Source organism: Strongylocentrotus purpuratus, unplaced genomic scaffold, assembly GCF_000002235.5.
Source record: "Strongylocentrotus purpuratus isolate Spur 01 unplaced genomic scaffold, Spur_5.0 spur5_scaffold_5, whole genome shotgun sequence".
NCBI classification, from domain to species: domain Eukaryota; kingdom Metazoa; phylum Echinodermata; class Echinoidea; order Camarodonta; family Strongylocentrotidae; genus Strongylocentrotus; species Strongylocentrotus purpuratus.
The window spans coordinates 10,351,876-10,482,855 of NW_022145611.1; the positions used below are offsets into that span (position 1 = coordinate 10,351,876).

The 130,980-nt window shown below is 36.0% G+C and overlaps 4 protein-coding genes across 11 annotated transcripts in view; 2 read left to right on the top strand and 2 right to left on the bottom strand.

The window, feature by feature from the left end:
* LOC584497 overlaps positions 1 to 2,744 on the bottom strand; it is an 11,300-nt gene extending 8,556 nt beyond the window's left edge. Inside the window, exon 1 of the mRNA XM_795197.5 lies at positions 2,395 to 2,744. The gene's annotated coding sequence lies outside the window, so the exon portion shown is untranslated. The remainder of the gene's footprint in view (positions 1 to 2,394) is intronic.
* Positions 2,745 to 8,251: 5,507 nt separating this feature from the next.
* On the top strand, positions 8,252 to 8,755 carry LOC753286 (transmembrane protein 229B). Its single transcript, XM_030998562.1, has one exon. The coding sequence runs from the start codon at positions 8,252 to 8,254 to the stop codon at positions 8,753 to 8,755; it is 504 nt and encodes a 167-aa protein (XP_030854422.1).
* Positions 8,756 to 13,114: 4,359 nt separating this feature from the next.
* On the bottom strand, positions 13,115 to 107,786 carry LOC105436725. Of its 8 annotated transcripts, XM_030999340.1 has the most exons (32): positions 107,581 to 107,785; positions 105,970 to 106,042; positions 104,540 to 104,653; positions 86,796 to 86,915; positions 82,219 to 82,310; positions 81,245 to 81,354; positions 74,364 to 74,506; positions 70,141 to 70,208; positions 67,426 to 67,523; positions 65,768 to 65,833; positions 60,833 to 61,006; positions 58,592 to 58,689; positions 57,386 to 57,463; positions 55,501 to 55,629; positions 54,894 to 55,013; positions 54,096 to 54,147; positions 53,339 to 53,476; positions 52,451 to 52,533; positions 49,038 to 49,067; positions 47,077 to 47,112; positions 42,541 to 42,698; positions 41,392 to 41,445; positions 40,622 to 40,842; positions 39,237 to 39,978; positions 32,487 to 39,128; positions 24,641 to 32,450; positions 23,654 to 24,296; positions 21,383 to 21,444; positions 19,360 to 19,427; positions 18,467 to 18,632; positions 17,684 to 17,806; positions 13,115 to 17,036 (listed from the first exon to the last, which is right to left on the bottom strand). In XM_030999340.1, exons 1-32 carry the CDS (start codon positions 107,625 to 107,627, stop codon positions 16,770 to 16,772), a joined length of 18,825 nt encoding a protein of 6,274 aa, XP_030855200.1. In that variant the 5' UTR covers positions 107,628 to 107,785; the 3' UTR covers positions 13,115 to 16,769. The 8 variants fall into 8 exon arrangements, with proteins under 8 accessions (XP_030855200.1, XP_030855201.1, XP_030855198.1 ...); XM_030999341.1 differs by lacking the exon at positions 65,768 to 65,833 and adding an exon at positions 64,850 to 64,870 and having other exon boundaries at positions 24,641 to 39,128; XM_030999338.1 differs by having other exon boundaries at positions 24,641 to 39,128.
* A 2,906-nt stretch (positions 107,787 to 110,692) lies between these two features.
* LOC589392 (conserved oligomeric Golgi complex subunit 2) lies at positions 110,693 to 127,156 on the top strand. The gene is made up of 18 exons (XM_030998534.1): positions 110,693 to 110,928; positions 112,520 to 112,681; positions 112,977 to 113,042; positions 113,829 to 113,909; positions 114,514 to 114,614; positions 115,094 to 115,199; positions 116,607 to 116,786; positions 117,422 to 117,543; positions 118,070 to 118,199; positions 118,807 to 118,946; positions 119,163 to 119,224; positions 119,669 to 119,835; positions 120,385 to 120,573; positions 121,118 to 121,193; positions 121,804 to 121,949; positions 122,662 to 122,798; positions 123,502 to 123,682; positions 124,965 to 127,156. The coding sequence occupies exons 1-18, from the start codon at positions 110,851 to 110,853 to the stop codon at positions 125,058 to 125,060; spliced, it is 2,220 nt and encodes a 739-aa protein (XP_030854394.1). The 5' UTR covers positions 110,693 to 110,850; the 3' UTR covers positions 125,061 to 127,156.
* Positions 127,157 to 130,980: the final 3,824 nt, after the last annotated feature.

Here is a 130,980-nt window from a genome sequence, read left to right on the forward strand (position 1 = left end):
TGATCATTTAAGTGTAATTCCTAAATACTATCTGCATTAAGGTATACATGATTATATGCGACTTCTGAAATGACGATCATTATAATGATTGAGCCATTGAGGAGTATACTTTCTCCTGATAAATATCATGAGTCGATTTTGATGGTACAGTCAGGCCACTTGCAGTAATTCTGAGTATCATCGATTAGTAATAAAGATACGCGGTCTTATCATGATCATTTTCAGATATTTTAACCTCAATTCCTAAACCTGTTTGCATGATATTCTAAATATTTGGCAATGACTATAACAAAAAGATAACAGAGCGCACCCTTACCAGATGGTCGGTATCATATTTTCCTTCTCGTTTCTCATAAGCAAACTAAATGTACTTTTGGGTTGTATTGCAAGGATGTGTGCAAAGGGACCCCCCCCCCCCCTCCCCACCTCACGGTCGCAATTCTTTCTTTCTTCTTGTATTAATTGGCCAAGCACAATTACAACTTTATCTGCAAGTCTGCATATTCAAAATTCTGTCAAGAACCTTTTTTTTGGGGGGGGGGGGGGGGGCACATTAGTTCTCAAACATGATAAGCTCTCTACCTCAATGTTTAAAAAAAACACGATCCAATTTTACTCCATTCAACACAAATAGCATTTCCTATCTTTTGGGCTATGTGCAGATGTATCAAGTAAATCCTAGCCTTTAACAAATCTTTTAGATAAATCGGCCAATTGGGTGTACACTTCCAAATACTTCAAGCAAGGGTGATAGCAGGAAGTCTTTCAGAAATCGAAATGCCAAAAAAATGTCATCGCACAATTGGTAAATTTATTCTTCTTTTAAAAACTTCAATTTGGCTTTGTTTATTTTACAGGCGTTCCAACTTCATGACAATCGTTTTGTTAGGGACGATACGAATCCACTGAACCGTACAAAGTAAATACTAACATTGTCTGCTAAAAGGGAGATTCTGCTAAAAGATTGACCTTTGACTCGTCAATCTGAGTTTTATAAAATCATGAAGATAACAATTAAATATCAATTCATCACTAATCATTTCCTGGTACTAGTAGGAATCCCATGGGGATGGTTACTATATATCAAGGCGGTAAAACGACTAAGGTTTGATAAAAAATATGAGATATACTTCATAATGATTGAGCATGCTGTTTGAATATAGAATCGTGAACTGGTACTAAACAAAATGGTGTGCTGGCAAATTAAAATATAACTGAATAAATAGATACGTATTTGATAAACTAAATTTTATGCAATGCCCCCGCATCGTAAACACAATGCTAAATGTCTAAATTAATTATTGGTTCTATCTGGCCTGATGTTCTCCATCAACAAATAGAGTAATTTGACGATATGGATGTGAAAGTTGTTCATTGCATTTCTACTGGGATCCTAAAATCGAATGCTGTTTATCTCTGAAGTATAATAACAGATTTGGAAAGGCGACAGTATTGAAACACAATGCAAGGACAGTGTTCGCTGTCTTCAAAAGATCATCTCGGATGATCTTTAGTTAGTTCAAAAGGTGTACCCTATAGGTGAGAGATTATACTGATAGAAGTAAAATAAAAATAATCAATACAATCAATGATAGCATCCATTGATATCTACAGGTGTGTACAATCGGTGTATTGAGAAGTGAATAAGTTTGGTTGATTTGAAGGCCACAAAACAACTGGTTGCAAAATACAGCAGCACAAGTAGTAATAGTGATAACAATTCAGCTATAAAAGATGGTGTAGTGGTAGAACTAGAATTAGAAACACTTTCCATTAATACAATATAAATAACTATCGAATAGATTCAATACATAATGGTGATACCATCAATTAGTACAGATCACAATAAAACAATGTGATTAGAACTAAACATGGTAGAAGTAGAGCTATGTATAAGTATTAGTACTAGACGTAGATGAAGTAGATGTAAAAGTAGTGGTAAAGGTATAGAAGTAGCAGAAGAAGAAGCAGAAGCAAAAATAGAAGTAGAAGAATTATAAGTGCATTGGTGACAGAATTTGTAGCAGAAATAAAAGTAATAGTTTTATCATACATTATCGTATATTATATAGGCCTATCATATTTTATACGTTATACATTATATATTACATAGTATATAATATGCATTGTATACATCATATTATTCATTACTTATTAATTTCTTGTAATTACTATTATCATTCATATTATTATCATTACTTACTACTACTACTCCTACTAGTACTACTACACGTACTACTATTACTATACCAATAAATAGTACACTACACAATAATACGTCATTCGAAATTCCATGTATTCTTATAATGTTATACAAGTACTTAACAAAATAGTTGAAGTTTAATCGAATATGAATTTCTATAATACAATTTCGCAATAAGAGTTTGTACTTACGGGTTAACGTATTACTGAAGCCCAAGTTTCGCAGTCCTTTCGGTGCTCAGCTTAGGCAACACTGAAATGTGCTGCCCAGAGTGTCGCCTTGGTGGCAAAAACAGGGACGCAATACGTCACCAGTTCCTCAAAAGTCAACGCCAGTTCAATGTTACTCGGGCCCTCCCTCTTCAACTTCTCTCTGCGATTAATATTTTTCTGTTATCAAAATAAAGTTTAAGAAAACAATGTCTGTGTATGAACACACGTCTACTCTAGTCTGACGTACGGCGGGATGATATAAGTCTACATGTAAATTGTGACGTACAATCCATGTGTCGCATGTGTGTTGATTAATATTGTGGGCGACTGGGAAGGTTCGCCAGGTATGAATAGGATTTCTTGGGCGTACCCCGTTTTAGGAGTTACCGGAGCATAACGCATCTCTTTTCAGGATGGGTACACGGTGGGCTTTGGGGGAAAAGAGAGAACTATGCTCTATTGTCATGCAGATTGAATAGGCAAACAAAATGGGGTTAGGATGACCTCACCACACACCTAGCCCCAATATCCTGACTTAAATTTAGCTAGAGTTGACTTTAAAGATGAGCTTTCGGAGTTGGGTTGCTGGGTTTGAGGAGGGCAGAGTCCAACTTGAGGGTATAATAATATAATGATACTCATTTACAACTGGGATTAGTATGATAGAAGAACGGGTTGCATTATTTAACAAATAGAAATTTGAGTGAAATGGAATGTAACTCAGTCGAATATTACGTCCATGCAGCGAAGGATGGCCGCTCCTGGCGCCCCCTTTAGGGAGAAGAAAAAGATAAGAGAAAAGTAATGGAACAGGATGAAGAAAAGTAGAGGGAAAAGAGAGGTAGGAAAGAAAAAGAAGGGGAAAAAAGTAGAAGAAAAAGAAGGGAGATGGGAAGGGAGGGAGAAAGAAAGAGAGAGGGGGGAAGAAGGGAAACGGGGAAAGAGAGAGAGAGAGAGAGAGAGAGAGAATGGGGGAGGAAGGGGGAGGGGGAGAAGGAGAAAGAGGGAAATATAGGGGAGAGAAGGAAAGAAACACGTGGGGTAAGGTATCGATATTTGTCAGTTCTCCTTAGGGGGATCCCTATCCCTTTCTTTATGGAGGCATCGGTGACCATTATTAATGATAATGATAATAATAATAATGATAACTATTTAGAAAGTGCTTATGTATAGCGCATACTAATTCGCAGAATTCTCTATGCTCTTTACATTAAAGAAAAAACAAAATCAACATACATTGTATCAGAATATAGAATATGCCATGGATAATTATAAGGGCAGAGATAAATTTATGATACTCACTATCAAGGGGTGTCCGGAGCCTACAAAAAGGAGCAGATATGTATTTTCGGAGTCAGTCAGTCAGTTTTCAAAGAATAAGAATATTAATTTTGCATCATAACAAATCCTAGCTCCATATTTTCACCCCATGACCCTTCCGCCTACAATAATTAATTGCCAGTGTGTGATCGCCTCAACCCAGATCATTTGGACTTATTTTGAAAAACCGCTACCCCCCCCCCCCCCTCCCTCCAATTGAAAATTTCTGGATCCGCCCGTGATATACAAAAGTGGAAATGTGGACGAAAACTTCACGGAAATGATTTTCAAGGTAACAACACTAGTATCCAAGTCCCAAACAATCCAACTGTGCATAATGGGTTACATGGCTATTAAAAGGGTTGAGAATACGGCAGAGCGTATCGCAAATTACATTATGAGCTGAAAAAAGGATGCTATGCTGACACAGTCCGATCATAATTCCTAAATATTATTTCACACGAGGTCAGACGAGGGTATTTTTATAGGTCCCTATGCAAATATGAGAGAGAGAAAGAGAGAGAGAGAGAGAGAGAGAGAAAATGGGGGGGGGGGGGTCGAGACTTAAGAGATGTTGTTGGAAATGGGAAAAGGGAGCCCTAAAAATTTGATGGCAACATTTTAATAAAATTGTATCAAATATGAAAGAGAATGTCATCTAAAACACATTTCTGATTTTCAAACAAACGTGTTTGAAGTCGATTATTAATATTTACGGATCAATGAATCATATTAATTGTACCGTATAGATGGCGCTACAGATCTAGATGAAATGGGTCCATTGGCCGTAAGACGGCGTACAACAGAAAACCCAAACAAAGTATTCCTTTATTAAAGGTATTACAAAGTTTTGGGAAATTTTGAAAAATGGGTGGATAGTGAATCTTTACAATTTTGATATATTTGGAAGCCCCTGTGGATGTATTAAAAGCACTAGTAATTTTAGCCCCTAAAACACTTCTACTTTTGAGAAAAATTGAATATAAAGATTTACCGATCAGTGAATATTGTAGGATCGCATATGCTTCCAATATGTTCATTTGAACCTAATTCACTACCCCAAACCAAAACTTTGTATTACCTATTGTCTAGCTTCAAACACAATTTTTTTTTTTTTTTTTTTTGGGGGGGGGGGGGATCTTTGCAGAAGTGTGACTTGATTGAAATCCTCTTTCACATTAGAAAAAAATTTAGGTGAAATTTTGCCAGTCAATTTTTTGGCGAATGTGGGAATACTAGCACTTCAGAGGGGCTTAAGAGCCAAACTGCTTCATGTGTTGGGAGGGTTAGAGAGAGAAAGAGAGAGAAAGAGAGAGAGATATATAATAGTGAAAGAGAGAGAGAGAGAGAGAGAGAGAGAGAGAGATAGTGAGAGAGAGAGAGAGTGAGAGAGAGAGAGAAAATAGAGAAAGAGAGAGAGAGAGAGAGGGGGGGGGGGACGACAAAATAGAGAGAAAGAATATTTGTCTTTTAATGCTTCTGGCATAAAATTAGTGAAGGGAAGAAAAATGACAAATTTTGCGTTACACATTATTTTGTTTCACATCATGATGTGTTTCATCCAAAAGGGGCACACTTTTTCCGATTGGCCAATGTGCAGGAATCTGGAAGTGACTTTTGCACGGGGTCGATGAATGGCATTTCACTCCCAAATAAGCAGAAGGCCAGCTCCTCCTTCATCACAAGCACACTAGAATTCCCTACACCGCCCCTCCCTTAACGAATATTGCATGTAATGCTGCAGCGTATCCCCCCCCCCCCCCCATTAATTAGCTGTAAATTCGAGACAGCTAGTGCATTAAATGTACTTCATGTATAATTTGCTTCTCCTTTGGATATTTTACTTCTCTTTGAGTTTTGTAAATTGATTACATGTACATGCACTTTGATGAATTTTCAATCATTCATTTGTATTTGCATCTCCTTTTCCGGTCTCAATCCACTTTAATTCCTATTGATTATTTATAGAGTTGATGATTTTCAATACAATTTTGTATCTTCTTTTGATACTTTTTGTATAAAAAACAGTTGAAACCAGTTGGATTTTCTACAGGAATCAACTGGTACCAGTTGAATCTAGTTGACGGAACTGGAATATATTATGTGCCAGTTTATTCTACTGGTTGCAACTGGATTAAACTGGTACCAGTTGAAACCAGTTGGCACCACTGGTAATCTTCACATGCACAAGTATATTGGAGTTGAAACCCATTGACCTAACTGCCACATGCTGAAAAAAAACCCACTGGATTCCAGTTAAAACCAATTAACCATACTGGTTAATTGTTACACCAGTTGATACCAGTTAAAAACAATAGGCCTTACTGGTACATTTGCCAGTTGATTCAAGTTTAAAACCCATAAAACAAAGTGGACCATTTGAGACCAATTGTTTCCTGTTGGAACATATTGAAACCCAATTGGTGTAGTTTACAAGTTGATTCCATAGGCGTATACTGGTATATTATCAGACCAGTTGATACCGGTTAAAACCAGTGGGCTTAACTGGTAATTCATAACTTCATTTCAGTTGCTGCAAAGTGGCCAAACTGGACCATTTGATACCAGCTGATTCCAGTTAGAAACCAGCAGATGATTACCACTTACCAGTTGAAAACTAGCAGATTATTACCGATTGCTCTACCATTTGAAAACCACTAGATGATGATTACCAGATGATTTGACCAGTTGAACACCAGTATACGATTGCCAGTTGATTTACCAGTAGAAACCAGTAGAATACCAGTTGAAAAACCAGTTCAATGTATCTAATGCATATTGATGATTAATTTGCATTTTTTCACCCGAAAACGTTATTATCATGATCTCAAGCAAATGTGACAATGCACAATTAATTTTGTGATTTATATTTTATTAGTCAATCATTGACAAATATATTATGTCTGATCATGTTTTACATCTAATTTAAGACGTAAAAATAGATATATTGATATATGTAATTAATAACCAGTAAAATCATGTATGATATCGCGCAAGTACTCAATTAACCATACACTCAAATGTAATACACCTCAAATGATTTTGTGATGGGGTAATTGCAAGAGTCTAAATTAATGTGGTTTAGTTGGTTGCCAGATATGCTAAGCAATATTGATTATCGATTATCAGTTGATTGATTGCTGGTCGCTACTGGTAATCAACTGGTTTTTCAACTGTTCCCAGTTAGCGTTGTTTCCAATATTGAATATAATCCAAAACTGTGGATTCTATTTCTATATATTAATTTAAGATCAAATTGAATTGAATTAACTTGCTTTGTGATTATCTAGCCAGTGCCATTTATATGGGACTGGGGCTATTTTTCTCTTCATCTATATAGTCTTGATCCATTCATAATCACAATAGGTACCGGTATATTTTAAATTGAAATGCAATATGAACATAGTCATGTATATAGACCTGTATATTATGGCCAGCCAAGGGAAACACACACAATTTTAGATAGATGTTTCAACACACATTTCCTTCAAGAAGGAGGCAATGCGGGTGACAGATGGCCTTTATAGATCGGTGGTCATCACTAATTAGCCGTCTTATGGCTTTTTTTTTTTTAATGGCTTATTTTCCCATTTCATCTAGATCTGTAGCGCCATCTAGTATACGGTAAAATTGTATAATATGATTCATTGATCCGTGATCCGTGTGAGAGAAAAGGTAAACAACAGATTTCGTGAGTGAATTTTTATTGTTCTCAGGTAATTTTGCCGAGTAAGTGACGAGTATACTAACTTCTCCACTTAACTTGTATTTGTACGTATAGCCGACATTCTTGACATTAATTAATTCATCCGTGAACCCTGTAATATGTAAGTAATGTATTTCAGCTGTGTAGCTGCAGCTGCATGCACTGTGTCTGGGACACCGGTAAGATATCGAGTATGACTATGATTTCCGCAGTACCTGCCGGCTGCCGGGGCCGCGCAAGCCGGCCGGTGTTCACATTCGGAGCTGTCGCCGCGCTGGTTGGTGTTGCATGCATTGTCCTTTGTTATTGTTTGATAGACTAGGCATGTGGGTGTTAAGCGTGATTGTAACTCGATTAAAATGAGATGATAGAGTAAAAGTTATATAGATTATAGACTATAGAGTTTACTGATTATTTTTTACTTTTTAGTCTAAGACCAAAACCCTTATTAAATTAGATTGTCAGAGTGAGAGTCAGAAATAGAGACAAAGTGATATCAATTCAATGGAATTGAATGACCTCGGCCAAGATTAGCCAATAATAGATTAATCTCAGCTAACAATTACTGACACCAAATAGACATAACATGAAATCAAAGCAGTATGTTGGACGAATATATCTAGATCTAGTAGCTTGGATAAACTGAATGCAAGATTGTTTTATTTTTTCTTTCTTACCAGAACCAAGCCTGAGGCAAGAACCTTTCCTTCATTGTTTTATAAGCTGAAGAAGCAATTCCTTCCTGACATCAACATCAGCCATTCAGGTGCATCTCTGTTAAAGACAATCTTCTAGACAGACTCTTAAACCATGTTCGACCAAGGACCACTGTCGATATGGGTGCGATTCTACATCTATGCAATCCACGGCTACTTCAGCGAGGTGATGTTCACGGCAGCCTGGGAGTTTGTCGTCAACCAGAACTGGAAGTTTCCCGGGAACACAAGCGTTTGGTCCCTCTTCATCTACGGCGGCTCCAGCTTAGTTATGGAGCAGATGTACCTTCGCTTGAACGGCAAAGTGCCACTTCTTGTCCGCCTTCTGATGTACTCAATGTGGATCTATCTGTGGGAGTTCTCGACGGGGCTTCTTCTTACACAGTTCAATGCTTGCCCGTGGGACTACACCCCCTTTGAGTGGGACTTCCTAGGGTTGATAACACTGGAGTATTTCCCATTTTGGATGTTAGGTACTCTAATCAACGAGAAGTTCCTTATGAAGCATACGTTCCGGCTACACTTTGTGGACACCCCAGATCCTGCACATAATATAGAACATGCATCTTCTAATGGGTGTGAAAGGAAGACAAAATGATAAATCCTTGTAATTTTAGTGTGTTTGTATATGTGTGCTAGTTGTAATAGTATATACAAAGGTGCTTGCTACATTAGTCAGAACTCACTCAGAAGTTAATTTTGTTACAGTCTTTGGTATTTCCACAGTGGATAGTTACATGTACCTCTGCATACCTTGCCACAAGTACATTTCTGCATTTCCTATTTCCATCTGATTTTGAGATATTCACAGGTTCTATCCACATAATATTGTGTCTTAAAAGAATATCACATATAATAGTATGTTTTTAAGGAAATAAGTTAGTCCTTCCAAATTCATTCATTCCTATGCACAACGTTGTTTATTGGCTTTTAGTACCTTTAAACCAGTTTTTTAGTATTGCTGTTTCTAGTTTTAGAATAGTCGGTAGTTTAAGAAATGCCTTTGTTATTTTCATCTCCCCGTCCCAATAATTTTAATTGCAATGAATATTGCAAGTTGATTGTCTAAAATGCGCTTCTTGAGAAAGAAAAAAAAAGAGGCACCACGGCAGGCTTAATAGGGGTCGGTACCATGGTTTACAGACCTTCCACCTACTTGAGTACCTCAGAGATTTGTATGGTTAGGACAATCATGATAACTATCTTCCAGTCTACTACTCCCTCAGGACATTTACCTCTTAAACAACTATATCTCCCTAAGGAATCTACCCCAAAAGTTTCTTGTATAAATTATACAACTCTTTGATATTTGGTACCTCCTACTCCTAGTTAGTTGTCCATGATGTTTTAGGGGGGCAGTTGTAAGAAGGGAGGGGGTGGTAGTCCAGCGCGAGGGGGTGATTGTCCAATCCCTGGGTTTGATCCATTGTGACACACAGTCAAAATAAGGACCACAGTGCATTGTGTGCCATAGACAGAGCCAATATCATGTAAAATACTAAAACATGCAATTATTTGTCATTGAGGCTATTAAACAGGGTGAAATCTGTTGATACACGTCTACTTGATATAACAGTGTATCAGTATGTTACTGTCCAGTGAGTTGCTGTACTTGTACTCAACTATGGCTTTCATTATCTCAACGTTTGGAACAACGCTTAATCAAAAGATATTCCTTTTAAAAGTATATGAATTTGAAGTTTAGACAAGAGCTTACATATTTGATGACTGCTAATGATATTTTACGGTGTAGATCATCATGACTGATTGTGTTATAATCTAACCATGCTTTGACCTAGACTGTATGCCATTTTGTCTTTTATATTTATCTGATAATGGAAATGAAGATGTGTTCCACTTAGCCATCAAGCAAGTGGACTACTTAAATGATACTAAATGTAAAATGCTGCACCACTGTCAACCTGAAATACAAAATGAAGAAATTTCTTTTGAGGTGAAGGAAAAAAAAGTTCTTAATGATACTCAGTTTTTATATATATTTTTTTTACTCACATTGGTACATGTATCTTGCTCATATCTTCTGTGCAGTAGTACTCTTGAAATGCTACAATATTGTCAGCAAGGTTATTATAATATTCAAGAAATCTATTCAACGAGATACCTGATATTAAACCACACCTGTGTTTAGAGAGACAGCTGTATATGAAATACCTTTTTTTAAGAAAGAAAGCAGTCACTAGGCAGGGTTTAAATCTCTATCTCTTCCTCTTGATTTTAATTTACATTCAACCCTGTACTATCTATGGTTTCACCCCCTCCCATATGATCATAAAAACGTTTATAGTCTTATTAACGTTTTACCAGTAAATGTATTTTTCTAATGTCGATTCTTTTTTAGAACTCATATTTAAATATACAGGATCAAAAACAGAAGAGTGAGATGCAATTCAAAAGGGCTTTGTGATAAAATGCTTAAAGAAAAATATAGTGATTATATGCTAGTTCATGAATTTTTTCTTCTTTGTAAATTTGTCTCATCCATTTGTAGAGGATTTACTAATCTTACTGAAGTTGTTGTGTTAGAATGTTAATTGTGATAGGCAAGTTTTTTATGATACATGTTTCATATTGTGTACTGGTGTGCTTCGACACTACATTAATTTGCTTCTACAAACATTTTAACATTTCTCTCATAGTTTGTGTCATTTTTCATATGTCTAGTAACATTAGCATTGTTGAAAAATATTTATTTTAGTTGTTCATCATTGAAACATGTATATTTTATTTATTCCTAGTATATGTTGCATCTTACATTATTTTGTGCTTATTCATCTACATATCTTTCATCAAAGTCAAAGGAAAAAGAGGATTAAGTTGAACTCTAATTTGAAAAAATAAATGTACATGTATATCATATATTTAGTTCCCTCTGCAGTACATGTACATGTATGTGCGTGTACAAATACTGTACTACGCCTCCCTACACTATATATTGTTCGTTGAGGGCCAGAATGATGTCCACTCTGTTGAAAGTTTGCCGTGATGCACTTCTTTCTGGCTCTTAGCAGACAATGTTTGGTTTAAGTCAGATTCACAATTTATTATATCTTTTTAAAGCCTTTCTATAGAACCTGAATGACCATATTTCAGTAGATCTTGAATGTGATATTGTTACTTTTAGCAACAATGTGTGGAGATGATATTCTTTTATATCCATCTGGATATTCCGTCCAAGATAAATTTTAAAGTCTTCTATTTTAATGACCCAAAATGCTATCATTGGCTGCTGTTTAATACATGGACGATAGCTATTTTTATTTAGTTGTAAACATGGACTTCTACTATGTATTGAAAATATATATTTTTTTCTTCACCAAAGGATTTGCTTTTGAAAGATTTTTTGCCCATTTAGATTTTTGGATTTTTAGTATACCACATATATCCCATGTAATGAATAATGTTTTTGTAAGGTTTAAATTCTGTAGAGATGACCGACTTTTTTACTTGTCATTTTTACTTTCATGTTGAAGTTACCTCTCACACAATTGTAGTTATTTTTTTCTTCTGGTATTAGATTTTTATGTTTTAATTTGATGCACTTTGCTTATTCTCTGTTCATGAAGTTTCATGCACAAATTTTTCAGGGTACATTTCTTAGATGTTTTTGTCTGCCTATTTATCCATGCGTGCTTTTAGTTTTAGTATTTGGTACACAAAATGTCAAAAACCTCCTAGCACAAATTTGTTGAGATGGCTGATGTATACTATAGTGTCACCTCTTATAATTGACAATGTTAAATTGTGATGTAGATTCTAAAAAAAATATTCCTTTCAATCTATTTTAATTTATTCATGAATATGTATAGAAACAGTTGCACATGTTTTACCTACATGAAAATAGATTTGTTTAGTGCTATTGGTACTTTGTAGTCTGACCCTTTGGGGCAAGGAAAATGAACACGAATCTTTATACAAGTGATTTGTCAATTCATGAGTTTGTGATATGTCTTTGAAGAATTTTGCTGCAGTGTTTTAGATAAGACACTCTTTTTCTTTTGAATTTAAAGAGATTTTGCAAGACAAAAATGGAGAGGTATGGGAATTTGAAAGAAAATGTATGTTACACATGTACACACTTAAAAGAAACGCAGAATGTATGTAATAACTAAAGTGTTATTGATTGATGCAATACTAGTTGTGATGGACTGAGCAATACTCTTCCAGTCAATATTAATAGTTGTAAATGGTTATATTTAATACTTAATAAAAACAAACTTTATTAAAATTTAGTATTATGTTGTATCCAGTTGTGAGTAGATTTGATTTTTGATCTTCAGTATTCTAAAGCATTCACTGTTTCAAAATGATATAATAGCAAAATATGAATTAGGAGTAGGTTGGTGAATTGTTAGGTTGGTGAATTGTTAGGTAGTTGAGTCAATCAAAAATGGGATTAGTAAATCATAAAGTAAAATAAAACACTGAATGTTAATTAAACTTATTTTAGTATTAAAACAAAGGGAAATTGCTAAGAAATTAAGAGAAATGAGAAAGGAAAGGTGGGAAAAGGGAAAATATGAGAGATGGAGAGAGAGAGAGAGAGGGGGGGGGGGGGACATCTGTTATTAAAAGCCCAAACTTTAATTTGAGTATCACAAAAGAGATGTCCCTTCAAGACCAACACAGCTGTATTGAGAGTGTTCGTGCACCTATGTTCTTTAAGTCCAAGAATAAAAGTGGGCGTTATTAAAATTAAAAAAATGCCTTGAAGACATTGTGTCGTAATTTTGTCTTGTGTATTTGCAATAATTATCAAAATATCTTATCATCATCGACACAACAAAATTAACCCCATGATCATCACCGTCATCATCATCAACTCCACTGCCATATCAAATATCAGACAAATACTGTATTCACTGTTATCTCTCACACCAAGCAAATTTTAATTATCTCTCAATTTCACACAAAAACATGCAACTAAAGACGGTTATAATTTCACTTGAAACAATTGATCTGTATTTTTCATCATAATAATAAGCACACTCGTGACACACAACTGATTGAAAATGAAAATCATAAAATGAGATTACAATTTAACGACAACAAAATCTAAATCGTACTATCAATGGGCAAAACAACAAACAGAAATATTACATTCATAATAGCACCTTGCCCTGATGATAAATAAATATGAAATACTGTAAATACAAACAAACTAAATGGCAAACAAATAACATATACACTCTCTCAAAGTAATTTCTAATCACCAACATAATCTAATTGAGATTCAGGAATACATCCTATTGGCCGGTGAGTTTAGAACTCTTTTCATATTAAATAAATACATCTCAAATTAAATACAAATGTCTGGAAGCATGTATTTTTGTGAAATCCAGAATACAAATAGTCGTTTCTCTACACTATATACAAGTACATGTACATATCTTCTGTCTGTATACTCATTGAAAATAGGTTCTGTACAAATGGAATGTTTTAATAAATAAGAGCTTAATCATCGTTCAGGACTCCACATGTAATTTATCATCTCACGTTGTGATGAATTGGCAGTTACGGTTTGTGCATTACAAAAGAAGAGTTAGAAATTGAATACCAATTTAGCTGAAGTAGATTAAGTGAAAGGACCGGTACATTTACAATAACAAAATAAACGTCCATTCACTGCTGATTGCCATGACCTATTTTGAATACTTTATGGTTGATAAGTGTATACACAAACAGCGTACTTTATATTTCCATTATTCATGATTCAATTGACCCGCATTCCTTTTACTTTATAGAGAAACGGATGGTTAAGAGCAAGAAGGGCATTACCTCGGTGTAAAGGGTTTAGGATAAACATCCTTCTCGCTCTGGAAAGATGAGGTTTCTGAAAAGCTTGTTGTACATTTATGAAAATATATCATTGTCTGTATTAAGTAGAATTATTTGCATTGAATACATCTTTGCAGACGGTTTATCAAGAAATTAATATCATGATAGATGATAATATATCATTGTCTGTATTAAGTAGAACTAGTCGCATTGAATACATATTTGCAGAGTATTTAATCAAGAAATTAATGTTATGATAGAGGACCTTGGTCATGATTTATCAATTAAATAAAAGTACTTTGACTCATTCAATAACACAGTAAACTAAATTCTACATCCTTCAAAACATGCATTATAATGAGTAGAAAAGTTGCTTTTCATGTTTGATTTTATTTGTAGAAAATCAAAAGTATCAACAACAGTAGAAAAAAAGGATAACATTAGCTAGTTTCTTACATATTGAAAAGAATTTATTGATTCTATGATTCCTACAATTCATTTTACATCTCAGCTGCCAATATCAAGGTGATTGTAAGAGGTTGTTCTGAAATTCATTGACGTAAATATTGTCAATAATACAAATAACTTTCAGAACATGGACGACAAAAGTCATATAATTGTACCATATAAATGTGTTATAATCACTTCATCATGATGCATATTAATAAATCTTTCTGTCATCTGTTTAAACTGCATTAATTTATTCTCACCCAACTTTGAAAACCCCAAAACTTATTTGAATATAGCATCATAAAACATTAACCTATCTTTTTCGTAGCAAATAGACTCCTGCTGAAATATGTAGTATACAACTTTTAGAAAAGATGTCAATGTAAAAAACTTGCTCTCAAATAATGGAAGCTTAAATTTTGTTCTATTTTGTTCTAATATTGCATTTTTAGTTCAGCTGATTTCAAACAATACAATATTCTGTCAGTTACATATAGATGAAGGTAAATACTTAACGAAAAAATTGATCAGAAGCAGAGTGTGCCTAGTCAATATGAACTAAATAAATACCCTGTCAAAGTATTTTCTCAATCTAAAAAGATTTATTTCCCCATTGCTAATTACAAATCTATATATCACTGTCTGTATTTGTTTCCCTTCCTTTTAATGTTTCAAGATGAATAGAATATGATATGGTCCATAGTAAGTACTATATCCTTGATTAACCTTCACTATCTAACTGCAAGGTAACGTAATTCTAATTGTAATCCCATTTCAATATTCCCATATGTCAGCTCTGATTGAATACATAAGTTTTGATTCATATTACATTTGTAGCTTTAAATAACCTAAGGTAGCTACCTAAATATGTGTTTCCATTCTGCATTTTGAAGTTAAAATCTATAAAAAAAAATGCTAGTTTCCTACCACTAAAATTCATGGCAAGTTAAATAATCAAGGTGTTTCCATTATGTTGCTTGAAAGATTGCTTAAAATAGAGCATAATTGAGTAAAGAAAGATGAGCTGGCAATCATAAATATTCATTAGTTCACAAATATTCATTAACCATAGTTCATGAATATTCATTAGCCAATTATCAGATTCAGTCAGGGATGGTGCTTCTATTCAACCAGTCAAGAATGGAGATAAATCAAAGGCTGAATAAATCCTCTACTTCAAATTGGCAACTTTCATATTGTTTTAATTCACGAAAGCAAAAATGACTGTTCATTTATACAGAAAGATGGAGAAAGATATCATGATGAAACACCTCCCTTCATCTATATCATGTATTCATAGGTAGATGATGAAGTTGACAGAATTTAAGGTAAATTCCCCAAAGGGGATGCATTGAACTTTTTGTGGCAGAACACACCCATTTCTCAGCAAGGCGCACTAACTTTCTGATACCATCACAGGTTTTCACACCTTTCAAGTTAATGCGAGGCTAAAGGTCATACTTCATGTTCAATAAAGATTGTAATATTCATGACAAAGATGTGAGGTGGCATTATTTGAAAACCAGTGATGCTCTCGAGAACAGGTGTGCACAAACTTAGCTATAGGTACAGGGTGTTTTTTCCGCTGGTTCACTGCATATTACAGAAGTGGTGGTACAGGTTTCTGGCAGCTCAGGAGCAAAATGGTTGAACACTGCTACTTGCGTAGTTACAAACTTGCATTTAACGGTTAATCTTTTCAGTACGAAGGCACAACTGGTGATTGATGTACACAAAGTGTTGATGTTCTTAGGTTGAAGATCACAGCAATTAGGTGGAAGTGAACCATATGTCTCTCAGGATAGCAATGCACATGGGCAGTAGCTAGGCTGCTCTGTGCACTGACAATACTGCTTCAGTCACAGGTCACCAAACATGGATTATTTATAGCAGTGAGAAAGAGAGTAGGTGTTTACTTGTAATATCTAGACAAGATTTCTTATGTCATGTGCATATTATGGTCAGTTGGTGGATGAAAGCCCTGATAGGTGTACATGCATGTACGTGGGAGTCCGGCATCGCCGATCCAGAAAATGCTCCTTAAATCTTCTTTCTGAATGGCCAGCTGGTTGTATGAGGACATGTGTCCATGAGTTTGGGATGAAGGTCACCATGCATCTGGATTGTTGAAAGTAACATCAAGTCAACAATCTCCAATCTGGATGATGTGCTTGAGATCTCCTATATGCACATGCATGGGCAGCCAGCTACTCAGAGTATTGATAATGAGCTTCAGTTGAAGATCACCCAAATGATTTATCTGTGATAGGTGGGAAAATAGAAGTGCTCCATATCTCCAGTCTGTAAATGTTGAAAGCAGGATCCAGCCATGATGACTAGCTCCGCTCTAACGAGTCTCGGGTCAATCAAGCATCTCCGATCTGGATGATGTTCCTTAGATCGGCTACGCATAAAGGCAGCCTGCTGCTCAGGGCGTTGATAAGCTTCGGCTGCAGATCACCCTGGAGATTGACCTGTGAGAGGTGGGTCACACGGCAGTGCTCCATGCCTGATTCGGTCTGCAGAGGTTGGATGCTGTATCCTGCCAGGAGCACCTCTGCACGGAGGGTCTTCTTCTTGGGAGGGATCCTCGGGTGCTTGATGGATACTGCAACCACCAGGAAACGATCATCCTGTCATAGCAAACAAAACACTTTTTGTTTAACAATGTGATCGACTTACATTTCCCCAGGAAAAAAAGCACAAAAGAAAAGCATTGATGCATCATGGAAAGGATGGACACAATTGTGGAAATCTCACGTAAGTTTACATTTCATACATAATTAGTAGTGTAGATCCATGTTAATAAAATGACTAGCAATGGGGGCCAGCAACTGATTGACTTGTTTTGCAGTTATCTAATCCTCCAATTCAAAGACATAAGATCATTTCTATCTCGATGTCTCACATAAATGACCAGGAAGAGATGGACAAATATCATTTAAAGTTCTTCATTCACCATGGAACGAAATCCTGGGCCTTGTTTCATTAAACATATTATCAATATTGACTGCCAAAGATCTATGACAAAATCCGTTCATAGCCAATCAAATGCGAGGACTTCAGTAGCTTATAATAATCATCGCATCTTGTTTATTGATAACAAGGTTTATGAAACAGGGCCCTGTACTGCTGCATAGTTTGGAGTGTGACAAAAGTTGACTGAGGCAATCCCGTTTGTATCATTGGTTGACCAAAGCAAGCAAAGAGTTACAGCGATGGGTTCAAATTCAGTTAGAAGTGCATGTAAAAATTGCTACATTTCTAACAGTTATTTTACCATTTCTAATGTCTTGATGACACACAGGCAATCTCTGGGATGTTGGAGAAGGCATTGGTCAGTCTTGAAGACCATGTACACCACCTGAAGATCACCTCCAAAATCCTTCTTCACTTTCACTTCCTGAAGAAGAAAACAAATAAAAGAAACATATTACAGTCAACCAGTACATTTAATAGAGGGGTTACTTCATAATCAGATATATATCCTTAAATTCATTGGGGTCCACAATGTTCATCTTTATTGTCCATGCAGAGTAGCTGACATTCATGTTATTGACATGGTACATTTACGTACAAGAAAACAAAAATTAAAACAGAAATCAACTAAAACAGCTTTTTTTGCTTGAAAAAACTTGAAACAGAGACAGGTCATATAATGGTAATACATGTAGTATGTAACCTTAGAGTGCATAGAAGATGACTTTTCAGGTATCATTAATACAGCACAATGCTTCGTCATTACATTTACCACTACATGACTGACCATAACTATTTTCATGCACAATGTAAAAGTATTATTTGGACTCTATATGTTCTTGTACCTCGTATGAAGTCACGATCAGGTTTCTTTTTAATATATCATTTTATTTTTAAATGTGGGGACTGATTGTTGGCCGAGGAAGGTGATGATCTAGGGATACCGACTCCTGTATTCTCTAACCTCACATAGCTTTTATTTGCTCAAAGCCAGAAGTGAGCTACTTGTAACTCTGCTTTAAAGTAAGTATCTTTAGGCTCTTCTGGCTCCAAACAGCATCATCTACCCTTGCCCTAAACTTACCTTGAGCATAGGGTCATAGATCTGTCTGCACACCGGATTCTTGACGTAATTGAAGACTGTTCTAGCAGGAGCCTTGATGATACCGATACCTATATAGCTGTTGATGGGACTAGTGGGTGAGTGGGTCTTGCAAAGTAGCAGTATGTCTCGTTCTCTGCCTTCAAACCTTAAGTCAAAGGTAAATTAAATAATATCTTTAGAAATTAAGGCATGCTGCAGTAAATGTATTTAAAGAAAAAGTAATGAGCTGTATTAAAAGAAACAATGAAAGCTGGGAAGTCTATACTCAAGATTTATGAAGTATGATAACTTTGAATTTTCTCATATATGTAAGAGGTTTCTTTTAAAGGTACTCCTGATATGAAGAACTTTTGAGAGTATTGTACTTCAAATGTGCATAAATGTAATATACCACAGTTGTTCAAAATTGAAAATGTAATATACCAATGAAATATACTAAATTTAATATATCAAGTGAAGAAATTGAAAATAGTAATATACCACAGCTGCTAAAAAAAAAAAAAAAAAAAAAAAAAGGGGGGAAACATCGGTAGACCTGGGTCCTCATGTGCCAAATCGTATATTGCGGTTTTGAAATCAAAATATGTTAAATGTTGAATAAGCGGCTTTCCTTTCTATATAACGCTTCTGCTTTTGATGTACATGTACATGTAAGAAAGCACTGCCACCATTCTCAAATTTCCCAGATTATAACAGAGTCAATGCCCTTCTCATTCTCAACAAATTATCATGATATGAATGACTGCACCTTTGAATTCTTAATCTTTTTTTTTATCTAGAAACATACAAACAGGGGATAAGAATCATTTGACTGATTAAAATAGGGCATACTATTCCTTTAAAGTTTAAGAAAAAAAATCTTGTATATTTACCTCCATCCTCCCTCTTCATCTGGCTGTTGGGACTTGCTGGGGTCAAAACTAGTTTCGCAGGGAGCCATCTAGGTTAAAATGATACAAGATAGTACAGTTTGTCAGACAAAGAAATCAATCGTTGAAATATGAATATGGGCAAGGGCCTGTATTTTACACCCAAATGATTTTTCCCACTAACGTTTACATCCATGAAAGGTGTACAAAATTGATAATAAACATGATCACAAAAAAAGATGATTACAATTATTATCATCTTCATCTTGCTCATCACCACCAGCTTTTAAATCTTTTATCACAATGTTGATGACATTGTAGACATATTAGAATTATTATATAATAAAAGCTACATTAATTAAATACAATCACATATAGAAATGCACTAGTTGAAATATTGAATTAGAATTACTACATTATACTCATTTCAAAATACCAACAGGCCAGCTGGTAACTGCAAGATTTGACAATATGTGCTATTGTACAAAATAGATATTCCTACTGAAATATTTTCAATAGGATGCATAATAATGTTTCTAATGTTACTACTGACATAAACATGTATTGGACTTTGCTATTAAAATATCAATGTGATGACATCAGGTATTCATGTGATCTAATGTGCTATTTCAAAAGTGTATAAATCAGAAAAATTATAGATAAGTGATACACCAATAATTGACTGCAACTTAACATGGACCAATGTGAAACTTGAAACTAATAAAAAGACAAATCATAAATTGCCAGTGCCATGAACAAACAGCAGAGAAAAATATGGTTGCATATTTTCCTACCTAGTGATACAAATGAACATATATGTACCTTTTAACACTTATTCCGATTTAATTAAGCAATAATACTAATATTATGTTAACATGAAGGAATGCAAATTGCCAAGGAGTGAAGTATATAATGGGAGGGAAATGATTCTTTGAAATGCAAAGAAAAAAAGGAAAGATGACAATATAACAAAATAAACAAATTAAAGAATGTTCATAGTAAGGAACGTATACTGCCATCAAACAGATTTCTGTAAATAAAATATCTGTCAAATTGTTAAAAAAGAAGAAAAAAGTACACATTTTGGAAATAATATATAAATCCCGTGAAGAAAAGAGTAGAGAAGAGACTACGAGGGGGTGGGGGTAGGAAGACTGAGAAAAAGAGAGAGACAGAAGGAAAGAGAGAGAGAGACTGAGAAACAGAGAGAGAGAGACAGAGGCAGAGAGAAAGATAGTCTGAGAGATAGAGAGAGAAAGAAAGAGTGAAAAAACAAGAGAGAAGGGGAGAAACCTTAAAAAAGAAAGAAGAGAAAGGAACAGAGGGCGGGGGAAGGGAGAGGGGAAGAGAGTTTTAAAGAGAGAGAGAGAAGAAGTGTTTAGAGGGATCAGGTTTGGATCCTCAAAATATATTTCCCAACATTTGCACAAAGACACCAAAGCTAGAATATAAAAGCCATTAACATGTAACATAACATAGCTTGATTACAAAACTAAAATCATAGAAGAAGAAAATGAAGGATAGCATTATATGAAGACATTTTCACCCACTAACAATGTGTGGATGAAAAGAGCATATATGAGTATTTAGAAGCAAGGCAGTACTTGCGGAAGTCAACTATATATTCCACTTGGGAGATCTAGAGTTTGAGAGACAATAAATGAAAAAGAATTGAACATCAAGCAGCAAGAAAGGATATATACAAGAACAGAATATAGGTACATATACACCTGATAATAAATATTCTATATCTGACAGATGAGAAATCATAACAAGATCCAGTAGTAATGCGAGAGGGAAGGGCTACAATGGTGAAGGTATTATGATGAAAGCATTAAGCGATGAGAAAAAGATATTTTTGATTTTGATTTTTGTAATACCGAGGAAAAGCAGGGTGCAGTTTGTTATGAATTAAAGTGCAAAAGCTCAAAGTATTAGAGAACGTCAGCTTTTGATATATTTTGTTTTCTTCAAAAGCTTGAGCTCTTGTTGGCTTCTTGCACTCTCCACTTTTTTTTCTTTTTACCTCAGACACAAGAGTTTGTAACGCTGTCTCCGCCACAAGGTGACATTCAGGACGAGACCAGACTAAAGGAGAGTGGACAAGGACAGGGACAAGGTCGTGGACAAGGACGTGCACAAAGAAAATGAGAAAATAGAACAAAACATCATGTGACAAATCGGTTATCTCAGAGTGAAAACGTTGGCAAATAAATGCTTGCAGCAGTTTATCTGTGTCCAGACATTTGATAAAGTGTGGGGAAATGCAGAGTATATATGAGTGATCAAAACATGAAATAGAATACATACATTGATGCATAAAGATTGCAGTATGGAAAATATCGTAAGGGGTAAACTTTAATTGCATAGTGATAAAATATTCACATGTCTATCGATATAAAATCGTATAAACAGATATAGAGAGCACTCAATATTATCACATGATGTAGTAGTATATGTATCAATGTACAGTGAAACCTGTCTATAAAGACCACCCAAGGGAGACAAGAAAAGTGGTCTTTGTAGACAGGTTTTCTTAGTACATGGTTCAATGAAAAACCATTTTCAAGGGAAACAAAAAATGTTGTCTTTGTAGACAGGTAGTCACTAAACCATGTTTGACAGTAAAAAGCTAAATAGCTTTCCTTTATTTTGAACATATTAGATGATTAATGATCAGTGAAGGGGGAAGGACTTCAAACATGCAGGATGAATGAATTTGAGCATGAACATGAACGGCCCTATGTTAAGTATTATCGGTACCAGTAATTTTAACAATACCATGTGGTGTATATTTTTGGAGGGGGGGGGGCAGGGTTCCATCCCATGCCTATCGTGTTAACTTTTAGTGGCTCATGTGGGAAAAACAATGGCACTATTTTCAAAACTGTAATTTAGTGATGAATCCAGCAATTTCGTTCACAAAAATGTTTTGTTGAATATGTGTATGAGATATGTAGCTTCCTATGTAGCTTCCTATGTGCAATGACAATTTTGTGAGTTAGAGAGAATTGTTAATTTTGTAACATACATATTCACTAGCAAAAGTAACAGAGGATCCACAAATATTGTTTGTTCTTGACTTTGCGTCAGTGCCCAAACTGAAAAGGTACCATCTTTGACACAATCCTTTTGTTCCATTGTTCCTTGATGTTTTCTCACAAAACCATGACCATGCATTTGTGACAGCCACAGGCTTATTGTACATGAACCAATCAATGTGGATCAATACTTCAGATTGATTTCTTCTTTACCCTTCCTGTAACACTGTAAATGTTTCTTTTAATCTGTAATGCTCCGAAGGAGCTGTACTATATTGATTATTTCATAATGGGACCAGCTGAAAGCAGATAGCTACTGTTTGGTTGTAGCGTGTGATGTATGTGTGTGTGGCCAGCTGCTTAATTGTAAAGAATGAAAGACACACAGTCACTGTATTCAAAATAATCCATAAAACAGATGGAGTATAACAACATTGCATGAGCATGTACGTATGTTTGATAGTGAAGGTTTGGTGATGCATGAGTGGATATGGGAATTACTTTTGTGTACATGTTACTTCTGTTGCCACTCTTGCAAAAAGGCCCTTAATAGACACCCAAATGGTAGAGTCCCGAAGCTGTTTAAATTGAAAAGAGGACTTCATCAAGACAAGGTCAGAGGTCAGAGATCACATCAAACAAGAACTGATCATACAAACAAACAATCAAGCACTCACATAAAGATTTACCATTGTCTCTACTTCTGCTTTCTGCAGATTATATCCATTTGAAAGTTTTCAAGGGAGAAGTAATAAAATATTCATGAGAATATAATCGTTATACATTACTTCCTTTTCACTTCTCATTACATAGAGTGCATATATTTTGTCACTGGTTTCTTCTTAAAACTGATCCACTGGCTCAAAATCACAAATATGTTGCTTGGTTCCACTTTTGTATTTTATACATTTCTTAAAACCAGATAATCTCATCTCATCACTAAATTACATCATTCAATTTAAAATAAAAGTGTCAGTTCACTTTCAAATAATGTAAATATTAATGTTGTCTTAGAAACGTTAATCATTAAAAACAAAAAATTGTGGATGCCATAGGATGACAATCAAATTTCCATTTTAACCAAAAGGAATATTGATTATTCCATCTTTAATCACACTTTCTTGTTTTTTGCTGGATTGCCAGTACTGCAACTTACTGTTAGTTTTGAGCCAGGATTTCTCAATCTCAAATGGGTAAAGCACTTATACAACATCAAATGTCAGAAATAAATAAGAAAATAGTGTTTTGCTTTTTACCTAGTTTGGATTCCCTGACTGTTGGAAGCTCTTGAAAGGGTTTTCCTCCATGAGGTCGTCTCTTCCTCAGGCTGGATTTAACGGGAGATATCTTCACCTGGCTGCCCGGGGAACCCCTATAACTTCCAATGGAACCACCCTCATGAGGTCTGGCTACACCTCTGTGTTGTGGTGTGGACAGGTAGACTCCACTTGGCTGGGGGGTAGGTCTCCTGTTGGGAGGGGCGGACAGACTCCTGGATGATCCTGTGCTCTTGAGTGGTGTGTACTTTTGTAGTTGGACACTTCCACTCTGGTGTAGGGGTGTAACTTCTCTCTTTGAGTCATCACCTTGGAGGGGTGCTGTAGTTGGTGGGTAGGTCTTGGTCAAGGCATCGTGTGATCTTGGTGGGTCTTTATAGAGGCTGTAACCAAACAGCGACCTTGGACGGCTCTGACTATCATTCCCGCTGGGAGGTTCAGCTCTTGAAGGAAGATCATACATCTCGTAATAATATGGCTTGCTTGGTGATTCCTCCGATGGTTCTTCATCGGACTGGTTCCCTTCCCTGCATGGACTGATCCCTGCTGAGGGTGTTGCAGAGGTGGGAAGGATAACGGCTGCAGCAGCACGCATGGATGCGATCTCCTGATCAATCAGGTCCTATTGTAAAATAAGCAGTCGATCAACACAATTATGGATATACAATATACTGTACAGGTAATTACTATTGAAGACAGGAATAGGTGAAATAGAAATATGGTACTGGTACCATCACACACCACATTTGCACTATGTCACAAGAATAGTTACCAACTTTCAATAAATAGCAGTATGGATATCAAAGGTGTTGTTAAAGATGTTTAATGACTTTATATTTTACGAATAATATATTAATAAATATGAATAATTCATATATTTCATGAAATAGAGGTGCTTATAATTCTTCTGTCAAAAAACAAAATTATTTCATAAGTGAGTCTATTAAGTTGAAAAACCTGACTTACCTCATCTGATCGTTGAGGCCTCTGTTTCACAGAGCAATCTCCATCTTTCTGTGCTGCAGATGCAGGATGATGTTTTCTGGCATCCCCACCACATGCATGATTGCCTGACATAGCATCAGCAAACACACTGTCATCTCCATTTGAGTACCTTCTTCTTGATGGATGGAGTTCTTCCTCTGCCTTGGAAATCTCTGACTGGGACATCCTCCTCGCCTCCCGAAGCTCATTCAGGAAAAGCTCCATGTCATTCTTCTCTGGGCTGAATGTAGATGAGCTCCTGTGGTTTTCCAATGGTGTTTCTGATGGATACACAGAGTACAGCTGAGGTCTTGGTGACGGTGTGGATGGGGTAGGGCTCGTTGGGTTGGATGTTGCCTTGACCACATTCTCCCTGACACGCTTCAAGAATTTTAGATGTTCACTTGGTTTGAAATGACCTTTGGGAGATGGGGACTGTTCCCTTGGAGATGTTCTTAAAAGTGGTGTCACAACCCTTTGAAGTGGTGGTGGAGTCACTGGAGAGGGTGAACTTCTCGACGATTGTGGACCTGAAGGTGATTTCCTCAGAGAAGATCTTGGACTTCTTCTTAATGGATAACCTGGAGATTTATAACTAGTGTTATTTGGATTGTGAGTTATTTCTTTCTTATCTGCTGATGGTTGTCCATGTTCTGCTTCTCCATGTTTTGGTTTTGTTTGGCTCTTGCGATTTGTCCAGTGTTCCAAGGGGAGATCATCATCAAGGAACCTCAGAAGTGCATCAGTCTCTCCTATACCATGCATCACCTGTGCTTCTAAAAGCTCTATGGATATGTCCCTTCTGTCCATGCTTTGGCTGTAGTGTCCACACACAAAGCTGTCAATTTCAGAACCACTTGCAGAATCCCCACTACTGTACCCGTTCATGATACCATTACTACGAGGTTGTGCATTCTTGTTATCATTACCTGAGCCTTTGAGGCTGTTTGATTGTTGAACATTCATTGGACGGGAAACATCTACAGGATCTAATCTACTTGAATTTCTTCGTTGAAGGAGTCTCTCATACTCTGACTGTAACTGCTGCATGTCCCTCTCTTCATCAGTAGATGCAGCATTGATCAGAGAATCCATGGAGCCTGAGGGAGTCTTTACTTGATGAAGGTGGGGTAGCTCACTTGCAAGGCTATAAATACCACTGCTTTCACCTAGACTTGATCCTGTCCTCTCAAGGTTTCCATGCCTGTTGCCTGCAAGAGGAAGCGCCATTCCCGGATCCTGTCCACTGCTTCCTGGTATTTGATTAATATATCCAGGAGCATGTCTAGATCTTGCTGATGGGCCTGTAAGAGAGCTAGATGGAACTGTCCCTTTCTGTTCATTGTCCATGGCAAATTTAACAGGATATGCTTCCACTTCTGCAACTTGTGGATGTACCTTTCCTTCAGGTTTTTGCATCAATACATCACTTGGTTGTTTTGCAATCACAATGGGACTCTCTGTGCTTTGGTGTTTGAATCCAGGCAGTGGGATCTTGTCTTTCTCGGGGTGCTTGCTGAGAGGCAAATAGTTGATCTCTGGTTCGATTTCAGATTCTGCTAAAATCCAATCTAACTTTGCTGGTGATATTTGTGGCACATGTATCCTGAAAGACTCTGCTTCGTTCAGCTGGTTTTCCATCTCTTTTGGATCGTCCTTTCCCTCTCCTTGATCTTCTCCTACAAAACCAGTACTGTGATTGAAGTCAACTGGCAAAGAGCCAGAGTTAGCATTGCTGTCATCAGTGTCTCCCTGGAGAGCTAACAATTCAGGTTCAGCACTATCTGCAAAGAGGACTGAATCCAAGCTATGTGTACTTGCATGAACACTTTGATTTTTTACATCTTTTTTGTCCAACCTAGACCCATCTTCCTGGTCATTAGCACCTACAGGAAAGTCCAATTCAGAATCGAAGCTGACATCAGAAAACTTTGAAAGGGTGGCTCTTGGTGATTGCCTTGACCTAATACTATCAGGGTCATCATTTAGATTGTCTGCTGCTACTTCTTCACTACCAATGTCATCTTCACTATAGTCAGTGCTGCTGTTGTTGTTGTTTCTATTCAGAGGCTCATCCCATGTAGATTGCAGTGGCATGGAGTGCCAATCATTACGGGAGCTGGTATCCATAACATGACTGAGAGGTACCTTAGAATATGTTGCTGGGCTTTCAGTGATTGGGATTGGTCCTTCTGACTGAGTCTTGGTTGGGGGAGCTGGCTTCCTGTCAAATGGCAATCCACTTCTCGGAGAAGGAATCTGTTCGAGAGCTGGTACCATTGGCGGTGACATACTTCCCTTCTGCCCAGGCAGGGTCAAGAATTCATCATCTACTGGAGACAGTGTCTGCAAATCTTTAGCTGTATCAAGTTCCTCCTCATGATTTCTCAATGGTTGATTATATTTTGCAGGAAAATCTATTTCATTAACTCCAAAATCAAATTCTCTTGTTCCTGTTTCAGAGAGTGCTAGTGGTGATAATGTCAATGCATATTTGTTTTCGTCTGGATATTTCTCAGTGTCTTCAAGTTCTGGTATCCTTGGACTGCTGAGTTCACTACCTATTACATTAGGACTGTTACCATATGGTGATGAAAATTCTTCTGCTGCATTGGTAGCACTGGGTGGATTTGAAGATAGTCTCTCTATGGATCCTACATCAGGATTCAGAAGTACTAGTTCATCTGACTGATTCCTCTTCCGAAGTTTTGCAGCTAGTCCCTTGACCCTGTCCACAGTTTGTTCAGATAATCGTCTCTTGTGCATGAGGACAGCAAAGAGTTCCAGTTCCTCAGTGTCCATGTTCTCTGACAGCTCGTCCAAGACCTCGCTAGCTCTTCTCCACGGGCCAGAATCACTATCTTCAGTGGATGATGGACTTGATAGACCACTTGGTGACAGGTCAGTCTGGCATTCTTGGTTGTTTGACTGAGAAGATAAATTGGCTTGGCTCTCCTGCTCATTGAAACTGGTAATGCTTGGTGTGCTTGTCTTTATGTTCAGAGATGAAAAATGCTCTGCTTGAGGGAGATCTAGTTGAACGATCGGGCTTGTTCCTACACTTCTGTTTTCTGACAAACATTCCTCATGTGTTGGCTGTTGTACAATGTTGCCATCTCCATGAGCAACAAAATCTGCAACACCAGAGTCAACTGCAGAACCTGGCACATCAGGTTGTGTCAAGACTACTGTTTCTGTAGCTGAGCTTTGGTATGACCTTTCACTATCTTTAAAGCTATCCAGCTCTTTACATGGAGACGTTTGCACACTAGCGTTGGTAGCTGGTCCTTCACATGGGAATGTTTGTTCATATGCTCTGTCGATATCTTTTTCAGGGTTGTTTGAGATGAGTTTTAAGCTATCATCAGTGGCAGTTGATGCATCCAATACTGATCTCTGCTCTGTTAGAATTTCAAATGGGGATGTTTGTGCACAGACAGTGGTAGGGATCTCTTCAACATCTTGTACAGGTTCATTTGAGATATCATTGATAATATCATCAGTGGTGGTAGATGTATTCACTATTGATCTTTGTGCTGCTGGAATTTCTGGAGATGTATTGGTAAACATGTGCTTCACTGGGGCTCTTTCCCTAGCTCCAGCAAATATCTGAGCAAGCTCATCGTCCGTGCTCCTCGAGCTGAGCACAGGAGAATACGCTGGACTTACTCCATCAACAGCATGAAGGGGAGGAACCTGAAGGGATGAGGTTGTCAACGGGGGATCACTCTGTGCTTCCTTGTGAAGATTAGCTTTTGGTACTGTCCCTTCTGTTTCTATTGGCAACAAAGTTGACTGGTTAATCTTTGAAGAAGGATGTTCATGTTTCTTTCCATTCCAATCACTGTCTACAGTGTCCTTCGTCATAGAATCTCTGTTCAGATCCTCAATCTGGGTACTTGTACGTTCCATTTGTCCAGCTGCAATGACAAGTCTTGGTGAAGGTGTGATTGGTTTAAAAGAATGCATGCTATCAGGAAACTCTTCGGGAGAAGTAGATCTGTCTTCTGTTCCACGAGGAACCAACAAGTCCAAATTATCATCTGAGTGGCCTTTAGCCATGTCCATAGGTTGACACTGAGTTGACTTGTCAAGTGCGGGAGTCACCATCACAACACTATCCTTGGATGACTGTAGAAGTGTTGAATCGTTGCTGGAGTCTGTTGTAAATAGGTGCCATTTGACCGGTTCATCATTGGATGGATAAGCTACTTTGACTAGGATAGGTTCTTCATGGACATTAATTTTAAAGTGCATTTGCTGTTCAGCATGAGGTTCTTGTGTTCTGATATCACTACCAGGCTGTCTAAGATCGTCAATCGTGTCACTTGATGCACTGGAGACCTTCTTGGTTGTTACATGGTGTGCAGATTCATTGTTATCCAAAATACTTTGATCATCTGTATTCATTCCTTGATCTTTCTTAAGGTTGACCTTCATTGGTTGGACTTTCTGAGCAACTGGATCATGAGCATGTCTGTTGCTTTGAGTGTTATCAACAACAGCTGCATTAGGTTTAGGACGATTGGGATGTACCAATTGGATTCTCTGCTGTGCTGCTTCCACTGATATAGAGGGCTGTGGATCTACACATTTCTTATCTTTTTGCTCTGGCCTTAATACGTCCTTCCTCATACTTTCAATTTCAGAACTTTGTTGCGATAGGAGTCCTTCAGATTCCATTATTCTGGAAAGCATTGCTGGCACGGACTGTTCAGGAAGGTGGATGGGATGCTTGGTACAGGTCTCACTTACATGGACTATGGGCAAATCTTTGGTAGTAATTGCTTTATTTCTGACACATCTGGGCTCCTCTAATCTATTCTGGTCATGATCAGCATTTCCATTATATTGAGTGCTGATATCAAGAACTGGTTCCTTAGGGTCTGGTTGATTATGATTTTCGCCTAGGGTCCCTTGCGGTAGTTGCTCCTTATTAGGAGATGGCGCTGGATCTGTATCCATTCTGTAATTTTGCTCATGCCTACATGTGTTCTCTCTCTTGGTCTCATGAGAAAGGGGTCCTTCTGATTCTCCTAACTTGGAAAGCATTGCTGGCAGGGAGTTTTCAGGCAGGTGAACAGGATTTCTGATACAGTTCTCACTAACTTGATATTTTGGTATGTCTTGTTCAGCCATTGCTTTGTCTTCATCACATATGGGCTGCTCTACTTTATGTTGATTGTGGGTTGGGGATTGACCATGTGGCTGTTCAACTTGAGACTCATATTTCCCCTTCAGAGTGTTTTCAAGATTGCTATCATTTTCCTCCACCTTCTCAAAAAGTAAGGGCAAGCTCACTTGGGAAGGTAAATGCACTATGTCAACTGTGATCTTTTCTGATACATGCCTCTTCAAAGGTTTGCAATTGTCACTGTCATTTGTATAGGTGATAGGACTGTCATAAACTCCTGCATATTTCAATGGAAGTTCCTTCTCTCTCTCTTTAGCTTCATCATGACCTTCAGTTGATGGAATAGACTCCTCATGAATATCACTATCTCTTTCAATTGGGCTCTCATCACCTTCGACAAACAATTCTTTTAATCTCTGGGTTGAAGAAACCATATTCTCTTCCAGCTGAACCTTTGAAGAATGAATAACCTCTGTTACCCTTGGTGTTAGATGTGGAATGCTGGATGGTCTAGTAACTTCCAAACTTAAATCTTGGCCTTCGTCTTCAGCTGGAGATGGGTCGTGTTTATCTACCGATCTGGATTGTCCGGCATCATCAACGCCCACTGTTCCAACGGGAGACATGTCAGAGTGTTTCACTTCAGGAACTTTGAAAGGGGACATTGCTGATTCTTGAATTTGAACAGGAACCTTGTTATTAGCCATTGATGATGACAATGGTAATCTATATTCATCAATGCCATATGGGGATGCTAATGCACCAACATCTTCCTTCAGCTCTTGAAGAGAATCAATATTGTGATTTTGATCCATGTCTGCACAGCTTTTCATAGGCTTAGTCTCACCATCGACGTCAACTTTAAGAACTTCATGAACATCATTTACTGTGTGGTTCTTGCCCATTTCTGAAGATGAGAAGCCTGTTGGTTCATTGATGGTAGAATCCTCTTTCAGGGTTAATGTGCTTGCCTTGGGTGCATCAATATTTAGCTTACTCAATGTGAGAGCAATGTCTTCCCTTGGATATGCAAGTTGCATTGATCTGGTGATACAGGGTTCAGGCTGCATTCTAGGCAAGTGTGTTGGATGTGTCAATGAGGTTTCTAGATCCTGGTCCACTTCTATATCAGGCAGGGACATTGCTGAAGTACTGTCTGTCACTGTGTCATCTCCCACACTCACCAATTCAATATCAGAGGCAGTGGTTGATCGGCTTCTCAGATCTCGAACTGAAGAGTCACCATCAACTGCTACATCCGATCCTGTCCAGGTCTCGTTTTCACACTCTTCATCTTCTAGTATAGTTTCACCTCCTTTGTGACCAACACTGCCTGGACTTCCAGATAATGTATTTGTCAAAGAATCATCACATTGGTAAGTATCAGGGTCATATCCAACGCCATCGCCGACAATCCTGTCAACAAGCCCTTTGTCTTTGTGCATTCTAAGAGAGTCTGAGCCCTCAGAACTGTCTGTGCTTTCAACAGAGAGGCCAAACATTTTCATGAACATGGTCAGTTTGGCACTTGCAATGGCATAGTCCTTCCCGAGGAAAGGCTTCAGGTTTTCCACAGCCTGAGATCCATGCGCATCTGTATACTTATCACGGGACAGAGTATGGGTGTCATTGTTTGTGCTCCCGTCGTCTCCATGGAAATCCACTTCATTTGTGGCTCCTACATCTGCTGTTATATCATCCAAATGATCCTTTGAACTACTGTCAACATGCATTTCAGGTTCACTCTTAAGAATGGCTTTGGGAATATAGTCCTCATTAGAACTGACTGCTGGATCATTATCACGAACCTCAATCATGCCCGACATGTCATCCATTTGATGTCCTGCCTCACTGGTCTTCTCACAATTATCTGTCAGAGAATTCGACATCGGAGGTAATTCACCACCTATATTCTTTTCATTTAGGTTCTTATCACTAATGCCATCATCAGTTTCAGTTTCAGACATTTCTGATTTCCTCGCCTTGAGATCTTTCTTTATAATCTTTGGTGAAACATTCCCAAGAAATCTCTCGTTTGGGATGACCGATGCTGCGCTCTTCCTTTTGAAGTCGAATTTTGGAGCATTCTTTGGATACAGCCTAGAGAAGACATCCTTCCTTTTGCTAGTAGCATTCTCTTTTGGTAACTCTTCTGAGGTTTCTTCCTTATTAGAATCTGAATCGTCCATTTTATCAATACTTTTAACGTCATCAGCAGTTGATTCTTGCATGGTCATTGTGTTTTTTGGAGTGTGATTCTTAACTGTTCTCTCAGATGTGGGAGGGATGGTTGTAGAAATGACCTCATTATCATTATGTGCCATCTTGTGCATAGGACTTGTTTCGGGTTGATGGGCAGAAGTTTCTGATTCCGTTGCTGCTAAAACTATATCATCCTGCTGACCAGCATCGTCAACATATGTAGGAACATTTTCTTGCTTGATGCTCGTAGAGTCTTCTGAAAGAAGCTGATGTTCTTCCTTCAGATGTGGTTTACTTGCTGTAGAAATGAGGTGGTCATTGTAAAGACTATTCTCTGCAGAATTGAGGCCTTCTTGGGACATAACTGTAGAAGTTTTCATATCATTTCTACCCAGAATGCCATTATCAGGTTCAGTTTGCTTTTCCATAGTTTGAGAGTTAAGATCTCCTTCAGATACTGCTTGTTGTTCTGCATTTTTCAACACTTCGGATGGCTGAGTTAGGCTGATTTCCTCATCCAGTGGTACCTTAGTGATAAATGTCATCTTTTCATGATTCAAAGATGTAGGCAACACTTCCTGAGGAATATCATGATGAAAATCCTCTGGTGATGAAGCCAACATATGCTCAATATTTGGTGACGTCTCTCTGCTATCTTGAGGTGATTTAGAATGGAGAGTGCTGCAAGTGTCTTCAGATTCCGAGTCTTCTGACATACTATCTTCCTCCTGGATTGTTTCTAGAGTGTGCAGAATATAACTTTGTTCAGGGAGATCACGTGGCGAATAATACAGTCCTCTCATCTCTTCTCCATTCCCATCATCTTCCTTGTGGCCCGTAACGTCTGGATAAAAATTAGTGGGGGCCGGCTTTGTATCAGTGCTTATGTCTCCAATACAAACTGACCTGTCTGCAGGAGGGGCATCTTCGTTCTTTGTAGATGCATCTCTAGTATCTACATAGCCATGTAGATCTCTTGTGATGTCAGTAGAGACAGGCATTTTTCTTGCCATTATGGAACTCGGAGAAGCACCCAATTGTGGTGGAACCCTGCATTTATGTTCAGTTGGAGAGCCTCCATGTTGGTCTACTACAGGTGAGCCATAGTCCTTTTTGTCCAGATTTTCTGAGCTCTTTGTCACAGGTGTTCCTTTGGGTGTTCCTGTAGGAGTGCTGCACAAGACTATCTGATCTTTATCCCAAGTCTTCTTCAAAGGAATGATTTCATTCTTGTTGCTGAATGCTGAAGGAGACTCTACTGCAGTCTGGTACAGTGAGGTGTCTATTGCACTCTGGTAGAGGGCTGATTCATCTGGCAATGTGCTGTCTGCAACTGAATTGGTCAGAATGTTTTGTTTCCGTGGGGAATCAGCATTGAAGATAGATTTGTACACATTTGGTGGCAGAGATGCTTGAACGGATGGAACAGTTCCCTTCCTTATTGCTTCAGGGATGCCAGAGCCAGTTTCTGATTCACCAAATGAGTCGTCTGTACCATTGTCTTGGCTGCCTTCTATTATTTCCCCATTCACCTCTGAATTCCGAAGTGCAGACATGTCATCACTCATGGCTGCTTCTTCATCATCCACCTCATCTACATCCTCAAGGAAGTCAGAGAGGGTTTGTTCTTCGTCAAAGAGATATTCTGCTGCACTTGTGGATGAGCAGGAGGATGGACTTTCCATGCTTTCCATTTCTTCATCAGAAAAAGGAACAGGAGATGCACGGGTAATCCTGAAATTATGATTGTTTGAGATTCCCTTACTCTCACCATTTCCATGAAGCACTGGTAATCGATGAAGATGTTGATTAGTAGGAGATTTATCAATATTAGGGAGGTTATTGGTGTCTGAAGGCCCATTTACAATTTTCTGACCCTCACTGTCTGTCATAGATTGGATAGTAGGATGATCAATATCTTGAGGTAGAGATTGTTTTATCGCCTTTTTATTAGTACCGTCCATTGTTGTGTCATCAGCCAATGGCATTACTAGGACACCATTATCAGAATGCAGGGGCTTGTTGGCTTCCAAAAAGATGTTCTGATTAAAAGATTGGTCAGGAAGACTTTTCATCTTTGGAATGTCTGTTGTTGCTGATGAGAGGTCCTCTTTGCCATGTTCTTTCAGCTTATCATGAGGGCCTGCATCAGAGGGAATTCGATCCTGTTCTGGAATCATTTCTTTTGTGTCTTTTATGTTTCCTACTGGCCTCTGCTGGTCTTTGTTCTCTGGAAAGTCAGTGCCATTGCTAGCATTAGAGGAAGGAACATCTTCATGTGAAAGACATTCTTCATCAAGAGGTGATTCTTGTGAAATCTCTATTTCCTCTTCACTGTACTCTGATTGATCATCAGATAACTGATCTGACGAAACCTCATCACTGTCACTTGAATCCTGTTCAATTTTGGTCAAGTTCACAACCATTGGGCGCTGCAGCTGGCTCAGCTGGTTGGCCATAACAGTGCAAGAAACAGTAGAAACTTCATCTGCATCATTTTGTACTACTATCAAAGGTACAGGTAGCTGTTCATCACCATTTACTTCATCCTGATCTTGCTTTCTCAAAAGGGTTGTGCCATTGTTAACTTCAGGATTCTGTGACGCTGTTGAATTGTCGGGCACAACACTTTTAGGGAGTATGGGATCTCCATCTTGTACCAGCTCGTCTATATCCTCTTCTGGAGAAGCATCATCAATGCAAACGGTACGGATAGATAGAGAATCTACTATTGTGGTTGCTTCTGGATGATCATCCATATCACTTTGTTGACTGTCCTCAGCATCTTGAAGTAAAGGATCCCTTGCATCACTGGTGCCCATTTGAAAGTCATCCTTTGTCACTTTTAGCCTTTCAGGATCATCAATTCCATCATTATCAGAAGCTTCCATTTCCCCTGTTTGTCCATCTGCTTCATTTTCACAGGTAACATCAGAATGTAGTGGATCAGATGAAATTGTGGTTGCTTCTGGATGTTCACCAGTATCACTTTGTTGACTGTCCTCAGCATCATTTTCAGACATACAAGTGTTTACATCTAATTCATCCGAGTCATTTGGTACTTGCCCAGCAATATCAGGAATAAGCTCATTATCATTTTCAAACGGGCATGGTGTCGTTGGCATTGTAACTGCACTTTGTGCTGTCTCCTTTTCTGTGGATACTGTATCATCTCTCAGATTTTCCTCAATGCACACTCCTTTAACTTGGGGTTGATCATTAATGTCACCATAAACATTTCCATTTGCTTCAGTATCTATTTCATTCTCGGGAGATTCTACAGGACGGATGGGAATTAGGCGTTCATCAGAATGTTCCTCACCTTTAACATTGAGAGATGTGCAAAGTCCGTCATCACATACAGACGAAGGTTCCAAATCACTTGAAGCAAACTGCTCTGGAGTAGATACTCCCGGATGAGATTCAGGAAGAGCACCAAGATTTGATAGTCCTGGATGTTCATCTAAGTAATTATCAGACTTGGGTAACTCTTCATCAGTCTTGCTGTCCGGGATATTGTCAGATTTGCCAATGAAACCAATGCTGTGAGCATTAGAGGATTTTTCATCTGTTTGCTTGTCACATGTAAAATCCATCATTCCAGGACTGAATGACTCAGGAGGCACATATTCATCAGGCAAGTCTGACATCGAACAAATTCCATTCATGTGTGGCTCTTCTTGAAGCAACTGATCGCTTATATCCTTGATGTCAATGAGATGGTCATTCTCTGTGGTTTGAAGGCCATTTCTTCCTGGGACACCGTCACCCCCATCTTTCTGCAACACTTTGATATCTGATTCTGATGGTCCATCTAGTTCCCTGTCACATGTGACATCAGGATGGGAAGAGGCAGGAGAGGGAGTATCACCACTGAGATTGTCTGTCTCTGATTGAATCTTGTAAGAGTGGGGCTCTTGGGGAATATCATCTCTTTCACAGATGTCTACTTGAGGCACGCACTCCATATCTCTCTGCTCCTTTCCTTCAGGAACCATACCAGACTCATCTGTCCTGCCCATCTCAAATTTGACTGTCGGTCTTTGTACTTTCTTTTCACATGAGACTTCAGGATGAGATGAATCAGAAGAACTAGCAGGTTCAAGAGACAGGTATGTGGCTGATGGAGATTCTAGGAGTGCTTCTTGAAGTAAAGGATCGCTTCCATCACTGTTGCCTATTTGAAAGTCATCCACTGTCACTTTTAGCCTTTCTGGATCATCAATTCCATCATTATCAGAAGCTTCTATTTCCCCTGTTTGTCCATGTGTTTCATTTTCACAGGTTCCATCAGAATGTAGTGGATCAGATGATATTGGTTCTTTATCAAGCAAATCTGTGCTTGACTGAATTTCATTGATGTGTGGCTCCTGATTTAAATCATCAGTTAAGTCATTCATTTGAATGTCTTCCTCTCTAGTTTTCAGCAAATTTTCTTCTAGATTCTCAAGGTTATCATCATTATCTTCTTCCTCAGCAGTTTCTGTGGCCCTGCTTGGTCCGTCTAAATCATCGTCAGATGTTGCACCAGAATGGGAAGATTCAGAAGATAAGTCTTTATCACGAAGGTCTCCACTTACATGTTGCTCTGTATCATCCATGTCAATGTCAGGGTATTGCTCTGCATTCTCTAGCTTTATTTCAGCCATTTTATTATCCCCGTGTTCCTCACAAGCTTCAATTTCTGCGTCTGCTGGTCTAACTAAGTGACTGTCAGATGTTACATCAGGATCTGCTGAATCAGAAACTATATATTCATCAGGTAATTCTGCCACTGAGAGAACTCCAACACTATGCAAGTCCCTTGGAGATTCTTGATCATTCATATTTGCGATTTCATGTGGGGGGTCCTCCTCTGTAAATTTCTGCTCATATCCTTCAGGAACGACACAAGAATCATCTTCATGTAAAAGTTTACTTATTTCTGTGTCACATTCATGAGGCAAGTCTGGCATTGAGTGAATTTCATTAATTTGTGGCCCTTGAGGTAAAGTGGCATTTCTATCATTGATGTCCCCATGGAGAGTTTCTTTTTCAGTTTCAACATGCTCTCCTTCAGAAACCTGTTCATCCTTGTCTTTCTCACGAGCTTCTGCCTCTTGGTCTGTTGGTCCAACTGTTTCCTGCTCAAATTTTACATTAAGGTGTGATGGTTCTAGAGACACCATATCTTTATCAGGCAAGTGTGTCTCTGTTGGTCTATCTTGATTCTCATCAAGCTCTGATTTATCAAGGATACTTGCTTGTTCATTCATGTCATCCTGTGTTTGCATGCCAAGAGGTACTTGCTCATCTTCTGCATGCTCCATATCACATGAGATGTTATCTCCACATGGCTTTGCTTCTTCATGGTCACAGACAACTGGGGCATCAGGAAACTGTGCGCTGCCGATGCTATCATCTGACACGAGTCTCTCTTTATTACTAGGAAGTCTACTACAACTGTCAACTTCAGGATCAGCATTTCCTTCTTCTTCATTTCCAAATGCCTCTGTGTTTTCTACTTCCACCATAGTAGTATGGCAAGGATCATCGGCTTCAAGTTCGTCGTTGCTGTTCAAACTTTCAAGAGTATCTGAGCTTTGTTTCCTGTCATGGACATCCAGGTTCAATGCAATGTCATCTTCATCATCATCTTCACCTGCATCACTAGAAGCTGTAAGAATATCCTCTGAAGAGACAGGTATGGCCCAGAATTCATCTTCATCTGCAGACGTCATATCAACAACTCTTGGTCCATCATCATATTCTAGTTCTACTTCTTGATCATGTTTAAGATCTTCCTCCAGAGAATCTACAAGACTTTCTGAGGAGCTGTAGTGATCTTCCTCATTTTCTAAATTGTTTACTCCATCCATTTCCAAACCAAATATCTCTCCTCCTATGCTGGCCTGAATTGGATCTGTTTGTGTTTGCTGGGGCTGCTTTCCAATAGACCTCTTACGACTGGGACTCCAGTGCTGTTCACATCCTGAAGCCCCCAAATCTGCACCTTCCAGATGTGGTCCACTGTCCTGCTCACTGGCGTGCTTCTGAAGTGCAAGCCTCAACTGTTCGCTAGTGAGAGGTACATAGAAAGCTTCAGATTTGGGAGTACTCTTTGGTAAGTTCTCTATGGACGGCCAGTTCTTTGGTTTGACAACGGGAGTTCTTGCAAATTTCCTCCTAGGACTAGGAGAATTTGTGTTTTCACCATCCTTATCGTTGCGACTCCTAGAAAGGGGCCTCTTTACAGTCTTCCGGTGAGATGGAGTTTGTTCTGATTTCTTCCTTGGAGATGGACTTCTATCAACTGCTTTCCCAATGATTGGTCTTGACCGAGGAGAGGCAGATGAGCCTTTAGGGGTCTTTGCATTTGAAGTGTTTTCTGGTTTATTTAATTTCCTTTTAGTTGGACTGGAGTGGGTTGATTCACTTGGAGATGTGCGTTGGGCTTGCTTGGTTTTGGTTTGGCACTTATTATTTTGTTTTTCATTACCAGGATCAGTTTGAGTTCTATCAAGTGGAGCACTTGCTGTGTCTTTTGATTTCACTTTAGTTCTCCTAACCGCCTTTTCAGTTTCTTGTGAGGACTGTGATACTGGAGATTTCTTTGGCCTTGTTGCTGGTTTTACAGGATTATTTACACATGGACTAGCACTCCTACTTCTAGAATGAAGATTTTGCTTTGTTCTGTCTGGAAGATTGCTTGAAGGCACACTGCTGGTTCTCACATGCTTATGGTCCTGAACATGTTCACGTTTTTTGTCCTTTAACTTGATAGGGTCATGCTCTACAGGAGACAGTTCTCTCCTGATCAAGTGTGGAGAGTCTCTGTCTCTCTCTCTGTGAGGATCATATTCACCATATCTTGGAGGACTCTTCTTCCTGAGAAAATTAAATTTTGTTTCTTGCTGGGGATACAGGCGAGAAAAAACATTTCCTGAAGTTTGCCTGGACTGCCTCGAGGAGGTACTTGCAGGAGAAGATGATCTTGATGACTTGGTCGGTGATTCAGACCTTACAGATTTGGTTGGAGATGCAGACCTTGAAGATTTTGTTGGTGAATCTGATCTTAATGACTTGGTGGGTGAGTTGGACCTTGAGGATTTTGTTGGTGAATCTGATCTTAGTGACTTGGTGGGTGAGTTGGACCTTGAGGATTTTGTTGGTGAATCTGATCTTAGTGACTTGGTGGGTGAGTTGGACCTTGAGGATTTTGTTGGTGAATCTGATCTTAGTGACTTGGTGGGTGAGCTGGACCTCGAGGATTTACTTGGCGAGCTTGACCTTGAACTTTTGGGAGGAGATGGAGACCTTGAAGGTGATGCAGATAGACCATCACTTTCCCTCTTTATTTGTTCTTCCCTGGGTTTAGTTTTTGAAGGACCTAATTCAACCTTTCTAGTAGGTCTAGCATCAGTTTTTCTGGAATTTTTCTTTGAACTGTTTGTTTGGTCCTTCTTTTGATCCATAGTCTTAACTTTGTTTTCCTGCTTTTGGATGCGCTTAGTCTCTTTCTTCGGAGAAGGAACATTGTTGTGATGCATTGTTTCAGGGTCACTGTTTCCTACAGGACTGACTCGACCTGATGCTGGCAATTCTGTGCTCACATTTTCTGTAGAACTATCCACTGTGTTCTCAATGTCACGATCTCCAAGCTCTTTTTCAGGTGACTGCTCTGAACCGAACTCTCCCTCAAGCAAACGTGGATCAGTTTCAAAATCCTGAAGTTTTTGCTCCTCATGTTTCAGAATCAATTGAGCAGTTCTTTCTTGCACCTCAAGGGTTGCCTGTCGCCTTTCCAGGGCAGCTAGTGCCTTACGCTGTGACTGCTTCTGCAGGAGTTCCATCAGGGCCACACGCTTTTTAGCAATGTCCAACCCTGAGAGGTCTCTTGTGTCACTGCAGACATCAGCAACAACACTGGGAATCGTGCACAGATCTGAATGGTAACTTGGAACCTCTTTCAGCTGGGTAAGTTCTCCTTCCAGTTTGTGTTTACCTGGGGAAAGAAAAGAAGATAAACAGGATTAAGAGAGATAGATAGCAACTATCAATGAACTGTACAAGCAAGAACCACATAATCATATTCTCATTATCAAAGCAGTTATGTAATCTACGGCACACAGACCAAGGACACATACAATTGATAATAGTTGTGAAGTGCCTCCTCTGGATTATTCCTTTAAAAGAATGTTGTGTTGATTCACACATAGTTAATATTGGATTGGCAGGTATATATCAACTGTTTTCAGAAACAAAGGCTTATACCTAGTTTTATTATCCTTTAATTCTAAGCTTACTATCCAGAGTGCCACTCTGAAATTCACTATATTTGTTGAAGGCAATTTGAGAATACATTTAATACATTACTGTCCACATTACTTTTTGGGGTCATATTATTGGTACCTTACATGTATTATACATGCTACTGGGTTAGGGGATCAGCGTCTCTGTAAGACTTTTATCTCATGAAATACAATTAGTATTAATATTGATTTACTCACTGACAACAAATGTACAAATATGTCTTTACAATATTATTCAACATGTAAAGAAATGTTACAGAATTACAAGACCTGAAATAGTATGTGTGATGGTCAAGCCTGGACCCTGTGTGATTGCAATACTAAGGATATCCTTACCCATCTCTTTCTGGCTGTTGATCTTCCCCTTCATCATGGTCAGCTCCTCCTGAGCTAAAGCCATGGCTCCCTGATGCTCCATCTTCAGCCTCTCGATGAGCTCCTTCTGCTCCCTGATGCGGTCCTGGTGTTCACAGAGACTCCGCTTCATCATCGACTCCTGCTCCTTGCTTGCTGCCTCCGCCTCTGCCCTCCTGGCCTCCAACTCGGCCAGCTGTTTCCTGCAAATTTAAATTATACATGTATTTGAAATTGCCTTAATCATACTTATGGAGATGAGAGGGCTGGGGGGTTTGCAATTAGTTCACTGACATTCCCAGTGGCTGTTGAAGTATGAAGATGGAAGCTTTAGAAACTCCTTGACTCCTTTGTTACAATATTAACACGTATTAAAACAAATAAATTCATTTTCTGTTGCTAATCCTGATATCTATCACCTGCTATTAAATTTGAAACAATATCTCTGAACATTTTAAGAACACAAGTAAATCATCTTCCCCCTTCCCCCAAGAATATGACAAGCTCACATTTGTACATGTCAAACATTTTCAGATTTGTTTATCTTTAAATTGTCTGTTTGGAGCCAGAAGGGTGGTAACTCACAATCATTTTACACAGAGTTTACGCCTATCCGGCAATGACAGATGAAATATTCTTTGATGTCTTAGAAATTGAAAGAAATTTATTAAAGACTGTGTTCAATTAAAGACACGCTGCATATCAGCAAAACAGTTTACAATCTTGAGACTATGGTAATGGATGATAAATACCTAGTATCTTCTAGTTTCTCAGCCTCCAACCTGTGCACCCTCTCTAGTTCCAATCTGCAAGAAGAAAAGTATATAAATATCCTTTACTGAATCCAACCCTGTACACACTAAAATGCATATCCATCCAATCTTCCCTCTGAAATTTGTTGATATTAACTTAATTCGGCATGGTGAATTCTGTTGAGCAATGGTGACAAGAATGCAATGCTAATAATACCCTTTTCTAACTGCACTGATTTTCATCGGATGCATCCGGACGCATCCGATGAAACTGGCAGTTAGAAAGCAACAGAGGAGAAAAAGGCGATTAAATAGCCGATGAAAAATGAGAAATAGGCGATTAAATTCTCCTGCTCAAAAGCAGGAGAAATTCTCATTCTATCTGTGTGACACCGATGAAATGTGCAGTTAGAAAATGTTCGGGAGAAAAAGGCGATTAAAACAGCGATTAAAATGGTCAAAGGTCGCAGTATACGCACGCTTTATCGTAACCAGCTGTGTTTGTTGACTTATGGTTGAACATGCTGCATGCTATAGCTAGATGGAGCGCGGGCTTAATAATTACATAATAATTCTTCACTTCCGGCAAGGGCTCGCCACAGCGAGTGAATTTCACCGGCAGTTAGAAACCGACAGGGGGAAAACTGCGGTTTCACCTTTGTTTACATAAGGAAAATTCAATCGGTATTTTCATCGGTGTAACTCCGATAGAGTGCAGTTAGAAATGGGTATAAGATACAGTATAGAGCAATGCATTAACATTTTTTACAACCTCAATACTAGTAGAACATGTAGTTACATCATGAGGTAAGTCATATAATACCTTCAGCAAATATTACCTCAGGGGTTTATGTTGGAGATAAATCCCAACAAACTAGCTAAACTATACACAGGCTCAAGGACGTACTAGGACTCAAAATTGTGTTAGGGGCAAGGGGGAGGGGTGGGGAATTGCAATGTAATTGGCCTACTTGACCTCTAAGATACATATCAACCGGCCCTAACACCAAAATTAATCAACCAACTCTCAAACCAAAACATTGAACAGTCAGTGGGGGGAACTCCCCAAACTCCCCATGGCCGATCCACCCCTGCATAGGCTCTCAAAAAGAGATTCCAAAGAAGCCTGAAGGACCATGAGTAACTTACCCCGGATTAAACATCATGATAGGTGAGATATCTGAGGAGAGATCGCTGAAGGATGATCGCATGGGGGTCTTCTTGAGGTTGCTCTCAGGTTCGGCACTCCAGGATCCATCTAAACTCATCGACAGGCTGATCCGTTTCCCAAACTCGGCAGAGAGTGCCTGCATGAGCAAGAAATAATAGTCAATATTAAACATGGTGATCGCTCATAGTCAAACGAATAAAAGAACATGGTCACTCTGATTTTCAAGAAATTACCAGAGGGGTAATTTCAATATCATATTGTATTTAAAAAAACATTATGTTTGAATAATTTTGTATGTCACTGTAACATTTCTGCATTTCAAAATGTTATACAATTCACGACTAAAAATTGATTGATTTTTTGAAAAACTTTACAATCAAGTTGGAAGCAGAGATATATCAAGTCATCTATTCAGAGCCAGATGGGTGTTGACTAGTATCATTTAACATAAAACTAAACCCTTCTGGTCCTGAACACTTGACAGAGAATATCCTTCAAATGTTCTCTATGTGCACAGATAAAAATAGATCAATAAATTTGAAGGAAAAATATAAGACACAGGGAAACTTGAAGAAAATGTTGAAGCATCAAACACCAACAAATATTAGTATACCAACACAAGATCCCTGAAAATTTCTCAAATAAATTGTGAAGAGAGAAAATAGTCAGCTAAAAATGAAAGTCAGAAATATGAACGGGAGAAAATAGAGAACCTGCAACAACAACAACAAAAAACACAAAAACAACATAAATGGATATAAAGATATCCATATGAAAACCCCAACCCCTATACCAGAGACATACATGTATAAGGCATTTTAAAAGAAATACTGTATTATATAGTACATGTACACCTCCCAAGAGAGATGAAATAAATTAGAGCACAGACAAAAAAAGCCATTCAATCAGAGAAATAAATGGTTGTTGACAGAATGAATTGCTTGATGAAATTGGCAGATGGCACAAAGAATATGGTTATGCGGTACCAGAGCAGATGAAAAACACTTATCACATTTGATTTATTTCTCTCATATTGCTGGTGGCAATTGAGGATCCGGGTTGCTGATAGATGAAAGCAATGGCGCACAAACAATGCCTCGACAAAGAATTGGAGTTCCAAAAATAGCAGGAGTCAAAATAAAGATATTCCCAGGTTTCCAAGCACTAGGTTCTAGAATAAAATTTTCTTTTATTATCATACATATATTTCTATTTCTTTGTCTTTCTTCATTCATTTCATAAAATATACTATTCAACATACAAAATAAAGATGTAATTTTCATTTTCTTAAAAAAAATAACAGTTCCACAAAATTGAATTTCTAATTCTTTTTATCATTTATTCATAATTTGATGGTACATGTATATCAAATGGTGCATCAAATCTCTACTATTTTAAAGCATTGCACTATACTGTTCTTCCAATTGATTCTCTAAGAAATATTATAGTTTCATTTTATAATAATTTATGTATCATAATAAGATACTGTATCATCAACAGAGGCTTTAAAAATATTATAGTGTATGTCATATTATATTATAACTAGTATAACTTTTACAGTGCATTATAATTAGCTTAGATCAGATGGGCTTATGGGTATGAGTTCTTATATGCAAATTTGTTATTTTTTTAGAAGAATCTGCTTGTGGTATATTAATGTAAGTTAACCAATAGACAAAAAATATCTCAACATTCTGAAAATGAAAAGGAGAATTGTATCTTGTGACACAATAAAACAAATGAACAAAGCTGATTACTAATAATTTCAGTATCATGAATAAGGCATGATAAGAAAATATGAACAAATATAGATGCCGAGTGCTAGCTACAATACATTTGTGAAAATACAGTACAGTGTTATACATAAATAAAAGTCGATCAGCAGATACAATACCAAAAAATATATAAGTGTAGCAAATATTCATGAATTTATCTGAGATTAATACTTGAGTTCATGATTATCATCTAATATGGTTTAACAAAGCGAAGATGAAAATATAAATGATGGATTAGAAATAAAATCATAATACACAAGATGAAGAGCGAAATAGCATGAAGAATTAACGACCTGAAAATTTACAATTAAACAGATATAGAGGCTAAATCGATCACGAGATATCCACACAAGGACACAGTTCGATGCCTATACACACTTAGCCTTTAATGCTGTCAAACCATCAATGTTTAAGTAAATCATGACATATTTAAGTCTACATTCATTACTGTACATGTATATCAGGCTTACTAGTGCAGGCTTTGCATCCAAAACCAAAAGAATACCATAAATTTCTGCCCTTACCTCTTTAAAAAGCCTTTCATCTATACAAGAATGGTATTTTGAAGGTTGCTCATGCACAGCTAGTACACCAACAAAAAACTCCAGCGCTACCATGGAAACTATTATTTGCCTTTAGAAGTGAACCAACCTGTACGATCTCACGCTAACGGCTGCAAATCTAGTACCCCAAAGAAGTGTGTGAGAATGAACCGTGCAGAATCTCAAACCGTCTATTATTGTCGATACTACATTCCAATCAATGTTATTATGTTGCATGACCTTTTCGCACAATTTCATTGGTTGTAGATATGCCTCCTGCTGGCATTCATCTATTGTTAGCGATTCAATATCTGGAAAAATTGAATGAACCTGATCTACACACACAATTAATCTAGGCTTGCTTCTTTTTTTGCTCTATATCCTTGTTTCAGGCTATATACACTGTGGTGTCAGCTAGGTGAAGCATTCAGGATTATGTCAACCTCAGTTGCAAACAAAGCACTTATCCATCCATTACAGTTTGATTTAATGTAAGACTAAGAAATTAATGACATGAATGAAATAATGAAACAAAGGTGTATTATATATCTAAACAGTGTGTTTTGAGTGTCAATTTAACACCTGAACACATTTAAACACATTTTCAGGACAACTATTATGTTAAAAATCAATTTGAAATTAGAGATAAGTCATTGTTTAAACTTTGTTTAGTATAAATGGGAAAAACATAATACTTGATGGCTTTGACAGAGAGAAAAGATTTTGTAACAAAAAGGTTATTGTGAAAATTAGAGATCAGTGCGATAGAGATGCTAATGAATTATGAACAGAGAGAAAAATATCGGGGAGCTTTTATATATTATACTAATGAGTTTCTTTTTCACAAAAGATGACAATGTAAACATATCATTTCTTTACATTAGGAAATAATGTAAAGAGTATCACAAGAAATCAATGAGAAAAATTACAATGAATTTGGCATCATTTTTCTGCTCTGAAATAATTTCCTAGTCTGTGTGATCGCTGCTAAGATCTACAAGGCTATTAACACGTTGACTACTGAATTCTCCAATTCCCATAGGCTTTATACATGGAACGTCTGGTTCCCATAGGCAGTTAATGGGTTCACACTGTGATGAGAAATTACACGAGTCAACTGAAATCCTCTTTATCTCTTGAGAAGGTGTTTTATAAATGCAGTACTGTTATTTACATCCTTCAGGCACTTAAAAAAGACAATGTATACCTCATGTAGAGGTGTTGTGGTCGAGTGGATACGTCGCCGGACTGTCGATCACAAGGTCCGCGGTTCGAGTCCCGCCGCCGCACTAATGTCCTTTGGCAAGATATTGATCTACATTTGCCACACTCCACCCAGGTGAAGTAAATGGGTACCCGGTAGGAATTTATTCCTTGAAATGCTAGAGCGCTATAATGGCAGCACAGCTAAAGCCGGGGTAATAATAATATCCAATATGTCATGCGCAGTTGAGTATATACATATAGAAACTGCGCATTATAAATTTACAATTATTATTATTATTATCCACACACAAACACATATTGAAAAGAAACAAGATTATTCATTCAAATTACATATTGAACAATCCCATAGGGAGATCAATGAATTATCTTGAAATGTATCACGGAGATGATGTTATTTCTCCATATCGAGAGACAACACAGAGATCGAGAGCAGGAGAGCTTTTAAAGAATGGTTGGCAAATATAGATGAATGATATTATAATAGAGTAAATTTATCGAAGACGCTCACTGAGATCAAACAAAATGCACACATACATTTTCAATTGTATCGACAAGAAATAAGGTTCAACATTAAAATTACATCATGAAAATACAGTACCATGAAACGAATTCTCTTGAAAGAATTTTGTTAATGACAAACACGACACTCGTTCTCCATATCAGAGACAACATAGAAATTGAGAGCAGAAGAGCTTTTAAAGGAATGTTAGTTTATCAAAGATGCTCTCTGAGATCAAACAAAATACACACATATTGCAAGTACATCAAGTAGAGAAAGGGTTTATCAATAAAATTATACAATGAAAAAATTCTCTTGAAAAAAAAATTATGACCAACACGACACTGCATGTTCTCCGTATGGGAGACAACACAGAGATTGAGAGCAGAAGAGCTTTTAAAGAAATGTTAATGGTTGGCAAACACACAAATGGATGATCATAATATAATGATGAGTTCATTTTTTACTTACATCCCCTGTGTTAGGTACATGAAGTGTGATGCTTTTCTGGGTGTGTAAAAGTGCAAATGGAAGCACAAAATATGATGAGCAAACAGGCAAATGCTACACTGGTACATGTACCGGTAATAAGTATGCGTTAGCTGCCTCTCCATTTCTTTCTCTTTGCTATCCCAGTTTAAGTAACCTTTACCTAGCCTTCCCTCCAGCCTGAATGACGTGCCGCATGAACAAAAAGCTGAAACAATCGAGCACTTTTAGGAAATTTTCCTCAGCTTAAAATCCCCATAAGGCATACTTCATTTAAAATGGCACCATGGACAATTTTGTGTTATAAATGAATTGATAACTGTAATGAGTTTTCATATAATTTTGCAAAATATTAGGTGTTAGAATAAACCTTTTGGGCTAAAATGAGGCTAGTTTACGATACAGACTTGGGTTGTTGCAGTGGCTAAGGTGATATGATGGCATTGGTATGGCGCAAAGCCAATGTTACCGAGTAAATATGCTGAGCAAATAATCAATTAAACAAACACAAGGTACCTATCCTTCTTCTCTCCCCCCCCCCCCCTCTCATTCTTTTTCAAACATAAATTTCTGTTCTGTGTGCATATTAGCAAGATGATACTTTGAATATAATAATTCGGTATCCTACACATATACTTGCTTACGGTAGTTATGATTACAGAGATGATCAATAATACAAAATCAAAGAATAGCAGTGAATACAGACATTCTAAAGTATTTTTTTGCCTTGCAGGCATCAGTGTAAATTGCAAGAATGAACAGAAAGCTGAAATTAGAAAATATAAAACAGAAGCAGGCAAAAAGCTACAGTATGTCTGAATTCACTGCTATTCTTAGTTATAATTGCATGAAATATACAAATTAAACAAATACATGTACACATTCATATTATGAATGTTATAAATGTTGGGGATTGCTAAAAAAAAAAAAGGTTCACACTTCTTCAATGCTTTGATTTGTGTTTGATATGACAGTAAATGAAATAATTGTGACCCTGGAGATATACACCAATAACTAAAATGCGGAAAAATGCACACAAGTGAAAAATTGTATTTTTGTACTCATGGTATAAAAACGTGAAAATGTATTAAATTATGTGTAAGTTACACTTTAATTTATAATCAGTCAATAATTACATAACTTATAATACATTAAAAATTGCATCTTTTAGAGTAAACAATCGCATTAACCTAACAAAATATTATCATCATAATAAAACAGAACACTATAAAATTTGGAATTGTATGATAAATGAGATGGATGTTTGGTAAATGAAATGTCATATATAATATGGAAAGTACAGAAAATGCACACAGCACATGATATTGTACTGGGGGGGGGGGGGGAGGGGTGGGGAAGGAAAATCAGACAGCAAAAGAGAGATGGAGGGAGGGAGGGGTGGAGAGATGGAGGGAGAGGAGAAAGGCATATGCGGAGGAATTGAAGAAGAGATTTAGAATGAGAGAAAGAGAGACAGTGGAAGAGGGAGGAGAAAGAGAAAGAAAGAGGGGGAGGAACTTAGGAAGAGAATATGAGAGAAGCAAGCGAGAAAGAGATTTAAAAAAAAGGGTAGACAATGATAGAAAGAGAGTAGAGGGGAGTCGAAGAACGGAGAATGGGGAGAGAGCATATTAGAGGGAAGAGGAGTGAAAGAGGCAAGACAGGGGAGATGAGCGAAGAGGTAGGGAGGAGATAAAAAGAAGAACAATGTGAGAGAGACAGGGTAAAAGAACAGAACAAGAAGACAGTGGACACAAGGGGGGGAATAGATATATTTTATATTGACACACATGAGGATTAAAGAATGAAGCATATGAAGTAGTGCTGAACAACATCACAAATAACATACAATGTGGCAATTTGATGTGCAATTAAAAAAGAATAACAAGTAAAGGTAGACCATATACAAAACGAAAGGTAAATTAAGGAACTCATGCACTTACTCTCCGCAATCCACGACCAGGTATATTGGACTAATGTTCAGGTTGGAAGGGAGGGAAAAGGAATGAGAAGGCACACAAGCAAATGCCGGTTAGTTGCAGGTTAAACAAAATACATGCAGGTCTCCAGTTCACTCACAGGCTACATAAGCACCTGAAGTGAAATCACAATAAGCTCATTTCCATGATATCTCACAGCCGTAAAAGATGTGCACGTTTTTTGTTCTAACTTCATTTGGCTGATATGTCGTATTAGCCTCAATCTATCTATCCCCTGGAAAGCAAACCTTCCACTGGAATACGTTGGAGATGCAATTAAATCACGTATCAAACATCTCTTTCAGTGTCAAAACCACACTATTCTTCTACAGAATTAATTTAAGTGATGCCACTTATTAAACCCATTTTACGGCCCCTGGAAAGCAATTATACATGGATGGTGATGTGACGACCGAACCTCTCAATTTGATGAGGAGTCCATTCTTCTGTCTTCAACTAATTGCATCTCAAAGGAATTAAATTAGAACAATCTACTTAAGAGTGTGCTTCTACATGCACCTGTAATGTAGTTACCATGGAAACAGCAAAGGGCTTCTCAAAGTGGATACCACTAAAAGGTCCTTTCATAAAATAAGTTCATTATTATTGATTTTGTTCTCTTTGACGAACAGTGATGGACATTATTAGGGCGAGAAGACAAATTGATGATTTCTACAACCCATTTTTATTATACCAGTACTTCCATTAAAGGCAGGGTATTTTACCGACATCACAACCACTGCTGTACAGTATTTTCACTTGCGACATCTTATGATGAAAGTGGACATAGAGCGATTTCCAGTTCCTGTACCTAAGCATCATGATGAGCGCATCAGCAGTTGATGCATTGTGGGAAATGGCTGTTGACACATTGGGGCATTGTGAGCAGCAGATGGCAGTATGTATGTAAATCTAAAATAGTGTCAATAGACTACCCTGCCTTTAAGAAATACAGCATAACCCCTGTATTCATTTTGATCAAAAGCCTACTTGAAATTACACATTAGATAAACATCAGTGTCAAGCCATGGGCTTTTTAAATCCACAATCTATGGATCCCTCATCCCACTTTATAGTACCACACATCATATTCATCATCTGCTTGTACTTGGAAAAATCTACACAATATTCCCTGCAATTATGCTCGGACACCTGAGGTAATACTGCTAAATAAATACATATCAATTTTGTGGTAAAATGAATTATCAGTGAGTAAATGTTTTTGGGAAGCAATTTGCAGTACCGGTACACCATTTTTGGATAAGAATCCCCAAAGTTTGTTTAACACGTGAAATCCAAAACGTAATTTATGCCATGAATTATACTGGTCTGTTTGTCCCTCTGACTGTGAGTGTAAATATCACAGCCCCCCTGAAACCATAATTCAGTAATCAGTCAGCCCGTATGTACAAACACCCACAACCTCAGTCAACTTCAACTCCATGCAAATATTAACTTAGGGGTTGCCATGCCAACCATCATGTGGAGGTAAACAATGCACCCTAATATTTTCTACCCTTCTCTCTCCCTCTCTCTTTCTATTCTACAGCTACCTGGGTTGAGGGAATTAAGGGTAACAACCAATTCTTCATACTGTCAGGCATTCATGCATGCATGCACAAACTTAATAAAAGTGATTATTTCTGGACCAAAAGGCATTATCCTCACTAGATGCCCTGCATCGAGCAGTGAACTTTACATCAGAGGAAATGATATCATTTAATCACTCATGGGTGTCGATCCGTGCAATGGATATTAAATTGTTTAATCTGTCGCGTGGCGCTCAGTAGGTGGGGCAAGCTTATTTTTTTTAGACCACACGCATATATATTTTTAATTGTTAATTTTTTTGTCCTTGCAGAGTGATCGACCCCCAGATTGAACAAATCCACTTCTCTGCATTAAAAAATGATTGCAAGCATTACTTACATTTCAATTACACTACATAATGTATATCTTATTTAGGATGCATTATCATCATATTCTCATGGCGATTCCAGTGCTTAATACATCATGAAAAACACCAAACAGATTATCATCATAAAAACATCTTGGATAGGAAAATATCACTCCCTCTGTGAATACAATTGAAGTTTAATTTATACCATATAAAAATGCAGACAGCCATAAGTATGTAACAGCAATGGTAGCTTTTTCTTCATCATACATTTGGCTAGCATCATCATAAAGTTAGGAGTCACATATTAAAAGCATCATCCACAATTAGCATTACAAGTAATGTTGAAGGTATAACAGTGTTGGCAAATGTCTGAAGTGGAGCCTGAAGAGACATATTTTTTCCCCTCATATTGTATGAACATCATGAGTATCCTTCATTCTTTTAAAGGGTCATTTCTCTTATTCAAACATTTTAATAATATCTCTGACCTTCAAAGTTGATATTAAATGAAATGTAATGATTTGGGTCCAAATAAATGTGGTTGCTCTCTGTACAAAATTATTGAATGGGAAGACAGGCCTAAACACTTTTTCAAAAGTCTATAATGTAGTATGCAGATGACTCTTATCCAAACATTGCAAATACCTTTTAAAAGCTAAACCCCACTTTCAAATAATCTTCTTAAAAGCATTATAACTTTATAATCTGACTGTCAGTATTATGCGTAAAGCAAAGCCCCATTTTATGTAGTAAAGCTGACTCCACCCAATATTGCATACAGATGACTCTTGTAAACACACACAAAGCATTTATTTAAAAGCTACAGGTACATATCTGCTAAACTGCTTACTTTAATACATTCTAAATGTTATGACTTTAGGATATATATGATGTGGTGAGGCAAATACAATAATATCCCTTTTATAATACAAGCATTATACCTTTAGAATCTGATTAATATCAAAGTCCAAACCTTTAAATATTATGAAGTTGACTCTACAACAAAATATCACCTACAGATGACTCTTTCACACACTATGGCATATTATTTGACAGCTACATGCCAATAGAGGGCTCACTTCATACCATTCTCAACTCAATATGATATTGCTCATGGTTGACTCTTCCACACATTCAAAGCATTATTCAAAGCCTTTGTACATATTTACAACACTATATATTTCTCATGAGCACAATGATTTTTTAACATGCAGTTAACAACTTAATTACTCATACCCTTATTGATTTTTGTAATTTTGAAGTATGTGACAAACTTATTTGTCTCTTTGTTTCTTGAGAATGTGTCATATCAAAGCTTATATCTAAAAGTATCAAACAAAGGGCATAATTCAATCAGTCCACCTGTCATTCAAAACACAAATACTTAAAATTTACAAGGGGTATGAGTAATTCTGTTGTTAACTGTACATGTATGGATTATGTCCTGGAAGCAAAACTATGCAAATATGCAACTTACCGCTCTTCTTTCCCTGAGTTTGACAGCTTCGGCAGGATGGTTGAAACGGAACATGTTAGTACTCCCAAGTAAGATTACAGCACCTAGAAAAAATAAAATTCAGTATTAGGTAATTGCTGGGAAATATTATGTTATCAAAGTTTGTTTGGAGCCTGAAGGGCACTAAGTTGTATATGTTATTAAAACAGAGTCAATACCCAACTGGCTCCAAACAGGTAATATATAATCTGCAGAATAGTTGAAGCAGAATATGTCAAAACTCCCAAGTAAGATTACAGCACCTTGTATACTGAAATCATGTAATTTCTTCAGTTAATGCTGGGGAATCTTACTTCAATAAAGTATGTATTATTCATGCTGTTTTGGGCCTGAATTGAACTCATAAACATGTACTTTAAAACAGGGTTAATACGCTTCTGGCTCCGAACAGGTAATATATAATCTGCAACATGGTTGAAATGGAAGATGGTAGTACTCCCAAGTAAGATTACAGCACCTTGTAAACAGAAATTATATCATTACTTCAGTTATTGCTGGGAAATCTTAATTTAATAATGTTTATTTTATCTGTTTGGAGCCAGAAAAGCATTAATTTATATACTTTCAAACAGAGTTAATGCCTTTCTGGTTTAGTTTAAATTGCAATGAATCTAATTATACCTCCAAAGATTATCATTTTATTTCTTTTCATCTCAAAGTACTAGGAATTTTGTCTTCTACTTTACAATTGAGGTGCAAACATGAAACATAAACTTCTACAAGTTTTGTTCTATAAAGTCACAAGAGTGCATTACAATATCAAACTGAATACAATTTTCAGAAATATCAAATCATCTTTCAAAACCTGCTTTACTCTAATATTGTCACCAATTCTAAATTGTTTTGTACCTTGTGTGATCTCTATCGGCCGATGGACGTTGATCCCGTTGACAGCACACTTGGAGTTCCTGAGGGGTGTGAGTATAACATGGCCGTCTGCATTGATAATGACCGCATGCTCGTCCTCTACATCAGGGCCATACAGTACTGTGCAGCAAAGAGAAAAGGATGAGAGTGATTTAGAAATAGGCGCACATTCGAGGAAGCACTCCCTGTGTGTACATGTATGTGCACTATTTCCTACCCAGTAGCCAAATGTTTGTATACCAGTAATTATTTTGACCAAATAATTTATGGCTTTCATATTGGCACTATAGTTTGATCAAAGCACCAGATTTCAAGTTTAAAAGATTATTATTACAAGTACATACATGTAAATGAAGCAAATATAAACAAAGGGTAATACTCTATTCAATTACTACAAATAAATAAAACCAGTTGTAGTATCTCTTTGATGAAACATAAAACATGCATTCAATCAAATGTCCCCCAACTTCTAGTGGAGGAAGACCAGTATTTATCTGAAATAAACAGTCACAATGGTGCATAACCTCACACAAATACAATTTCATCCAAACATAATAACAACAAACATGTACACCTGTAGACCAAGATAATTAAAAAGATTGAGAGAAAAAATGAAAAGAAAATAACTGCCGTATAAAAGCAGTGATATATGATTTCAAAATGTCTAGGTCTGATAATAAACATTGATCATGCCACATGTTATATATAAAATGAATTTTATATGGACTGTTACACCTACCAATATCCTGATGAATGTCTGAATTCGCTCTGCCTATTTTGGTCCTTCCCTCCTGTAATTATATAATCAAGACAAGATAGGTATGAATAAGGGGGAAAAAAACATGAAAAATCCATCATAATATCATGATTGACCATGTACAGAGAGACTAATATAATTAAACTAGTTTCTGTACCACTCAACATTGATAATTCCTTTAAATTTCAACTCCTCTAATTTTGAGATGACCATAGATAATGCTAAAGATGATTGTAATCTATGTTTAAAGACTGAGAAAGCTCACATTGTTCCAAAGCTAATAATCCCATCTTGCTATTAACATAGAAAACCCCTACCGGTAATCATTCTTACACTTCATATTTCTTTAAGAGGATAGAGAATTTCATCGGTAGAAGCTTATCACCCACACCATTGATATTCCTACTCCATCCTGTTATCCTTTCAACTGACCTTGTCTTAAAGATGATAGAAATTATACTTGTGCTTAAAGATGGGATGAGAAAGCTCCATTCCACAACCACTCCTACATCCCCTTCACCTTACAAACCCTCTAATAGATGTAATACCAACATCATTTACTTTGAGATGATACAGGGTGAAATTGGTATCAAAGAAGATCTCAATCTATACTGCCGTTCCGACACCCCCTTCACCTCACAAACCCCTTAATAATTTGATGTTCATCCTCAATTGCCTCCAGATGAAAATTATGTACCAAAATGACCTCAATCCATTCCCTTCACATATAAGTTCTTGCAAACTCCTAACAAAATCCTTTATAATATCAACCCTACATACCTTGAGATGATAAAGGATGATGCCGGTACTAAGAAGATCATCGTCCATACCGATAAGATGAGGTAGCTCAGATTCTACTATCACTCCAACGCTCTCCTTACGAATTCCAACGTTACACTCCTAGTTAGACAACAAGAGACAAAATATGTAGAGTACTTGGCAGACAAACAAATCAGTCAGATTTCTCTCATTTTAATGAATAAATTACAAGAAAACCAAAATTCTGAAGAGATTTGAAATCAGTTTCTTCTAAAGTATAGCAGTAGGTACATGCAGGCCTACATAAGACATGAAAAATTCATTATTCAGAACACACAATTGCTGCAATATGAAGTCTCCTCATTTCTTTTGTAATTCATGTCAAATCTTTACCTTTCACAGTGGATGTAAAACAAACAAGCTTTCAAAGGGGTGTTGAAATTTATGTATATCGAAGAGATGACATAAATCACAGTGTATTTCCTCATCTGTCATGATACTTGCAATCACTACTTGCACTCACTACACATTCTTTCACTGAAATCAAGGCTGTGAGAGATAAGGCCTGCTCTGTATTACTAATAATGTTGTGAATGATAATATTGACTGATATGTGACTCTGCTGTACCTGCATGATGCGGGCTGCATTGCTCCACTTCTCCACCCAGGCCTCCGTCAGCTGATCAACTCTTTGCTCGTTCTCCTGCAGCATGCGACAGATGTTTTGGTCTTGAATCAGTGAAGCTTGTGAGCTTGCCTACATGATAGAATGATGATATTGCACTGTTAAGAAAATTAACTATTGGCCATTGAACACGAAAGTGCAAGGACTTTAACTTAAAGGGGATCAAAGACTAAAAAGAATGTTAATCTTTAGTCTATACAGTTCTGTGCTAGTATATATTCAATAATAAGATTTAAATTGTTTCTTTCCTAAAGATATACTTCAAATGTACAACACTTTAAATAAAGGTAAAAGGGCCGTAGGTGGTCAATGTACCCATATACACACACACATAAAATAGTGCTTGAGTTAACATCTGTACTCCCTTCGAAATCAACTGGCCCCAAAATGTTACCAGATTTTAGTACACAAAGTTTTTATTTTTTTCCGGCATAACTATAATTTACCGATTTGTTATTGCAAATAGGCCGAGAGGGAATTAAATATTTAATTCTAAAGAAATTAATCTGTTTGTATTTTGCTACAATTCATAATTTTCCTTAGAGGGAAAAAAACATCTCCTAAAATACAAAAGTCAAATACACATCAACCTATTACATAATAAACATGTAGGCCAAATAATGTCAACCATATCTTTATCTAAATTAAACAGGATAAATATGATGAGACTAGAAGTATTGCATAATATAATGTTGTGAAAGACAAATAATTTAAATGTAAATGTGTGACACATTATGACACGAACATGTGCACATACATGTAAATGGCAAAATAGATGACACCATAATCATAACATCTCACTTTTCTTATTATCTAGCTCTATTTTCTTCTCCTTATTCCCCCCCCCCCCCCTCTCGCTCTCTCTCTCTCTTTCTCTCCCTCTCCTGTCAACATGTTTCTTGAAATGTAGTGACACTCTTTTGACCCTAATCACTTTGAATGGTATCATGCTTATCAATGATTGGTTGGTTATCAATTACAGTCATCACATACTTGAGGGATTAAAGATTAAAAACAAACACAATCATATCAGCTGTCTAGTAGCCTACTATATAGCTGCCTATTGATAGTAAGAGGCTATATAACTAATTTGAATATAACTGGTTTGATTAGAGCATGTAATATCTTTTTAAAGATCTCAAACAATATGAATTAAACTCTGAATAAAGCTAGAAAGGGGTATTTTTTATATGTTCTTTAACAATTTTCTGTGATAAATTATCCTCTATGAAATATGCAATGGTGAATGATTAGAATGAATGCTTTCACACATAATAATCTGGAATTCGTTGTACAGATTATCCTCTATGCAAAATACAATGCTGAATAATTAGAATGAATGCTTTCACACAAGTCAAGAATTTGTTGTACAGTTATCTAGTCTAATTCTTACATGCAAAAGACCTCTGAACAACATGCAAATGATACAGAGAAAACAAGATTCAGAATCATACTGGACGTAATGTGAAATAATTTCAACGCCTTTTCTTTCGATTGTGCATGGTGACAAATATATTCAATTCAAATCCAACTCAATGTTTGATCAACCATCTTGTCACAAATAAAGCTTTTTTAAGTACTGTAACATTATTGAGAGCCAGGATTAATGCCCTCCTAGCACTCAGCCAAATAATGCAATAATTTTGTTGTAAAGATAAGATTACTCAACCCTGGAACGGATAACATTACGTGTTCAGATAAGGTACAGAGTACAAGCAGCATCACACAATCACACGTTAATTATCACGCAAAATCACATAAACGAGACAAGTAGTCAAAGTACGCCACGCTACTCAACATGCACGACATCTATTAAACGAGAACTCACCAGGCTGGCGCTGTTCAGGAGCATGCGTAACCTGTCGATCTCGTCCCTCAGCTCGCGGATCAGCCTTACGTTGCGATCCTGCAGGGGAGGAGAAAGTTGATGAAGGAAAATTAGGCCATGGGCTCTCCTCTTCATCTTAATCAATTTAACTTTCGTATGATTTCCACAAGACAGTGTTTCTCGATCTACTTCATCATGAATGCTATGTGAATGACTGAATGTACATCGCACAGACACACAGAGAGAGAGAGAGAATCGCTACGTGCCGATGATGAGAGGATCCAACCTGCTATCGGGCTGAGCAGCACGAATGCTAATAAACATCATCCAGGCCTCAGGAAATGGCACAACAGTTCATAAAAGATGCACGCACTTGAAAACCTCAGTAACCTCAGTCGTTCTGCAGCAACAGCAACAGAGGCAAGTCTTAATGGAAGGCGTCAATACAGGGGTAGCGTTACCCCGGTCTGTATGCATGACCAGGTTGTTAGGATTGTTTTACAAGACAATATTTGATATAGATACGCTATCAGGAGGTTACCGAAGGGTTTCAAAAACAATGAAGAGGTTGAATAGTAGGGACAGTCACACCTAAAGTATGCATAGAGAGGTACAGTTATATTTATCTCAACAAAACAAACTCTGTTTACGATGTAAAGGTACATGAAGGTACCCTATAGTACATAAGATGTTTTAATGATATATTATATGGCAGTTCTAATCAGTCGATCTTTACAATGCCAGATTTGTCACTCTGCCAATGCAGGGTGTGAAAGTACTCTAGAAAAAAATTAATTGGAAACAATCGAATCACTGAAGAAATTTAATGAAAATGGATATTACCTCTGGAAAGCTTTAAAAAGTCTCTCCAAACAAAAAAGCTTTGAAAAACAATCATGTGTACAGAATTGCTAAGAGGTCACTTATATTATTCTCAAAATTCATCAAATCTCAGCCTGATGATTGAGTTTAAGTATACACACACAAACAACAAAAAATAGTCTTAGCAAAGAATATAAAATATACCTTACTGATGTGTAGTGTAACTACCAAAAGGAAAATAAATAAATTAAAATGAAAGTTGAAGGAGAAAATCACAATAATAGAGAACAAATAATACACATACACGTCTCGAAAAAGGTTACATTGTCATGATAATATTATTATCAAATGTGAATAAAGATAAATCCAATAATTTTAACTTACCTCATTCACAATGGGTTGATTGATTATGTGCTTTGCTCGTCTTGCATATCTCAATGTGCTCATTGTTTCGTTATAATGAATGGAAGCTGGCGAGATTGCTGGAACGGGAAAGAATGAAAGAATGTATAAACACATTCTAAAGGAAATTTATGGTACATGTACATTGCATCATTAAAAAAAACTCCACGGGTGGTTTAAATGGATCTAAGTATAATGTTACAATTTTGACAATGACCTTTACTTGTTTAAAAAAATTAAAAATAACTGATAACATTTGACATTCTATTAACAACATAAAACATCAGCCAACAACAATAAGTGCAATCGTAAATATCTAATACCCAAGGGAAATTTTGCAAACAGCAACTTCAAATATTGTATTTTAGACCTGAACTTTTCTGATTTAATGGGACCCTCAAGATGTTAAAATGTACATTTTCTCTCCAGTACAATACACAAGATTTCAAAGTTTAAATTTGATGTCATATATGCTCCATGAAAGCATGAAAAATGGGTTTATCACAAAGAAAAAGACATTATGAGGTAAAGAATATCCCTTGTGTTTGACTACTAAACAATGTTGTGTTCTAAAAGCAGACATGTTGTTATTGGATATCAACTGGATACATTATTCAAAACATTTGTACAAAATTGTTATAAATTATTTTATCAAAATCTAGAGGTTTAGAGTCAATGACTGCAAATCTCTGAATCAAAACACATCCAAAATTTGCAAGAATACATCCAGACGCAACCATAGCTGTGACATCTTACACTATTGTTCATTTGAAATTGAACACATTCCCAAATTGGTATGCCACTCGCATTACACAAAAACATGAGTCTACTCTACCGAACCAATCACATAATTTACCCCCACTGAGTCGTCACGAACACGCCGTTGCCATCACAAACTGTAAGATCACTGTATTTATCACCAAATTAGACTCAATCTTCCACCATCACAACAATGAGAGTGCACATTCATAGGTACAAATGAACACTCCTTTCTAACACACAGGCAACACATGTCCTAAGATGCTAATGGCTCTTTGAACACGCACAACAAATAAGCGGCGTTATACAGGTGTCATGTTCCTAGCATTGTCCCATAACCCAAAAGAGACCCTGCAAATTGAAAAGCCTTTGTCCGCCGCTTTAAAAGGGCAATTAGCGGAGGATTTGTCCTCTCCTAAGTCATGCTTTCTTCTCTTATGAATGAGATGGTGGTTGAAATTGTGTTTGATTGAATGACTTGAGCAAATAGAGGGGATACTGAGTTATTGGGGTATAAGGCCATTACTAACACTCAAGACATAAATATATATTTTTCAGGTGATCTCTTCGTAATTCATGTGAAAACAAATATGAATACGATTGTATGTTTTAAGTCAACATACTTTCAGAACATTCAAAATACATGTGACATGTCTAAGCTTTTAATCAATATCTAGATGTTTTCAACAAACAAAAAATTGTTGAAGAGTGCTATTTGTTTCCTCAAATGAGTAAGAAATGAGAAGAACAAAAATAAGAAAACAAATGTCAATACACATTTGAATCCCATTAAAACCCTGTAATATTTGGAAGAAATTTCATCCCCAAGCTTTGAAAGGTGTAAAAAAGATGCAATATTAAGCTAGTTAGAAATAGAAAGTCATTTAAACTGACACAAAAGTAAAACAAAGGATAAACTGCAATTCCAAAAACAAATACACACATACATAGATCATTGATGTTCTGGTCTTAGTTTCTACAAGTAGGATACATGACACAACATATTTGGGGTTCACACAAAAAGATTGCCACAGTATGACTGTGGCTGTACTGATATTCAAGAAAAATAATGAATTACATTGACAGAAATGGAGATGAAAAGACGGACATCCTTACAAACATAAAGACAAGCAAACTCACTTGCAATCATGATAGTCTTAGAATTTCCCCAAGACATACTGATAGAAAAACAGAAACACCAACAAAGAAGCTAGAACTGATTGCCTCTGGGTGATTGAGGCTTTACTGCACTGTCAGTTTTTTTAAAGAAATTACTTACAAATAGACAGAACGAAGAAGGGGCAAATGAACAAACAAACAAATTATGAGACAGACAGAAAGAAAGACAGAGAGCCCAACAAACGTAAAGACAAGCAAACTCACTTCCAATCATGATAGTTTTGGAATTTCCCAAAAAAAACATACTGATAGAAGACAGAAAGACCAACAAACATACAAACTCACTTGCAATCATGATGGTCTTCGAGTTTCCTCCCAGACTGTCCTTGAGGAGCCAAGTAAGGATGGAGTTGCGGTAAGGCACGTAGTTAGTCCTGCGTCGTGGACCTGAGAGGGCGTCCCAGTCTTCGCTCATGGACAGGCTCTCCATACTGGCAGCCGTGAGGGAGCTGGCAGCAGCTGCATTGGTACAAACAAGATTTAGAGTTACTTAATGGACTTGAAATATTCATATTGATTCCACGCTGCACTTCTTTTAAGCTTTATTTATATAATAATAATAATCTTTTAAAGTCCACTCCAAATTTTATTAAACCGAAACGGAAATTCTTTTTGCCCAATTGATCGTGAGCCCGGCAGCCACTGAGCAGCGCCAGATCGACGTTGCTCTATCCCTTATTGTTGAACGCCAAACAAGTTAGCAACAACTCCCATCTTTTAACGTCTTTTGGTAAGACGCACACAATAAAGAAAATCTCTGATGACTCTATGAAAAAAAAATTGAATACGGACCATTGATCTATAATCCTAGTTTATTTCACTTATATTGATTAAAAAAATGAATACCTCATTCATATTTTTCCTTCATTCGACACAGAAAGAGCCTGAATTAATCTTCAAGAATGACAAAAAGCTTACAATAACCAGCAGTACTGAGTGCCTCAAAAAGTTGTTACTTTAAAATCGTTATGTAGAAAAGTGAACATACACATTGTATAATATCAATATTACAGTTACCGGTATGTGCATTGTGTATATCTGCATAAGAAAACAATTGCACATCTTTATTTGTTCTTGAATGTTGATCTGAAGCAAAAACAAACAAGAACCCATCACCTGAAACACCCAAAATTTGACAGCAAAAGCAACACTCATGAATCCAAGTGGAGGTAAAAAAAAATCATTAATACAAACAAACCACATGATTAATGATAATGTAAGAAGAAAAATTAAAACGCACAGAATCTTGTGAGCGACAACACATTTTTCACTGCTAAATCTCCTATCACAATTTAAAAAAATGATATTGAAGTCTAATACAAAGTTTTCGGTGTCAACATTTAAAAAATCTCCAGTTAAACACAGATTTAAAATAACTCATTATATATTAAATTATTAACACAGAATAATTTTCTAGAGCTCATACAACCTTATTGAATTTCATAAAAATATGAATTAGTTGTTATATGGGATTGTCTTGTATATAAAGGTGGTATACTCTGAATATTGTCAAGATTAAATATTGACATTCAATCACACATCAGGAGGGATAACTGAGTGGTTAGTCAATCAAATATCATAAGGCATATATTGTATTCTCTCTATATATCATTATAATTCAATATTGATTAGGGGTCAACATTTATTGTTATTTATCAAATGTTAATTGTATAAAAAAATATTAAGAGGGCATGAACAATTAAGATATACATGTTTGTTATCCAGTAAAGTATCAAACTTATAAATAAAGTTATCTATCGAGAGCCCGCCAAGAGGGCATTTTCCTTGTACATAATGCCCCTACATATATACCTATCTCTCAGCATTATAAAAACACGGTTGCAATCATTTAAAAAAAAAAAAATTTAGGATACTTTTTAAAGTAATTCCAAATCCTCAATGAATCGCCCCCAGAAAATGTGATCAGATTATGAAATCTTTGTTTAGATGTTCATCAAAATGATTCCAACCATGTTTAACAACCATATTAAAAAGTAGTCAGTTGATGATGAGAACTCTGAAGACTGAAATTCAATCTTTTGTTGAAGCTGCACATCAATTTACATCAAAAGAAACAAGAAGCATCATGGTAATCAAACTCAGAAAGAATGAAATAAAATATTATAAAAAAAATACAAATATTAAAGATGATAGAAAGTAGCATTGATTTGAAATTCAAAATACAACAAGGAAAAAACAAAACACCTAATAGCCAGGAATACTTTGACGATTATAAGCATCTCTCTTTTAGTAAAAAAAAAAAATAGAAGAGAGTTTTTCAAATTAATTTCTGAAATCAAATAAAGTTTGGTTCTGGCAAAAACTATCAAACCCCATTTTTTCCCCTTCAAATATGAAAGCCTCAGAGTGGCATGCATGGGCATTATTTTTTTCAATTCTGAAAATGATATAAACCCCTTAAATCAAATCTTTGAAAACAAATATGAAGGCCATCTAAGTCTCTGCTTTGTAATATCTACTATTCAAAGGAAGATTGTGTACTCTTGTTAAAAACTTGCTCCTCTAGTAGTACACAAAAATACAGAACGATTCCTATTTAATACATTACAAATTCTGGAAAACTTTGCTATAAGTAGTAGTTCCTGAATATACATGTATATGTATCTTTGAAATATTTCATACAAGTCAAGTGTGAAGTTTGAAGGCAATCAGAAAAGAATTCAAATCAATGCCACTGCATCTCTGAGCATGATGAATAGATTGTGAGATTTTAAAACACAAGATAACAATTAGATCAAACAATATCAATGGACAGAAAGATAGGAGAGTTTAAAGAGCAAATCAAGAACGTAAGTTCTGTGGCAGCTTGAGGAAGGTGTGTTCTGCATGATTACTGACAAAAATAATCCACATTGTTGATAAAAAAACACAAATTTTGGTAGGGTAATGTAAACTAAAAACCCTTGCAAATTCAAGAATGGTTAAAATTCAGGAATGTTTCATGACACTCAAGGATTGAATCACTATGAGTTTTTGTATTACATGACAGTTTCTTGTCTAGAAAACAACTGTCATTACAAATTTGTGAAAATTTCATTTTGCAAGAGTTTCTGGTTTTGCAGTAAATGCATCTTTATCATAATCACCAATAAAAAAATATTAAATGGGAAAAATAGATCCATTTTTTTTCTCTTTTGGATCACATGAATTGATTGGGTAAAAAAAAAACTCAGTAAGATTCAGTCTTTGTACACAATGAACACACCTATCACAAGGATGCTTTTTGATCATCACCACGCCAACAAGTAGTTGTGAGCTTTATCTTGGTGCAGTACACAGCACGAAATACATATCTATACTTTTCATTCAGTGTGCAGCCATTGGAGTACACTACACTGTAATGTGCTTGGAAATTGTTTGTATATTTCATTCCAATATGCTTCGAAAAATACATATAAATTTTCTCTATTTCATTCTTATTTGATTTGGAATATATAGGGAACATAAGGATTTGTATATTTCATTCCAATATATTTGGAATATACATATTTGTATATTTCATTCCAAAGTGTTTTGAATAAAAGTATTTGTACATTTGATTCCAGTATGTTTGGAATATTTATATTATATTCATATTTGTACATTAAATTCCAATATATTTTGAATATACATATTTGTACATTTGATTCCAATATGTTTGGAATATACATATTTGTTTATTTCACTCAAAGTGCTTGGAATATATTCGTATATGTGATCAGATTATATATGCAAATATCATTTCATGTGCTTCGGTAGTTTGGAGCTGTGTACAAACCAGAAAGTTGTCATGCAACAAAATGTTGTGCAGTGTGAATACACTTTTTTTAATATGAAGTCAAAAGGCAGAAAAGTCATGATTTCTTGTTAAGCTGTTAGACCAAATCACACACAGATGCAAATGACTGGGACTTTGCCATCAACTTGATTTCTGCAAAGTTTAAGAGAATAGAACAAATCAGTGCACAATTATTTTGCAAAGAGGATTTAAAGAAAGAGTATAAATCAAATTGAAAATGCATTGTGCAACTCAACAAAGAAGTTGAGTTGGACATATACAAAATTTTGTCTAATTTAATTAAAGCTCTGATTTTGTTTGTTTTTCATACGCAAGACGAAGAGCTACTGTACAATAACATGTACAGTACCAGAATGAGTTTGAGCACTAAAACATAAATGTAAATTATCTAACAAGTTGCTTGCTTTCCACTTGCATCTGTGTGATCTATAGTCTTTGTAGTAGAAGCTTGAATGGTGAAATCATAATGGAACAAAAGAAGACAATTGCTGGAGAAATCTTACCAGAATCTAGTATTTCTTCTCCTGTTGTATACATAAACAGTGTACATAGACAAAAATATGATATCATGAAAAGCTGGAACATGAAGAGTTTGTTTATCAATTTACTGCAAGAAAGCTGTCAATGCATCTATCAGACTTGCATAATAAAAAAACACTGCATACAAGTAATTGAAATGATCTATATCCATTCAAAAGTCATCCAAAGGATCCAAGAAAAGAATGAAATCTATATGGTATAGCCTTCTTACAAAAAGTTATAGGATTCCCAAACCAGACATAAAGATCTTTCCTGAATAAATGAAATAAGGGCAATTCCAAATTAGTTTCTTCCATATGTTTCCAAAATAATTGATTTTTTGTGTAACCGAAGATTCTGTCAAGTTCATAGCTCTATTACAGTTTGAATCAGACCACGGAAAATGACACTCTTTATGATCAAGATTGCTTATTTTTCTTCATTTGTGGTACATGTAGTATGAAACAGTAATAGATCAAATACCTAGCCAGGACCTACCCTCAAACTTCCACCAATGTTTATATGACCTAAAGATTTGAAAATGCAAAAAATTAATTTCATTCAAATATGCATACAGTGCACTAAAAGTACACATACATTGGCAGATCTAGGATTGTTTGGAGGGCACAACAACATTTTGGAAGTTGTCTTCCCAATCATCCACAACACACAACCTGCAATAACTGTACTCATTATCTCTATAGGTCTGGTTTAAGAAAGAAACAAAATAGTACATTTAGCTATAACTATAGAGTTGAAATATAGTTGGATGTGATGAGACTGGCTGAGTTGACCACAAAGATGAAATTTCGGTTACAAAGAGAGGAGGGGGAGAGGGAGGTATATAAAAATGATGATGATGAGAGTAATATGTTTGCCTGTATGCAAGAATACAGATGTACCTCTCTTTTTTTGCCTAGCAGTCAACCAAGTCTCTGGGAGAGACTTAGAAAGATCCGTTTGGGGTCCTGCAGGGAAAATTATTTATAAGTCTGGTTTAGATTTACGAAAATATAGTCCACTAAGAGCCAGAAAGGCGTTATTGAACTCTAAGTTAAAGTATACAAGTTTAATAACGCCCTATCCGCTCCAAACATACCATTTAGAAAAGCTAGAAGCCAAAATATATGTCACATAATAATAGTGGGTTCTTGTATAGCGCTCATATCTGTCAGACTTGACACTCCTGGCACTCCACAGTATAACCCCGACTTTAGCTTGGCTGCCATTATGGCGCTCTTGCATTTTAAGGAATTCATTTCTGCCAGGTACCTATTTACATCACTTATGTCGAGTGTGGCAAATGTAGATAAATGTCTTGCCAAAGGACATTAGTGCCGCGGCGGCACTTGAACCGCGGATCTGGTAATCCACAGTCCAGTGACATATCCACTTAACCAAGACACCACTTAACCAAGACACCTCTATTATTATTAATACTAAAATTAAATTTGCTAGGCTTCCTGAGATGTTCACTGGGGTAGTAGCTTTACCAAACATTGAAATACAGGGTTTTTTTTCTTTTAAAAAGCTTCCATTTGTTCATTTCATTTTATTTCAATAAATTAGATACCGGTACTATTTGAAGTAGTTTGCCCTATTTTGCTACTTGTTTGAAGAACACTGAAATAAAACTACCCACAACCACACACTGTAACACTGGCTTAGGATCTGTCAGATAATAATAGCCGATGTAACCAATTCTACCTACATATTTAGAGGCAAACAATTGAATACCTGTAATGCATGAGTACTTTGAGAAAATACCTAATGAATAAGTGAATTTCCCGCCAATTTTCAATGTGATTGTCTTTTGCTCAGCAGAGTGTAATGTTTGTTGTAGAAATTCATTTGAAACTACAATTGAAACTATGTTTGTTTTTACAGTTCCAGTGATATCATCTTAACAAAGGACTATCTGCTTATCTTTTGTTTCTTTGGAGCAATTAATTATTGATGTTAAACCACTCGAAAGTTCATTATGTTATGCCTCAGTGGCTGCATAAGGTGAGAAAAACTGTAGTTTACTACTTTGTTAAAAAACACAAAATCAAGCTCCCACTATAACTTTCTTTTTTAAAGCCAGATAAATAAAATAAAAAATCATCTAGTATTTAAATACAAGAGATCAAATTAAACGTGGTTACTGATAGACGGTGTAAAAATAATTACTCCAGGATTTTTTTTACAGTATAAGTTTGTGGAAGTTGTGGGTAATTAACTGATTGCTTTAACAAAATAAAAAGGACGATAAGGACAGTATGTGCATAACTGCCTATATATTTTCCCCTTCCATTTTCAAAATGAATTTAAAAAAAATACTAAGTATGTTGCCAATAAGTGAAACCTACGATACCATTCAATAAACAATTTATTCATCCAACTTTTAAGCTATACAATGAAATTAATATCTACAGAAACCATCCATCTCTCTTTATCTTGATCTCAAAAAAAAAGGGTAAAAGAGATAAAAAGGCATTTTGACCACTTGGTTTAATAATCTACAGTTCCACAACAAATATTGACCTTTTTGCCAATAATAGCCACGTTTTATACCTACCTAGCGCTTGTATACAGTTGCCCAGGGTTACCAGCGATTTGTTGATATTAGCGCCCTCTTGCAATCTGTCTTTGCTAGAGTTGATCGATGCCCGTTCGCTGAAAGAGTTGGAAGAAATGGAAGAGAGATTGAGTAAACACATAATGGGGCATAGTCATCATTTCAAAAGATTATTAGATATTGCTGTTTTCTGAGTAGAGGCAAGAAGATATGGTACTAAAAAGGGAATTAAAAAACAGAGAGGAAATAATGAGTAACTTTACAAATGCACACTCAAGAAGCAGATTTTTATTAAGTATAAAACGAGTAATTTATAGATGGTATCCATGGTAACTTGGAAGCATTTTAATCATTAAGTGTTTTATGACAATTACGTACTACTTTCGGTGCCTATAATGTGAAGAGCAATGTCCACAAACAAAACCTTGGTGGGAATTGGATTAAAATGATCATGTTTCATTTGCCATGCAGTCTGTATAAATCTTTCATCTTTAAACATGTACCAAATTGAGACACTTTAACAAAACAAAAATCATGGTATCATCTTTAATCAGTCATTAAATGATGATCGATGGAACTCATTAGAGGATTAAAACAGGGCTCATTTCTGGATTATGTCAACATTGAAATTGGTGTATGCATGATACTATAATATAATAAAAAGCACATGAATCTGGATATGTGAGGAGAAGGGAAAGAAGACAGAGGGAGAGGAGGAGAGAGAGAGAGAAGAGAGAGAAAAGTTATAAAATTAAGTGGACAGAGAGAAAACAGAGACATGAATATATAAAAGAAGGAGGAAAGATGGATATAGAAACACAGGAAAAGAGTTTAGAGAAAGACAGAAAATGGTGAGAGAATAGAACTAGAGACAGAAACCAATAAACTAACAGCAATTCAGAAACAAAAGCAATATAGACCCAAAAGAGAAGAAAGAGTTGCAAAAAAAGAAAAGCAAATGTAAATAGAAAGAGAGAAATGAAGAAAAAAAAGATAGAAGGCTGAAAGAAGGAGGCATGGGGGGATGAGGAGCATAGGAGAGAGACAGGGAACTGAGGAGAGATGGAGAAAATGAGACAGATTCTATGATATATAAAGAGAGAGTGAAAGGGAGAGACGAAAGACATACAGAGAGAGAGAGACAGAGACAGAGCGAGAGACAGACAGATACAGACAGACAAATTAAAAAAAGGGGGAGAGAGAGAGAAGAACCCAAAGAGGTACAAAAGGAATGAAAAAGAAACAGCAAAAGATAAAGCAAGAAAGAGGAAGAATAAGAAATGAGAGGGACACCCACATACCTAATCAATCAAATATGACGTCCCCCAAGCCATTTCGCCAATGTAACATGAAATAATTTAAACAATAATTCCAATCATGTGATGGCCTAATTACATACCCTCATTTCTAAATCCCAAATCAATTTCAACCTTTTATCAAGTTAACATTAGAGTATTGGGCATGCTTCAAGCTTAATACACATGTACTATAATTCCCATTCTGAAGCAATCACAACTATATCAGAGACTCTACACATGTTACATCCTTATTTGTTCAATATACAAACTGCAGAAAACACACATGTATTCATCTTACACAAACAGAAAGAAAATGCATACAAGGTTATATGAACAGAAAAAAAAAAAAAAAAAAGAACAACCTCAATTTCTTAATGCATTCAGTTTCTACAATAATATTGCATGGCATTGAAAAGAATACTTTTTTGACCGACTTCATTTGTCAGTATTTATTCAGGCAGCATTGTATGACAATGAACAGAGGTATTCATCAAAGGAAATGCTTTTAAAATAGATGAGCAGGCAGAGATATGGCCAGCTAGTTTCTTGAGGCTATATTTTCACATGTCTGTTACCTAATGAACTGAGTAAAGTAAGATCTCTGAAGTCACAAACTGAATGCCTCGGTCTTGGTTTTTGTCTGAACAAAACAAAATTATACAGTTGCCTCCGAACATCTAGTTTTATTTTTTTTTAAAGTGATTTACAGGTGTACTCTATTTTCCATACAAGTTTTTTCCCCACAATTTTGAAAATCTTCCCCTGAAGTAGAATACGGGCTAATGATCCAAAATAATGGATAAATGATTATATAAGTATCATCAATTTTCATTTAAACTTGAACTATTTGACTCAATGTCTGCTGATTTGGACAAATTGCTACCCAGAGGGATTTGCTGATTTTGCATGATTATATTCAAAATGAAAAAAAGCACCTTTAACATGAACTATACATGTACATCCCTATAAATATGATAGGGCCATCTACCATGATCATTATGTGGTTACCTCATTTAATCACCCTTCTTCATTCACTTCATGCTAGACTACCTCTCCATTCACGGGAGTATGATCATGCTCTTCCATGCATGAGTTTCATTCATACTTAATAGCTTGAGGTACATCCTTTTAGGTGTCAAGTCCGCAAGTCCCTACCACAATGCATTATGCATTATGCATTAACACCTTTCATATTTTATGGTTCAATGTTCAACATGTCTAACAGCAGACCAAACCAAAGTGTCATAACCCCAAATGGTCAGAATGGTCAAATGTCAGTTTGGGGTCAGTTTAGCAGCGTCCCCAATATTGATATTAGATGTTGAAAGCCAAAAGGGTGTTAATTCATATACTTTTACATAAAGTTAAGACCCTTCTAGCTTCGAACATTGATACATGTTTGATGTGACATTCTTACCTGCCAGCCAAGTCCACCAGGTTGATCTTACTCACGATCTCACTTGGCATCCCATGGGACATCTTGGCCTAAAACAAACAAAATCATACAAAGAAAAACAAATTATATGGTAGGATTCAGGCCAAAACATACAGACTAAGAGTATTTAATATTAAAATTACACAATTCCTACCAGATAATAACTGAAAGATAGACCAAAGAAACCTTATGTATCATGTACCATTGACACGCTTTGCAACGCACAGAAATGTAAGCAAGGCCACACAAAATCAATTCCCAAATTGATATTTTAGAAAACTTCTGTTGCTGGATGTTGGTTATGAGGCTCAACCAAAATAAAATGTGGAAGGATTTATGTCACTGTAATATTTTGATTTATTACACATTTTTGTATGACGTCAATAGATTGGTTAGGTGACTTTAATGTTAAATGCTCAACTACGGATGTACACCCAAGATATTGGACACCAATGAAGGAGAACCTTAGGCAAGCTAGGGTCCACATGTTACTGTCGATCATGATCATTCATGTGAAGGCTCACAGTCATGGTTCATTATTCATCTGTTGGAGTCAGAAAGGCATTCACTTGTATGCTTTAACACAGAGTCAACGTCCTTCTGGCTCTAAATAGGCAATGTATGAAGAAGGAGATGGACTCAACAAGAAATCTTGTGTAACATTAAATCTTGTTATAAGATGCTTTACTAAAAGGCCACACAAGTTAAAGGTTTTGTAGTGTCTTATCTTGTTTTAATGGCATTATTTTACAATCCATTTACCGGTATACCAGAGTGATTTGCATGATTCGCAGGAACTTTGTGATAAATAAGATTTGCAATTTCAACCCCTTTCATTCATATATGTGAGTGGTATAAAGCTGCATTACATGGAAGTTAATCCATATGTTGGGGGATTACAAAATTAAAGTAAAGGCACTTGTTAAAGAAGAAATTTCTCATAAAGACTTTTAAGACTTTTTAAATGCGAAGAGATACAAATTGGATAACATGTCTGATGTCATTTGCCATCACTGATACAAATTGGAAAGGCCTATTTCATATCTCGGAGGATCTTTTTAAACAAGCACCAACAATTTTTCTCAGGATTAATTAACCTGACTCACTCACGCACGACGTCATATCCTAAAAATAAGAAACAACGTCATGGAAAATGGACGGTGAAATTTGTCTCATTATTCATGCCCATATTGCCCTTCATTTATCCTCTCGGATACTGCTTCCATTAATAAACCAATATCAAAAGACCCGCTGTCTTATACCCTCGATCGGACAAGTAATTTGAGGCCACTGAGGGAGACAATCAGCTTCGTAATGTCATTCTTGCTTGCACTATTCTCATTAATAATTTCAAGTAGTATATCCACATACTCATGAACAGTATAAAGCATAGAAGTTAGAATTAATGTCACTGATGATTAAAATTATTTAGTTTTCACAAAAATGGTTAAAAGGCAATATAAATGAAATATTTTCTACTTGCATTCCAATAAAATGTAATCTTCAACTACTGCTTAATATAGAAACACATTTTTTTAAATATATTTTTTTTTGGAAATAAAAAAAATCTTTTGCAAGCAACACTTGAATTTTAGGCATGATTTTGCCTGTGATCATGGTGAAAGTGACCTTCCATGTGTATTGCACCAATTATACTAATATAGTGATTAAACAAGTACAAATTCAATTAGGATCATGGAGTTGCATTTTGACATATCTCATATATAAATATGTTTCAAGGAAAAAGCAATAGCAAACAAGAGTTTATAGAAGCAATGCCCTTTCCATCCTTGATAACAACCTCAAGAAAAGTTCAGCACTAATTCTTCATTAATTCATGATTCATGAGTTCTTAAGGATTTAACAGACATTCTCCGTAAACAATTTGTCATGACTCAGTCTTGTACTTCTGTTCTTTTCCATAATGCATTGTTTAAATGATTCATTATTCTTCCTTTACTAACATAAAAACAACATTTAAAGGTTAATTAATGCTTTTCGTTCAAGTATACCCTTACCGAAAACGCAGGCCTGCTTATAGCCTGCATCAAGCCTGCATAGCTGCTAAAAAGCAGGCTAATTCCTTAGCAAGCACTGACCTGCAAAAACGCCGAAATATGCAAATTAGGCAGGCTTAATTTAGCCTGTACATTTTAAAAGCAGGCTTATTTTAGCCTGCAAAATCATTTTAACCTGCTCAATTAGCCTGCAAAATTGCCCTGCTTTTTTAGTATGCAAAATTAACCTGCTTTGTTAGCCTGCAAAAACGCTGAAATATGTAAGTTATGCAGGTTAATTTTAGCATGCTAATCTAAAATGCAGGCTAACAAAATTAAAGATATTTGATTGCCATCATTATCAGTACAAGACTTCTATTGGTATATCGACTCGGATAGAGGAACGGGGGATAAATTGATATATCATAATCAATATTTGCAAGTGTCCACCAATAGGAATATTCTAATCTCAATTGCATTAGACTAACTCCATCACAAAGATCATTTGAAGTTAATTCAAGATTGACTTTAAAAAAGTACAGGCTCATACACGTATATATAGAAAATATACATGCTATTTAAATTGGTTAGTAATCGTATAATCAATATATCTATTGCTAAAACATGAATGTAAGTGTGATCAGACAAATAATCTATTGGTCAATAATTGCCAAAGAAAAATACAATCACAAAATTGATATGTGCATTAATTGTCATAAGTTGCTTAACAATTAATCATGATAAATGTATTTTTCTGTGAGACGTGTAAAGTAATAATGAATATTCATGAGATACGTATTGCAGGTTAATTTTAGCATGCTAATCGAAAAGGCAGGCTAACATAAATGAAGGTTTCTATTGGTTTCTATTGGTCCCATTGGGTTCAATTAGTCTTATTGGTTTATATTGGTCCTATTGTTCCTATTGGTAGATCTATTGGTCTTATTGGTTTCAATTGGACCAATTAATTGGCCCCATTTGACTCTAATCGAGATTTCAATTGGTTTCATTTGGACCAATTGGCCCCATTAGATATTTCAAATGGTTTCAATTGGACCAATTGGCCCCAATAAGACTTAAATGGGACTTCAATTGGACCAATCAGCCCCATAGACTGTAAGGTTTTCAATTGGTTTCAAATATATCTTTTCTTCATATAAGTTGCAATTTAATCCAATTATGATACATGTATCTAATAAACACAAGACTATATCAATGTTATAACTACGACCTAAAAGCATTGCTCTCTCTTTAGGCTCCATCATATTTCTTCCTTTATTTAACTTAGTCTTATGTATTATTCTGTTTGTTTGTATAAATGCATCCCCCCAAAAAAAATAATTACAAAAAATGTAACATGCCAAATGTAATAAAATAAACATGTGAAATATGAAAATAAACTGAAATTGAAACTGAATTGGACCAACTGAAGTCCAAAATAGGGCCAATTGGTCCAATTGAAACTAATTGAGTTCCCATTAAAGTCTAATGGGGCCTAGGCCAATTGGTCCAATAGGGCCAAACTTGACCAATTGAAACCAACTGAAGTCCTATTAAATACCAATTGAAAAAATGAAAATTAAATTGGTGTTCAATTGGTTTCAATTGGATTTTTGTCTTGGGATGCCTCCCCAAGCGCTCGAAACCTCGCTTGCTCGGCTTTCTATGAACCTATTTTTGTTTAAACTCTCAAATCACACCTGATATATAACATTAAACGTGCATGTGAAAAATAACCTGCAGGCTACATGTAAAAAGCAATAACAGGTTAAATTTGTGTTATAAACCTGCTCAGAGGACATTTCTTCAGATTGCAGGTTTAACAAATTATGATAGAAATTTACATGCTAAAGATTAAACTGCATCTCATCTGGCATGCTAAAGATTTAACCTGCTAAAACTGTATTTTTCAAAACGCATGCTAATTTTAAACTGCAGGCTGAGATTTAGCCTGCTTAAACTGTAAGACTGTGTTTTGCAAAATGCATGCTAATAACAGGCTAAAATTTAACCTGCTAAAACATGTAAGACTGATTTTGCAAAATGCAGGCTAAAATTTAACCTGCTAAAACATGTAAGACTGATTTTGCAAAATACAGGCTAAAATTTAACATGCAAAAGAATAATTAGCATGTATTTAAGAATGCAGGCCAGACGCAGGTTCAAAGCAGGCTAAATAAGCCTGCATTTTCGGTAAGGGTAACGAACCTGGATGAATGTGATGGTGAAGATAGCGTGAGACCGACTGCTCAGCTCATGCATGTGGGTAGCCGCTGTGGTCCGCTGAAGATTCCCATCATGCATCAGTGACAGCACCTGCTCATAGTCCGACACCAGATGATGGGACAGATCTGTGGAAGGAGGAGGAAATTTGATGCAGTTTGATGAAAAAACAAGAAGAATGATGGTTTTTATTGCTTATTAGGGCATGTCCATGTATTTTGTCCCATATGTTACAATTATAAACAACATCAACATTTTAATATATCTGATTGAATTTAGAGAATTCATGTGATATCCCTACTACAGCTTGGATCAAACCAAATGTAGAAGAAAAAACATACTCTTGATATTAATTATGTTCATTACTACATGATACTTGATAACATATGGAACATGTAAGATATTCTCATTATTCAATCTTGCTCATCAAGAGTTAAAAAACAGAATTTCCTGCAGAATTGAAGAACATAAAGTAGAATAAGGGAGAAGGCTATTCTGCAAGAAATTCATGGTGTTTTAAAGTTTTTACAGATTTTACATCATACTAGAGACTAATTGATCCACCTGGGTTGAGAGAGTAAACTTCAGATACAATGCCTTGTACTTCATGAGTGGCAAGAACACAGGGTTATGGTACTCAAACTAAACACATCTGCCTAGAGCCAGACAGGCGCGTAGCCAGGGGGGGCGGTGGGGGCAGTCGCCCCCCCCCCCCCCAAAACGCCGGCCAAAAAAAAAAAGAGAGAGAAAGAGAAGAAAAAAAAAGAAAGAGGACGTAGGAAGAAAAAGGGAAAAGGAGTCGAGAACGGTACAATGAAACGTCAAAGCTTCGCGCGAGAGGGGGGGGGAACAGAATTCAGACAAGGATTAAGAGTCGAGAAAGGTACAACGAATCGTCTTCTTTCTCTAATAATTTAATGAAACATCAAAGCTCCGCGTGAGAGAGGGGAGGGACTGAATACAGATAAGGATTAAGAGTCGAGAGAGGTACAACGAATCGTCTTCTTTCTCTAATAATTTAATGAAACGTCAAAGCTTCGCGCGAGAGAGGGGAGGGACTGAATTCAGACAAGGATTATGAGTCGAGAAAGGTACAACGAATCGTCTTCTTTCAAAGCTTCCGCGCTTTGCGCGGGAGGGGGGAAACTCCCCCCTCCCTGCACCCACCCCCCTAGGGAGCGCGCTTTGCGCGCTCTTTAAGTGATTCGCACGCTTTGCGTGCTCACTACCGCCCCCCCTAAAATGAAATCCTGGCTACGCGCTTGGAGCGAGAAGGGTGTTGAAATCTTCTGGCTCCTAACAGCAGAAGATAACTTCTTCATATCAACATCCCCATGCTAAGAAGATAAGAGGAAGCTCCTTTGGAGATATACATGTACATTGTACCTTATCAATACACATATCATCATCTCTTTGTACATTTTCAACAGTTTACAAAAGCGACATTATCATTTCCTGCTAAGTGCAAGTAAGCCTCAAACACTTTTCGATAAACTCTTGCAATCACCTGTCACTTTCAATTTTCAATCCATCTGATTTTTTCCCAAATCAATATTAATCATTACGTTAATATGAAACAATTTATAAATCTTTTAAATATTTCAATAACATCCAGGTACAAACAGCACGACTCAAATACAGATACCCTAGCAACCAACTTCAAAAACTCTGAACAGCGCAAAGAGGAAGAAGTTCATGGAAATCTGCGTTTGGAATCCCTCCATTAGTAGAGACATATTTCTCCATAGTCCCAGATGTGCTAAAATAAATAGAGCCCTAAGACAGGGCTTAGCTGCGAAGTGACAGGAATGGACAAAGAATAGACCCTCTGGAATAGCACTTACATACAAAGGTTACATACAAGGTTATAGTCTAGTCTAAACACACCTCAGTCGTCTTCCAACCATTGAGCTGTCGTGTTTTGAAAAGTGGAAGATTCACGGTTTCATTCTTTTTAGAAATAATTTCAAAAGGATTATAAAAATAGTTTTTTTTTCTGGTGGGTTCATTGAGGGATCAAATAATGAATTTGACACATTCGTGTTCATAATGGAAGTCTGACTGTGAACAGTTATTCTATTTCGCCCCAGTACTGATTCCTCTTGATACATTCCTCTTGATACATTACATTGTATGTTTCAACTTTCAAGGCTAACAATCTTACCAACTAAGCTGCACAATACATGTATGTCTACTGACTGCATATTTCTTTAATAATGTATTGTCAAAAGGAGCAGTGTTCAAAATAGCCTAAATTTCACAAATAAAAATTGAACAAAGTATACAAATTCAAATAAATATCCAGGTAAATCTATTCAAATTGTCCAGTTAATCAAACTCTGACAGAGTTGAAACATTCAAAGCCTGGTGTAATTTACCAACATGTCACCAAAACAAAACACTTATGGCTGGTAATGACAAGATCATTCAACAGACTCACATAAAATGTTTGGCATTCCTTCATTAACATCATCCTTGACTTGTCAACAAACTTCCATCTCAATGGGAGGCAAGTACCATCATGTATATTTCAAGTATATTTCAAGCTGTCTGTGTCTATTTTAAGATAAAGACATGCACATCTGTTTAAGCTGAATGTCATCCCACAATATAATGAACAATGTATATTATGGGTGGGCAAACGTTGTGTTAGATGCAGGATATCACATTAATGATTGAAATTGATCAATATTGCAAGCCAATCCCTACATGATATATTGAAGTATATACAATACAGTACACATGTCATATTCAATTATATATATGTCTACCGGTAGTTGTATAGGTCTGTTGTAGCCAAATGTCATCCCATGATAGAGATCTATGTTGTTATGGCTGGGTAAACATTGTAATAGAACAAGGATGCCACATTAATCATTAAAAGTAATCAATATTGTAAAGCCAAATCCTAAATAATGAATTTGAAGTACATGCAACACACATGTAGTATTCAATTATGTATATATGCCTGGGGTTGTTATTGACCTACAGCTAAGTACCTAATTTCAGGTCATTACAGTTCGCTTATGTTGGCCAAAACAGAGTTTATATGCACACACTTTGTCATACTTGTACATTTTTTCCCTTCAATCTGCTTTCTCTCTCTCTAATTTCATATATTCTTTTTCCTTTTTTCTTTCAAGGGTTTTACATCATATGCAAGATACATTTCAAGCATTCATATCCTTGCTTCCCATCTTTCTTCTCTTCAGTCCTTTCTTTACCTCTCCATAATTATGTCCATTAATTTCCCATTCAAATCCTATAAACTAAATCAAGTATTTGTTATGAAATTGGTATCATTTTGTTTTACTGTATACTTAACATGTACAGATATAAACACAGATTTGAAATTCATCATTTCTATATTTTTTTAAAACCTACCAAGGTTAAATTGTACACATCATGTCATGAATATGCTTCACAGAGTGAAACTTTGTACAATCGTCTACTCATAAAAACAATAGGGTCTGTAGGTGTTAGCCTATTGTAATAATGACCTCCACACTCCGTCTATGTGGAAAAATGAAATGCTCAACTGATACCAAAGTTCATATGAGGTCACTGCCAATCAGAAATTCACCTTAGAGATATAGGAGGCCTGAAAATGGGCAATTGGCACTTTCATTTCCAAAACTGTAATAAATCACAACTTGTTACATTTACTAAATATCTCCAGGCACATGTCAAATATTAAACATATATTTCTTTGCTTTGGATAATGTAAACAGGCACCATACATCACTAATTGGGAAAAAAGGGGAGAAGAGTTTTGAGCTACGGTAGTCAGCTAGAGTATGAGTAAAATCATTGCACTATACTGTTAATCATACAATGCTTTTTAATAAGCTAGGTTTGATGAGCACATCTGTATCTAAGTTTGTATTTAAAACTAATTACATTACCTGTCATTTTTCTACATATTTTTTTCCCTCACAGTTTTTTTATTTTGCAGATTAAACACAAAAAGTCAAAATTGTAGGCCTAAATGGAATTATACAAGTTTCCTTCAGAAATAAAAAATTGTCCCCCAAAAGCTTTGCTTGTTACTTTTGTATAGTTTAAATGTTTACAGAAGATTGAGACCCTAAATGTTCTGCTAGTAGCCAGAAGGGCATTAAATCTATGTAAGAGACACTGAGTTAATTCCCTTCTGGTTCTCGATCAGCAGATGGAAAAAAAATATAAGAATGGTCTTTCCCCTCTACAACTAATCAATTCAGAACAGAAGAAAGGATCATGTTGAGCTTTACTTTATCAAGCACGACACATGAAACTTATTGCTTCGTCTCAGTTTTCCATTCACTAAGCTGTACTCCATCCTCACTGAGAAGGGCATGCTTGTTTTGGTCATAAACATTTCTCCAGCTAGAGCAGAAACCCGATCATCTACGGTGGAAAGACGAGCCTCACTCATTTCAGATAGGCAGACGCTGAGAAATGTTACTAGAGGACATTTGCATTGACCTCCAATATCCAAGTACTTGCAGGTATTCCCTAACTATTGTATTCACTGAATACAGAACCATTGATTAAAAGGACTTTCTAAGAATGCATGAACAATAACAATTCATTTGTGCCCTAACATCTAGCCTGTAGGGACAACCCCCCCCCCCCCCACACTCCATGGTCCTCTTTTTACATAGTGAATGAAATGAACGTGCGATAAATGAAATGGGGTAATTTCAAGGTCAATGTTTTTAACACCTGGTTTCCAAATTATAATCTAAACCTAATCTAATCCCCTACACTCAATTTAACTTTCATCACTCCATTTAACAGCCATCAGTGCTCAATGTACCGTCCAAACTTTTTTAAAGTCAATCAAGTCAATGCATAGAAATGTACACAGATATGGGTCTTTAAAATGCAAGACAAACATATCGGAGAGTTCAAAGCAAAATTATTATCCATTATCTGGTTTAAAAAAGGTGTCTTACTTTTATTAGATGGATATGGCATGAAACTATCAGCAAATTCATTTCTTGGAGAGCATTTACCTAACACCATCATTTTATTTGTTATCATTGACTTCTTTTATCCAATTTGCATGATTGATATGATACTTTGGGTCTTTAATAAAAACTTGACAGTCTTAGGGTGCGTTTAATCGACACTTTTTCACCCTAGAATCACGGTTTCTAAAGACGTTTAGTTTAAAACGCAATGCGTTCAAGCGATTTTTTCGTCGGTCGTAAAAATAAACGTGTTTGAAAACACAAACATGAAACGCTGAAAAAGATGCGTTTTGTATCATGATTCTGCAGAATCACGGTCGCTAAAATTCGATTGAACGGACGGAGTTCTCAATCATGATTGTATGACGGAGCCTGTTCCGGTTTGGGCAAAAACCGCGCGCCTGCTTTTCTTGCAATTTGCGTTTACTATACCATGCTCTTTATCATGGCATGTTCCGTTATGTTATACCTTGTTTTCCTCTTTTTCTCTTTCTGTCTTTCCTTATGTTATTTTTTGTTTCTTCCTTCTATTCTTATGTTATTCTTTGTTTTTTCCTTCTATCACCTTCTCTTATGTTATTCTTTATTTTTATAATTCTATCACTTTCTCTTTCTGTCTTTCCTTATGTTATTCTTTGTTTCTTCCTTCTATTCTTATGTTAATCTTTATTCTTTTCCTTCTATCACAGTTTCTTATGTTATTCTTTGTTTTAATCATTCTATCACTTTCTCTTTCTGTCTTTCCTTATGTTATTCTTTGTTTCTTCCTTCTATCACATTCCCTTATGTTATTCTTTGTTCTTTACCTTCACTCACAGTCTCTTATGTTATTCTTTGTTTTAATCATTCTATCACTTTCTCTTTCTGTCTTTCCTTATTCTTTGTTTCTTCTTTCTATCACCTTCTCTTATGTTATTCTTTGTTTTTATAATTCTATCACTTTCTCTTTTGTTATTCTTTGTTCCTTCCTTCTATTATGTTAATCTTTGTTTTTTTTCCTTCTATCAGCTTTTTTTAATGTAATTCTTTGTTTTAAGCATTCTATCACTTTCTCTTTCTGTCTTTCCTTATGTTATTCTTTGTTTCTTCCTTCTATTCTTATGTTATTCTTTGTTTTTTTCCTTCTATCACCTTCTCTTATGTTATTCTTTATTTTTATAATTCTATTACTTTCTCTTTCTGTCTTTTGTTATGTTATTCTTTGTTTCTTCCTTCTATTCTTATGTTAATCTTTATTCTTTTCCTTCTATCACAGTTTCTTATGTTATTCTTTGTTTTTATCATTCTATCACTTTCTCTTTCTGTCTTTCCTTATGTTATTCTTTGTTTCTTCCTTCTATCACCTTCTCTTATGTTATTCTTTGTTTTTTACCTAATTCACTCACAGTCTCTTATGTTATTCTTTGTTTCAATCATTCTATCACTTTCTCTTTCTGTCTTTCCTTATGTTATTTTTTGTTTCTTCCTTCCATCACCTTCTCATTCTTTGTTTTATTATTGCGATCTATGCTCAAAACAGCAGTCGACAGTCGGCTTTAAACAATTCCAAAAAGCGCGCGCCGAAGTTGACCTATACTTCCTGGGTCAAACTGCGAGTGTGATCCGCAGTGGCTGGGCTCGAAATGAGCTAGAATCAGCGTTGATGAAAAATCGCTTGAACGCTAACCGCAGTGACCTTGTTTTTTGTAACGGCGTTTTGATTTGTGATTCATGTTTGTGATTCTAGCTTCGAAAATTCGATTGAACGCACCCTTAAAGCCGTCAGTCCCTTGGTTGTTTCCTTTCAGGCATACACATGCTTTCTTAGCAGTCAGATAAAAACAACCATCAACCATGACATCGTTTTGCGTTCCGAATGTGTCTTTTCGTGCCACTGCATTTTTACCTAAATGGATTTTATTATCTCACCTTGTACATATGGTCCATCTTTGGGGTGCTCTCGGACTTTGAGAGAGTACTTGGCCTTGTTGGGGGGAGCCAGCAGATCTCTTACCCTCTCGTTGTAGATCTCTAGGAAACTGAGGGAGAAATAAATCACAATATGATTATCATCGGAAACCTGAACATTTTGCATGTGATTACACTCACCTACAGATGTACTTTGACAGCAACAATGAAATATGTGCATTTTTCCACTTCAATAAAAATACTAACTCATACGCACACATCCTACTACCTGGGAAACCATAACACTATTTTATGCAGTGATGATACCGTACTTGAAAAGATATTTATTAGTTTCGTACGAGCAAGACATTTTGGGTACATCTCATGCAGATGTTGAAGCATTAGCAGTGTATGACTGTATGCCCATGTCTTTTGTATACATAGACTTGTTTTGCTTCTATCTTGAGCATACCGGGTAGTATATATTTCAAACACTTAAAAAAAATATTTAAAAAAAATTAAAGCTAAATTACAAAAACAACAAGTATATGTATATCATCTTGCAATGTCCAGTTAAATACATGATTGTCTACAACATAGATAATTTAAAAAAAACTATAATCAACTTTTATGTATGCACATTCATGCACCTCCTTCAAACAGAAAGGATCTGGGCTGTGTCATAAAAATTTGTTATCAATAACATAGTGACAATAATTGTTATTTCTACTGAGATAATTACATTTGATAGGCTATTGGCAGATCTGTCATAGAAATGTGATAGTCGTCATTGATGATAACTTTTATGAAACAGGGCTCAGTTTCAAACTTTTCTCTTCTCAATTAAACCATTGCCTTCATGAACCTGTTGGTTAAATGTAACTGAAAATATTCATTGAACAATGGGTTAAATAATTAAGTACAACAACAACTGCTCAGAATTAATTTAGTAAAACAGAACTGCATAACATAATTTTAAATCAAATAAATCTTACCTGACTTCCACTTTGAATGTGACATCCTCTTCATAGCTGCTCACCCTTTCAAGAAGACTCTCACATAATCTAGGGATCACTCCTTGTTCAGCCTAGAAAAGTTGGAAAATCAAATATATACACGAATGAAACATGATAAAACTGATCGGTCCATAGAGAATTTCATGAATATGAGATGTTTGTGCCTTTAAGACTTTTGATGGAACATTATATCGTCCCTATTTTCACGAAGTGATGGTAGTGAGGAAAATCGTAACGCAAAGTGAATGCAATTTTTTTTCACTACCGTCACTTCGTGAAAACAGCGACGATATGTTTACTATCCTTGGAGAGAACTTGGGTATTGCTGTTTGAAAAAAATTAATGTTTAATAATCTTTAATAGCAAAATGAATTTAAGACAAAGGATGGGAATATAAGTGGAAAAATGAAAAACAAAGTTGAAATGGAGAGTAAATATACATGGAGTTCAATAAAGTTGATATTAATTTCTTATTAACAAATGTTAAAGGGTTTACATGTACTTTAAAAGTTACATGTTGTAAAGAACTATGATAAGTTATGATATACATGTACATGTATTACTGTAAGGATCAGTGAATAATCAAATTTGCTAAATTTTGCTCCTCACATCAGAAACACTTGTAAATTTGATTATAGAATAGTCTATCACCATCAAATTAAACTTTACAAATAAATGAAGTAAATTCCGTAAATCTAAAACAATAAACACACAATAAGTAGGCCGAAGGTGGTGGTGATTTTGGCTCTGAAGAGCTCTCGCAGACTCGCAGACTCAAGAAGAGCCCTATTAACAAAAAGTTACTTTTGTTACACTGATATCATATTAAAATGCACTGTTATCAATTCAATGTACAAGAAAAAGTACAATTAAATAGCCATATTAACATGATGTGGTAAACTACCTTAACAAAACAAAAACAAAAACAAAAATTACTGGCAGCAAAATAAAAATGTCATAAAAAGGTGTATAGTGCATTATATATCTTGTATCTTTAATACTGTACACACAGATGATTTTTAGCCATTTACATGTACATACTGGTACACTAAAAATAGTTTTATTTTTGTCATAGCGCTTTTAAAGGTATTTGTGAATGAGGTTAGATTGCCCTGCCCCGACATTAGATTGATATCTAAGTTGGAAGAGCAAAGATCTCTTCTGTTTACTTGACAAATAAAAAACCAGGTATGCTGGGTAAATATTTAGTTATCTCACAGATTAAAAATAAACGTAATCTGAAACGTGCAGAACATTCATCTATAGATTCACCCATTCATTATGTAAACAAAAAAATACTACCACTATGGCTATCATATATTGTACATGAATATATGCATGGATCATTGTGTGATAAAACAGAAGCTCACAATCTTTCAAACTTGAATGAAAGATAATCACCAATGGTGATACATGTACACATGCTACATGACAAATCTATCATTAACAAGCAATTTTGTATGTTTACATGGACCCATCAAACACATACTTGCAACAACAAAAATGAATACATTTTTATAAAATATTGGTCTAATTTCACACTGTATATGGAGAAATCAACTACTTAAAATTTTAAATGTCTTCTGATATTCTTTTTCCAGGGTGATAATAATTATCAAATAATATTCAAGGCTCCAAATGCCATGAAAGCATTTTAAAAAGACCAGTCAACCATAATAAAAAATTGGTTTCTCCATCACTGGTACAATTATTCCTTTTCTTCAATTCTGCCACTAAAAGGCACTTTCAGGATTGTATCAGACCTAGTTCAATCACTAAATTCACCATCTTTGCTACAAAGAGCCTACGCTTGAAAAACCCTATTATTCGAAGGCAATCCATACCGCTAATCAAATTAAGAGAAATTCCAAGGATGGAAAATCAATATCCTTGCATTATCGTGACCGTGAACATCATATCTCAATTACTGTGTACACAAAGCAATGTGTCTTCTAGGAGGAAGGGGGAAAGTTGCACTAATAGGCATACGAGCGATAGGAAATGCAGCCATCAATAATATCGCCCTCGAGAAACAAGACGCCGACAGATGTCGATTTTCACAACTGTTCATTTTCAACATGGGTGTTGAGGGGTGTTTTAAGTGTGAATTAAAGCACTAGCGTTGAAGGGATGGGGTGAACCTATACCATGAAATCAATGATTTACTATGTTTGAATGCGATAATTGGTCAATAAATATGACTTGCACTGTAGCAAAACATAATATTGATTGTCTGCAACATCATGAAATGATTTATATCTGACTTCCAGGTCATACAAGAAGCACTCGTTGTCCCATATATCTTAAAGAGCTATTCAACTTTGGTATTAGAATTGGAGCAGAAAAATAAGAGAAACGAGATGAAGAAAGTTAGAAAGAAATAGAAAAAATATTAAGAATGTTATTATGACATCACCAAATATATATGCTAATCTCAAATTGGTCATTTGGTCGTTTGATTGTGACATTTGCATACACATAATCAACTCTCCTCTCCCATCTGTTTGCTAAACACTAAAATATCAATTTACAGTTTCCAATGGGGCAATATATAATATTGTTGGAAGTCCTAAAAAACAATAAAAAAAATTTAAAAATGAGAATTATACAGCTTGAAAACTTCACATACAATGTATTTGTTGTTTTGTGTTTGGAACAAATGCACAAATGCAGAGTACAGCCCCAACTGATTTTAAATTCATGTGACTGCTGTGATTATTTAAAACTTTCTAATAGTCATAACTTCTTCATCATTTGTCTGATTTTTCGTTAAAAAAACTCTCACCGATCCGCTTTTCTGGAGCTAAAGCTAGGGTAATAATTTCCAAAGCTTTTTGGAAGCCCAAAGGGACGTTATATAATGTGATATGCACTATACAAGAACCGATTATTATTATTATAATTTTCTGCTAAATACTTTCTTTTAGAGCAACTTGATATTAACATTGGCTTTCCTTCAAACAGTACATGTAAGTATAAGTTACTGCTACAGTATGTTTACAGCAAGTATATATCATCATGTCTGGAGGTGAATAACATGTATGCGCTTCTAAACGTTCATGATTACTTTTTACAGGAAAGTAAGTTGCAAATATTTGATTACAGAGTGTGACACTCCTCTAAAATTAAAACATGATGTACAGTACTACTGCTTCAGATGATCAATGATTACTTCTCGTTACTGTTGGTGTACATATTAATAATGAATATCATACATGTATGTTAAGATTTTTGTTAATAAATATCATGCATGTATGTGAAGATCAGATCCATTGCTGATTTGAAGAGCTTATTCCCAATCACTTTTCACATTCCTCATCTCAAAATCTCTAGTAGATCACAATCGCCTGGCGATTTTTCTGTCTACCAGTAATCTCCTCGCATCCTTCATCACCTTCGTTATGGCCTGGCGCGCAACATTCAGAAAATGAACTTACGGGATGATTAGAGATGCCTCTTATCAGCACAGATGATGAGATATTGCGATCCATGGATGGGTAAAAGTTCCGGTTGCTAGGCAACACAGGTTCTCTGGCCCTTCATCCCATATGAGATTGTAATTAGGATGTCTTAACGACCTATCGAGACTAATGAGATGGCTCTGAGTTACAGATACTACTGGACAACTATGGATGTATATCATGCTTTCATATATTGGTATGGTCTAATGAACTCTTTGATGAGTTCAATGGTTTTGTTTACGTCTGGATGTCCACAATGAATTCATCATTATCTTGAAATCAGATTATCATTTGACATCTTATTTTGGGTCAGTTCTGTGCATTGTGTCCAGAACAAAATGTCTCTAATCCATTTGTTTCACTGGAAAATGAATATACAATGTACACCACTGACCAATGATTCTTCCTTGTATTATTTGTTTAAAAAAACATTCGTCAGTAGTAATCAAGAGATTTCTATCTTTTTTTACGAAAGATATCTGGATAAAAATCAAATCTTGGACAGGACACAATGCAAGAAATCATAAGTTTGGAGGTGATCGATTGTCATTTCACTAGTTTTTTATTCGCTTGCACCATAGCAACCAACAAAAAATATTAGAATTCTTTTTTTTTAATTCTGCACTAGACCGTATATAGGTCCATGACTATATAGACACTGTCAATGCTTCTAGAAATTTTCAGGGATTTTTTTTCTTACACTCCCTGGCAAAATAAAGGTTCAATGAACTTTATCTTGATTACCCCTGGTAGTGCTAATGCTTCTTTGCAGAAATTTTGTTTATGCTTTGTCCAAATTGAGAGAAATATTATGTTTTTACACTATCCTATAGTTTCGGTAGGATCAAAGCAATTTTGAAGTAGAATGTACGCACCAACATGTTTATTCCTTGAATCTGTATCTTTGTTGTGAAGAATTTGCCATAGGCATTTTTTCTGAAGTCTTCTACGAGAGCAATATTAGCTATAAGGGTGTTATGCAATGGAGAGAAGCTTTATGTAAAAACAAAATATATATCAAAGTTGCTTTAATATGCCCCTCTTGTAGGTTGTTGACCATCTTGATTTCTAAGAATCATTAAAAATGTTTCTTACCTCATCCCCTCCCATCATGGTGTGTGTCTTGCCAGACCCAGTCTGCCCGTAGGCAAACAGACAGACGTTGTAGCCATCAAAGCTAGAATCCAAGATCTCACTTCCGAGATCGCTGAATATCTGCATTGGAAACAAAATAATATAGATTGATTTAATACAGGATTTGATTGTCTTTGTTTTTATTTTAGTTTCTCTTACATCTACATGTACATAATGTCTGCTTGGAGCCAGAATGGTGTACTTAGACACAAGGTCAATTCCTTCTATCTCTGATGATAAACAAGCAGTACAATTAAAAGTGGTGACTAATAACATATTTTAGATTTCAATTTTCATATGATATACTGTAGCTCAAATTTTATTGAACAGTGAACATGTAAAAAAAAGTTCATGCATATGGTCTATAAACCCATAGGTCATGAGAAAAATGAATCCATGTAAACAAAGCTACATGTATAAAAGAAAATAACAACTGTGGTCAAATATAAAGCTGTATATTAAGTTGAACATATAGTCAGGGACGATTTTTACGATAGGCCATATTTCAAACTTGCCAAAAAAGTAGGCCCTATGGTCTTCTATTAAAAGTTGAACACGTAGTCAGGGACCATTTTCACAATAGACCCATCCCAAACTTGCCAAAAAAATATAGACATCTATATATTTCAAAAGTTGAACTGCAGTCAGGGGTCATTTGTATTTCATCACTTTAACAAATATTTATAACTAAAATAGCCAGACTGCCAGATCCTGGTATCTTCTAAAGATATCTTCTAAAAATAGACTCAAGTTATTTAAGCATTCTATTCTACATTGTATATACAGACTACTGCTTACTTATGGAAGCATTGCTCATTCATTCATTATGTGGAACAAGAGTGCAGTCACATTTGCTATTAAAAAGAACTTTAAAAGTATTCTGCCATTTTTCTAAAGACTTCACCTTTAGGCACAGGCCTTTGCAAGCAACAGTTATGTGGCTTCAACATAGTGACCCACCATAATGGTCGGTTGCCACAACAATAAATACGTAGGCCTTTGAATTACCAACACATCAAAAGTGACGGCTAGAAGTTCGACAAAATTCTCAAACCTCAAAAACGTCCTTCTATGTTGATGAACTTATTTAGAGATTCTGCATGTATGTTTACAAACAGTAACACTGGAAATGACAGTTGGGTGGCATAGTTCAAACAATTGAGGTTCTTTCTCTTTCAATCCTTAAACTAATGTTTGACCTGGGTCTTTTGACAAGGGGTACACAGAGGGCTCTTAAACAAGGGGCCCCGATCTAAAACGCTGTGTAAATAGAAAGGAGGAGGGTCTGCATACAGTATGTCCGACTACTGAGCATCCCTTTATCATGTAAGCTGGGAGGAGCTTTTGTGTCTTGGCAGGCTGATATAAATCCGCTTTGGGGAAGGCTTGGGAGGTAGCTAGGGCAAAAGACAGGGAATTATAGCTTTCTCATAGAATTTGGAAGAACTAAATACATTGTACATGACTACTTGTACATTTTAGATCTTCAATAACAGTATTGTATTGATGTACACTACAGTACTGTTATATGGAGTATAGCGTATGGGTATGAATTAACACACCATGTGTCATGTATAAATGTAGTCTATACTGTACTTTCATGTAATTGGTACATTTAAACACTCTTGTTTTGAAGTTATTTTTCCTCCATGATTGTTTGACTAATTGACTGACTAACTGATTCATTTATTAATTAATATATTTATTTATGGATGACATATTTTAGTTGACTGTTAAATGAAGCAACTAAGCACCAAAACAAATCGGAAGTTGATTGAAGCAAATATTTTGCTGTGGTACAAATTAAAAAGAAAGTGAACAAAAAACTTCTCTATTCTTTTTTACATGTTTATGCACGTGTTCATGCATTTGCCAGACCCACATTTAGAAACATAGGGTATCAACCTTGCTTGTCATTACTACCTGTTAAATAGCACCTCCAACAAGAGGGATGGAGTGGCTATTTGTCTTTTGGATTGGAGCCTTTGTGAAGTCAAAGATTATGTTTACATCAATGCCATAATGTGTGTCACATGCTTCAAGGGTTATACAACATGCAGGTGTTTAATCTAGCTTTAATACTGGGCAATAAACATTGCAAGGCCACATGACCACTCCTCTTATATTTGACAACCAACGCAAGACAGATAATAGTAAACTACTGCAGTAGACAAACTACATGTGTATTCTCTGGTGAAGGTATTATACCAGGGAATCTGTGTCAAAAATTGTAACAACTTTACTTCTTTTTGTTCTTTTTTTGGTATTAACTGATGCACATTATTTTGCAAAAAAAGTATGTTGTCATCAAATAAAAGTAAATCACTTGGACATACATTTGTAGGTAGTGTTTTTATGATTACATGTGTTTTGTGTAAAGTTTAAATACAAGATCACTAGGTAGTTAATAGGGAAAAAATTATTTGTAAACCTGAAGTCAAAATGTAAAAGAGTTCAAGAAATAATTTAAAACTTGCATGCATTCAATATTTCAATTCTCAATCTAATTATCTACTTGTAATTTATACATTTGTATCTATAACCAATCTTGATTTAGAGATGAATTGGGCACAAAAGTTTTCATTTACATGTACTTATTGCTATTCCACGAAATTAAACAATCTTTCTCAACCTTAAACACCAAAGGCTAAATGGGAACAAAAAGTGATCATCATTTGAGTTGTTACCTGGCTCCTGTGCTTAAAAACATATACCCTTGTTCAACCAAGTGAAAATTCTATGCTAAGAAGCCATTTTCATGATCTTTGTTACACTCTAACCTATAGAAAAGAAGATCCAGTGCACGCACTCAATGACATGGATGAGTGCCAGACTTTGTACACAAAGATAATGCATAGGCCTTATCAGCACAAATACACACCAAAAGAGCCGTTGCACAGCACTACTTCAAGAATAGTCCATGTGCCAATATATCACAGGTTTTTGTGTACGGTTGCCATGAGAACGACCTGATCCTGAAAGGGGGCATGCATTGCTTCTTGTTACCCTGGACCTCCGCAGATTTGACCCCTTGGAGATCGTTCCTGGGAATGTAGTCTAATCAAATGCAGCTCTTTTCATATTTTGTGGAACAGGAGAGTTACTGGTGGTGGTGGTGGTATTTTACCTGACTGCTAAGAAAGCATAAATTGCTTGACAGTAAGCAACCAGAGGACCTGAATAAGGGAAACAAAATCTCCTTGTGTTTGAATGCATGAGTTTTTATACAACGGCCCCATATATATTTGCCAGTATTCTCTAACTTTGATTGATAACAATATGAACAGGACAACCATGAACACTTCAAAAATGTAGCTGCCAACTGAATAAAGTTGTAGTAAAATAAAAGCAAGAACATGTTTTACAAGAAGAAAAAAGTTGCATTATGTTGTCATAAATAATCCCATATGCTTCGTTATTTTTCGTTTTTGCTTCTTCTTTTTTTTTACATCATTACAAAGTGGACTCCAAGGAAAAAACTTTTTACAAGTTTTTAAAACAAACAGATTTAGTTTCTTTACTTCTGTGACATTTGCAATTCCATATCAACAACTATATTTGGAAAACATATTCAAACATGACTAAACAAATATAAGCATAATACATGAATACAAGTTTATGATAAAATCAGTCTGAATATGGAGACTAATCTCTTAAACGCAATGACAGTTGAACCTGGTGAATTGTGAAGTTTATCCAGACATGATAGTATTTCTGAGTTTCGTTGGAATAGTTTGTTTTGATCAGTAACATGCCAGTGCATTGGGATGCATTCTCAAATTACTTTGACACCAGATACAAGGAATGATTTGAATTTTGGCAAGACGCCTAAACTAACCGTTGTATTCTGCTAAAGACGTTGCTAAATTACCCGGTTCGTAAAGATTTAGCGGTTGCTATTGTGTTCCTACAGTAGTTGAGAGATTTAAACCTTTTCCCTCTTCTTCTCTTTCTTATCTAGTCTATTCTTATTTTCTCCTTTTTTCTTCTTTCTAACCTTTTCTCCACTTAATTTCCCTCTTTCTTTTCAATGAGTTTTCTTTCTGTGTGTCATTTAGGTTTTCATTCACCTACGGGTGTCTTTGATTGGCAATATCTCAAATAGTATGTCATCATCCTCAATGAAATTTTGTAGGTAATACTGAAGTAGTATCTTATAAACTTTGTGTGAACTTCATGGGGATTTTGGAATTTCATTGAGGATGATCAAGTACTCTTTAAATAATTGCCGATCAAAATCTTGTAGCATTTTTTTATAGAGACATTCTGTATAAAATCCCCCCCCCCTCCCCTCTACATGTATAGTATGTTTCCTTGTCCTTACATGTATACTGTATGTCATACGTTTATTGCTTTTATCTTTATTCTTCTGCTTATCTCACTTGCTTTTTTGAATGTCTTTTCATTGCCTTCAATTAACACCACGTTTAGCTTAGCTTACACATGTGCAGTTTAATTCTGTGCTGGTATCAGTCTATTTTTATCTGTATAACCTTTTTCAATTCTATTCTACAAAAATATATTTTCCATGCATAAAGTAAGTAATACAAGATGTAAATGTAACAATTGTGCAAGAGTAACAAAAGTGTTGATTATGCCTTAACAGACCTTCATGTAAAATGGACTAAAGAAGTACAAGTACAAAGGCTTTAATATGGTTCACCAAGAAGTCACTGACACCAATACCTGACCAAAACAAAAACGGAAAAAGACAAACACCAATAAAGACACAAGCAGGTGCTAGGTGAGAGTTCTGATTGGTAATTAGGATAAGAAGATGGGCCTCATCAGATCCTTGTTTACCTGCTCTAGCAAGCTCATTGCTTGAAGTATGTGGAGCAACATTGGCTAGGTTCACATGACACTATAAACTTAAACTTAACCTAGTGATTTAAACTCACAGGTAATACCTTCTAGCTAAGGATGGTGAAGATACACTCTTGATTTTTAAAAACTTAAAGAGTTTTATACTCACAGTTTTAAAATCATAAGTAATCATGGGATTGTTGTAAAAATAACAAAACTGTGGTGGGGGGGGGGGGGGGAGAGTTCATGAATACAATTAACTTTAAGGTTTCACAAGCTTGTAGTTAAAACAACTGCTCGTCCGGCTTGTACATGTACTTTAAAACTTCAAGCAGTTGTGGTACCTGTGCTCTGTGAACCTGCGTCACTGTTAGTAGGTCATTGTTTTAAAACCTTGAGGTTTTGCAAACTTAAGTTTAAAACTACAATGTACAATGGGAACATGTACATGTAGCTAATATGATTGAATGTGAGATAGGGGACTGAATGGGGAGGACAGACAACAATTTGCATCCCATACTGTCTGTTTACTATGCTGAGAGCCAGGAGGGCAATACAAGCAAATTACAGGGTGTTAATGCCCTTCTGGATCGTAGCACACCATATTCTACTTGTACAAGCTTTTATTCATACAAGATGCATCATGATAACTTCATGCATGGTTTGCAATTATCTGAAGCTTTGGAGGATTCACAAACCACAAGACATCCTCAGACTCCCACCACACATCGATTAGAGCATCATCTGATACACCACATACAACACCACTGAAAACATTGCAAATACAAGAATTTCCTGCAATGTGCGCAATAATCAACGCTTCCTGAGGATTCGAGACCGCAAAATATCTCCACGCATCAATCACAGCTTCTGATCTCTTAGCATATATATGAGATCAAAGATGAGCATGAGATAAGTAAGACAGAAAGGGGGAGGGCAGAAAATTACACCATCATGGGGGTTCTTGTATTCATTTCCTCTCTGTGCCTGCACTCACGTAGAGATGAAGATGCTACTAACCTCCGTGACCCCCAATGATGAATGCTATCATTCGCATGAATGGCCAACAATATTTAACAAATACTTGCACGCTTGTTGGGTCCAAATTGGCAACTGCTTGGTTTCTGCTGAAACACACTCACATTCCAATTTTTGCAATAGTAATTTTTATATGTTTTTACATTCCCTGGCTGAAATCATGTACAAGAATGTAAATTTGTAATTTTTCAAATGTGATAAACAACAATAGGAAATTTTCTGCAGTTACTATGCGATCGACTCTTCATAATTTCTAAAGGAAAAGAGTTATTGTAAATGTTGTATACAGGTGTATATATCATTATTTATTAGAAAGAATCATGCATGAATGCTCAAATGTATGTAATTTGGAATCACTCATAAAGTAAACAATCACCTTTAAAGCACACTCCATGCCATTCAACCCTACATACAAACAGTTGCCGCTTCAACTTTTTTCCATGTTCATATCACCCCCTGCAGAGCTTAATCCAATACAGACATCTGGAGCGAAGGTGCGATCAATCACACATGTACATTACAGCAGCAAATAGCTTTTGTATTAGAATGTATGCATGGCTTCAGCCCACAAAATTTATATTGTTTGACAACAAGGTACACCATTATACCCATTCGAGAAATGCCTCCACGTCGTCAGAGTAAACAGTACATATTGTAAGCCTATCCGTCTTGAGTGATAAATGGAACATAATGACTTTAAAGTTTAGATAAAGAAACTGGATATTTATTGACTACTTTAGTATTAATTGAACATAAAAATTGCCACATTAACCTAGCAATATTAAAAGGTGAAGTATTTTGTGATTTTATATAAAAAAAAGCAGTACGAATTTAAAAAAAAATGCTATTTGAAGTGAATAACATATCTATTAATATACATTGTATGTACTGTACATGTGTAGTATGTACAGTCAAACTAAAAAGAAAGAGAAAAGGAGTGAAGTTGATGGATGAAGGTTGTAATATTGCTGCAGAACAGCAGAAGGTTAAGTGGGGTTAAATCAATTATTTTTAAAATCCACCATACTTCACATGATCTAAATTTACAAACATAATTCACAAAGCAACTACATGACATGTACATGTATATGTGTACATACAATGAGCGTTTACGATGAGCGTTACAAATCGCTCATTCTGCCTTCAAAATCAAGCATGAACGCGCCCCTAGACAACAGCTTTTGAACAAAATCATTTAAGAGTGCGGCAAAATTCTGCAACTTCACCTCCCCTGTGTCACTACAACCAGCCCTCTCATGATAGATCTGAACAATGTGTTAATCAGCAAAGAAGATTTCCTCCTTAAAGAGATTAGACCCTCTAAACTAGAAATTAAAAGGATTAATTTGTACCCATCTTAATCTCATTTACCACTACTGTACATCAGGATTAAGGCAGGTAAAATGCCCTCAGGGCTGTATCAACAATTAAATCTACTTTAAAAAAAATCAATAGTATGGAATATAGAAGGAAACCTTCAAGACCTCTTTCAGATCTTTCTTAATCCGTTAGTCCTAAACCTTGTACCTAAACTGTACATCTTTCTTGACAAGCTGGAAAAAATACAGAAACGGTTCAAGCAAAATGATCTTTACCTAAAGGAGTATTTATTGCCACTTTTGTTTACAGGTACCTTAATATTCTATACATATGTATTTATAGGACAACCACACTTTAGAGTGTCATTTAGTTAATATCTATCTATAAAATCTCTTGGAAAGAAAAAAAAAGGTACACCCAATTTTCTTTTCTTGGTAATGTTGCAAACAATAATCTTGCTTCATGCATTTTCCAGATGTTAAGCTGATCATCAAGTGTTGGATGTTAGAAATGTAAAGGAGGGGAAAACCTTCAGAATCCCTTCAAAATAGTAAGACGGTTTACAAGATGAGCTTCTTCTTTCCATAATCCCATTGTGAATGTCTGTATTAATTTAAGAGAATAATTCTTTTTTCTTGACTGGTGAAATAATTGAGACAAGTTGCTGCACACCAGGAGATACAATTGGATTAGAGTCAGGATGGCATCCGCAGCTCTATGGATCTTCCTGTAGCTCACACTAACCCTTCTGGGGGCTGCTTGACCTATACAACCATTGAATGTTCTACTAAATAATCTTCTTGTACTAGTAACAATGAACAACTTTCATTTACATAAATCTTACACTACGTACATGTATATTTATAAGAGAAGTACATACACATGTACATTTCAATGTATTCTTTTACAACTTTGTAGAAATTGCGAAGTACACCTGTCTTCATAGAAAATAATTTACACAAGTACATTAAACTCCAACTGGCATGACAGATCAGTTGCTCATAATGATTATACTCCACTTTTCGGAGAAGCATCAATAACTTTGAATTAATTTGAAAACTGGTCTATTGAAAACGTGCCCCTTGTTTGGAAGCACCCCCATAACTGGTACAGGTATTCCTTACAATAGCCCCTTCGAGCCCCTTCGAGCCCCCGCCTTATTCAAAACCGGCTTCACTTTACAACAAGTCTGACCACACCTTTGTGTTAAGCTACTGAAGTTACAAAGGCACCAGGACCGCCGTTGAGTAGTTTCACCTTTCTTCTTTTGAAAGGGATGCTTGAATACCAGTAGAAGTAGGACTAATCATCGAGGGGGATGGCAAAGATTAAGCGCATGGCTTCATTAAGGGGCCATAACCAAAACTGACCTTCATCTACGAGCAATTTCAAAGTCGTGTTTTCGCTTTAACTGTTTAGCGACTAATGCCCTTTTGATTTGTAAATAAGTTGTGTACAACTGAGAGTACACACCTTCACAAATGTAGGTCCCTTAATTCCAATTTGAATACTTGAATACTACATATATTATGCATGTGTACATGCAAGTATATTCTATAAAATAACATGACTAAGTACCGGTATTTTGTGTACCTGAACAATACTATATCTCAATACTTACTTTTAAGATTCTTTTCAATGAATATGATGTATTAAATGAAATGTAATATTCAATCTATATTGTAAACACCAAAAATTCAACATAAATTTGTTTTCATATCTTTAATTATTGGTACATGTAGGCTATATTTAATATATCTGAAATACTGTCTGATCTACTGCGGAGAGTGACGAGCCGAGCTGCCATGTTCTGAACTCGTTGCAGACGGGCTATTTGATTTTGAGGAAGGCCAATATACAGTGAATTACACATATCCAAACGACATGTAATAAAAGAATGAACAATCTGCTCAGTGGCTTTCTGATTCAGATATTTTCTGATCCTCCAAATATTGTGAATATGGAATGATGCTGAACTAACAACATTTGAAATCTGAGATTTCATGGTCATTCCAGCATCAAACAAAACTCCAAGATTACGAACCTGATTAACACATTTTATTTCTGAGTTGCCAATCATGATCTTTTGTGCAGAAAATTTACTCAACTGCCTGGCAGATCCAATCAACATGTACTCAGTTTTGTCTTCATTTAACCTCAGAAAGTTATCATTCATCCACTGACTAACCGACCTAAGGCATGACTCAAGAGTTTTTATACCAATATCAACATTACATTGGGATGGTTTTAACCGTAAGTACAATTACCATATTTCCAGGACTGGTAACTGAATCAGTGGTATATTCTTGAAGATATATAGAACCTTGTACTTGGGGTTGATTGTTTGTTTGCAATAGACTGACAAGGAATACACAAACATAGGAACTAAGGGAGCGTAAAGGATTGCAGAGCTTTGCAGAACAAACTATCAAGTGCTTGACAAGTTTGCCAACACCTTTCCAACAGGGACTACTGCTTAGCTTGTTAACTTGCTTCTCCTGTCCATTCTCTTCTCTTCTCTCTCTTATCCCCTCTCTCTCCTCTCTTCTATCTCACCTCTCCATTGTTCATAGTTTTTCTTTCTCCACCTCTCACTGTCTATTTTCCTCTCTCCCTTTTGTTGATTACTTCTCTGCTCTCTCTCTTATATTTCTCTTCCTCTATTCTTCATCTTCCTCTCTACTCCCCTCCCACTCCCTCCCACTCCTGTCTCTGTCTCTCCCCATCTCTCCCTTTCTAATTCTCTCTGTATATATCACTAAATTTTCTGATCTTCTCTCATCACTAACAAAGTTTACTTTTAAAGTTTTGCCATACAAATTTGATTTACATTTTTATCTTGTGCTTACTTTTGGGGGTACATGTAGTCAAAACTATGATTAATTCTTAAAAGTTAAAATATTAAACAGGTCTAAGGCTGACGCTATGATTCATCCTCATGTGTTATATAAAACTTTTACAGAATCTTTCTCTGAAGTGACTAATAATGTAAAAAACAGTTTTCACAAGAAGGCCTACATAGTACATTTACGATCATGTCAGAACAAAAAAGTGACATCATACCCCAAAATAGGCCATGAGGACAGGAACAAAAATCATGCTACCCCCATCACTCACTAATTCCATTAGGCGTGTACATCTTCGTCTAATTTCGCTAAACTCAATCCCAAACTCGTCAGACATCATCCTATCTCAGCCTTCTCATACATCAAAGGCAGCTCGGGATCGGGATGAGATAAAGTATGGTATGGAACTCTGTTTTTCCCCTTTACTGAAAAGAGATGCTGCATGGAAGGCCCATATATCTCTCCGTCTAAAATTAGAGGATGAACCATGATGCTTTTACCAGGGCAGGGATGAGTCAGTAATTTCATAACTTGGACATATGAACATTTATGTTATCCACTCTTGGGAGCCAACAAGGACTAAAACTCTATGTCAAACATATGGGTTACAATGTAATGTCATTCTGGCCCTATATAAGCAGATGTTAAGTTTATATACCGGTACATGTAATTTAGAAACATTAAAAACTAATATGAAAAGATTTTATTTTCACTTTAAAATTCATGATAACATGTAAAGTTTTGATTCATAATTAATTAATCATAATTAATTAATGTTTAAAAATTGACAAACACGTAGAACCAGTAGAACTAAAGACTATTCCTCTGTTTCTCTCTCTCCTTCTCCTTCCCACTCTCTATCTTGCTCTCTCTCTCTCTCTCTCTCTCTCTCTCTCTCTCTCTCATTTACTCTCTTTCTTTGTATCTATTTATCTTTAAGTTTTTTGTATAAACCTACTGTACTGTACATGTAATGATAGTTTTTTATTATCACTTTTAAAGTAATGCACCATCTTTGTCCACGTTTTCCACTAATAAAGGGTTATACTGTACTATATATTGAATAGCACTCACTTATTACGGAATACACTGTACTTCATCAACACAGGACTATTTTTATAACTAACCTAGAGCTTTGCACTTTTAATAATCCAATTTTAGAAAGACATCATTGCTGGAAGCACAATGACATTTACACACAATGCTAATTCAATGCAGCTTCCCTAAATATGTCAGGATTAATTAGCTTTCAATTTAGACCCAAATATGAAATATATGCTCACTTGCCGAGTGCATTTTATCAAACCTTGAAAGGAGTTACTGGATATTCTCCAGTTTCCGTTTAGCTCCGGGGAGAAAGGACAATTTCATCTTCCTGCGAACTCACAGTCAATAAAACCTTGTTAACGATAAATGGCAAGGACATATATCCTCATCAATTTGTCCAGGATTCAAGTCAAGAATATGCTGATGGCATTTTTGTGTAGATTTACAATTGGTGAGGTATCCTGCATAAATATCTGATGAAGCAAATAAGAGCGTGCATCAAAATGCAAGGAATGTACCCATTTTCAAAATTAACAAAATCTACATTTGATATACCATACATACAGTAATATAGGCCAACTTGTATGTACACTCAAATAATACATGCATTGTGCCAAGCGCGTGCCCCCGTAAATCTAGTTCCATGTACATGTTATGTATCATCCTATATTTTCAATCCCGTGCTCCAATTTCAATTAAACACTGATATCAATAATTGATGATCTTTCAACATTCATTTGATCAGTGTGTAAAACATGTACATTTGGTGTGCATACAGTACCAGTATGTACAATTCAAGCAGCAATCAGCAGTTCAGTGTACCAAACAAATAAAAAATGATTGAGAATTAATATGCAATTGATTGGATTTAGAAAATGTAAAAAAATGTACCGGTATACAGTGTACATATCATTTATCAACAGTAAATGTTTTGTTTACTGTATTTACAATGCACAGTGTATACATGGAATGGGGCTATAGACACTTTACACACTGTATATTGTACTCAATGATCCATTTTACTCTCTCTGGACACCTTTCATGGTCATGCATTCATTCAGTACTTAGAACAGTGTATTTAGTCAGTCAATAATTATTGATCATTTGTTTTAATTGGGACAAGAAACAGCCTTCAGTAACAGGCTCAATGTTAATATAGTACATGTACATGTACATGTACATACTGTATTATACCTTTTATGTTGTTTACCTGGAACAAAACTACATATACTACTGTAGAAGCAACACATTGATTTCTAGTGATTGAAGAATGTAGAAATCATGAATTATGAAGTACATACATACAGTGTACATGTACATGTATACAAATTTAACCAGGGATATGCTTGATTGTGAATATATTTTGCTCAAATACCAGCTCATTCATTCATTTTGCAACTGTACATGCATACTAAATATCATGTAAATGTCGCAACCTGAATAGTCTACTGAATATTATACATGCATCATCAATTCGATTTCGTTTTTTTCATTTATTGAATGGAAGTACATGTAGTTACTATTATGTAAATGAAGCTATCAAATTCCTTTTCATCATGACATCTGACCAGTAGTGTCTATGTCTATTGTGTGAGGAAATTGCAGGAAATTATGTTTGTATCAAAATAGCTACCGACTTTCTGCTTAAAATTACGGATCAGGCCATGCAAGCCAAGCCTTTGTCCTTCGGCATATCCACAATTACAGTCAAAATTTTCAATAGGCACCATGTATCAACTTTCACTTGACTCAGCCTCCGGGCATCTGGGAAACACAATGGCCCTTGGCTGACCCTCCCAATTGGTTTCATTCTGTGAATGGCCAACTGACCGTTCCAAATCAATACTGTGATACGCTGGCCGCCGCAATGGTTGCGGCATGGTGACGGAGCAGAATGACACCCCTCGACACGATGACTGACCGACGGCTGACCGATGGTGACAAAAGCCCCCTTGAAGACTCCACACCATCACTGCATGGTGTCTTACTTCAGGGGCTCATCCATATTTGATGAGCCCCTTCCACTCAAAGGACAATGCCCTACCCGGTCCCACAAAGGTATGAATGGGACAGTATTGTTGGTGCCAAAGAGGCGCACAATATGCAATGTTTATACAAAAGTTATTTATAATCAAAACCTTGGGGTTCAATACATTATGTGATTGTATTGTAAGGCCTAAATCTTGTTTTTACCCTAGGGATAATAGAAACGGCCTACACACACAGGACCTCTCTGTAAATTGTCATAAAGGGACTGGCACATTATATACAAGTGTGTAATTAAGGAACTGGTCAGCATCCGAGGGCACTTCTGACAAGTTTCTCTTTTAAATCGAAAACCCTCTACAATTTAATCGGATGGAAACACAACTTCTTGTAATTATATACATGTAGTTTGTCTGATTCAAGGACAAATTGGTAATCATGGAATCTGGCTTCTCATTAAAATATATCCCTGTGTCTGTGACATCCCTTGGGGATGTCAATAAATATTTCATTACTTGAAAATGCAGCAATTACAGACTAAATGCTCATTAGTGACCAATCAGATGCTTAAAGTTACAATGTAATAATAATAATAATAATTACAGTGCTTATATAGCGCCTAACACTTACTTTGTCAGAAGTCTCTAAGCGCTCTACAATAATGCAGCATAATTACCCTGGCTTTAGCAGTGCAGCTGTTACGCGCGCTGCGTTTCAAGGAATAAATTCCTACCAGGTACCCATTTACTTCACCTGGGTGGAGTGTGGCAAATGTAGATCAATGTCTTGCCAAAGGACATTAGTGCAGCGACGGGACTCGAACCGCGGACCTTGTGATCGACAGTCCGGCGACGTATCCACTCGACCACAACACCTCTAAAGGCCTACTTATGTGGTGAATATTAGACAAATTACTTTAAAGTACTCAATTTGCAGTTCTGTAAAATGTGTTGTATAAATTTTGCTTCTTTGTTAATATTTGTTCTTGTTCTACATAGAGAAATTGTGAATTTCTATAGGAAACACTCTGAAAGCAAATCACGAAATCATCACTTTAAGTTTGATCAAAACACAAAGTTCCACTAAGTATCATGAGACAAATCGTCGCTGTTTTCACGAAGTGACGGTAGTGAAACAAAATTGCATTCACTTTGCGTTACGATTTTCCTCACTACCGTCACTTCGTGAAAACAAGGACGAAATATTGTCCACATGTACATGTAGTTTAAGTAAAAAGCAAATTAGAAAGTAGTCAAATTTGAGAGATTTGTAATCTCCTTGATTTATAATAAATGCATATGAATGAAAATCTCACCAAGGGGCTATTCTTTGATCTACTACTGACTCATCCATTCAAAGATGTTTTGACACTAAAAATAAACATTTCATACTCATATCTTACATGTACATCCAGGTCTCAAATACTCTTGGAAATATCAATTGTGCATTTCAAGGTAAAGAGATTTTGTCTGATTCATGCATTCAAGGGAAAATCTCAATTCCATCCCCAGAGTAAAATGCTTTCCCAGTTGGCCTACTACTTTCCAATAAAGGAGTTTTTGACAGCAACCCAGCCAGACAGAATTCTCTCCATATTTGGTTGCTGATAGGATTTTTGTGATGGCTTGTTGGAGGCTAAACCAGTATCCATTTAAGGTTCTCTCTTCTCTATCTTTCCCATTCCTACTGCTTTCTCTCTCTCTCTCTCTCTCTCTCTCTCTCTCTCTCTACACATTGTGTTTATACTTTATATAAATATATTTATTTGTTTTTCCCTCACTATTTTAATCTTTTCTCCCATTCTTACCTTTATTGAGGTCTAAATATCATCTCTATCTCCTCTCTTCCTTTATACTCTGTTTTTCTCTATTATCTCTTTCTCTATTTTACTCACTTTTCTCTCTCTCTCTCTCTCTCTCTCTCTCTTTCTCTCTCTCTCTAAAATCTAAACAATAATAATTAAAACAATTCTAATAAAAATCCTTGAGAGAGTTCTCTTCTTCACTACATTACATTATTTATTATATAATTATATATATATATATATAATGCTTCTTTCTCCCTCTTTTCCCACTTTCGGTACCTTTTCTGTGTTTAAATTTGTAAATTTCTTATTTTCTTGATCTACAATAAATATGCCTGCCTACAATTCTCTTCTTCAATCTCTTCTATTCTATCTTAATCAGCAAAACAAATTTGTTGTAGCAATTTAGTAAACTTAAGATTTCTTGCAGCACTTTAATTGTTTTCTAGCCAGAGACAGAGTTTTCTTTTAGTTTTCCAAAGCCTTTTAAAACATTCTATATCTCCATGTAAATAGCCCTCCACTCCTGTGTATTATTATTTGCTCTACATCTACATGTACCTGTATTGTACCTCTATTCCTTCTCCATCTCTCCCTCTCACTCTCTTCCACGCTGCTATTTCCAGCACCAAAATCGACAAAGATCCCCAAGGGGGACAACCAATGGGTAATTTGTTACACCGCATACCCAAGAGACCCCTCCCCTTGTTCCGCATATTTTTTTCATCGCTATCCCATCTTTTCACACATCTGTTTTGTGATGGGATGCTTGGTCGGGGATGATTGACTTTTTACCCATCGTGTGTGCCCGGGCGAGCTCAATTTAAGGGCAGCTGCCTGAAGAAACCGCCAAGACAAAAAGGGATGTACTATACATGGATGGGTACTTGCCTGGAGCAAATTTAGAAACGTGTTGTAACCGCATGTGCCTCCATACATTTCAATTCTTCATAGGCCTTGAGATGTACATGTATGCAGCTTTGTTTGAATTCAGCTGTTGAGCTGCATACCGACACAATTGCTCTTCTCCTTTCTTTGCCACAAAACTGTATTACTTCAAATTTCTGGCAGAAATATGAAATACTTTAAACTCATTCAAACTGTACAATATTCTGTTGTTGTTTTCTAATCAGAAGGTACCTATTTATATGTACAGGTATCTCTATCTTGTTTTAACTTTTAATGCATGAAATAAATTGAAAGTGAGTTTGAGATTGAAATATAATTGAAATAATACACTTAAAATTATAAAAATATCCTTACAACACAAACCTAAGATCTTTTTAATGCTGCATTTCATAAGTTCCTGTTATAAATCCTTTTTAGAACATAGAATACTTGTAAGTCAAACGCATAGCACATGCGCTCCGGGTTACTTAGGGATAAAAGGTTTCTAATCCAATTACTTGCTATGCATTTATAACAGGATCGTTCAAAGGAGGTTCAAAAGGGGGAAGGCTCGCTGATACAGTCCTGATACAATACTAAAAATGTATGTGAAAGATAAGGGTTTAAAAAAGTGAAATTTATATTTAATATGAATTTCACAGCAGAAAACATTCAATTTTAAGTACAGTGTGGTGCAATGTAGAACCAATTCTGAAGTATGGAATATGAGTATTACTTCATTTCCACTTTTAAATACCTGGTAATCACTTAGGCCTACTGCTGTACTGTTATCGTAAGTAGTAAATTGTGTTTATTATTCTTTTAAATGGTTAGGGTAGTGTATTCATGTAAACTGTAAATAATATGTGTTATTTCCTGTGAAATGTGAATTGTTCATAAGGTAGACTTGCATACATAATCTTGTATTCAGCATTATTGTTTTCAGGTTTTCTTCATTATATTACCATCTTAAAGAGAAAAGAATTAATTTTCTCAAATCGAACTACATTTACAAAATACAGTTTTTTGGGACTGGAAAAAATAACACAGAGAATACAACTCAAAAAAGCATACGAACAGTATCACACACAAATCAATAAAACAATTTACGGATGGAATTCTATAAAAGAAACTAGTATTCATCAAAACCATTCGTCTGTCAGACAAGAAAAAAATTGGATGCGGTCAATGACTCTCCTATAATTATTCTGCACATTTCCTGTCATTTGTAAAGCTGTCAGTGGCAAAGTGAAGTAGCTTTGTCCTGGGAACAATTAAGCTGGACAATAGCCTTACGTGTATAATGACTGTGAATTTCATCCCTTGCATAGATCTGCAAATGGTAATGCCTTGATGGGGCAATGCGGCATGTGCTACAGGCAGGCCCAGGTTCTGGTCGTGTATTGCGTAGGCCGTAGGGGTAACAGTAATTGCAACAAACAGCAAATGTACATGTACGGGTAGTCTACACATCTTATGAATGGTATTGCTGCAATGTTGTTCTTTCATTACTCATTATACCATTATTTCTATGTCGGCCTACATTGTGTACATCTAAAAACTCAGAAACCTTATAAACTCTTTCAAAACATTATTAAGTAATTGCTTTTAAGGTTGGGTAGAAATGTAGGAAGGACAGAGTATTGTCTAGATGTGAAAGATATAGTACACAACATTATTACAGCACATGTACAGTACATGTGTATGCTCATGGTATTGAAAATATGCTCCTAGGATAAGACTCAGTGTATGTTTTTCCCATCAAAAGACCAATGTGACAAAACTTGGCAGTATGTAGCATTTCAAACAAGATGAGATGCATCTCCACAACATTTCTCAGATTAATCAAAGGACAATGTGACAAAATGTACAAATACATTTATATGCCGACAAGACATTTCAAAGATAAGATAAGACATCTCCAAAATCCTTTTAAACTTTAAAAGGGCAACGGTGACAAAGCAACTTACCGTCTGCTGTGAGGCGTAATTTGGAGCAGTTTTATCAAGAGAGAAGTAACAGTAATCAAATGAGAAGTGCTTTATACGGTCCCGGTGGTCACTGGATCCTTCAATGCCCTCGATCTGAAAAAAGGAAGCAATTTTCAGTTTAGAAAATGTAAACTTATTTGTAAAATAAACATAAAAAGGATGGTGATCTTATTCTATTCTGTCGATGAATTGATAAAACATCTTTACAAAAGATAAGCATTATGGCACTGAAATGAAAGGAAGTACAAGTAAACTGGACGATATCAGTTCATTAATGTAATTTATTTTATTTCTACATGTACATAATGGTATTCATGTTCACTCCTAATAGCATAAACAGGTTTCTTACATTGTAAATCATCTTTCATTCAGTTTACAGCAAACAAATTATTTGTCCACAAACCTTTCCTTTTCGAGACTATACATAATACCCAACCTCTATGGAAGATGGTTACTTGTTTGCACAATGAAAAAATGTCCTTAAAGGCTTAATAAATGAAATTTGACAAAATCATAACTGAATCCGAAGATGCTGCTGGGCAGACTCTTGCAGAATTTTCCATTATTTATTGCCAAGGAGCTAGGGAGGTCCATTTCTACCTCAATTTAGGAAATGCACTGTTGCTATTTACATTCTATATTCAGCCCGCATCTCGGAAGCAAACAGACGGGGACAAGCACAATGACACCAAATTCCTACCTATGAAGACCCAATAAATTTGATTTCCTAGCCGCACGCTGCATATCAAATTGATTGTTTGGCAATCGGTGTGTACTATTCACCAGACCCCTATACCTGGCTTCAGCAGAATTCTTAGGGACCGTGGATGGTTATGCCATATTGCCTCTGATTTTTAGGGAATCTAATTAGAAGACAACATTACTGGAATGGGCAGGAGTGAAAGCCAAGAGCTTGTGAACACACAGGGTGCCTTTCATCATGGACCTACTCCATGCTTTCATAGTCAGAGCAGGATGAGGTAGCGATATGAATGAATACCTGATATTATTGGTGGTCACGACAAAGCAAACATTCCTAGTAAATTGCTCAATATTGGGTAATAGAAATTTTCTTGAAAGGGCATTATAATTCTTCCTACGATGTATGGCATATATGTGTATGGATAGGATGAAGCAATGAAAAAGTGCCTGTTTATGAATTTTTTTCAAACATACATGTAGTACATTTCTCTTTTTCTTTTTGTTCTATGTAGACATCTAAATTAAAAAGTATAACTTTAAACATAGGGCTACATCTACATCTGCGGACAATACCCCCCCCCCCCCCCCCCATCTTACATGTATTTCAGTCATCTCACTTCTAAAAACAAAAATTTATATTAACAATTTTGTCTTTATTCAAGCTTATTTCCACTAATTGTTGTATCATGATGTACAATGTACATTACCTTAGGATTTGCAACACCTAAAACATTTTCCTGGTACTCGTTCACAACTACTGTGGCCTTTGCATCTTCCTCTCTGCAAAGAAAACAATCATAAATGTGTTTTAATATAACATTATAGGATAAAAACATTGAAAATTGATTTATATACAAATACACTTAGTATCAAATAAACATACTACACCACACCTTGTTGTGAGGTACCTACATGTATTCTCTCAAACATACTGCTTCAAGATGATGACAATCCAACAACAAATCTTTAAAGATGCATTCACAAGTAGTTTAGCTTTTCTATGTACATGTACTAGTAAATTGTCATTTTGGCAAAATCTAAGAATGAAAACACTTTTAGGAAATACAAACCACTTTTGAAATTATTTGGTGAACTAGCAAAAATGTGATTTTATTCCTGTTTCCATCTTCCCTTTCTAACATTCGGAGTAAGTAAAAGACAAATGTTGATATCACTGTAATCAGCCAAAACATAATGGTTGACTAGCCATTTTTTTGTAAATGTCAGTGGCATATCTACATCGTAAGATGGAACATATTTATTCTGTGTAGTCTTCTATGACCAAAGGGTTTTATGTTGGAGGGGTGGAGGCAGTTGTGCATCTCCTTTAATATTTCTACCACTGGTGCCAGAGACCATGCATAGTTTGGTAAATAATAAATAAGTATTTTCTTTTAATAATAAAATGTTTATAACTTTTAAAAAGAATTTAATTTTTAAAAATCACTGATGATTTCAACAAACTGCAATCTACCATTGTCAACAGTTGTTCTTGTGAAATTATATTGAAAAGATTTCACCTTAATCAAACTTATCTGGCATCCACTCACATAATTAAATCATTGAATTGAAATGAATTACTTTTTATCAAATTGAGATGGTTCATTGATTTTTTAAATCATCGCAGTCATAAAAACTGAAATATGATTTTGTACAATAGATGAGATTTTAAATACAAACACAAGTAAATACAATACAAAATAAATATTCAACATAAATTTGAGACCTGGCTTAGTTTACAGTAGAAATATGAAAATATGAGTCTTTGGCTGAATGGCTACGGGTATTCCTGTGAAAACATCAATGTAATAAAAGGTAGAATTTATAAATCTTCAATAATATGTTTTAAGATTCAAATTCAAGAGAAAATAATATCAGTAAAGAACAACTTCCAACAAAATTTGAAGATTGAAAACACTAAAGATAAACTAGTTATCAGATTACCAAGGTATTTCAAACAAAAGTATTTCTCCCCATTTTTTTATCTATCTTCACATTCCTCAACCTCATAAAGAACTAGAAAAGCAAATTCAATCTAATCAAATCGATTTGGGCTCTGGTTCAAAGTTCCTGCAATCTATTCTTTCTTACTCCACATCACGAAACACAAAAAGGAGCATGTGTCAATCTTCACATATTAAACAAGTAAAACAACAATGCATCAATGCATCAATGAACTGGGAACTGGGTAGGGGATCACACGATCAACCACAAGCGATTCCGCCGTATCGCTTGCGGTACTACATGCTCACACACCGTATCAAAGCCCTCACAGCAGCATCATCTCGAATCTCAAAAACAAAGTCATAATATTTTACCTTTTACAAATAGGCCGTACACGGACGGCTACTTTTACGTTCGCCATATCAATGTTAAGCGATAACTTGACATTTTAGTAAATATCCAATATATGTATCCATGTTAGCTTTAGGTCCGAACGCAGTTGGGCTCCTATTCCAATCACATACACGCTATCGATACAACTTATGGAATATTTCGTGGCGCCGCGCTGTGCTGGATGGATACGTCCGGAGCGCTGGAGCTGGAGGAGGGCCTCGGATTACCCTCGATGCGAAAGCGAGATGAATTCTCACAAGCCCTCTTTCGGCAAATGACAGTATAACTTTTGTCTCTTCGTTGTTCTCGTTTGGAATTACATTTATTGAAAAACGTTCTTGAAAATGGTTCTAGATAACTTTCGCTCTAGATCATTAATGTTAATTTGATGCTAATTATATAAAGTTTCAAGTTCTGGGGAGCTTATTTTTTTACGCTGATCAGCATAGCAAAGAAAATAATAGAAAGAAATTAAAAACTTTTTTTTGTATTTAATCGGATATTGCTCAAACTTTCACTAATTTCTTTCTTCAATTGTTCTGCTTTTATTTAAACCAACCTAATTTGAGGGTGGACTTTCCCCCCCTTTTTTTTACTTGAAATGCAAAGGTCGTGGGCTGGATCCCCGATATGGCACTATTGTCCTTTGACAAGGCATTGGTCTACATTTGCCACTCCATATAACCAGGAGAGAATGGGGACCTAGTAGGACGACGAAAGCCTATTTGGTAATTGCCATATACTCTGACGGTGACCGTATGGTACGAATGTTCCCTAGGGAGAGAAGATGGTGCACATTGTGCATACAAAATAATCTGATGACTCCTTTGTCCAATTTACTTTCATTCGTTTTATTTGTACAATAAATGAACTTCAGAAAATCAATATGTGTATAAGATTTTAGCTAATAAGCATATATATTAGATCAAAAGAATACTTGCTGTCACTTGCTAAGTTTTGTGAGAAAATTGTCTGTTTATAATATCAATAGTTAAAATGTAATTGTTGATATACTATTTTAAAGCTATAAGTAAATTAATTACTTATGGACTTTTGCAAGACACAATTTGTAATAACCCATGTATGCAATTTTCCAAAAACCCTTCAAACAATATCTAAAGAACGGTATAGACCCGATCCCAAATTACTTCCGAGTATAAAAACATTTATTTTGTAAAATACCATTATTTATTGTGTTGCTTATAGAAATAATTTTCGGATCAAATAGTACGTATAGTAATCTCAATTTTAGATTAAAATACAGGTCTTTTAAAATCGCCCAGAGATGACCTCTCACAAATCGTTGCCATCGTTTTTGGGGTATTTTCTTTTGATTGATAGAGTGACCTACAATATCCAAAAACAACGCAAATTGATCCATGATGCAATTTCTTCGTCACTTGTTAATTTGTCTTTACTTTAAATAAAAGTATTTAAAAAAACATGTAATGACCGAGGGGCTTCAATGCAGGATGGATAGAGAACAAACTGCAACAAAATCACCATCATCGTCATCAATATCATCAACAACAACAACAACAACAACAACAACAACGACATCAACAACAGCAGCAGCAATACAATATCGCTGTCGTATTCCAAAATTTGTTTTTGCCTCGTTTGCCAATCTCTCCCCTTTTCCTTCTCTTTTTCATTCTCTTTCTCTCTCTTTCTTCTACAACCATCAGTATTTGACAAGAGTCTACAAGTTGTGTATACAGTATCGGTATACTAAAAGCAGTCCGAGATTTTCTTTAAAAAACGATATTTAATTAATTAGTGCCATAGAATCTTAAAGTGTTTCGTAGGGGAGGGGAGGGGGTTCCATTGTCTTATGTGCCTTGCTTATATGGCTTGCAATAAAATTTTAAAAATATGTGAAAATATGCATTATGTATAATCTTCCGATAATCATTGTCTTTAGTGAATCGTAACTGGAATAATACTATTTTTTCCAGACATCACTTTATGATAAATTCCTCCACTTTATGTTTATTCATCATATCTGACTTTTAAAAGTTGTTTTGCATTGTAAAATACAACCAGGAAATATTTGATCAATTAGATTATTTTATTTGTTATGCATAGGACATTTTTTGTTTTCGTATTACTACCATCATGGAGAGTATGCAGTGCGATTTTCTTCTGCATGATATTTGTCATATCGAGTCATGTATATAGTTTTGATATTTTTTATCATTAATTTTGTCATGTATTTGAAAAGAAATGGTAAGTATGTGGAAATGGAATTATCTTTAACTTTGACCTGAAGATTAGATTTTTGGAATGACTCAAGTCATATTATGGAAAGTTGAGATTGCTCGGTTCCTGCCCTCTGACACAAAATGGATAAAGTCGAATATGATGCAGGTTTATTTTTGTAATTAAAAAAAAAATGGCACAAGCGAGTATTATCCAAGATTTTCAACCCCGGCACCCCCGCATAGGCCTATATTGTAATTATTGATCTGTGAACTTAATTTTTCTTTTAGATTGATAATGACAAAATTCAAGAACAAGGGCCACTTTGATTAAATGAAATCAATGTATTATTCTTTAATTTGGACTACATATATTTTATATTGTTATTCCTTCATGTCATAAGGTTTCCCTCTTCCTTATCATTTTTATGATTCTTTCACAGTTGTCCTATCTTTTTAATGCGCATAGTAATAAAAGCACAATTTATTGTTAGTATTATTATTATTATTATTGTTATTATTATCATCATTATTATTATTGTTATTATTATCATCATTATTATTATTGTTATTATTATTATTATTATTATTATTATTATTATTATTAAAAACTCAGAAATAGATGCTGATTGGAGTGAACGTCTCCTTCTTCTTCTTCGATTTCTTCATCATTTTGCTCTTCCTCTTCTTTCTCTTCCTCTTCTTCTTCTACCTCCTCCTCTTCCTCTTCTCTCGTATTTTCTTTTTCTTTTATCATCTGTGTAAAGCGCATATAGACATCCGGGTATTAAATCTTCCTGTTCTTCTTCTTCTTCTTCTTCGCCTCCTCTTCTTCTTCTTCTTCTTCGCCTCCTCTTCTTCTTCTTCTACTTCAGCGAACTCGACGATCATCAGTGCAGCGCAGAGGCCGAGGGCGATCAATACCGGTACCTATGTGGTGGACGTGGACGTGGCCGCTATCAGCTATCGTAACTTGTGAAGTGTAACCGAAGACGAAGTCCCTTCTCTTAGTCAATACAGGTGGTCTAATTTATCCCTAAAAGCATAAAAATGTCTTTGAATTTGAAGCTCTTACCAGTTGGGACGGATCAAACATCACTTTGCTTTGATCAGGATATATTTTTGAGGGTAAGTGCTTCAATTATGAAATTTCCTTTACTTCAGTCCCACTCGTTAAATTCAATGTGTGTGGTGATGAAAATTTGTTCTTCGTATCGTAACTTGCATAAGGAAGGTCAAACAACATATTAACTTCAGCAAATATCATAAGACTTTTGTTGTATTAGTCCTCCCATATTTTATTGTAAGAAACGACATCTACTTCAATCAAAGTAAACTTAACAATGCTGAGTTGCTGAATTAGCTGAAGACGGTGAAAGGCGACGAAACGGCGCGGCTAACAAAAACATTGCAACATTCTTGTCTAAGTATCAATCATGTTAATTGCCTTTGCTATTTAAGCTTCGAACTCGGTATCAGATAAAGACAAAAAAAGTCTCAAATTTAAAGCAAATAACACCTTATGACTATTGTAAGGAAGTGGATAAGAGAGAGAAAAACCAAACTTTTTAATTATGATAACATTTTCATGCATCTACTGATCTAAAGCTTTGTTCAAAGACAAGGCATCATTTCAGAAATGTTAATAAAATTAGGTTCTAAATGAATGTCAGATCTAAATCAGTGTGAGAACTTGGAATTCTCTTGATTTATAATCTCCATTTACAGAGTAACCCTTTTCCCTCTCATAATGAAACAACAACAATGTTAATAAGAGACAACCAAAATATTTCTCTTTGTGATTTCAAACCTCTGAAAATTTACAGCCCAATGCTGTTAGCAAGTTTAAAAATCAACACTCTGAAATCTGAAGAAAAGAAATGGACAAGTGCTGCATGTGCAAGAAAAGTCCCAGAACGGGTACATAGATTTCATAACATTTACAAATAAAAACAATTTTGTCTTCTAAGTATTTCCTTTACCTTTACCGCAAATACTGGAAGAATGCTGAGACAGCAGTCGAGCTTCCAGGTCTATCTTCTTGGTCTATCTTCTTTTACTCATACTCTTTAATAATAATTCTCATTATATGCAAGGGAGGCAGAGGGGCAAGAGGTTGCATCTTGACTGGACAATGTACCATGTACAATGTCCCAGGAGCAAAGAAATTGAAAAAATCAGTTCGAGTATTGAGAGATATGACACTGTTCCTTCCAGCAACGATCAAGCCTGGTTTTGAAGGCGTCTATGGTGGGAGCCTGAACTACTACTTCAGGCAGAGAGTTCCAGTCGTCAATCACTCTGTGACTAAATGCGTTCTTCCTTACATTTGTCCTACACCTCGGCTTTGAAAGCTTGAGACTATGCCCTCTTGTTGGTGTGTCTGCTAGTTGGAAGAAGTGGTCAGGGTTGAGTCTGTCATGCTCATAAATGATCTTGTACACCTGAATCATGTCTCCTCTCCTTCTCCTGTACTCAAGGGATGGCAAGTTTAGGTATTTAAGTCTCTCTATGTAAGGTAGGTGTTTCATTGTGGAGATCATCTTTGTTGCTCTCTTCTGTACTCTCTCCACAGCTTTTGCGTCTGAAATGTACCTTGGCGACCAGATTACATTTCCATACTCAAGGAGGGGGCGCACTAGTCCTTTAAACAGCTTGGGAATGGTGGGAATGGTATTGGGATTAATATCATTTGTTTTTCTTTCCAACATGGTTGCAGGGCGACTTTGATGTGGATAGCTTTGTGGCAGAATGCAGGCATCATGTCCAGTTGGAAACCTTGCGAGAGGATCTTCACATCTACTTCAAGACCCTCAAGAATGCCATGGTGGAACTCATCAATAAGGACTATGCTGACTTTGTCAATCTCTCATCGAACCTGGTAAATTGACAGAATCCTAGTTATAAATAGCATTAGAGATTATGCAATGCTGCATATTCAATATATTGGTATGTTTCAATGTCTAGAATTTAAAATAAAAATATGTAAACATTGATAGATTTAAGATATATATATATATATATATATATATATATATATATATATATATATATATGTATATAAGACCAATGTGATATTCCTCTTTTGTTGTCTTCTTATATACGAGTGGCATTATACATGTTGGTCTCTATCTGCATTATTTATAAGTTTGTAAAATTCTACATCATTTAAACAGGTTGGAATGGACAAGGCCATTGGCAATCTCTCAGTTCCTCTTGGTCAACTCAGAGAAGAAGTTATGGTAAGTTTTTTTTTTCCACTTTGTTAAAGCTAAACTTTAGTACTGGTAATGCGATTGCATTGTGAAAGAAAAGGTGTGAAAGGATCAGAAACAGTTGATCATGTAGCATGTAAGTATTGGTGTGCACTGCAAGGTTCTGGAGTCATCAAAATCATAATAAATTTGACCGAGTCTTGGTAAAGTAACAAACACTCACATAGAAAGCTATATATGGGACAACACACATGGTGTCGGGGATGGTACTACCTTGGTTTCCTTGTCTTTCTATGCTCATTACTCAGCCAGTATACATTTTCTTCCAAAATTGTTTGGCACATGTCATTTATTTGTAATCTTGAACATTCAGTGTAAGTTTCGTTTGATTCTGTGAGAATTAATTATTTTTTTTTACCAGTACTGGAGTTTATCTTTAATCTTTGCATTATAACTGAAATCTAGATGAATATACATGTACCAATTAGCCTACCAGTAGATGGATTTATGATGAAAGATGGTTTGTTCTTCCCATGAAAAATCTTCTAATATTTATTAGAAAATTTTATTTTTTTGGTTGAATTTTGAATGTTATTCATTTTTGAAGATTGAAGCTTTTTGTGTTAAAACTGCAGTTCATTATAACAAAACTGATGATATTCTCTGTGTAAACTTGTGAATTATAAAATGCTGTGCACTGCATAACTTGTTCTCTTTTGTTTTTCATAGTGCATCCGATAGTGTAGTAGAAACATTTTCAAAGAAAAATTTAAATGTCTTTATGAATAATTAACTGTTTGTTATGTTATACAGAGTGTTAGATGTGCCATCGATGAAGCCATTCAAGACGTTGAAGAGAAAATGGCTACCAGAAATAGAACTCGTCAGAAGAAGGTAGGGACAGCAAGAATTAAAAAATAAATCTAGTGCCAACAGCCCTTCATTGATTCCAATTTGTTTACTGAATAGATATTATCAATTTAATTTGCATTTTAAGCTTTTATTATTACTAGATGGGAAAATTTAATAACATCATTATCATCTCATGAATGCATTTTTTTAATCTTTGAAAGTCAGGAAGATTTATCATTACCTCAAACATCCTATACTAGAATGAAATGAAGTTTGAGATAGAGTAACAGCTTACTAGCAGTGTAAACAAAAACCTTTCTGTTTATAGGAGCTCTTTTAGGATTTGGTGATGTATAAGTTTGATTTTTTTTCTCACAGTTATTATACCAGAGCTCTTTTGGAGCTTTCAAGAGCTAATCGCTCTCCTTTCTGGTGTATTTTGATTGGCTGATCTGCAAGTTATCAATATTTTTCAGAGTGCAAGATGTAACTGTATGGATGCAAGCCTAGATCAACAGAACAGAGATAAGAGGGACTTGACTGAAAGGGTGGGCCGGTGGGGGTATCAGACTATCAGTTTTTATTAAAGATTATAGAACACATCTTGAAAAGAAAACTATTGATCTGTATTTTTCCTCCATCAAAGGCATGCTTGCAAAGGTTGATGAACATAGTGAAGTCTGTGGAGAAGATGGAGGGTATTCTAAGGATTACAGAAGACAGTGAACCACAGGACAACACAAGCATGTGAGTTCATTTCTTGATTATCTATGACTGGGATGCTAAGAATGCACTGGCATGTATTTCAGGAAAGACATTTGTAGACATACGACATGAAACATTATAAGAGGGACTGAGTAACTGAGGATCATGTCCTACCTATGGTATATGCAGACAAACTTGTCTCAAACAACAGATTTCTTAGTTACATGACGATCAATTCATTTCTCTTCTGATTCATAATAACAACAACAGCATAGTCACATATGAAAAGAGAAGAACAAGCAAAGAGAGCAAGGGTCAAACAGAAGGTGATGCTAAAAGAGATGGAATGGGGGGGGGGGGGGGAAGGGAGTGGTCACCTCCAAGTTTAGGATACAAAGGAAAAGGAAGAGATGACCTTCTTATAATGTAACAGGTATTGGGAAATGTATCACAATGCATTTAGACTTGGGCAAAGATCATAATAACCTGTAAATTTCTTATAACACAATGTATTCTTCTAGTGAACTTACTGGCCAGCAAATTGAGAGAGTGGCATCGGAATTTAACCAGCTACAGTACTACGTAACTCAGAGCAAAGGACTCCCTCTAGTGGAGAAAATTAGACCTGTGAGTATGAGTTTAGTTAGTTGCATCAATTTGAAATTTGCATCAAAAATCTATGAAGGATGACCTAATATATGTATCTCACACATGTAATTTGTAAGTTATCAATTTCTATGACAATCATGGATTGTGAATGATAGCGAACTATAACATGTGGATGATATTAAAGGTACTATGTCCCTTTTGCAGGCACAAAAAATGAAAAGGTTAAATTCCAATGGCATTTGAAAGATAATACTAATTTAGAACTCCCCTTAAAAAATAGGGGCTTAAAAATGTCTTTAAGTGGGAAAATAACGACTTTTAGTTGTCAAATCAACTGAGGAGCTATAGAGCCAATAAGTAATAGTCTTGATTTTCAGACCATTGTACCGCATGGTCGTACGTTTTATGCTGCGCAAAGATTCAATCAGTTTAATCTTGGCTATTACAAAAAGTGGGTTATTGATGTAGACAAATCTTTTACAGCTCATTTTATGTATGTTATTACCAAAGAAGAAAAAAAGCCAGTCAGTCACTCAATACTGACAATAGTGTCTGACAGTGAAGTCTAGCAGGTAAATGGGTTTCTTTGCATAATTTGAATATAAGGACACTGCTAGTGTTTAAATTTCACAGATAGGACATACATGACATATTTATAATTCCTGCAAAGTTCTACAGAATTTGAAGTTGGCTGCAAAAGGGACATAGTATCTTTAAGGTGAAATAGTAACTCTAATGGGCAGGAATTCCTCTTTTTGTTGTCGATAGTTTGATGAGTAATAGTCTTCTGTTTGGGACATTCATCCATAAAACATTTTTTAATACATGATATATATAACACAGAAAACACACATACATGTATATTGCATTTGAACAACTCAAGAGGTTCTCTTTGTTAATAGTAATCATTATGTAACATGTGTCTGTACTGGAACTTTTTCAGGAACTTTTTTCCCCTCGTAATTTTTCTAGTAGTACCTAGAGGTTATGTTGCCATCTCACTTGGTATGCAAAACAGGTAGCTTAAAGTTTAAAGTGATCATAGCTGCCAAAACACAGATTATGGTGACCCTCTAGTACAGCCTAGATAAATCTTTCAAGGACGGTCTCAAAGACTGTATAATGGCTCTTATTATTAACAGAGAGTCGAGTGACTGAAGCAAAATTTTAATTCTTATTTACACAGAGAATAGCTGCCATTACTGTGACCCTCCAGTATAGTCTAGAGAAGTCTTTCAGATTACGTTCATACATGAACATTGAATTTGAATGTCTCAATGGGTATTCTTTACCATGTGTCTCTACTGGCACTTTCTTAGGAAATGTTTTCCCTCTTGCAATTTTCTCTAGTATTGCCTTTAAGTTATGTTTGTGACCTCACTCGGTATGCAAATCATGTAAACAGAGCTTTTTTCATTTCCACAGAGGATAGCTGCCATTACCGTGACCCTCCAGCACAGTCTTGAGAAGTCTTTCAGGGAGGGCTTGGGAGCTGGGGACACCAATGTCCTATGTCAGTGCCTGAGAACATATGCCACCATAGATAAGATGAGGGATGCTGAGGCCCTCTTTAGACAGATTGCTGTCAAACCGTACTTAGACGAGGTAAGTGATCATTTTATCTTGATCCTATTTATCGATCCTCTCCACCTTTGACCTTTGTGTTCCCTTTCCTTCTCGCTACTTTCCTGTTTGTGTCATTGTTGGTTGCTCTTTCTATTTATTTCCTTCATGATCATCTTCTTCCCATTTTGGATCACCTCCCTCACATGTTAGAGACTGATTAGCTTTGATATTAGTAGACTGAAATATCTTTGATTCGATTCTAGGCATGAGTAGTGACTAACATTTAGATAAATTGTAATTTCTAGTATGGCTTATTTAGACAGAAAGTGAAAGCATAAAGAAAATAACAATAATATCTTCTTTTTGTATAGCACGTTTCACATGATGAAATAATGATTCTATGCCCTTCCAAAGGACTTTGGATGTTATTACCCTGGCTTTTGCATTGCCTACCATAGAACTTAGTGTATTTAAGGAATGGTTCTAGTGTGGCGAATGTAGATTAATGTCTTGCCAAAGGATGTGACTACTGTATCAGGGATTTGAACCCTTTACCTTATAGTTTACAGTCCAGATACTAGACCCCAGACTAGACCACAACACCTGTAACACAATATAACACATATTTGGGCATGTCAGTGACAATTTACACTCTTGTTTTCTTTTTCTGTCAGATCATCAGTGAGAGTTTCCTTCACAACCATCCTCAGGGTCTGAAAGGCATGTACTCCAGAATCCTAGACTTCATTCCCAAGCACTGTGACCTCATCCGTGAGGTCACATCACCAAGTCAAAGGTAAGACCTAATTGTAATCATGCCATGCCTGAGTGGTTAGGGTACTGATCTTGGACCATTCAAGGGGAGGGGACGTAGGTTTGAAATTGGATCAATGTTCCTGTGCTAGGACTCAATATTCTCCAACTGATTCCTGTTAGCATGTACTTGCTTCCTCACTGTATCTGGATAATCAGTTGTAATTTACACCAGGCAACAACCACTCACTATTCAACAAATCATCAAGAGAGTGAAAAAAGAATTTGTGTATGCTTTGTTCGAATATTTATGAAGTTATCGTAAATATATTGTGTTGCTTGATGTGCAAAAATGAATCGTTATAAATCTATTTTGTAAATTATTGTGAACAAATTTTCCACAAGTGAGATTTAATAAAAATTTACTTAAAATACATGTTTACTCGAGTATAGCAATATTCATGACGGCACCACTGTTTGTTGTGTGGTTTTTGACATATCATAAAATTGTGTGCATTGACTGTGTAACAATCTGACCCAAGCGTTCTATTTTTCCTAAACACCTCCAGTGCCAGTGGACAGGAGATAGTGAGAGGCTATGACTTCCCAGTCAATGCTGCATGGCCTGAGATAGCCAGCAGTCTAGAGGCCAGGACGCCGTCCATCTTTGCCCCCGGCAACCCTGATGTATTCCACCAGGTGAGACATAGTCCTTCTTTAAAAGAAACTTTGCAAACATGTATGTGAGATGCGAGACGGTCTAGTGGTACATCCACTTGGTCAGCTCTGTGTCTGTTTAATCTTTTTATAAGTGTAACTTGTGGCAAAAAGACCTTGTCGCAATTCAAGATTCAAAATTCAAGATTTTATTGTCCATATATTGTCCCCCTTTTCACGAAATGACGGTAGTGAATGAAAATCCCATACAATTTGCGTGCGGATTTTCCTCACTACCATCACTTCGTGAAAACGGACGATATATAATACAGAAATTTGTTTTCCATTGGTGTAACATGTAATATGTGAAACATGAGACAACAACATGGTGTCATGTGCTGAAAGCCAGAAGGGCGCCAAGACTCTATAAAGAAAACGTCTATGAGCAGGTACGGTTTTCTAGCTCTCAGCACACAACATAACAAGACAATTATATTACTTATACATAACAAGAATTTTAAATAGTTAGACCTCGTGACAGATTAACCTTGTTCTAAATGAGTTATCCATTGAAGTCTGCCATATCTATGATTACTACAAGTGTGTCAACTGCTTCAAACTCATCATTGCTTTCCTATCTTTCTTGCAGAAATTCCTACTGACTCAAGACTTTGTGGATGGGTTTGAGCGGCAGTGCGGCTCCCAGGCCAGCGTGAAGCGTCTCAGGTCCCATCCTACCTACAGTGCTTTCATGACCAAGTGGAGTCTGCCTGTCTACTTCCAATTAAGGTGTGAATCTTATGCTGCTTTATCCTGGTTATATCACCGAATTGGGTGACTTTCCATAACATGATGTTAATTAGTTTCCCTGCAAGTAATTATTCTTATGATGTTAATTGTGAAAATGTCAGCAACAGTTTATTTGTATGATCATGATTCTTGACACAATTGAATTCAATTTGAAGAAGAACAAAAAGGAAGACTTTTATCTTGATTCTTTGTCAGGTTTCAAGAGATAGCAGGGCAGTTTGAGGCAGCACTGATGTCTCCTTTCAGCATTGCACCAGGTATTCCTTCATTTGATTGTATCTTTCTGAAATGAATAAAAACATTTGATGAACATTTACGTATTTGTAAGTGTATCTAGATTCCTCCTTTATTTGCTTCCTCCTTCCCATTTGTGATTCCAGGTGCTATTCATTTTACTTGAGCATGCATGTTGATTTAAATTACAGGAATTAAATCACACCATTGGGAAAATGTGGCAATCAACCTCTGAGCCAGGAGAAGATACCACTGTAGATGGAAAGATAGATAGATAGATATAATGGGGGGGTTATATACACACTGGGTCAAGAGAAACATTGTATATAAAAAGTTTAGCTTCAGGACAAAAGTGCCATGGTGTGGCTTGAATCATCTATCCTTGACCTTAGCTAAGTGTTCAAATCTCTCAACCCAGACAATCCATAACATGTATTTGCCTTCTGTTCATCTTGAAATGGAAACAGATGGGTCTAAGTATCAGCTGTCTGCCAGCCAGGTCTTGTGGGAGTGTCTACAGAGATGTTGGCATGACAACGTCTTCCTGACCCCGCTGTGTCATCGCTTTTGGAAGCTGACCCTTCAGCTCCTCTCTAGATACGCCGTCTGGGTGGATGAGGTTTATAACACCGAGGTAAAGAGAACTTCTTGAAACGATAGATATGGAGTTCACGGTCAAGTGGAAATTTCAATTCAACATGTAATATGTAAATTGCTTCCCTGTTTCCATGAAACAAAAGATAGGTGAAAGCCTTGTTCCATTTGTTATAAAGATGGGTTAGACTAAAATTATGATTTGAACTTAAATTTTGACAGCTTTTGCTATTTGTTGTTCTGACCCTTTTTTGCTCTAGATAAAGTTAGACTTGACCACCTTCATAGATTTGAGCCGTAGTGTACGCATGAATTAGTCGGTGATAAAAAATACCTGATTGCTATTAAGAAAAAAAGATCGATAAGTTTGTAGGTGCAACCAAAAGGACCTATAGCTTTATGACCTATCTGAGGGACTTGGTTCTTGAGGATAAATGCCAAAAGGCACCGGCATATCTACTTGGTTTCGAAACCAGGACATCCTTGTTACTGGATCAATGGTCTACCACTTAGCCATAATGCCTCCTCAATTCCAATAAAGAAATTGAAAGCTACACAAATTTTTATTGCAATTTTCTTGTACATGTAGATCACAGAGGAAGGCAGGAAAGCAGCCGAAGAGAAAAGGCAGCTGCAGGCAGTAGCCAAAATGGAGCTCAAGGCCGATGGGGAGGGAGGAGAACGTTTAACACCATCACCCATCCCATCAGGTCCTCCTCCGGTCACCTTGCCACAACTGGTCAAGATGGTAGCCGATATTGATGCCATCATAGCTGGGGTCAGTATTATACAAAACATCAAAAAAACAACGACAACAACATATCCCTCCCCCCCCCCCCCCTTCCCCACAAACAAAATAAAACCACAAATAATAGATTTGTGGAAAGTTTGCTGCATTTATATTTGTGCTTTGCGATGACATTGCGTAAGCTGCTTCAACTCATTGCTGGCATTTAAATTTATTTGCAGTGGAGAACAGATTCCATTTCCACTTAGAATGAAAACTTATAGCATATACAAAAACAAATTAAGAAGAACCATATTATACATCAGTGAGGTAGACTGCAGCAATTTGTACATGAAGTTTAAGGTATATATGCTATTGATTCTATATACAGAAATTTCTATGTGTACAGTAAATCATAATTTCGTGTCATAGAGTTGTTTCCCAGTAGCAACCCATAGCAGGAGTATTCCTGTCACAGTCCCTCTGTCCCTGTTGCTTTTAGTATGAATCTGAAAATCGTGCTAACAGTAAAACACACCTTGGTGTATTCTAAACCTTAAATTATGAATTTAAATGTCTTTCTTGTACTTTGCAGCTTCCAAAAGTTTTTCAGGAACACGTCAAGCCAAAGCTCTTATTAGTCAACTGTACAGAGTTCACTGCATTGGAAGGTAATTATTAAACTAACATATTTCAAATATTTGGTTGTATATAACATAGCATATTCAAAGTTCTTGCCTGATAAGATTACATTGTTACCTTCTGCATAGCAACAGTTTGTTTCTCATAGATTGATCTAGAAGTAGAGCAGTATGGATTTCATATATGAGCTAATGCTGCTTGCACCACATATTCAAAACCAGACGCCCATTACAGAAGGCGTACTTGCTGCCTGGCTGTCATTGATGATGTCATTGCCAGTTGCATCTTGGAAACTGAGTCTGTGAATACGAAGAAAATGATTTTTTCTCTCTTGAGGTTATTAATTACTCTTTGGTTGTCAAGCAAAGAAATTGCTGATGAAAATGATTCTAGTAATTTCCAAGATTTAGTCTTACAAAAAATATCAATTTAGTGACCACCTGTATAGAAGGACCACCTGTCTGTGAAGACCAAATTTTGGTTTCCCTTGAAAATGGTTACTCATTGAAACATTTACTAAGGGAACCTGTACATGGTGATCACCTGCCTATAAAGACCACTTTCCTTGTCACCCTTGTCTGGTCTTTATAGACAGGTTTCACTGTAATTTATATTTTTCACTTCCGATTGCCTCTGTAGAAGCCATGGAAGACAGTGTCACAGCCATTCAGACTCGCTTGGAAGCCACCAGCGTGCATGTGACCCAGGGGGTGGGGTCCCTCTGTGTGGTACATCTGAAAGGAGCCAATGATATCCCAAGGCTCTACAGGAGGACCAACAGAGAGGTAAGTGAATAATGCAAGCCATGTAAAGAGTCAAACCCTGTATTGATTGAAGGTACATGTACAAATATTTCTTTGTATTGTTGGTAGAGGCCCCGACATATCTGAATATCCCCAAACACATACAAAAGTACAGCATATGCAAATCTGGTAACATACTATGCCTGTTAATGTACTTAATTAAGACTGCTGTAGGTGTCTTTATCGCTGTAGGTGTCTTTATCGCTGTAAAGGGTGATTCTGTGCAATATGTTCTGAATGACATAAGAAATTTATCTATTCTTTTTTTGTAAAGACTTTTTAGTTTTTTGTTTGTTTTGCTTTTATCTATTTAGTTCATCCAAAATCCCTTGATATGTCTATTGACTAATGTTTTTTCCTGGTATCACAAACATTATTAAATGAATGGTCATATCAAGATATTTTTCCTGTTTAGAAGAAATAACTTGGAAAAAATTCATAGCGGACATTAAATGATATCTTATGTAAAGCAATATATTGAAGAGGCATTTTCTGATGTCGTGTTCACAAAACACTATTTCCTTGAGGTAATAGTGAAAGACTAAATACTGTAGTTCCTAGATTACACAAGAAGTTTGTCTATGCCACACTATGGCAATAAAAATGTATGTAGGAAAAGGTTGACAAGGGTGCTTATATTAATCCTGCTGTTAGTAGACCATCCTTAAAGTTTTTAAAATTATTCTATCAACAGGTTCCCAGCAAGCCATCAAGCTATGTGAGCAGCACTCTGAAGCCTCTGCAGACATTCGTTGAAGACCACCGAGCCATCCTATCAGACAGCAGGAGACAGGAATGGACTCTAGCCGTCATTTCAAACATCACAAAAGAGTAAGTACATGGATGCAAATACTTATAATAATCCAGAATAGTAGTTCATTTACATGACTCACAATAAGAAGACTTTGGTTTGAAGTTAGAGTCATGATCCTAATTCATACCATTTCATAGATGTGAGCGTCTACCAGGGGGAAAATTAAGTTTGGATGGCGTTAATTTTACAGAAAGCCTACCCTCTGTAGTTCAATAAATTGTGTAATGAGAGGCTAAACAAATATAGGTTACTCCTTTTCATATTTGTTGTAATATGAGGACATCATACAGTTACGAATATCAGGTGTTTTTGTCTTTTTCTAATGCGTTTGTATAATTTCTTGTTGTTTCACGAAGTACAAAAGTATGCCTGACTTATCCTTCACTGAATAATTCTGATAGGGTAATTTTCAGAAATGTTGTATTTATTTTTAAATCAAAAGGACAGTGGGAGGGATTGATGTTGGTGCACTCCATGTTCCCACAGTTTCATAAATTTACCTCATCATTCAAAAGACATACATTATACTTGAATATCAATAATAATGATATTAATAATTCAACGTTTCTGTATAGCGCATAACTCATATGTATACCGGTAATTGATGTCTCTACCCCCTTTACAGCACAGAATACAGAAGGACTGGAAATGGTGCACTGTGTTTAAATTTGTGAGATTTTACAAAGCGCTAAAGATAAATTGTTTCTTTGGTCCATCTAGGTATCTAGCCATCAGCACAGAACTCCTGACCTCGGTCAAGAAGATGGAGGACAGTCTGAAGCGGCTCAAGGCTCTCAAGAAGACCGGTGCTGCAGCAGGGTCGACACCCTACCAAGGCATGTCGGACGATGATAAGATCAGGTTACAGCTAGCTCTGGATGTCAGGTTCTTTGCTCAACAGGTATTTAAAGCAGTCATTTGAATTGCTATCTAAAGACCCTATTGATGAAAATATGACTATATAGGAATACAAAATATTGTTCCTTTCAGTAGTGCACAAAAGCAAATTTAAACCTTTTTTGCACCCCTCCAAACTATGGGTTGACAGGGGTAAAATTTGCAGCAGTTATGGTGACTACATATAATTTGGACTTGATCTGCTCGCCTAGATAGCTGAGGCGATGAGGTGTGCTTAATTATAGCAAAGTAATTGTGAATACGCCTACTCCACATTAGATGATGTCATCAAGTCAATAGCTCGTTTAGGTTGACAACTGCTGATTTTCAAAGCTTTAGTTTTCGAGTTTTCAGGGAGCTCTTACTCCTTTGACAGACACTGAAATAGCATATAATTGATACAATTCTAATTCATCACCTATAAGCTTTCCATTGATAAAAAATTCATTAATTCATTTTTCACTTCCGCCAGGGTCTTTAAGCATTGTTCACATGTGATGGCTACAAAACCTTGCAGCAGCAAATTAAAATGACAAAAGCATAGTGTGCTTCACCTATCTTGTTATACACAAATAATCCAGTACACATAGGCGCTTGTGTTGTATGTAACAAGGTGCCTTTCATTTAAAATATACAGTATTGATAATTTTAAACAAAATCAGATAAATTATTGCTATTTCACTGATAGAACCCCTGCTTGTATGGATGGCTTTTGAATATCAAACACATTAATTAAAGGCTTGTAACCATTTCAATTTTGCATATTTACAGGCCTGATAATTACCTGATTTAAATCGGTTCCCTAATTTAAACAAAAAATGTTAAAACTGTTTTTACCCTTTCCGAATTTTATACTTATTTTCCCTATTTTCCCCTTTCTTTTCCTATTTTCCCCTTTCTTTTCCAATTTTCCTACTGAAAAGGCGGGAATGTTGTTGGATGCAATTTTTTATCCCAATTTTTGGTTTGTTTGTTACTCAAGGTGGAGGTGGTTGAGGAAAAGAAAAGAAAACTTTTTTTTTTAGTGCTCACTATCACCTCTGTATTTAAAACTGTTTGCAGGAAATTTTAATCACAAATATGTTCAGAAGGCACTTGTTTGAAGGTCATATGGTTGAATTACTTTTCAATTTCCACTTCTCTTTTACAACTTTCCACTTCCATACAATAATCAATTGATAAAACTGAAGTTCTCAATTTACATCATGTAAATTTTGACAGTGATTTACTAACAACAAATAAACTTATGAGAATGTGTTTCTATTTTTGTCTTTGTCTTGTTACAGATTGATGCTTTTGGCTTGGTCAGCATAGAGATCTCAGTTTTCCAGGAACTCAGTACTTTGGTCGAAGCCACAGTAAATCAGTCAGCATCAAGTTGAACTGTTGCGTTCTAATATTTATAAATTAAAATCTTTGTTATGTATTCAAGGCATGGTTTGTTAATCTCTGTCATTTTGTTTGTGAAAATTGGAACGCGAAAATAGATGGAAGGCTTTATGATTTAATTTTAGTTAAAGCACATATTTGCAAAAACAGGAAGTAACATAATCATATTTACTTCATATATGAATGAGACAGATGTTTGTAAGCTATGGAATGAGTAAGGGCTGAAGAGTTAGAGAATGCATTAACCTTGAGAACATTTTTAAACCGAAAAACAGCCCTCTCCACCTTATTTCACATACAGAAACTTTTTATTAGAAAATATGAATTAATGACATGAAAAAAGAAAATTGTCATATATCATGATACTTTTTCTAAAATTTCTTAAAACTGACTTTTCCTGTTGTTTACTTTCACATTCTTTGAATACCGAACAAAAAAGGGGATATTTGATCGTTTTTTTAAAGTAGAATCTTTGTTACTTAACATTTCTCTTCTGAAAGGAATGTTTTTTTAGTTTCCTAAAAGCAAGAGAGAAGCAGAGAGCAAAAAGATGCAGACAGACCAAAAGAATGACAAGTATCAAATAAATCCCTTGAAATATTGTGAATTCAAGTTCTAGTTATGTCCACACTGGGTAGATGACTACTACGTTCAACATAAACATGTTTGACACTAAGCCAAAGGCAACTCTAAATGAAAAACACAAAAACCCTGTTTCGAATTAAGAAAAAAATTGAAATACCTTTTCTATCATCCTTTTTTCAACAATGTCAAATTCAGGTTTCGTTGTTTTTTATTTATTGCAAATATATATATTATATGTAGGTTAAACAGCTATCGATAAAATTGATAGAACTGTCTTTTTCAAAGTGAAGTAGTGCCACTCTCAAATCTCAATCTTGTATTTGTTTTTGTTTTGCTACTGTACTGTCAAAGATACCGTAAGCTTGAGTTCTGGTGATGATAGAAACAAAATTCCCACAGAATCCAACAAACTTTCACCGAATGTTCAAGATTACAAATAAAGGACATGTGCCAAACGATTTTGGTAGAAAATGTAGAGGCTGAGTAATGAGCATAAAAAGAAAAGGAAATCAACGTATTGTAGGCCTGACACCATGTGCTTAACTGATGTCACTTTTTGTAAATGAGAGTTGTAGTTTTATTGAAGATGAGTTCCAGCAAGTTTTTGTAAGGTTATTTTTGTTTTTGTTTTTATTTTACCGGCTCAAACAATCAATCTCCTGCAGGACAAACAATCCAGAATTAGTTATAGCCATGTTCTCTCTACATATGATGGCCATACCAGAGCTCAAGATTAGCTTTAAGCTAAAATATCCTTTTAAAATAAAAAAAATATTTTAAATCTGAACCAAATGTTCTTCCATTTCATACGTGAATGAAGTAAAGAAAACTAATTGCATGTGATCTGTTTTCTGACCCAGCAAATGGAAAATGAAGTGAAAATCTGAATCTGTTTGTTCTCTGTATTATTTTATGTTGATACATGTTACTTGAATCATTGATATCGATATTGAGACATGTAGAGGTATATCAGTTTATTTTCTTTACAGTGTATATTTGCTATATATGTAAAATACCAAACATTTACATGGCCATATCAGAAACATTTTCCAAAGCCATATCAAGGCAATACTTTTATACTTGTAGCTGTATAGTTATTATTGCAATTTTGTTACTTTAAATAATGCTGATTTAGTGTATTTGTATCAGAGATTTCCAGATAGGTAGTGCAATTTTCTTTTCTTTTAGCTTTGAAGAGATATTCAAAGATGTTTTCATTTTTTCCTTTATTAAACAAAGCCATTCTTATGACAGTTCAAACAGCATTCAAACATTGTATTTTAGATCAAGTATCAATAAAAAAAAATATTTAAAGAAAGAAATCATACAATTATCACTGAATTCAACTATGGTTGTAAAGATTTTATTTCCATAATGCTATGACATGAATTCATAGATAATAAGAATGATAATAAATGTATATGTACATGAAATAAATATAATACATCTTGTAAAAATACTATATTATTTGACAATAAATACACTTGTATCAAGTCTATCATAACTTGTTGTACATGTTGATTCGTTTGTGTACAGTAAATGAGCAGTTATCGTCTGTTTGGGGTCACAAGGGCGTTAACTCTGTGTGTAAGTAATGTACAAGAGTTAACACCCTTATGGCTCCAAAGAGACAATATGTATGTACAGTGTATTATTATTTGTATTGGGCCTCTCTGAGCTGTGGAATTGAATACAGTGTATGCATACATTGTTAAATATGCTGGGTCGCTGGCTCTACTTTCAAATATTACCCTTTAAAAAAAAAAATCACATTATTTCCCTCGTCTACAACTGGAACTGGGAGCAATTTGGCTTTGTTTTGAGAAATATATTGTGATTCCCCCACAAGGCTATACATTATATGATTATTTTGGCACAAACAAAGCAATTTAAGACTTAATAAAGCAAATTATAAGATTGTCAAATTCAGAAATGATATACTTACACCTAATGAAAAAGTATGCTTCTATTAAAGTGGATTTTGTTCTGTGAGTTGCAGAGCAACACATTGCTTTTCTATACAAAAGACAAAGTTATACAACAACCCAGATCATCATTAGGACTTACAATTTGTCAACTCTTGGTCCAAATTACTTGAAATACAGTGTTGTATACAAAACTCAAAATAATTTAACAATAATACATATGGAATATGGAAAGGACCAAAAGGGAAGCAAATGCTTGTGAGGAATGGCCCTGAAACAGAAAGAAAAAAACCCCAAACAAAAAACAAGATACAGAGTCAAATTAACCAATAATAGAAACTAAATAACTCCTTGTAGGTCCACCTTTCAGGGAGAATTTACCTTTGTTTTTTTCCTGAGGTCCCACATGCTTTTCAAACACAAAAGCCTGTATTCTCAAATTGTCATTTTGTTCAACACAATTTAACTGGATTACGGTAGTAGAATATGGCCCAAAGCATGTTTGAACTGGTGAGAACAATGGACACAATCTTCTTAAGATGTTCCTTACATCTAGCTCTGATATTACAATGCCAACATTACTTGTGATTTTACTTAACAAGGATTTACTCAAGCATTCATTTTGATCATGAAAGTCAGTGCAGTCAAATCGTGTATAAAATAAGTTTAAATCATCTGTTGACCCCATTTATTGACCCCTTTCAATTTGCTTATAGACAGAATAGGGGAGTTGAGGACGCTGTTCTTGTCCTTCTTCATGGAATATATAGTCATTTAGATATCCCCAAATCATATGTAAGATGTACCTTCGTTGACTTCTCTAGTGCTTTTAATACCATAACTCCTCACCTTTTAATAAATAAACTGATAGAAATGGAGGTTGATGTTAAAATAGTGCTCTGGGTTCATAACTTTCTAACAAATAGACAACAATCAGTAAGACTTGGAAATATTAAATCACCTACTTTGGTAACCAATACAGGAGCTCCACAAGGGTGTGTCCTTTCTCCCCTGTTATTTTCACTGTATACCAGTGATTGCACTAGTACCAGTCAATGTTGTTCATTTATTAAGTATGCTGATGACACTGCCATCACAGGTTTCATTAAGGGAGGAAATAGTGAGAATGAATATTTTTGTCAAGTTAATCAGTTTGTTGAATGGTGCGATCGACACAACCTATATTTGAATGTTAAAAAAACCAAAGAGATTATTATAGACTTTCGACGTGGTGACGTAAATCATACCCCTTTGTATATTCATGAACAGGCAATCGAACACGTACATGAATATAAGTATCTTGGTACCTTGATTGATGATAAGCTACGATTTAATAAGAACATCAACGCTGTACACAGTAGAGCTAATCAACGGATGTTTTTTCTAAGGAAGCTCAAAAAATTTAACGTTGACAGGACGATCTTGCATCTTTTCTATCAGTCTATCATTCAAAGTGTTCTTCTATTCAATCTCATTTGTTTTTATGGAAATCTCACACAAGCAGACAAAACTAAACTCGAACGTCCTAGGAAAATTGCTCAACGTATTATCGGCATTGAATTACCACCCCTATCAGTTTTGTTTGAAGATCGCTTATTGACTAAAATAACTTCTATTATGAAAGACCCATCACATCCACTATTTTCTTGTTTTACTTTTAACCGCTCAGGAATCCGCCTGCGTGTACCAATTACCCGTAGAGCCAGATACAGAAATTCTTTTATTCCAAATTCCATGCACATCTATAATGCAAAAATAACACGAAATTCTCAGCTTTAAGCTGAATAATAGCGATTATGATTATTTGTTAACTTTTTTCTACCCACCCAGTCAATTGTAGGGATTGGGTTGGAAAGTTTTCCGCCTTATCACCTTTGTGGGGTCAAAACATCCGTTGTTTAGCTCTGCTGCTGATTTTTGTTGTATATTTATGTCATGCATTATAATCTGATTGGAAATTATGCCATCTCTCCTTCTCTGTCTCTCCCATTTTCCTTTGGACCCCTACCAACTTTCCCTATATTTCTCTCTTCTATCAGTCCTTCGAGCTTGAGCTCTCTTTTCCTTTATCTTTCTGCTCGTATTTCGATTGTGATGCTGCTCATATTCACATCTATATTCATACCTGAATTTATTCATGATGTGATTCAGAATTGTATATAAAATTCTTGCTATGTATAAGTCATATAACTATCTTGTCATGTTTTGTGCTGAAAGCCGGAGAACCGTACCTGCTCACATACTTTTTCTTATAGAGTCTTGACGCCCCTCTGGCTTTCAGCACACGACACCATGTTTTTGTCTTATGTTTTATGTATTACATGTTATACCAATGGAAAACAAATTTCTGTATTATATTATGGACAATAAAATCTTGAATCTTGAATCTTGAATCAATCATACCTGCCAACATTTGAAAATGAGAATTAAGAATTTTTAGCGCGGTATGTCTTCGAAAATAAGAAATCTGTACACTTAACAGGCGTTCGCACATGCAGCGGCAGTTTTTAATCATGCAGCCCTTCAACGCACGCAATACGTGAACTCTAACATCGCGTCAAAGGATAAAACAAGCTTAATTTGGCTTAAGCAACACCAACACCAAAAAAAAAAAAAAAAAAAAAAAAAAAAAAAAAAAAATCGAAATTTTGAGAAAAAACAAACAGAATATTCCGGATTTTGGGGTCCTAAAAATCCAGAAAATGGAATATTCCGGATTATTTGGAAGGGTTGGCAGGTACGCTGAATTCAATTCGGTGTAGCGATTGTCCAACACAGCTCAGTTACGGCAACATTTGACATGCATCGATCAAACTATACACAGTACATGTACGGTACGCCTCGCCATCGCTGCCCCACTCCACTGGCACCGACTCACCTCCGGTACCGCACTGCAGCGTGCGTTCACTCTGTATACCATAGTCCCGACACACTTCTTCCAAATACTGGATTAGACAATTGAAAAGTTAGTACGGTACGGTAAACTCCATGAATCCATCAAGCAAGCGTATTCCTTGGGATTGGAAGACATTATAAGTAAAACTGACAAACTTTTTGCAAGTTTAGTAACCATTCACGATCACACGTCGAAGCTAACCCGTTCGCTCAAAATTTATCGCTGGTGAAGTGTGCATGTTCTTGTACATCGCTTGTATTGGTGTGTGTGTGTGTGTACGTGTATGGAGAGTACATGCCAGGCCAGACGCTACACACACACACACATAATGCTGATCTCTACGCTGTAGATCAGTGGCACAAATACGCTGCAAAATCGTCATTACAAGCCAAATGAGCTTCCGCGGCCATCAACACACACACAGTATACTATACGAGAGCTCTCACACAAATCGCGGCAAATGGTAATACAAGCCCAATTTGGCTTAAATTTCCAAAATGCGGAATC

What these genes read in the sequence shown, in the direction of transcription:
- LOC753286 (XM_030998562.1), top strand. Translation starts at nt 8,252, where the DNA reads ATGTTCGACCAAGGACCACTGTCGATATGGGTGCGATTCTACATCTAT.
- LOC105436725 (XM_030999338.1), bottom strand. Translation starts at nt 107,627, where the DNA reads ATGGCGAACGTAAAAGTAGCCGTCCGTGTACGGCCTATTTGTAAAAG. An exon ending in TAGGTGTTGCAAATCCTAAG is followed by an intron (nt 104,654 to 105,969) that starts GTAATGTACATT and finishes TCCTTTTTTCAG; the next exon opens with ATCGAGGGCATTGAAGGATC. An exon ending in AGACATTCATCAGGATATTG is followed by an intron (nt 53,477 to 54,095) that starts GTAGGTGTAACA and finishes TTTGCTGCACAG; the next exon opens with TACTGTATGGCCCTGATGTA.
- LOC589392 (XM_030998534.1), top strand. Translation starts at nt 110,851, where the DNA reads ATGTCTTTGAATTTGAAGCTCTTACCAGTTGGGACGGATCAAACATCA. An exon ending in ATAGAACTCGTCAGAAGAAG is followed by an intron (nt 113,910 to 114,513) that starts GTAGGGACAGCA and finishes CCTCCATCAAAG; the next exon opens with GCATGCTTGCAAAGGTTGAT. An exon ending in ACCCTGATGTATTCCACCAG is followed by an intron (nt 118,200 to 118,806) that starts GTGAGACATAGT and finishes TCTTTCTTGCAG; the next exon opens with AAATTCCTACTGACTCAAGA.